Below are 144179 nucleotides of genomic sequence, written 5' to 3' on the forward strand. Positions count from 1 at the left end.
CAATGTCTTCTTCAGCTTCACCTCGAATTTCCGGCGCTGGGAAGTCAAACCTCCCTTCTCCTCTACACTCCCATTCCCCAACTGGAGGTTTTGCCCCTCTGGTTTCGATTTGGTTGTTTATAAGACTAACATTTCCCACAGCAGGTGGTAAGCAACCGGAAGGCCCACATCCGATTTACCTTGGTTTCCTCGTTACAATACTTCTAAAGCAACACCCAGTATCTATTAGGTTTTTATTACGAATTGTGTATTTATTAGTGTTCAGTGAACTGCTATGATTTAATATTACAGTTTTATACAGTTTCTTGTGACAATACTTCCTCAGGTAAATAACTGATTTTAACAGTGCTTTATCCCTAGACTACATGTGAACTTTAAAATTTTAAATCTTTTAACTGCACAATTTAATACTCAAAAATGTATATTCATTACAAATAAATCAGTGAATTTGCTGTTGGTTTATTAGCCATTAAAGTGGGTTTTTAATCTTAGTTTTTGATTCTCAAATCGCATGCAGTAGGAAATAAATGTTGTTGCACGTATTAATTGTCCATTCATTTTTACTGCTCAGCCGTATTCTACTATATAAACATACCACAATGTTTACATTCTCTTGTTAATCAATATCTGGGTTGTTTTCAGTTCTGAGATAATACAAATAAAGTGCTATGAATATTTGTATACAAGTCTTTATATAAACATATGCTTTCTCATCTCTTGGGTAAATACCTAGGAGTGGAATGGTTGGATCATATAATTATGTACACGTTTAATTTTTTAAGAAATTACCAAACTGTTTTCCAAAATGGATGTACATTAATTACATCCTCACCATCAGTGTGAGGTCCAGTTCCTCCTTATCTTTGCTAAACCTTGCAATCGTTTTTTAAATTGTAGCTATTATAGTGGCTGTGAAACGGTATCTCATTATGGTTTTTTAAAATTTTTTATTTACTGAATCAGGGGAGTGGGGGAGAGAGAGACATCGATTTGTTGTTCCACTTATTTATGCATTCATTGGCTGCTCTTGTATGTGCCCTGACCGGGGATTGAACCTGTGACCCTGGTGTATCAGGGACAATGGTCTAACCAAGTGAGCTACCCAGCCAGGGTTCATCATGGTTTTAATTTGCATTTCACTAATGTCCAGTGAGGTTCAGCATCTTTTCAAATATTTATTTACAAGTCATATGTCTTCCTCAGAAATGACTGTTCAAATCTATTGATCACTTTGAATTGGGTTGTTTTCTTTCTGTTGAGTTGTAAGAGTTCTTTATTCTAGACACGCATCTGTACTTTTAAAAGAGAAAGGCAAGTGCTTTAGAAAGGCAATGCTTTGTTATCATAATACATGGTCTATCTACACTTCAAATAATCCTTATGATAAGGGCAGGCATTATCTCCATAATCCTCAGGTACTGAGTTTTCCCATGTCTGATAAGGTGGTCAGCCAGCCAAGGGGAAGTAGAAACACACTGATTTTCTCAACATTCTTCCTAACCCCTCCCAATTCTAGAAATCTCTTAGCAAACTATTAGTAGTAGGGGAAAACTGACTGGATCACGTAAATAATAATCAGTCTTCCTCCTTTTACCTTTTAAGCAGATTTTTTCAAAGCAGTTAGCAAGCAGTAACACTATTATTAATAAATCCCTCTGTATTTTTTTAATCTCACCCCAGGATATGGTTTTATTGATTTTAGAGAGAGAGAATGGGAGAGATAGACAGAAAGAGAGAGAGAGGGAAAGAGATACAGAGATAGAGACAGAGAAAAAAAACACCTGATGTGATAAAGAAACTTTGATTTGCCCTGGCTGGTGGGGCTCAGTGGACTGAGCAATGGCCTGTGAACCACAGGGTGGCAGGTTCAATTCCCAGTCAGGGCACATGTCTAGGTTGAGGGCCAGACCCCCTGGTGGCAGGTGCATGAGAAGCAACCACACATTGATGTTTCTCTCCCTCTCTTTCTCTCTCCCTTCCCCTCTATCTAAAAAAAATAAATAAAATCTTTAAAAAAAAAAGAAACTTTGATCTGGCTGCCCCCCACATGCACCCTGACCAGGGGTCAAACCTGCAAAATGTTTCTGGCATACAGTATGACACTCCAACCAACTGAGCCACAGGCCATGGCTCCTTCTGTATTTGTACTAGAGGTCTCAGTCTCCTGGACTAAACCCTGTTGTTTACATGAATGTTTCCCTTATTGGACTACATAAAGCAAACCACCTAGTGCCTACATGTACTCCTATTCTTATCTCCTTGATTCTCTCCTTCACTTTTAATTCCAATCCAGGTGTTTTTCCTTTAATCCTCTCTTCCGCCCTTTCCAGCATCCCACATCATACCTCTACTGGGATTTATCTGCTGATCCCGAATGAGTTTCGGTCAGTTACAGCCTATTTGGTGACTCTGTAAATCACCTACCATCCTTCTTCAAAGACAACAAAACGCATACAGTGAAACTGTGAAACTCAGAAAGAACAGCCCAGATTCCGCTGAGTGAGAAAAGTAAAACCTTTGCAGGGGTGTCCAACCTGTGGCTTGTGGCTGCATGCAGCCCAGGACGGCTGTGCATGCAGCCCAACACAAAATCGTAAATCTACTTAAAATATTATGAGATTCTTTTTCTGACTACGTGTCACAATGTAATTAATGTGTGGTCCAAGACAACTCTTCTTCTTCCAGTGCGGTGCAGACGCCAAAAGGTTGGACACCCCTGCGAGTATCCATGTAAATAAGTGCTCTCTGCCAGAATAAAGCACACACAAAATTATTTTTTAAACGTTACCATTTAAGACTTCAGTCTCTCCAGTAATGCAAGAACCTCCAAGGAATCTTTCCCAAATAACAGCCAATCTGGGGAAGCTCTGGCTACAAAAGCATCCTCCCCAGAAGTAACAGATACAGAAAAAAAAAGTATGCAAAATCAAATCTACTCATTTTAAACCATGGAGAGAAAACACATTTAAGCTCCTTTAATATCTTTTTACATATAAAGAACAATTTCACACATTTTTAAAAATTTCATGAGACATATCTGTCCCCCAGGAATGCTTCAGTGTCAGACACAAACTTGAAAGTCACTCTGCTAGGGCAGCGGTGACAGGAGATGAACAGCAGAGCGTGAGGCCGATCCCCGACACGGTGTCAGGGCACAGGTGACCGCAGGGTTGAAAGTATCTCATGGAAGTGATTATGACCCAGCTAACCCCATGCCCCAAATCAGAGTGATTCTCTTCAGACGCCTAATGCTAAGCTTATTTTGGCACGGCCTTTAAAAAGGCCCAATATCAAAAAAATAAGTTCCCTCTGGAGAGAAAAAAAAACAATAATTCTGTCGTTTTAAAGGTAGTACCTACTGATGAAAAATTTAATGATTGGCTTCAAATCCATTTTCAGTAACATAAAATACGTGATCTTTATTGTATTTTAAAGAAAATAAAGATAGTATGACACAAAATTGACTGTTAAAGCTACAATAAAATACTTCTTAATGTGTACAAAAATGTAAAATGACTGATGCCTTTTCAATGAGGATACCAGATACAACATTTGCTGACCAGAGAAAATAAAGATGTGTTTAATGACCTCAGTCCTGTCCCCAGGTCACCTTATCGACCGATACATCATGAAATCGATAGTTGTGCATCTGGGAAATTTACCAATGGAGCTCTCCTCCACTGGAGTGTATATTTTAATCTGTCTCATGTGGGTGTCTCTTCCGTTCTGGTGATTGGCTAGAACAGCGATCTGTATCATGAATGTGCGAGTTGGCTTCTTGTGATTATCGGTCAAGGGAACATGAATCCAGCCACTTGGTTCCACCAATTCGAGTTGCTGCCAGGAAAAGAAAAGTCAGGTTAGGTTTTCACCCAATGAACGTCATTCATCACAATGAACACACCCTAAAGCTGACTAAGCTGTGCACGGCGTCAGAGGAGCGCCAGGCTTCTAGGGGTGGTCACGCTGCAAGGTGTGCAAATGGCCAACCACTGTGCTGTACACCTGACACTAGTATAATACTGTATGGCAACTGTAATTTAAAAACTGCCAAAAGTTTTAAATAAAATAAAAAAATAAAGCTGACTTAGAAACTGACCTCTTGCTCACTGAGAGAATGACACCAGGATGGTAACTATTATCAGTTACTGGACACTCTGACCGCGGTCTGTGTTTCCAGTTGCGAAGCACACGACATGTGCCATCTTGGTAGCTAGTCTTGGTGTCCGAGTCAGACACGTACAAATGTATCCATCCAATCAAAGACCGTGCTGATACAAGCAGGAAAAGAATCTAACATTTTTCAAAAATATTTCATTTCAAGAAATATGCCTCCAAACTCGTAACAATCCAAACTTATAAAACAACCAGATTCTACATAAATTATAAGGATATTAACAAAAGAAAATCAGTCATTAAATATGCATCAAACAAAGCTTTCTTTCTGGACATAGTTAGTAAGTGATCTAGTTATCTATTTATCTATTCTAGATGATGATCTAAACCTAAAATCTAGATTTTAAATGTTTTTCAATTAAGAAATGCCAGATAATTTTTTTTAATTTTAAATTTTATTTTAAACAAGAGTCCAAACTGTCCTTACTTAACAAGGAAAGGAAAATCATTAGTCAAATGGTAAACCAAAGTTTCTACAAATTTTCCTAAAGTTATGAAGTAGTTTAAAAAAACACTGATTTTTAAATTATCTTAATCACTGGACAAAAATGAACTACAGACATTGCAAAAAATATAAGTTTATCTTATCAGCACAATCAAAGGGCAAGGCGTGTCAAAGACTCTAAACTGGGGTCCCACCAGTTGCTCCAGAAAAACAATTAAATGAATGCCACTGGGTCTTCTTCTTTGGATAGCACACACCTGGGCTGCAGCTTCGAACCCCCGTCCCGACGTGGGTGTGTGCGACCCTGGTCCGGATGTGGTCCAGATGCGTACAGTCTCTGCTAGGGCACCGATCCCCAGGCCGGACGCACGGATGCACAGACGCACAGATGCACGCGAGAGGCAACCAATCAACGCCTGCCTCTCACATCAATATTTCTCACTCCCCCTTCCTCTCAAAACACAATTTTAAAAAACATCCTTGGGTGAGGATTAAAGAAAAGATAATCTTTTTCTGTATTCCTCCTTGTTCTTTCTTTCCGCCATATCCCACTTTCAGCTCCTTTCTCCATATAGTCACTCACTTGAAAAGTTTTGGGTTTTCTTTGAATTTTTCACCTGCTAGTTATCTGCATCCCATTCCAATCTGAGTTTTGTCCCACCACTGAAACCAGCCCTGTCAGAGTCACCAGTGACCCGCCACCTTGACAAATCAGCTCTTCCTAGGAACAGTTCTTTGGTACAGCTTACTAATATATTCTGGATTTTATCTAAGAATGTGCCTGACCAAGACCTACTTCTGTTTTAAATTTTAAGGCTTTTAAAACTTTATAAAATATTGTAGTTGAAACATAATTTTATATACAAAAAATACATAATATGGTTTACTAAAGCTAGTAAATGACAAGAAAAATAACTGGTACCTCAGTAAAGATCAATAAATTTGAAGATTAATGAAGTGAAGACTTCTTAATGCTAAGCTAACAGGGTCCTTGAAACTGTCCTCCACAACTGTATCCAGACCCGTGACTTCAAGTACCTCTAGCGGGTATATGTTGATGATTTAAAATTTTGTATCTCCTTCTTAATAGGCCATTTCTGAAGGGGCCAGCGGAAGAGCACAGACTTAGAGCTGATGCTCACCCTGCTCGCCTCTTCGGCCTCACCTTGAGTGGTCTTCCACCTACTTTGTTATATAATCTGCAACAACGTGAAAACAAATTTACACTATGAAGGAAGCTGATTCTGAAAATATTCCAAAGATCAAGAGATGGCAAAGAGATATTAACTGTATTTCATTTAAAATGGATCACCTGTTGTGTGCAGGTATGCCAAAAAATTTTTAATTAACTGAAATTAAATGAATTGCTTGGAAAAAAAGAACTATTACTCCTGCAGGTCACAGTTCTGAGAGGAGCTTTCTCATGCCACCTATGGCAGCCTGGTAACCCACCACCTTCGCTCAGCCTAAACTACACTTCCCAGGATTCCCTTCCTCTCATGTTTCTGGTGGGCAGGACACGAAATATTTTCAGAGAGACTGGAAGTGCAGAAGTGAAGCAGCAGCCACGCCTGTGGACTTTGAGCTCCAGCATCCCACGTGCAAACAGTTTCACAGGTGATTTAAGCAACCCCTACTGGTGTAAGGTAAACTCCCTGTAACAAACCCCTGCTCACATACTGCCACTCCCCACCACACCCCCACCACGCCCCAGCGCTCTGCTTCTCCCCCTGAACCCCCACGACACACCCACACAGTCACTGAGCTGGAGGTCCAGGAAGGATGCTTCCGAGAAGAAAATGTGGAACCAAGAGAGTGAGTATATGTGACTGTTTCAAGAGATATTTTATACGTCTGTTAGAGAATTTAGGAATATATTGACAACTGGTAACATTTTAGAAACTAAGGAAAAACGAGGCAACTGTTAATTAAAGAAAAATAAAATTAGGTCTAAAAATCACAGAAAAAGTGAATTTAAGCATAGAACATGATGTAAATCAGGTATAAATAATGTCTATGTGGTTATAATAATGAAAATGTGCATAATGATTTCAGCAAATACCATGAAAAGCTACACTAGGAAAATGAAGAGAAGGAAAGTACAGTGGAGAAGAAATGAGATTACGGAGCTAAACCTGATGTTTCATAGCCAGATATCACTAGCTCACGTCTTTAAATGTAGGTAGCTACAGACACACTGCGTAGAATCGTACTTATCTGTGGCAGACACCTGTTACATGTGGTGTGCGGAAATACGAAAGCGAGTGAGGCTGACACCGCCGAGAGCATGGCTCCTTGGGAGTAGGACAGGGATATCGGATGGGGGGGAGGGGAAGTGCTGTTGTTCCAGAGGCTACTGCAGTCCTCCCAGACTTTTAACCTGTGCTGTGTTTTACTGCAGTAAAAATATGCGTACACAATAAAAATATTTTTAAAAACTAAGGAAATTATCACAAAAAGTTAGAGCCATGGTTAACTCTAAGAGGTAGGAAAAGGACTGTGATGGGGAAGGGAAGAGGGTACACTCCCAGCCTCTGGGATGCTCACAGAGTCCCACTTTACACTAAAAAGCTGCACACACACAAAACCCGCGTGTGTTTCATGGCCTGTGGGGGGGGGGGGCGCTGAGCACCCAGAGGAAACAAGTGCACCGCCTCCAGCACACAGTGGCAGAACTCCGCACGCTGGGAAGGAGGCTTAGCCTCCTCCAAGTCCTTGCTATTCCAGGTACATGAAGATCTGCTGTTGAATGGGCTCTAAAATAAGTAAGTGTATATTTCCTTTACATTTCACATGAATTTGTTTTATCCTAGGACAAATATGAAACTATCTGAATGTACAATAACTATGAGAAAATCTTATGCAAATTACACAAATTTAGACTTTTCATAGGCATGAGTAATTCTTAAAGTATAGCAATTAAAAAGTACATTGCCATTCTGTCACCATGAATTTTCATAGTAAGTAATTTCTCAAAACAAGGAGAGGTTAAAAGTAGCCTTTAGGCACACGTATCGGTATCACAGCTACGGAAACGGGCTGTGTGGCGGCATCTGCCAGGCTACAAACCACTGAAACATAGACAGAGGCGTCAGGAGTTTAAGATCTCAAAGAATCACTGTAAAATACGTTTTCTGTGTGTCCTTTAACCCCTAAGGAAATAACTGCTTATTGTAAAAGTCCAGTGGAAGCAGGATACCCAATTACCTTTTTTAAAAAAAGTTCAGTAGGGCAATGAAGCCTTTAAAAAATCTTTTCGCAGTCAAGCTTCCTTCAAAAGAACCGTTAAAAACGAACACAAGACTTATGAGGAGCAAGTGACATGCTCAACAGGTACATCTGATTAAGAGACATCTAAAGATCTTTGCTGCAATGATATCATGATCCCATGGAGGCAACGAATAAGAAGCAGAATTCCAAGTGCAACGCAATCCTAAATCCATCTTTAGGAGACGTGGAGTTCTGAAGGGCTCTAGAAAGAAAAGTAATGGGAATTCTTTAGAAGTGGATGGAAAAGACACCCACTAATTAAAGCTGACTCCATTCTGGCTTTATGATTTTTCCCTTTTCTGTGAAATAATCACGGTCAACAACGACTAACATGTTTGGAACAATTACTCTTTGCCACACACAGTATTAAGAGTTTTACATATACTGATTTTATCCAGGCCTATGAAGTAGACGATTTTCACCTTCATTTTATACCAAGAAATCTGAGACACAGAGAAGCTAACTTTCCAGGGTTCATAGTTAGGTGGCAGAGCGGAAACTCAAATCCCAGTAAGACGACTCCAAAGCCCATGCACTTGGATTTTATCAACTTTAAGATTTAAAGTACCTCCGACAGTTATGTGTAGCTGAAACTCCCCAATTTCATGCGATTACACAGAAAAGTACACCAGTGGGTGCTTTTACAGCCTATAAAAACATCGCCAGTTTTCAGGGCTTTGCTCCTTTGAGCTACCATTTACTGAGCTGCTCCCACAGGTCAGGCACTTAGCACCCATTTGCTGTAACCCTCCCAACACCACATCCCTAATTCACAGCTGAGGAACCAGAAGTTCAGAGGGGCCGTATGATGTGCTGAGGGCAACCTAGCCAACGCGGGACGAAGCCTGCCAAACTCTGAACATCACAGTAATAAAGTGTGTCTGTCCGAGACACAAATATGAGAAGCATGTATTCTGATGGCAGAGTAAGTGAAGGAATATTGGCAATTCACAACGCTATAATGCTGCGCATGCTCTCAAGAGCTGCGGGGCCGGGAGGGGCTGGGAAGGAAAGGAGCGGGAGTCTCGGCAGGACACCCGTCGTTGCCGAGCAGACGTGGGACCCAGAAGTGGAGCCCGACGGGGAACACGTGAAGCGCGTGTCGCGGACCAGGCAGAGGTGAGAACCCAACACGCACCTCCAGGTCTGTTAAAAATTACATGTAAACATCTCTCGCACTCTCAATAACAGGCTGTCAAAACAGCTGAACTAACCTCCCCCCAACACACACACACACACACACACACACACACATTCTGCTCGCAAGATCTGTGATTTCCATCGGTCCCATAACTCATATATGTAACAAATTTTGTTTATAAAAGTACAAAAAACCCTCATAATTTACTTTTAAGTGTTTATCCAAATCTAAAACATCTGTCTTGAATAGTTAAGGAATTATATAAAATGAATATTTTGGAGTAAGAAGTGATGAATTTTATTTAACATGAATTTTAAAAGCACTAAACTAAGGCTACCACTTAGCACTTAGATGTTATGAAGTTAGACTTCATCATGATGTAAATTACTATCATTTTGAGGGGAAAAGTGTTAACTTGTTTGTTAACACTGCAATCAGGGACAACCGAGGAGACAAAGCACGGACATTTTCGTTGCATTCGAGAGCCCCAACAGGCAATCCGGCGGGAGGTGGCGGCATGCCAGGCGGCCGTGAGCAGTGAGGCCCGGTGGCGCAGGCGTCCGGGGCCCTCCCGAAACCAGCCTGTTAGGGTACTGCCACCTTTCCTCCCTTTCCTGGAGGTGCATGTGAGGTGTGCCTGGCTTAGGTGGCAATCTTTTGCGTCTGTAGGACTGAAAGTAAGGCCGGGACTAATCCAGAGCGAACTGAGACATGTGAGAGATTAGCAAGCATCTCTGCCCACCGGACCGACCGCCCAAACGTGGCGACTGGTCCCGCACAGGCAGTCCCCTCGTTCTAACAACCAGCAGAAACAACCATTAAACGATCCATGCAATTATCACGAAACGCAAAAGTGCTTTTAATTGAGTAGGAAACTCGGAATAAAATTCAGAAGCAAATAAATCTGAAATTATCTCTCAGTGAAAAATAGCTCAAGTGGGTAAAAACCTAGTTTCAGCAAAGATGTGTATACCTTCTACGCAGAAAGTTTTAAGGAAAAAACAAATGATGCTGAATGACTCAAATAAACTCGAAGACTGGACATCAATTCCCATCTCACCAAATTTACCCCTGAAGTTCCCTATTATCCGGTAAATGGTTTTTCTTTCTGATGCGTCTGACTGAAAGGTCCAGACTGCCAATGCACGGGGCCACATTTTGCAAATCTGCTCTCTGTGTGTGATGTGATAACCAGAAGCAAAACAAGAATAAAAATAAATGAAGTAAATAAGATTAAAAATAAAAAAATTATCTAAGGATACATAATGTACTTTCTAATTCCTTCCTTGATTAATTATACAGGTTAGGTTGAAAAAACTTACTAACTCAAACTTGTAAAGAAGCCACCATCAGATTTAAGCATCCGAATTTCAAGTGAAATACAGGAATTCTGTATTTTTATATGCACCTAAAATAGACTTTAAAGGGTAAAATCAATATTTAAATCAATTCTTCTTCATCTATAGATCTCAAAGAAGCGCATTATTTCCTCCCTTCAAAACTTTATTATTTCATTGAAAGTTTTTCATTATTTTTTACTGCAGAGGCATATAAGCCTTTCTTCCCTCCACTTCTTGGTGTGCCAGTGACAACCACGTGACGTACATCTACGCAGCTGCTCTTACAAACGGAAACCCTCACAAACTAAAAATATAAGGACCAGCAAATGCCACACTGCGCTCGGGAAACACAGAGCCTTTCTTCCGAGAGGAACTCCCGGTGGGAAGGCGACGCGCGAGCAGACACTGCCGCTCACACGAGCTCACTGCAGACGGCCCGGCGGGCGGTTCTCTGTGTTTTTTGGATTGTGCTCTGGAGGTGCTGGCACAATGGCATTTCAATATCATAATTGCTTATTCCTCTGGATATCTTTAAAATAACAGGTAAAGGAAAAAAAATCGACTACGAAAATAACGAAACAAAATGTTTTTAATTCTTCCTTTCAAAGGATGTAATTTATAACCATTACACAAATAGAGAAGAAGCACAAAGGGGGGGGGGGGGCGGATAAAGTAATGTTCCAAAGGTTCAGTTTACAAGGACCTCACACTGAGTTTTTTTTTCTCTTACTAGAAACAGTATTATTTGCTAAAAATGCACTAGCTGCCAAGAGCCATGGTCCGTCTAAAGCAAAATGCTTAAGATGGAAACAGAGTGTTAATACAGAAAAAAGGGCAAGATCCAGCATACAGATTTCTGTAAAACCTACTTTAAAAAGAATAAAGTTTTGGTTTTGATATCTTTTTGACTGAAAAATTACGGTAATAATAGATAAAATACTAATATATACTGCACTGTATTGAAACAAAAAGATATAATCAAGTTTCAAGCTTTCTAATTAAGCCTTTTTTTTTTTTTTTGGTAAGTTATTGGGAATTCAACACTAGTCTTGGTTCACATGATAGAACAATGAGAAAAGTTTCCGAATGGTTGAGCACTAACCCTGATGAGTGGGGAGAGCCAACTACAATACATTATATGGTAGCATAACCTGCCACCCACGTTGCTGAGAGAACAGCTTTCAAACACATGCACTGAGCTGTAAAACCACAAAATCCCTTATTACACATTGTCTTTCCTACTCTAGGTGAAATATACCATCAATTCTTTCCGTTATAAATCTTTTTTTATTACTATTTTTGAAGCCCACTTAACAATTTGATCGTCTTCTTATAATGTAAAGGATGCCTTTCTTAAAAAAGGAAATGCAACAGGAACGTCTTTACCCTTCCACAGCATCACAGAGAAGGCTGGTGTCTGCTGCACCATTTCCCCAGCTTCCTCTTAGGGACCCACCTCCCCCAGGGAGTTTTAAGCTAAAGTTCTTTTTTTTTTTTTTTTTTTCCTGTAAAGACCAAACCCTGAGAGTGGTTCACTAAACTTCTTAAAGCATTTGAAAACATCTGTCTTCTTTAAGAAAGACTGATCTGCTGCTCTGGGGGTTCTTTCATAAAATGCATGGTTTGCATCATGACTGCAGGAGAGAGAAAGCGAATTGTCAAAATTTGTTAGGGAGCGACAGTTCTCTCTGTCTCTTCTAACATTTCTCCCTTCCCCTGCTCTGGCACAAATCCAAATCTCAGCCAACTTACCAACAAGTAAACAAACAGCCATTTCAGATTCAAGGCTGTAGTGGTGCCTCAGGCAATATCTGTCTTATATTGCTAAGGGGAGCAAGCCTGCAGGAGGACAACTGTGCTGCCTCCTCTTTACAGTGCCAGGCGGTGTCCAAGTCCTGTTCTCACCTTTCAGCAAACAGCTCCCTGCAATCGTATCCCAATCCATACAAAGGGGCTTGAGACAGAGAACAAGAAGGGAAAAAATATTGCAAACTTTAAAGACACTACCTTTACAGGGATTCACAGACACTGCTTTTTGGAGTTTTGAGATGTTTAAAATCTTTTCTAAAGCTATGTGTCTCTAACATTTTGCCTAATTAATTTCCCTCCCAAACTTTCCTCCCAGAGGACTTTCACATTCCCTCCCCCCACTTCTGCCCACCAAGACCCGCCCCCCCCCCCCCCCCCCCCCCCCCCGCGTCTGCTGGCAGTCAGAGCATCCCAGGACAGCCACAGGGCCTAACAGTCTCTTCCAGGGTTTGCATCTGCGGCATGGTCGGCAAAGAGAATTTTATTCGTAAGTGTTTCTATTACACTGACGAGGTCAGTTAGTCCTGTGAACTATTGGTCTTTCTGCCCGATGGCCTGGTGAATTATTCAAGGGGGGGGCCGTTCATAACCTATAACTGAGTGCAGCCAATTAACCTCAGAAACATGACAATGCTGGTGTCTAGTGGGATTTCAAGTCTATCTTAACAGACCAGAGTAATGTCACTTTCCCCAAATTGGTGGTATATTATTTGTTAGAAACTTTGTATTTTTCTCAAATTGAATTAATTTATAAGTTATGGTATACAAATTACACAGAGTACTTTCTATTTTATGGAAGTTTACCATAAATATGTTGAAGCTTCTGAAAACAACAATCGGCTACTACACGTAGATTTGCCTGTATGCTTCACACAGCTACATAACAAATGTGAGATGCAGCAACTGTGTCTGGTGCCAAACGAGCACCGGAAGTACAAGGGGAAACACTGTGTAAAGCACGTAGCTGTTTCACCACTATGCTGTATGCCTGAAACCAACACACAATAATACTGAATGTAAACTGTAACTGAAAAAAACGTGTTAACAAAATATTTTTCAACCTGTAATATGCAATACCTTGTGTTCTTAATCAAGATTTCTCCAGAGGTGCGGAAAGCACTACTACTCTCCTAAAAACTAATGCGGAAATATATGTGCATTGTACTTCAAATATTCAAAAAACCTTTAAATTGTTGAATATTATTTATATTTTTTAAAAAGAGAGAGAATTTAGCCCTGGCCAGTGTGGCTCAGTGGATTGAGTCCTGGCCTGTGAACCAAAGGGTTGCTGGTTTGATTCCCAGTCAGGGCAAGTGCCTGGGTTGCGGGCCAGGTGCCTGGTGGCGGGTGGGTGGGTGTGGGAGGCAACCACACTTTGATGTTTCTCTCCTCCTCTTTCTCCCTCCCTTCCTCTCTCTCTAAAGATAAATAAATAAAATAATTTTTGAGGAGAGAATTTGCATTAATTGAGTGTTTACTGTGTGGCAGGCAATATGAATAAGTACTTTGCATACTTTATCTTACCTGTCCCAGGAATCCCGTGAAACGAGCATTACTTCCCTATTTTTGTGTGAGCAATCTGTGGTTTCAAAGGGGTGGAATGTGTCCCCCAAGTCTCTCACAGCTAACAGGGGACAAAACAGAGGTTTGAAATCTGTGTAGTTTGCTAAATTATGGTCTTTCAACGTTAGCAGGCCTAAAAAAATGTGAGATAATCCCCAGTCGACTCTCAGGGTCATCTTATAACAACCGGACCACAGAGCACGGCTGAGCTTGAAAACCATTCTATGAAAGAATGATACCCAATTATTTACCCAGCAACAATTGGGAGAGGAGTGAATGAGTTAGTTTTGATAGCCATACAACTGTATCAACACTGAAGTTTTATTAACAGTAAGACAATACTCCAGTTTTTTCTTATCGGTCCCAAGCCAAGTGCACTCTCACGTACATGATCTTCCACACACAGGCCTGTACGCTTCTGTTACCTGCGCACACACGCAAACACACAATGCTCTCAGCTTCTAAGCCAAAAGCATTGTCTATTATGCCAGGCCACAGAGAAATGAAAAGCTGTCTTAATACTATACGTGTCAAGGTATATCAATTTTTCGCAAATAAGACTTTTTAAAAAATATTTTATTTATTTATTTTTAGAGAGAGGGGAAGGGAAAGAGAAAGAGAGGGAGAGAAACATCAATGTGTTAGGGATACACTGAAGGGCTGCCTTTCACACGCCCCCAGCCGGGGACCTGGCCTGCAACCCTGACTGGGAATTGAACCAGTGACCTTTCGGTTTGCAGGCTGGCTCTCAAGCCACTGAGACACACCCGCTAGGGCGCAAAGAAGAATTTTAAAAATAAGTTAAATAACTTCATACAGTAATCTTTTTAAACTATTTGATCTAGTGAACCAACTTAACATATATTGAACATATGTTATAGTAAAGACTGTGTTGTGATTACCTCTGTTTTTGCTTTACAAATTTCAAACAGAAGCAATTTCTTCAACTGTCAGGACAAAGTGCTCTAAAAGCAAATGTCTGTTAACAGGAGCATTTCCAAGTCTCAATGACTACCCACAGCTTCCCTGCTATGCGAGCCTTCGGCCTGGCTAGCGTGACTCTCAGGGCTTCATTCACTGCTTGGTGGAAACGTTTGTAAAAATATTTGTACGATTAGGGTAGAACTTTTTGAAAAAATAATGGCCTGGCTAAAAGTCACTGCAGTTAAGATATGCATAAATGACATTTTTTAAAGTTCCCACTTATGTCTCCCATTCTATAAAGTTATTACCATTAATACTGTCTTAGTTTAAAAGAACATATCCTGCAGAGAAAGTAGGAGGGCTAATAAGTAGAATTCAGAGCAATCAATATTAAGTCAGCTTTGCTATATTTTAAATTAATCAAATCAAGATAAATACTGTAAGCACAAAAAATTCAAGAACGGAGTCCAAAACCCAAGGAAGTGTCCAAGCTAGTGAACTATCACCTTAGTGAGTAAAAGGACATCTGGTATTTTGATACAGTGGGTCAACATGTGATCAAGTACATTTCATGCTATTAACTGGGTCGTATCAAAAAGATTAAAATTGTCCTTCCAAAAGCCACAAATAGTATGTCACAGATGCTACAGTTTCAAAGGATTAAATCCATATATTTAATCCAATGCTGATGGATATTTTATTAAAATAAAAAACAAGTAACTAGAAAATCCACACAGAATATATGCTCTGTCTAGTTTTGGACAATTGATATTGAAATTCCAAATACCAACATCAACGTGTTTAAACCACTCCCTGCTTCTACCCAACAGTGAGAAATCAGATCCAAAACAACTGTCTACTATCACGAGACCATACATGCCTTAACAAAGATAGGACACATTTATCCCATACATTTTGACCTTGTGAAGTCATGTGTGAGTAAGGATAAAGCAAGCAGCCACAAAAGAAAAGAAAAAAGGAAGTATGGAAGGACACAAACATACACTGACTGAAAAACCTACCATGTACTTGGTGTATTACAGATGTTTTTACACATCTTATCTCATTCAATCTTCACAACTACCCAAAAGAGACAGGTATACTGATTCTCATTTTTTAAGTAAATAAACAGGGGCTCAGAGCGAACAGAGAAACTTGCCCCGGATCACAAAATAAAGAATTGGTAGTAACAAGGTTCCAACTCTGCTCTAACAGGCTCCCAAACCCACAATTAAAGCGGCATGTTGCAAAGACAATCTAGAAACACGTTCCTTCCTCTGGCTCAGGGCTCATCCTTCTGTCCCACTCTGAATATGATATTCAAAACTCAGAGTGCAGATTATGAAACAGACTGGGTTTCTGCCCCGTGAGCCAAGGTCAGAGAACTCCGCGTTCAGCAGCAGGGACAATCCGACTCCAGGGGAATAGCAGCGGGTTTCAAACGGCTCCAGCTCCAGGTTAAATGGAGTTCAATGAGCCATGATGATTCCATGCTCCTGACAGTCCCGGTCTCAGTGAACAAAGTTTTTAAATTTGAGTTCCGTATTTGCCTTAGACAATCCTCTTTCAACATAAATAAAGTCTTCATACAAAAAGCGTTTTTTTAAGATTTTATTTATTTTTAGAGAGGGAAGGGAGGGAGGAGAGAGAGAGAGAGAGAGAGAAAGAGAGAGAGAGAGAGAAACATCAGTGTGAGGTTGCTGGGGGTCATGGCCTGCAACCCAGGCATGTGCCCTGACTGGGAATCGAACCTGTGATGCTTTGGTTTGCAGCCCGCACTGAATCCACTGAGCTACGCCAGCCAGGGGTCAAAAAGCATTTTTAAAGCCTGAAGCACCTCCCAGTGCCTATCACTAACTTTTGCAGGGAAATAATAAAGTTTTAAAATGAATAAAGCTAACGTTTAACAACTAGATTTTACAGACAAGCTGAGAAAAATTTTGACTTTTTATCCTTGTAGTACCTTAAATGTGCATCAGCTACCTACATACTGAGGTAGAAGAGTAAAGGCAAGCAGAGATTTCTTCTCCTTCTTCAGCTGTTCTTGTTCCTTGAAGTGCCTTCCTTATCATATTGTACTTAACCTGAGCTTTTCGCCTCTGGGGCCATGAAAAGAGGCAAGTTATGAGTCTCCATTCCTCCAAGGTAAATTACGACCCCTTTGGTCATTATCTTTTCTGAGGCAACACACTATGAGCTCCCTTTAGGCTTTTCTGATACCACAGAACACGTCATGCTAAAGGTGCGTAAGACCCTGGAGGCACAGTGCACAGCTGTGGGGCGCGACGCTGAGTGCGGTTCACAGGGAGGGAGCTTGGCGGGGCCGCACTGGGTGCCCGGGGCGCGCCCTGCCTCAGCGAAGCTCTCTGCAAAAGAAACCCCGGACCCTATTTTTGCTTTTCACCTTTTTTCCTAAAAGTAAAAATCCTCTTTGGATTTCTTTTAGTTAGTGAAAACAGGTAATAAAGTAGCTCTTTCATGACAGTAAAGTGGCATAACACACACTTTCACAAAGCAAGGAATACCTGTATTTTCATTTTTAAAAAAAGACTTTACAGTTTTAGATTCAGCAAAACTGAGAGGCAGGGGCAGACTTCCCACACACCTCCTGCCCCACACAAGCAGAGCCTCCCCCATTACCCACATGCTCCAGCAAAGAGGAGTATTTGCCACAACGGATGACCCTGCGTTGACACACTTTCACCCAAAGCCCAGGGCTGACATCAGAGTTCACTCCTGGTGTTGTACATTTTACGGGTTTGGACAAATACAGATAATGACATGTATGCACCAGTATCATACAGAGCCTAAAAGTCCTCTGCGCACTGCCTAGTCATCCTTTCCAAACACCCCCAACTGCGGGCAGGCCCCAATCTAAACTGTCTTCTCAGTTTTGCCATTCCCAACGTGACACGCGGTTGGAATGACCCAGTGTGCAGCCTCTTCCTTCCACTTAGGGGCATGCATCTGCAGTTCTCCAGGCCTTCCCAGGGCTTCCCCGCCCGGTTCTTCTCGGCAGTGAATGACGGCCACTGTCTGGATGACCAAATGTGCACGCCCAAAGTGTCAGCTTTACAAGTACCCATCAGTTTTCAATAGAACACACCTAAAAACTAAAGAATTTTTAAGCATACTTCAAAAATCTACAGTCAATCTATCCCCTGTCACTCACTGGCCTGTTTCCTTAGCTACACACTTCCACTTTTCTTAATAATGCAAAGCAGTATTTTGGTAACTTATAATTTAATGCGATTTTAGGAGAAAAAGGTGAAGGAATATGTACTGCACAGTGATACCCCACTGTACCACTGACTTCCAGCGTGACACTGGACAGGTGGTACCTCTGTACGATGGGCTTGTACGTGATTAAAGTTGCTAACTGGTAGCCCTTGGCCACATCTAGCCTGTGAACACACCACATTTTACCAACACGTTTTAAAAATTGGGAATTTCCCATTCAAATCTGTATTACTGATTTCCCTCTAAAAAGTGTAATTGGCAACAACGGACCTACATTCCCACGTGCGACAAAGGCTCAAAACGCACAGCAGCTGTCCCTTTCGAGAAGGTGTGGGCTCCCGGTGCGACGGCACCTCTCCAGCTCCTTTCACTTCTAACCTTCTCACACTCAAAGTCAGCCAGACGGCACAAAGCTCACGTGGCCTCTCTAGGTCTCAGCTTCATCTGAACATAAGGAGAATGGTTACCTCTGACCACCACGGAGCGTGGAGCGAGAACGTGAAACAGCGAGTGGTGCCGGCTTAGCTCAGTGACGTGCAAGTAACAAGTGCTCAATAAACGAACAGCAGTGGTAACCAGAAGCACAGACAGTGGCGAACACAATGACTCAAATACAATTCTACAACGGTCCATCGGATCTGCATCAAAACTGACATCCTGGTTTTTCTCTTCCAAACTAACGCTGGTCCCATTAAAAAAAAATCAGCCATTTGCCTCTAATCCTTGGAGATTATTAATTCTTCGTTTTCCACATATAAAATAAGAGGCTAAGAAGAAAACGAAGGTGCTGAGTGGGCTCACTTCAGTGAAGATGCACTTTAAAATCACGACACCATTCACTGTGCAGCAGGTGGTTTTCCGCGAGGCTTGCTGCAGATCTTTCTGTCGCTACCACTGCTCTCATCAGGGCCGTTAGGATTCAATCAAAAGTTTCTGCAGGAAGAAGCCCAGCTAACTCGTCTACCTCTTGGGAGTCACAATTCTGACAGAAGAAAAAAATGAACAACACAACGACCGTAGGATCCCGCAGTCCCACATCTGGGCGCAGACCCCAGGAGGGCTGAAGGTGGGGTTTCCAAGAGATTGTGACGCCACGTGGGTGGCAGCGTTCTCAGCTCACAGCAGTCAAGGGGGTGGAAGCAACTCCAGTGCCTGTCATCAGATGGACAGACAAACATAATGTGGCACACAATGGACATTAAATAGCCTTCAAAAGGAAAACAATTCTGTCACATGCTACAGACCAAATGAACCTTGAGGAAATTGTGCTAAGCGAAATAAGCCAGTCACAAAAAACAAATACTCCGTGAGTCTGCTTATATGAGGTATCTAAAGTAGTCAGATTCACAGAAACCAAAAACAAAACAGTGTTTGCAGGGACAGAGAGGACGGAAAAATAAAAAGGAGTTGTTTAGTGGATCCCGATTTTTTAGTTCTGCACGATGAGAAAGTTCTGGAGATCTGTTACATGACAATGTGAATATCCTCAACACTACTGATTTAAAAAATGTTAAGATGGTAAATGTCATATTATGCATTTTTAACACAATTAAAATTTTAAAAAATTCTCTGAGAGGAGGAGCTGGATGTGCCCAGATCATCTCTCTGGAGCAAACTAAACAGGCACGGGCCAGTGGCAGCCTACGGACTGAGAGCCGGACATTCACCGAACGCCTGCTGTTCCCGACAGTGTGCCCGGTTCTCAGCCAACGGCCCGCCCCTGCCCTGCTCCAACGGCCACCCTGGCTCAGCAGACTTTCCGTACTAAAAGGGGTTGATGATCTGCATCTCTAAACCACATCGTTCAACCTTTTGTAAGCACAGATTTCTATTGCATTATATCCTGCCATGGCTTAAACAGTGTTTTCGTTCTGTGTTTTGTTTTCTTTGCCATGTGCTGTCGTGACTGCTCGCACACTGCCCACAAGGAGCACTGCAGCTCTCCCACAGCTGCTGAGGAAGAAGAGCACTTGCGACAGCGACCTCATGGCGCAACGCTCCTGAGAGAAACCTCACCGACCTCGACGTTTACTTCAAGTGTGCACCAGCAGGACGCTACCCTGCAGTTCGAAGCATTGTGAAACACGAATCCTCTTCACAATCTTCTTACTTGGCACAACTACTACGGTAGGAAAATTTGGAATTCCTGCTGTTAAAACAAATAATCTCATTAGTCTCCAATCTATAAATTTAGAAATGATTACTCCGGAAAGTGACTGAACTATCTGCAAGAACTGCCTCAGTTCAGATTTCACTGAATAAGGTGCTTACGAGAACACCCGCAACAGGGGCGCGTGGAGAGCTCGCTGCAGTCCTCGCCGGGCACCCCCGGCCAGTCTCGGCCTCTGCAGCATCGTGTTCTCTCGACTTTCTTACCTACGGCAGCTCCTCTCGGCTTTTTTCTTTTTTTTTTTTGCATTTTATGTTATTTTTTACTGTTTTATTGACTGTATTGAGTGACATTGGTCAATAAAATTATGTGAGTTCCAAGTGCACAATCCTGTAATATGTCTTCTGCCTACTGTATGGTGTGTTCACCACCCAAAGTGCAGTCCCTTTCCATCACTACTTACCTCCCCTTTACCTGACTCTTCTACGTCCCCCCACCCCCCTTTCAGCTTTTTTCATTGGATAATCTTTTTGTATCCTTGAATGTTAGCATTTTCATAGTTCCGGTCCTGGTATGCTCCTTTTCTTTTTTCTTTTTTCTATTTATGTATTTATTTTTAGACAGGGGGAAGGGAAGGAGAAAGAGAAGGAAACATCAGTGTGTGGTTGCCTCTAGCACACCCCCCACAGGGGACCTGGTCTGAAACCCAGGCATGTGCCCTGACTGGGACTCGAACTGGCGACTCTTTGGTTTATAGGCCTTTCTCTTCAGCTCTACTTAGTTAAACCAACAGCCTTAGTAAAATCCTCCTAATTTTCACTGGATATTACCCACCTGGTCTTCACATTGCTCTAGCCCCAGCATTCCCAAGGTTGAATTTTATCAACGTTTCCTCCCTAAATGTCTGCCAATAAGCACAATCCGACTTTTGCCTACATATTTTCACTCTCACAATTATATATTTATTTCCTGTGAGAATGTAAGCTCCTCACATACAGAGGCCATATTACTATCACAACAAATGTGTTGAACGCATAAATACTTCTCCAGTCTTCCTTGCCCCTCCCTCCCCCGCCACCCACCCGGCTTCCAGGCACACTTCATTCCCCGCACTTCTGTCGTGAAGCCTGGCTCTGAGGCTTCCACACCTTCTTTTAGACGCCCCCACTTTGCTCTCCACCCAAGAGGGCTTTCTAGTTACCATGAAGAGTCAGTAGAAAAACTTTTTAAGCCACTGCTGTCATAGTCCATCTGTTTCACACAGCCCCTATGTCTATTTGTTATTTACCTGTTAATATTTACCTGCGGTCTCTTCCATCAGACCGTGAGGTGCTTAAGGGCAGAAACCTGACCGGCCCCGCTGCATCTCCAGCACCTCACCCAGTGCCAGGCACTGAGCAAGCCCGAAATAACTGTTTACCAAATAAAGCAAGAATTCATCTTGTATTCAAATGCCTGACTGCACCTCTTCAAACATCTATAGTCTAAGTTTGCGGTCTGAGAGAGACAAGAGTATTTCTCTCTTAAAAACACATGCTATTCTATTGTATAAAATATTTTAGTCTCAAAAGGAAATATAGCCCAAATGTGTAGTTATCTCAATAATTACTTACAAGTAATTTGGAAAATTACTTATTCCATTTACTTAAAAATAAGTAAATGGAAATTACTTATTTCCATTTTAGAAATAAGTATATAATTATGAATAATTTTTAATTGCATATGTTACTTTTAAGTGAGGGATAAGAGAGAATAACATGTGTGGTCTAAAAATTATGTGTATCACACCAAAGCATTCTATATTCATTTCAAAGACATTCCAAATTTAGTTACAAAAACTGATTTTAAAAAATATTTTCTTTTAGCTGAATTCAACAAAATCCATTTTTTCCAAAGCCTCAATAAATGAAACACTCAATCCAATTTCTCTTTGCAGATACTGCCTAAATCATTCCACTTTATATCAAGCTGTGTAAGAAAGTAAATTTGAATAGGTTGTAACATCATTTGATAGAGACAGAGTCTTTGTCTCCATCTTCGTATTCTACCACACACATTAATGGAACTCAATTTATAAAAGTAAATGCTATTTAATAGAAGAGCTGATTTATTAACCACTTCTGTCAAAGTGCCATATACAGATTCCCACAGGCATGCCACTGAGTTAGTACACAAGGAGGAGAGCCAAAGGCTCGTCGTGTGCATGGAAGAAAGAAAAAAATATCACACAGCCCTGTTAACATGGAAGACTTGCTTCAAGCCACCTTAAAAAAAATCACTTGTTAACAGTTTTATTAACCGAGGATGAGAAAAGGCTTAAAATTCAGTTAAGTGCTCCATCTTGTGTTCCATCAATATTGTATCCTTCTGTGGCAACAGGATAAAATTTGATGACAAATTTTGGAAGCAAAATCCTAACAATGAACCAAAGGACAACTTTCACACATGCTGGCAAAGTATCCACCTGACCTTACGTAAGTTACAAGTTGTTTTTCCCAGAACTAATTGTGAGCACTGTGGCTGTGTGTCTAACACACTGCTTTAGCTTTATATTTAAGTACAAACGTTTCTACGGTAGTTTTTTCAAAAGAAAAATATAGTCAGCTCTCTGTATCTGCAAGTTCCACATCTGCAGATTCCACCAACCATGAATGATCAAAATATTCAGGGGAAAATGTTACATTGTTGCTAACATGTACTATGTAGTCAGACTGCTGATGGCTGCTTCCATTGTGAACATGTACAGCATTTCTGTCTTGGCATGATTCCCTAAGCAACACAGTATAACACTTGTTTACATAGCATTTGCATTATATCAGGTAGTATATGTAATCTAGATATGATTTAAAGTGTGCAGGAGGATGTGCAGAGGTTACATGCAAGTACCACCCCACTTTATATAAGGGGCTTGAACAGCTGTGGATTTGGATCGTCAGGGGTGGGGGTGTCTGAGGGATGACTGTACCTAGGCAGCAAACTGAAAAGAACCGAGTTTTCTTGAACTTTAGCTGGAGATGTTTTCTACAATGTTAAAATAGTCACATCTAAGGTATAATAATATTCATTGGCTCTTCAATCATAATAGCAAAAAGTTTCCTTCACATATATTTTCCCTTCCGAGAGCAAAGAAAAAGAACAACATTAAACTAAAGCATAATGCTGAAATATAAAGGTTTAAAAATTTTAAAAGCACTTATATCTTTATTCAAAAACTTCTCTTGAATGTCATCTTGAACACAGGAGCAAGACTTACTGCGTAAAAGTAACACAACTGAAGTACTGTATTCTGAAATGATGATGACAGAAAGACTCGTGCTAAACGAGTGTTAAACCTTACTTCTATTTAGAAAGTCTCTTGTGTAGAAGAAATAAATTATAAACATATTACAAAATGTTCTTAGGTTGTTGATTTCTGATTTGCATAGGACAGATAATTTTGAAAAAAAGAAAAAAGGAAAGTAGAATAAGCAGCATAACTGAAGTTATCTTTGGTGTCAAAAATGTTCTATTTGGCCAAACCCAGCTGTAGTATCTTATAGCCGTTAAGCAGAACGTATAACCCTCACTACCACTTTAAGTCCCTTCGCATATCTAGAAGTTAACATGTGCATTCTAGAACAGTAAAGGAGGGGCCTCATCTCTGCAGAGATTTTTCAACAAAGGCAATACGCACCTAAGTATAAATTCATGCTTCCTAACTGACATGAAGGAAAACACATGGGAAAAAAAAAAAAAGAATAGTCTTTGGATAAATAATGTTGCCATTAGCTTTTCTCACCCTGAACTAAATTTTTTTTTAGTTACTACTCCAATCACTACTAAAATGACAGAAAATAGATTTTTAGAGTGTTTCAAATAAACATATCCATAATTTCTAGTAAAAAAGGAAAACCTATTAAAACACTCCAATACACACTACACCCTCGAGTGGGCAAGCACCCATGGAAAAATATAAAAAGGTTTAGTTGGATTTTCCACTCAGTTAAATCAGTCCTGTACCTAATGAAATGATGGCTCTAAAATCTCAAAGTTCACAATATTTTAATCACTTACTATCTGAGTTAGAAGAAGCAGAAAATTTTTTAAATAACAATTTCGATCTTAAAAGAGAAGTAATGTAAGAAATAAACTCATGATCTGCTTATTTTCCCTTAAAAAACAAAGTGCTATGAGATTCTTATTTAAGTTAAAAAGAAAAAGGTAAACAAAATAAGTCACATATAAAAACGTATTATTAAAAGATGAAGTCTCCTTTATGTCATGTGCTGCAAAGGCAGCACTAATATTTTAAAGCAAAACACAAGAATTATGGTTCCTCAGTGAGAACTGCGGCAGAAAAGCAGTGTGTTCATTAAGTTTTTCAGGAAAACAACTTACATTATCACCTGGTAATATTTAGTATTACTGGTCTCATGAGGCTATGTGGTCACTACACAGAAATATAAACACACTGAGAATAAAATTAAGACAGTACCTAAAAGAGCCCTTATTCAACGTGGCTAATGGTTCACTTAAATGATATAATAGAAGCGAAGACTAAATTAAAAGTATTCCACAATGGTCCAAATGTCATTTAAGGTTTCTCCAATTTACAACAGAACACAAAACATATATTTAACACATAAATCTAGAAATCACATATGAAGATCTACGTTTCCGAAAATGTATCAAAGAATTTGTGTGTGTGTGTGTGTGTGTGTGTATAGGAAACACCAGTACAACTAAGACTGCTTCAGGTCTTGAACTTATTAACAGTTATGAGTCTGGTACTTAAAGGACAACAGCGACATCTAGCGAACATTTCAAACACATACCACACACATCAGGCACGAAATACTTATTTCCAGTGTTTCACATATTTCAGTCTGTTGTCTGAAAACTTCCACAATAAAATATTGGGAAAAATTAAAGGTGACAATTAAAATTGAAAAAATTAAAATATTATAAAAATTAAAAATGTTTTCTTAAATATCAACAATTCTACTTTTATATGTAGCAGCTGACAAAAGTAGGCTTACAGTTGTATGTAAAACATAGTTTATTCTTATATTATTATTTATTAATTATTATATTATTTTCCATACAAAAGACTGTTTTCCTACTTTTGACCACCCCTGTATTCATATTTAATCTCTAATTTAATATTAATATGACTATTCTCAAAAGAGCATGAGTTACATGATGACGTACGTATTTTAAAATGTGAAAACATACCCGAATTTCCTGAAGGTTATGGAAATTATTTCCTACTCTGACTGAGATCTTGCTTGGAGTATAGCTTTCGTCGGATTTGTAGTCCGCATAAATACATAATGTCTTCACTGTCGTTTTTCTCCTACAGGCAACAAAAGGAGAGCAACAGGACCTTTAGCATATGAAAAGATTAGAGCCAAAACACCTTCTCTCCTGACCTGAAAAATAACGGTTTGCTAAACGAGTATGTAACTGAACAATTCCACGTTCTTTTAACAGTGACGGAAATGGAGACCACGTGAGAGCGCAGACACACACATGCTACCGACACACCGACACAGACGTGGCTCACCTGGGGCATGGCCAACAACAAGACGGGGCAGAGAAGGGCCAGCTGAGCCAGGATGGGCACCTAAGAGTCTAAACAAGCACGCTGGACCCCAGTCCTTTGCACTTATGTTTCAGACAAAGAAATTATTCTAAAAGCTTCGTTTCCACCAGTTACTTCATTTCCTATGTTAATACTTGAAAATAACTGGCTAAGTGAGAAATGAAGCCCAGGAAACAGAAGAGCATTTTTTAAAAAACAGAAAGTAGGATCTGGTCCTGAATGCAAAAATAAAATTCTGCTGTTTTAAACGTGTGCCTATTAAGAAAGGTGAGCAAAGACTATGTAACAGAAAATTAATCACAGAAAAACGCAAGTTGACCAAAAAAAACAAAAATACGTTCAACCTCTAATAATAATAAAAAAAAAAAACAATGTAAAACACACAGACATTAGTTTTGGTATCATATTGCAAAATTGTAAAATTACTGAAAATACCCAAATTTGAATAGAAGAAGGTACTTTCATAGCCAGTCAGTAGGTACACGGCCTTTCCCCCACAAATTGAACTTCTAAGAATGCATTAAAAGACAATAAAAGTATTCAAAAACAGATACAGAAAAATGTTTATTGCCCTGCAGTTAAATTACCAAAAAATTACCAACAACGTAAATATCCATCTTAGTAGGGTATCAGTTAAATTATAAGATATCCACTCAATAAAATACAACTACTTAAAATAATCAAGCAGATATACAGTTAGAGAAAAGTGGATTACAACACTATATACAGAAGGACTGCATTTTGGGGAAAAGACAGTATTTTGAAGGCATATAAACATATATGTATAGAAAAAAACCTGCATAAAATCATACAAAACAGTAAAAGTGACTATTTTGGTGAGGTGGAACTATGGGAGGTCTTTATTTTCTTCTTTGTGATTTCTATGTTTTCTGAATTTTTACAATAAGCATGTGTTATTTTGGTCATTAGGAAAAAATCAGACAACGATAAACATCAACCGAAAGAACCACTAGGAAGTCCATTTAAACGTGCTTTAGAAGCTAAGTTCTGGCAGAAGCCGGCACTACTGCAATCACAATGGGCTCCGTGAACGGGAGTCTGTGTCAAAAGTCAGCCTATAAAAACAGCGGGGGACCTAAAGCTCTTAGTGAGGGACCCAACTGGTGCAGCTGAAGCTATTCATCAGAGAGGAATGGGGAAAGTTAAGGACTTTCCCTCAAATAATAAAGACAGATGAAGATGTAAAACACTAACTACCCAGGAACTGCTGACAGGATAAATACCATTACCAGGTTTCAACACAGGCCACAGTATCAGACTGGCACCCTTCTGCTTCTGCAGGGCCAGGAAGGAGACAGGAGAGGAAGCAGAGGAAGAAGGGGAAATTCGGAAGGGCGTACAAAAGATCTTTTCCCTGATGGCCCATCAGTGGGCAGTGAAAGGTCTTTCTTATTGCAGACAGATCAAAGATCGTGAAGATTACTTGTAAGGACTCTTTTGTTAATGAAAGCAGATCTAAAGGACCAAGCTTTTTGCTCAGAATAATATTATCTTATTATCTCCAAGTTATGAAATCAGGATAACTTAGCCACTGGAACCCACAAGATAATCAGGATGAGGTTAGAAAGGCAAAGAATAACAACAACAACACTAATCATTGTAAGAACAACAGTGACAGCAGCAAACAGCGAGTGAGTACTCTGTGTCTGACCCAGAAGTTTTTGTGTACTAACCTCATTTACTGTCCAACTTGTGATATAGGAGTTATTATTACCTTCATTTCATTGATTTAAAAAAAGCAGTAATACTCAGGTTAATAATTGGTTAAGGTCAAAAAATAGGAGTTCAAATGTGGGTCTGTCGGCGGCACACGACCTTAAACTATCACCCTCCCACTAATTAATTGTGCTCCCTTACTCACCAGTCACTGACACCAGCTTACAGTAATATGTAAGTACTTACGCTTTTTTAAAGTTTATCTACACCATGGGATGTTATCCTAAGGTTCATGTATCCCCAGAAATCATATGTAAAATGTATGCCATACACACTGATCCATGAAATTTGCAAAGGAAACTGTGACCTCACCGAAAGTTTATAACTATTACCCCAAAAGATATCTGTAAAGCCCTTTTAAATTATTTATAAATTTTTCCCATGGTGACTTTAAAATGGCAGTACATGGGGGAAGATTAAATGCATGGATTATGAGAAACACTATAAGCTACTCAAATTGCTCAAACCATCATAACAATAATCATCACCATAAGCTTTATAAATGCCTTCTATATGCCAGGCATCCTGCTGAACCTTCAGAAAAGGTACTGCAGGAAGGAAGAAGGGGAAGGGGAACCCTTGCCCATTTCTGATGACACAAGTAGCACTCCCAGCCTCTCCTCCCACTACTCCCTCCACTTTGTTCCTTCCCGTCACAGATTTATTAGGGCAGGCCCCACCTGGGCTAGCGCTTTCATGACTGGACGGGTCTGTTCAGCTCTAGGGTTCAATGTCAGCAAACACACTGGACTGAAGACACACACCCCTTTCTCAAACATCAGCTTTGTCGGTTTTCTAAGGATGGTATTTTGGTCTCCACCTGCTGACTCTTGAATAATTTCTCAACTGATTGGAAACCACTGAAATTTCCACAGAAGGCCTTAGTGACAGACACTCCGAATTGCCAACCTAACAGCCCTTTTTGCCTTTTACCTGCAAAACGTCCAGACACAAGGCTACCTTCCCCAGCTTCCCTTAAAGCCAGGCATGACCAAGAGACCAAGTTATGACCAGTGAGGCTTCAACCAAATGACTGAGTGAAAGAGGAGGACATGGCCCTTTGACCTTTCCCACCTACTCCTTCCTGCTGCCCGGGACAAGGACAAGATGATGCAACCGTGGGGACAGGATAGTGAGCTGAGAACAGGCAAGTGGAGAGAGAAGGAATCTGGGTGGCCCAAGCTGCCACACCACTCCTGCACTGCCAGGCTCCTCCTGTCAGGAGAGGGAAAGAAGCAAATTTCCACCTTGACTAAAGCACTGTTTATTAGAAGCTCTGTTACTAGGTCTAATTCCTATTTAATATGACATCACGACGCCTACATTACCGGTGAGGAAACCGAAGCTCAGATCAAAAGTTAAGCAACTGGTCCTCATTTACACATCCAGCAATGCACCGAGCCAGGTTCTGCAGTCTGTACAACTGCACTATACTAAGAGTAACTACCGACTCTTGGGGTACAAGACTTAGAACTGAAAAAAAAACAAAGTAGTTATAAAATTGTTGATCATTTCCTGTTAACACGCGAGATACGTTATTACCCAGAGACTGAGATGGGAATGGAACATAAAAAAGTCTGCAAGCTCTCCTGAAACGCAAAGCACACAAATGACTTTCATACATATAAGTGATTACACTCCTCTTTGTTCGTGGTTCAAGGTGGAAAACTCCCTCTCTGTGTGAGGGTTTGCTTCTAATGTTGTTCACAGGATACTGAAGTTCAAATTCTCATGGAAGGCTGAGACAACCAAGACCATGATTTAATGGAACATGTAAGACCTTAATGCAAAAGTTTCCGCAGATATGGCTAAAAACAAAAGCAAAATAAACAAAAAGTTAGGGCTGTCTCCCCACGAAGAGATAATTTTTCCAGGACTTGCCCTCCCACCGTAAACAACTAGAGTAAACAGACAACACGGATGGAAAACTGTCTGCAGACGCGGTGGGGATCCGAGAGAAGGGGAAACAACGAGGTGGGTCACGTGACAGACCGGACAGGACCTCCCACTCTCTCCGAGTTGAGGGAGGGGCTCTGGCGGGGGGGAGGGGGGGGGTGCTAAGCTCCGGACACCTGCACAGAGTCCCCTGGAGCCTGTGACTGAACAGCAGTCTGCACGGGCACAGGGTAACAGTGCACATGGTAACAGTGCACACAGACATGCCAAGCACAGCAACTGCTCAGGAAAGAACAATTACGGGGACGCAATAATCAAAACAGTTGCCAGAGGTGACACAGGGCAGGGAATCATTAGAGTTCCCAACAACCAAAACAGAGTCCAAATATCCCCACAAATACCCGGACGTTCATCTGAGATGGCAGAAGCATCAGGATCTGTAAACCACAAGGCTAGTCTTGTCCTTGAGAAGTGATCTTGAAGAGTGACCTGGGAGTCACCGGGGGTGGGGGGATCCCCAGACCCTTTCAGAGAATCAACACGATCACTATTTTCCTAATAATGCTAAGACGTTATGTATCTTCTTCAGAATCATTCTCTCCTGAGTATACAGTGGAGTTTCCCAGATGCTAGCTGACCCGGGATGTTGTAGAACGTTTTATGAAGAAATGTGTGTGAGACTCCAACTGTCTTTGCTTAAGTGAAACTCTAAAGAGATTCACAAGCAAGTAAAACAATAACGCTCTTCTCACTATTTTTGTTTGGGAAGACACAGTTATTTTCCATTTAAAAACATTACCTACACTAACATAATAGGTTAAGTGTTATCTAATAAATAAATACTTCAAGATTCCTCAGCTAGTTGTCAATATGGCGAATACGGACAGATAGGAAAAAGAAACGACAGGTCTCTGGAGACGTCAGTGGAAGCTGAGAGGGGTGTGGGACCCAGGACGGTGGAGAATTGGTGCCCAGGCGCCGGGCGCAGGGGTTGGCCAACCACAGCTCACAGGCCAAAGCCGGCCGGCTGCTTATTTCTATAAATAAAATGCTCCCGAGACACAGCGACACCTGCTCGCTTCCACACTGCCCACAGCTGCTTTTGCACTGCAGGGGCAAAGCTGAGCAGTTGGAACAGCCTACAATACAGTGTGTTGGGCAAAAACACTCACTTTCTACATCCCATCACAAAAAGTGGGTCCCCCATGCTAGAGTGCAGGGTGCTCTAGACTCACCATAAAGAGGCTGACAAATCAAGCCTCAAAAAGATCAAAATGATTTTTAACTAACTTAACTGTCTGCCAGAACAAATCCTCCAAAAAAAAAAAATCCAGCACTCAACGAGGTAAAATTTACTATACCCAACATCCAATCAAAAACTACTACAAAGAAGCAGAAAAATGTGACCCATAATAAGGGAAAATCAGTCAATAAAGGCAGATATAAAAAATATGATGGGATTAAAAGATGAGGACTTAAAAAAGAAAATATAAATATCTACCTACAATTTACCCACAGGTGTTTAACAAACCACCTCTAAACTCAGTGGCTTTAAAGAAGGACTGATTTTCTTTATGAATCTGCATCCGGGCGGGGCTCGGAAAGGAGGGCTCCACAGAGCGTCAGGTGTGGCCACTTGACTTGCGATCTGAAGAATGTGCCCCGAGACGGCTCATTAACGTGGCCGGCAAGTTGGTGCTGGTTGTCAGCTGGGAGCTCAGCTAAGGCCTCAGGCTTTGGCTCATTCCTTTACGGGCTTCTCCATTTGATGTGGGTTTTCTCCCAGCATGGAAGGTGGATACCAAGGGAGAGAATAACAAAAAAGAGAGAACAAGGAAGAATTTGTATTGCTTTTTATGACCCAGCCTCAGAAATGGCAGTATCGTAAGATCCAGGCTCTCGTAGGCAAGAAATCCACAAAGGCCTGGGCCCTGTCGGTTTCAAAGAAGGGAAACCGTGGGTGCCGCACGCTGATTAGGCGGCAGCAGAGCTGCTGAAGAGCACGTGCAACAGGAATGACGGGGCGAGCACACTGGGAAACACAGCTGCCGTAAACCTGCTCGAAGAATTTTAAAAAACATAAAAATGAGAAGGGATGAAAGATGTTTTAAAAACCAAATGGAATTTCTGGACAGGAAAAAAGAAATCTGAAATAAGAAACTCATTAGGTGAGTTTAAATATTGCAAACCACAGTGAACACAGCAACAGAGCCACAGAAACTCTCCGAAGAGAAGCACAGAAAACAAAAAGCCCACATTAGAGTGAACAGAACATCAGTGGTCTATGGGACAATATACAGCACACTGTTACATAATCGGAGTCTCGTACCTATGATAAAGTTTAATTTATAAACAAGGCACAGTAAGAGATTAACTAATAGTACAATACAATTATAACTAATCAATGAGATATGACACCAAGAAAACTTTTGTAAAAAGGCAACCCACAGAATGGGGAAAAACATTTGCAAATCATATCTGATAAGGGATTAATATCCAGAATACAAAAAGAACTCCTGAAATTCAACAAGAAAACAAAAAAACCCAAGTCAAAAATGGGCAAAGAACTTGAATAGCCATTTTTCCAAAGAAGATGTCAAATGGTCAACATTGATAGACACAAAAAAGAGGCAGCCAGAAAAGGAGAAGAGTGGTGACGAGAGACGGCGGGGAGAGCATGGTGCGGTACTGTTGAACAAGCACAGAGTGTCAGTTCGGGATGATGAAAAGTTCTGGGCGTGGACAGTGGTGATGGCTGTACAACAGTGTGAATATGCTTCGTGACACTGAAGCATATGCTTACAAGGGATAAATGTTAGGCATATTTTACAGTGAAAAAATCGCTGAAATTCACCATCTCAATAAACTAAAGAAGAGAAACCATATGATTATACAAATAGACACAGAAATAGCATCTGAGAAAATTCAACAGTTGTTCACCAAAAAAGTGTTAAGCACACTAGGAAGAGACAGAACCTTATCAACCTGTTAACTTAATGGGTTATATTAGTTTCTGGTAAGGATGAAGGGTCGATCCTCAGCAGAAAGCTGGAGTTGTCACCAAAGGCCTAAGAATCAGGGAAGGAGTAAATGATGTGTGCATCCTCGGCAAGAGACTATCAGGTGCATCACCACGGCACTACGTGACCAATGGGACACATTCTCTCAACCACAGAGGCATCCATCAGAGAGTGAGCTTCAAACACACAGCCTCCTGCAAACAGCACCGATGCTGGACAGCCAAGACAGAACTGGCAACTAGGAATTTTCCTTCTCCACTTCCATACTAGCAGGCCTGGAGAGTTCAGAAGTCGGTTAAGAATATGGGAGAAGACAAATAAAAGTAAGGTAGGGAAAGAGAAGCAAACCACATCTTCCCTCTTCCCTTTGCAACAGATTCAACCTTAGAGAGAAAAAGAAACCCTACAAGAAGCTAAAGCAAGCCTGAGGCTTTCACTATTAGCCAGAACTGAATGTTTTCATTTTTAATCTATCTTTTGCTATCTGAAATGAAAAGAGAACTTTATATATCAGCCAAAAGTGTCATACCTGCTCCTTACTGAGGCCAAGGAAAGAACTTGCCTCTGATCTGAAGTAGCAATGAGGTCTAAAAGTAAATGCTGCCTTGCAATTGTGCACTACAGTCCACCTGGACGCATCATTAATACATACTAATTATTCCTAAAATCTACAGGCTCAATTAGCCGAGAAACCGCTACAAGAAATCAGGTATTTTCTCTGTGAAGGGGAGAATATTTAAGGAGTTAAATATTTTGTTTTATCTTAACAAAATACAAAGTCCAAACTGAACTTCTTTCAAGCTTACCTGTAACATTGTTTTCCAATATAGAAAGTCCTTTCTTTAGTACATATTGTTTTAATGAAAACACACGGAAAACCAAGCAGAAGAAAGTTGAACACTGAGCTTACATAACAGAGACATGAAAGCTGGCTCCCCAAGAGAGAAAATTTACCCAATCCTGGATTATACCACGTTTTATTTTCAGTCATAAAAATCTTTAACAATGAATTTCTAGTATTTCCTTTAATTTTGTCTTTTCCATGCAGATTCAATTGAGGTTAATCATTGCTAATGGTTGAGGTTAATGATTTCTAACATAATCACAATTGTCTTCAGTTATTAAGCTTAGCACCCATTATTTTTTAAGTGGCATCAGCATTTTGATTTTTTCCACTTCTCTACTTTTAAAAATAAGGGTAAATACAATAAACTATTCAACAATTATAAAGTGTTCTCTTAAAAAGACGTCTAGTCTAACTGCAAAAATTGCAGTGTGATGATGCAATGGACCCTAGAGTTCATCTGTTGACTGCTGCCTTTTAAGGACTTAAACCTTTACAAAATTATAAAGTATAAAAGTTATGAACAGTCTGCAATTTGGGGAGGAGAGGAAATTTATTGTATGATTTGGTTTAAGCAATTTACACCAATACATGTGTTGGTATTTATGTGTGTAGGATTTTACTGAATTTATAAAGCACTTTTTGTTCAAAGTGTTTTAAATAACAATGGCATTTATGGATATCAGTGTTCTCATTCAAGTAGAGGAAATACTGATTTTTATTTATTTTTCTTTATCTCTACTGTTAAACTATCTACCTTTCTCTTGAAAACAAAGCCAGTAGAACTTTTCAATATTTTCCTTAACATTCTTCTGTTCTTCATTATTTCAATAGATAATTATTATTTTTCAATACATTGCTCTTCTGTATAAAACTGTATTTTCTGGAAAAACTCTGCTATGCTAATATAATACAATGAAATTAGGAGACTCGTTACAGAACTCCTAAGCAATAACCTTTGCCTGTTACCCGGAGAAGCGAGTTACCCAGGCTGCACAGTGCAATGGTTAAAAGGGCAGGCTCTTAAGTCAAAGTACCCGTGTTCGAATTGCAGTTCTTCCACTCACTTGCTATGTGACCCTGGACAAGTAAGTTCATTTATTTGTTTCTGCTTCTGAAACTACAAAATAAAGATGAAAAATACCTATAAAGGTTCAATGCAGTGAATGGGAAAGTGGGTAAGACATTTAGCAAAGTATCTGGTATTTTAACTCTTTTAACAAGTGTATCAACTGCTGTTTTTATTTGTGGTGTATACATATTTAATACCTAAGACAGGAGTTGGCAGCCACAGCCTGCCGGCTGGCCCCGGCCCACCACCTGCTCTCGGACGACAGAGTTTAACCAGAGCAGCTAACCCCGTCATTACACGTGGCCCACAGCTGCTCTCCTGCTCTAACGGGACAACTGCGCAGTTGTGAGAGGCCAGACGGCCCACGAGGCCTAGAACACACTATCTGGCTTTTTCACAAGAAATTTGCTGATCTGTAACTATGAAGATAACAACAAACAAAATCACAATGCTAGATATTCCACGCAGTAATACTTTCACCAATACATCGCCAAGAGCAAGGGACATAAACGAAAGAATAAACAAATGGGATCTCATCAAAATAAAAAGCTTCTGCACAAGAAAACATCAGCAAAATGAAAAGGGAACCAACCATGTGGGAAAATATATTTGCAAATGATACCTCGGACAAGGGTTTGATCGCCAAAATACATAAAAAACCCACACAACTCCACTCCAGGAAGACAAATAACCCAACTGAAAAAAAAATGGGCAAAGGACCTGAACAGACACTTCTCCAAGGAGGACATACAGAGGGCCCAGAGACATATGAAAGGATGCTCAGCATCACTAGCCATCAGAGAGATGCAAATTCAAACCACAGTGAGACACCATTTCACACCAGTAAGAATGGCCATCATAAACAAATCGACAAACAAGTGCTGGCAAGGTTGTGGAGAAAAGGGAACCCTAATACACTGTTGGTAGAAATGCAGACTGGTGCAGCCACTGTGCAAAACAGTATAGAGTTGCCTCAAAAAAATGTAACTGCCCTATGACCCACTGACTCCACTCCTGGGAAGGCACCCGAAGAAACCCAAAACACTAATTTGAAAAAACACAAGCACCCCTTTGTTCATTGCAGAGTTACTAACAATAGCCAAGACTTGGAGGCATCCCAACTGCACACCAGTAGATGAGTGGACAAAAAAGGTGGTGCATTTACACAATGGAATACTACATGGGTGTTAAAAAGAAAGGAAGGAAGCAAGGAAGGAAGGGAAATCTTACCTTTTGCAGCAGTGAAATAAGCCAGAGAAAAACAAATACCATATGATTTCACTTATATGTGAATCTAATGGACAAAATAAGCTAACAAACAAAACAGAAACAGACTCATAGATACAGAGAATGGACGGACAGCTGCCAGAGGGAAGGGGGTTAAGAGGTCTGCATGAAAAAGGTGGAAAAAAGAAAAAAAAAACCCTCACAGACACAGACAATAGAATGGTGTTTACCACAGGGTAAGAGGGGTGGTGGGAGGAGCAGAGGGTAAAGAGGAGATAAATGTGAAGGAAAGAGACTTGACTTTGGGTGATGAACACACAGTATAACACACAGATGACATACTATAGAATTGTATACCTGAAACCTATATAACTTTGTTAACCAAGGTCACCCTAGTAAATTAAATTAAAAAAATTTTAAATGTATTACCTGAATTGGATGTTCACTAAATGAGGCTGGGAGCCATCTGATTGCCAGTAAGTTTCTAGATTGTCATCTCGTAATTGATCCACTCCAAATCCTAAAAGCACCACAAGTGACAATAAATTCTCATGCTAAAGAAAGAGCTATATATTCAAAATATAAAATTACATATATATGTGTGTGTATATGTATGTATGTATATGGGCTGTCCAGAAGGTATTCAGCCATGCAATATGAAAATAGAGACATTTATTGAAGAAGATACAAGAAACATTGTATATAGGACAATGACACCTCAGTCCCCTTCAAAGTAGGCACCTTGGGACCTCACACAGTTCTCCGAATGGCCATCAGCTACCTCATCATGTTTTCCTGAATCTCATCAACGGTCTGACATCACTTTCCGTTCAAAGGGGATTTTAGTTTTGGAAAAGCCAGAAGTCACAGGGCACCAAATCTGGGCTGTAGGGGATCTGAACCACCTGGGTGATCTGATGTTTTGCCAAAAAACTCTCTGTACAAGACATGATGCATGAGCGAGCATGTTGTGATGAAGCTGCCAATCACCAGGTGCCCATAGCTGTGGCTGTCTGAATCATCCTAATAGCTTCTGTGGAGGAATATTTGAGCTTAATGCAAAACTTGACACAGATTCATTGCTATACTGGTTCAGTCATTTTGAATGCAACAACCACACAGTACATGTGCTCATCTAACAACGTCTACCACCCCCATTGACTAGTACAGTGAAATCGTCACTGTTCTCTGTCCGAGTACTTCCAGTTTTTCTGATATGTAAAGAGCTTGGAAGATGTCACTCTCATTCCTCACAACAATAATAAAGAAAAAAACCGAACTCACTGAAAACCAGTAATTCTTCTCAGGTACAACAGAGAATTGGAGTCACAGGGCAAACTACCACCCAAAAAACTGAAGAGAGGTGAACACAAAATGTTAGCTTACTGAGAGCACAAACCATCTCCACAGTCAGCAGCTGGTAGGAAAACTTCAAAGAGTGAAGATTAATTGCTAACAGACTAACTGCTGGAGACTGAGTGTGGACTAGCTTGAGAGAGGAAAAACTCCCAGAAGCCCAGCCTTAAAAGGGCTTCACATTTTTATGAATTTTACCTCTAAGAGCTCACCAGGTTCTCTTCTGGGTGAAGATCAGAGAAAAATTCTCCAGTGTTCCCTGCAGATGCAGGGAGAAGGTAATCAGTGTGAAATACACCCAGAGCATTCTGTTCTCCTTAACAAAGGCCTGACTTCAAAAACTGTTTCATCACAGCCTAACTGACATGGGGGGCGAATGCACCCAACTCCAGCCTCCTCTAGCCTTCACCTAAAAGGGGGAAGAAAAGGTCAGAAACACTTGTCAGGGTCACCGCCATGAACAGAGGCCCACTAAAAGACTGAGATGTAGTCACATGATTACAGAACACTTCCGTTCCCCCCACAGCTTACCACCATATCAACAGAGCTCCTATACAGTATCACCAAGTTACAAATCAAAGAAATGCAAGCTCACACCCCACTTAAGGAGTCCCTAAGGAAAACCAAAGAAGTGAGATCTAAAATCAATAGTCAAAATTTTTCACCTTAGGAAACTATTACAGAAAAACAAATTAAATCCAAAATAAGCAAAAGAAAGAATAAAAATCAGAGCATAAATTAATGTGAGGGGAAACAGATAATTAATAGAGAGAAATCACTGAAACCACAAGCTGGTACTATGAAAAGGTCAAAAAAAATGAAAAAGAAAAGAATCAATAACCTTTAGCTGGCCTAACCAAGAAAAAAGAGAGAAGATACAAAATACTAATATCAGAAACGAAAGAGAGGCCATCACTACTAATTCAATGGATAACAATAAGATACTCTATTACAAACATTATGATCATAAATTTGACACTTACAGAAAACAGACCAATTCCTTGAAAGACAGACCTACCCAAACTCACACAAATAGAAACAGATCTGAATCTAGTATAGAAATTGAATAAAAAATAATAACCTTCTTTTTTTAAAGATTTTATTTATTTATTTTTTAGAGAGAGAAGGGAGGGAGATAGAGCGAAAGAGAGAAACATCAATGTGCGGTTGCTGGGGGTCATGACCTGCAACCCAGGCATGTGCCCTGACTGGGAATCAAACGTGCGACACTTTGGTTCGCAGCCTGCACTCAATCCACTGAGCTATGCCAGCCAGGGGTAAAAATAATGACCTTCTAAAAAAAAAATCACTAAGCCTAGATAGTTTCACTTGTGACTTCCATCAAACATTTAAGGACAAAATTTTTTAAATTCTCTACAATCTCTTACAGAAAACAGAAGCAGAGGGAATATTTCTGGACACATTCTATGAGGGCAGCATTACTCAAAAACTAAAACCAGACAAAGACCTACAAGAAAGGAAAAGTAAAGAACAATACGTCTCATGAAAACACATGCAAAAGTCCTCAAGAAAATATTAGCAAAAAGAATCCATAGATAAAAAGAATTATATACCACAATCAAGCAGGATTTATTCCAGGTATGCAAAGCTGGCTGAGCATTCTAAAATCAATTAATGCAATCTATCACACCAACTAAAGGAGATGAACAATATGATCATATCAATAGATGTAGAGAAAATATTCTAATACTCATTCAAGGTAAAATCTATCTGCAAACTAAGAATAGAGGAAAACATCCTCAACTTTATGCACCTACAAAAACATAACAGCTAACATTGTGCTTAACCGTGAGAAGCTAGCTTTCCCATTAGGATCAGGAATAAGACAAGGATGTCCTTCTCACCCCTCCTATGCAACATATTGGAAGTCAGAGCTAATATAGTAAAACAAGAAAAAAAAAATAAAAAGTATAGCTTGGGAAGAAGGAAACACAATAGAAGCCAGCAATTCCACTCCGAAGCATTTACTGAAGAAAAAGGAAACCATATGTCCACTCAAAAACCTGTTCACGTTTCTAGCAGCTTTATCCATAATCACCAAATATTGAAAATAACCTTCTCTAAGTTAACTATCGCTGCATAACAAATTATCGGAAAATGTAGCAGGTTAAAATACCAAACTTGCATTTTTTCACAATTTCTATGGGATAGGAATTTTGGAGCATCTTGTTTGGGCAGTTTGGCTCAAGGACTCTTGTGAGTTTGCCACCAGGTTATCCGAAGCAATTATCTGAAAGCCTGACTGGGGCTGGAGGATCCATTCTAAGATAGTCTGCTCAAGTGACTGCTGACAAGAGGCCAAGTTCCTCACTGGCTACTGCCTGGAGGCCAAGGATCCTGGCCACACGCGTCCTCACACAAAGGCGGCTGGCTTCCCCCAGAGTGAGTGATCCCAACAAGCGTGAGGGGGAGTCACCATGTCTGTTACCATCTAGTCTCAGAAGTCACATACCATCATTTCTGCTGTATTCCGTTGGTACTGTTCCAAGAGACCAGCCTGGATACAATGTGGGAGGGGTCAACAGAAGGGCATGAAAACCAAAGACAAAGATCATTTTGGAAGCTGGATACCAGAAAGCTAAATGTCTACTAACTGGTGAACAGTTAAACAAACTGAGTTAGATGCGTACAGTGGAATAACAATCAGCAATAAAAAGAAACAAAATAATGATACATATAATAGCATGGAAAAATCACAAATGCATTAGGTAAAGTGAGAGAAGCCAGACCCAAAGAGCTGTACACGGCATGATTACATTTATACGTCATTCTGGGAAAAGCAAGGAGACACAAATCAGAGGTTGTCAGCGGCTTGCAGGGAGAAGGAGCAGAGGCATGAGGGAATTTCTTTGGATGACGGAAATACTCTGTGGTTGATTGTGATGGTGCTTCCACGACTGTGTGTTCCTTAAAATTCATAGAACTATATGCCTAAAAAGGGTAAGTTTTATTGTAAGCAAATTATACTTCAATAAATTACTTGTAAAAAGAGAGAGAAAGGTATTGTAAGGAGAAACATAAGCGGCTTGGTTTGAAAGATGACTACAGGAGCCTTAATGTGAAGGAAACGCAACTACTAAACCAATAACGTTGTAATTAAAGTTCCTAAAGCCAAAAATCTTTCTCTGAGCTTGAGTCTACAGATAGAAAATGCCCATCAAATAACAGGTTACACAGATGAGAAAAGATACACATGCATCCCGGCATATCATGGAAAAGTCTTGAATGCTAAAAATAAATAGAAAAGATGTAAATGTTTCCAGAAAGAAAGAACGAGTCATAGAAAAAAAGACAGAGTGACATAGGCATGGGCCTTCTTACTTGCAACAAGACGAAACAGAAAGTGGTGAAATAGCATCCACAGATTTTTGAGAAAAAGACTGACATTCAAGAATTCTATCCCAACCACGAGTAAAATAAAGTTATTTTGGGATATGTAGTCACTCAAAAAATGTATCACCCACTCAGCCCACACAGAGAAATACAACAACATCAACAAAGAATGCTACCCAAATAACTGGACCACAGCAGAGACAGGGAAGGATAAAAAGGAGACCTTATGACGCATGCAGTTAAACTCCAGTGGATATTAGAGCTGAGCAACTGGGAAGAGAAATATACTAGATGAAACCTCCATTAAATTCATTTTAGAATTAAAATAAAGTAGATAAACAAAAAATATTCAAGTCAGCCCAGAATACAAGGAAACTGTATGCAGTTGTTACAAATAGTTTGTCTTGTGTTTTACCTGGTTTGCAAGATGAGAGTGACCAAACAGCTTGTGACCCAATTTCTCGTACTGTCCCAGTCCTTTCCAACTGCTTAGGGTCAGCACCAGGAGGGGTTTTGTTTGGTGTGGTCATTTTTAAAATATTCTATGAAGAAAAATAAGAATATCCACATTATACAGGACCTCAGCACCTTTTTACAAAAGGTAAAAATAAAAATTTAATAGCAAATGGATCAACATACCCTTGGTATTAGTCATCTAATTCTCAAATGCAGTAAACATAACTCAACCACTGTAATTTTTAAAACCTTGGGAATTCAGTTTCTGTTTCTAAAATATATCAGTACAAAGCAGCAGCAGAATACAGTAGACAAAGGGCACAAAATCAGGGATTTAGCTGCAGTCTCTCCCTTAACTAGCCTAGATGTTGGGCAGGTCTAGACTTCACTTTCTTCCCTGTCGAAGACGTGACTTGAACTATAATTCTGTATAATGCTATACAGTTCGACACTTCTATGAGTAAAAATTCTTAATTCAAATGACACGTTTTCCCTAGAAAACTCAGATTGAAATACTCTGTCCAGAAATATGTGAACATTAGTCTCCAGTCTAAATAATCCATTAAGTGATACAGAGAAAAATCGCATCTCCCCACTAAGCTGTCAAAAGTTCCACTGAAAGTGCTCTAACCATAGAAGACAAAGTCAGAAAAATGGCGTCAAGGTCTAGCTGGCCTATTCTAAACCAAAAGTTTACTTCATCTTTCACATCTTTTGTTAGTCAATTGTTAAGACTATGCAAACGTGAAAAAAAAGAGTTCCTGGATAGTGACCAATATGTAAAAATGTCTCGGAAATGCGAAGTTAGAGCTACTGAACATCGTTATACTTGCTGTTATAAACTTGGACCAATAGTTCTGTATACCATCTCCTTGACACCTGTTAGATTTCAGTTGTTCCCTAATTCCCACTTAAATACTCACTAAATAGTAGTAGAGCCACTGGACTGTAAAATTCGTAAAGGCCTAAAACTTAAATGTTCAAGTAGCGATTTATTGAATGAATAAATGGATGGCTAAATAAGTTCAATCGCACATTACAGTACTTGCCACCTGAAAGTTATGTAAGGTCTCATATGAGACAATTAAACCTCTGGCCAGCATTACAAGCTGAACGTTCTGTGTCCAAAAACGTCAAAAAAAAAAAAAAAGGCCCATTTTTATACTGGAGCAGAATTCAACTGCCGGACTTGGTACTGGACGCCACGAAGTGGATAAAACACGGAGTTCGTATAAGACTGGGCTCCTGGCCAGAGCTGAAAGGAAATGAAGCCAAAGAAGGAACGTCAACGCCAGCAGCATCTGGGCTAGACTCTGTCACTCCTGCTTGACACCTACCTGTTCTAGAAGTGCTCAAATGTGCAATGGCTAAGGCTCCTGACCCACGGGCCTTGAAGAAATAGGGAGCGGAAAAAAAAAACAATGATATCGGGGGAGAGTGCATGTGCCTACGCTAGCACCAGCCTCCACGTCGGGGAGAAGCCCAGGCACTTACAGCTTGCAGACAGGCTTTGCCGCAGCTCAGGGTTTTAGGATTCCCTGCAACTCCGCGCCACTCCCACTCAGTTTCTGGACAACCCGGCTTCCCGCAGAGATGGAATTGGCGTCGCACCACAATGACGTCAGTTCTCGCCGTCGCGCCGGGCGCACTCTGTCGCGTGCGCACACTACGTTCCTTTAGCATGCGCGAGGCGGAGGCTGGGCAGCGCCATTTTGGCCGGAGGCCGTAGGAACACGTTGTGAAGCTGGGAAGTGACGGCAAAAGCTGATTTGGCCTCTGCGCGCCCCTTCGCGAGGGGCTTGTTGTCTCCAGGTAGGTAAATAGCCTCAGGGATTCGGCCGTTATCTCTGATCTTTCACCACTTAAAGACTGTAGGGATCTTCTCTGAGAACCTGTGATTAGGCCTCAGGTGACAGCGATGGGGACGGTAGCGGCGCGTGGCAGTTGGCATGGGTGGGATGGAACAGCTGGAACCGCCGGAACGCCGGCTCTGGGGAAGGCATGGCACGTCGCGCTTCCGCTCCAGCTGATCTGGTTCGCGACCGCTGTTGCCCGCCACCCCCATCAGAGTCTAGGAGAACAGACCTAGGTGCCATCGCAACGATGCTACCTACCTCCACCGATTCCAGTCCCCCTTTACCCCGCTCCGACCCTAGGGCTGAACCATCTACAGAGGACGGCACCTTCACAATTTACAGCACCCCCCTATTAATCCCATTCTCCCCCTGGCAGAGTAAAATAGATATATTTTCACATGTGCGTATTTTACGATTATGGGGGATAGTGGCCTTTTCTTGTGCCGCTTGGTGACTATAGAATCAGTCATCGCATCTTGACGCCATGAAGTTGGATACTCGTCCACTCCCAGTATTTACGGAAAGGAGAGCCAGGTCTCGCTTTACTTTTCTCATAGGACCCGGCTGTAACGGGGGTTACCCCAGATAATTTCTCATTTGAACGCCTTTAGCTTTTTTGGTGCGCTTTCATAGCATTCAGCACTTTTCGCCTTGATGACTATACCTTCTACCCCTTAATTATATTTTAAACTCCGTGAGGTCAGGGGTGGTGTCTTAACTCAGAATGCTTTATTTTCCCTCCAGTGGTGCCTGCATTGTAGTCACGATGGTCAAAACCGGAGTTCCACATCCCAAACCTACAGAAGCCTATTTTCTCTCTCTCTCTCCCCCTCTCCCCCCCCCCTCCCCCCTCCCCGTTAAGTCGATAAAAGTGAGAGCTGTCAAAACAATGTTTTACTTTTCTTTTATCCTGTCTTCCACAGGACAGCTAGCTAGACATTAATGACAAATGGTGTTTACGTTGCAGTCCTCAGTACATGTGTCCTGTACACGGAGACTTCTTTCTGTTCCAGCTACCTGACAGTAATGCTTTGTCAGTGTTAACCAAGGGCTCTTATACTGTATTTGAATCAAAACGGTGCCTTTTGTTTAGTTAAAAACCTTGTTCTCCCCTATAAAAAAATTTTTAGGAAGAACATGTGACATAATAGCTGGGGTTTTTCAAAAAGTGAAAGCAATATTTAATGTCCCTTCTAAATGTCTTCAAGACTCTGAAATCGGAGTTGTGTACCACTCCCAACTTAGGTGTTTTATAAGACTAATAATCTACAATAATCATAGGTTAGAATATTTAGTACGATACTAAGTTTCGTTCATTGACAGCGCTCTCTAAATGCTTTCATGTGGTATTATAATGATTTGGTCTCAGGCTGCAGATGCTTTTCATATATGTCCCTTTTGTCTCCCAGCTGGAAGAATGACAGGCAGCGAGGGTCATTGCTTGAGTGCCTGTTTTGTAAGATCTGAAATATCTTCAAATCCCTCTTTGTTCCCAGGAATAATTTATCACTGTGTTTTATGTAAATCATCATGTTAACTATCTCTTATATTTTGATTTTTCTATGAAAATTGTTATAATCACTCTGTTTTTTAAATGGTTTGAAATATTAGATGAAACATTTTAGTAGTTTGGCTGATACAAAGTTTAAGCAATTTCAGGATAAAACATTTATCTCCTGGAGAATTCATTACACTCATGCACCAGGTAATTTGTATTTGTGCCCAGTTTTATTTTAATGACTAACTAAAGAATCTTCACTTTTTAGGCAGTTGTTGCTTCCAGAATGATAGCTCTTTGGAGCAGTTCAAAAGTAATTTAATGTCTCCCTCTTCTGATCTTATGAGACATGGACCAGTTTTGGTCTTAGACTGAAAATGGGGTAAAGTGAGCCTCTTCGTTAACATGACTTTGTGCGTTATATAACTGTTTAGTCTTCTTGTCAGTGATTTTTTTTTTCTGTATATACTTTAGTGGATAACTCTCACTATGAAATATTGGTAGCTTCAAAGATTTCTGAAGTTGCTATAATCTATAGGAAAATTATTTACTATATTTAAATTTATACCTTCATCGACATGCTTCAGCTCCTGCTATGTGCTAGGTACTGGTCTAGCCCCTGAGAAAACAGATGTACAAAATCCCTGCCCTCATGATGGAGCACATTCTATTTGAAGAGGGAAAAATATTGTCTGTGTGTGTAGAGGGAGAGAGAATATATAAAAACATATATGATAAATGTTTATATGTACTATATATACATATGTGAAATACCTATAAACTTTCATAACGGAAAGAGCTGAGAAGAAAAATAAAATAGGGAAGAGGGACGGAAAGGCAGTCAGATATATTTTTTTGTATGTATAGCTAGAGAAGGAAGGCTCACTGAGAAATAAACATCAAAGACTTGAAGGAGTGAGCCATGTAACTCACTAGGGTGAATAGCATTACAGGCAGAGGGAAGAGAAAATGCCAAGACCAGGAAGCAAGAACAGGTCTGGCCTGTGCTAAGAACAGCAAGGAGCCAATGCAGTGGGCAAAAGGAGCAGCTCGAATAGTTGGTGATGAGCTCAGAATGCTAACAGAGGCTGACCAGTGTGCTTCGCTGGTGGTTTTCAGGCTTTTATTCAGAGTAGAGAAACCATTGCAGGATATTAAAATAGAGGAGTGGCATGAATTGGCTCACACATTAAGAGAACATTCAGGCTCCTATCTTGAGAAGGAACTGTCAAGGGTTGGACAGAAGGAGGTAAGAGTAGAAGCAAAGAGATCTGTTGGGAAGCTGTTAGAGTGATGAAGTTATAAGCTGTTTTGATGGAATGATACTCACTAAAGCTTGGGATGGAGTCCAGAGAAAATACAAATTCGACACAACTGACTATAGGTGACTCTTTCAATTAGTCTTGCTGCAAAAGAAAGAAAATATAAAGCAATGAGAGAAGGCGAGGTCAGATAATAGAATGTTTGAATAAGGAGGGAATGGGCCAGTGGAAAGACTAATTGATGATGTGAAAGGCAGGAGGGAGAATTGTTGGGACAGTCTCCCTGCTGGATGTCTTTTAGTGTGCACATGGACTTGGCTCTGGAAGCAGGGGCTGTATGGTTGCTGGTTGGCTAAGGGTTCACTTGAGGTGATGCTCGTCAAGCATGGCTTTGTTGTTTCCCTACCCGTTTTCAGCTGTATGTGTGCAGGTGAAGAATTGTGTTTAACCAGGGTTGTGTCAAGAGTATAAATGATTGACAGTGGAATTTTAGCTAGGCACAGATGGAAACGAAGCTGCGAAGGGTTGAGAGAAAGTGGAAACATGGTAGAGTCCAGAGATAGTGATAGTGGGTCCGAGAAATGGGGGGCTTCAAAGAGCTGGATTGTCGTGTATGTCGTGTATGAGAAGGGTGAGCTGACAAGATAAGAGTGGCGGTTAGTGAAGAGGAATTTGTGATGGAAGGATTGCAGTGACTGTATTGGTAATGACAAGGTCAAGGGTTTGCCCGAAGGAAAGAGTGGCTGAGGTAGTAGGGTGAAAGACAGGATCACTGGAGGAGAGAGGTTCATGGACGGATTGAACCAAAAGCTACGACAGGAGTAGTAAAAGAGGCTGGAAGGCAGCCTGGGTCGGAAGTCCTCAGTGTTGCCTGTCTCTGTTGTAAAAGCTGAGACAGCACGCCATTCTGTTTGTTGGGTCTTCTGTATTTCTCAGCAGTATTTTGAAAGTTGCCTCACATTTGTATGTTTTAAGTTGATTCCTACATCTTTTTGTGTATGAATATTGAAAATGGTGTTTCTTGATGTAAATTTTTTGATTGATGGTATATTTTGTTTTCCCAACCTTACTAGATTATTTTATACATTTGCTGGTTTTTTTACTAGTTCCAGATTATCTTTTTGAATCGGGCGATAATTTATGCCTTCCTATCTAAGTTTTATGCCTGACTTATTTCTCAGTTAATTTCATTGACTATGCCATAATTTTTAAAACTTTTCCTTCATAGAAGCTGGAGATTCCTACCTAGAATTATGGCAGATAAATTAACGAGGATTGCCATTGTCAACCACGACAAGTGCAAACCTAAGAAATGTCGGCAGGAGTGCAAGAAGAGTTGCCCTGTGGTTCGAATGGGTAAGCCATCCTTGGATCTGTTAAGAATAAGAGATTTTAAAAGGAATAAATTGGCTTCAGAGTTCTCTGGACTTTAGCCATTTGTCTCTTTGAAATGAAAAGAGAAGACTAGATTTTATTCTGAATTTTTTACTGCTTTATAACCATATGATTCTGTTTTTTTAATTGTGGGATAATGTATGGGTATCAACATTTTAAAAAGTTTATTGAATATAAAATCAAGACACAGTTCAAGCTACTGGGATTCTTGCTGTTCTACAAAATCCTATAATTACTCTTAAGTTACGGAGAAAGGTCTATCCATATGTTAAAGATTAAATAAATTTACAGCAACTCGGAATTGATGAATTGTCGGTAGTCTTTAGTACTGTGTTAAATGTACTGGTGAGGTATGGGCTTACTGAATCTTAAAAGAGACTTGGGGTGTCATCTCTCACATTGTGCTTTTGAGAAGTTCCATTGTTAATATCCCTGTTCTCACGCAGAGTTTAATTCAATCTGTATAGCAGATGGCTGCTTACCTTTTTAGAACGTCATTGATCTTGCTAACATATTTCATTCTTTTGTCTGGTATATATTACCATCCCAAGGCAGATTTTGTAAATTAAATGTTTAGGTCATTCAGCTTAAAAGTAAGATCTGCCACAATTTTAGAGTCATCCCCCTCTTGCCTCATAAGATATCTTTTCCTTTGCCAGGAAAATTATGCATCGAAGTTACACCCCAGAGCAAAATAGCTTGGATTTCTGAAACTCTTTGTATTGGTTGTGGTATTTGTATTAAGGTAAGTGATATTTTATTCCCAATCAAACTTGTAATCTGTAAGTTCTGAATACATTATAATTGTTTTTAAAGAGAAAAAATATAAAGCAATGAACCAAGAATATAAATTTAGGAAAATTGTACCTATATCAGTAATATAATATTGTTGCTTTTTAAATAAGCCAACTTTTTATTTAAAAGTAGCCCTTGCCATACTCAATTTTGTAAAGGCATTTTGAACCAAAATTACATTTTTTTCACCCTTTTATGAGAAGGACATTCTCCAGCAATGTCTTCACCAGAACCTTTTGGAAGTGTGAATATCAAAAAAAAAATGTGAGTTATATTACATATACTTTTTCAAGGCTGTGTTTAATTTTAAATTTACATCTTTTAAACAGAAGTGCATATAGCCAAAAATTTTCAATTTAACCTAATCTTTAAGTGCTTTTTCTGCTATATTATGCATTCTTCTATTGTTGAATTTATTCCAGTAGTGCAGTTTTTCAAAATACCCCAAATAGTTTTTGTTGCATCGAATAGTTTGATTAGGACTTTTGACCTAAGAATGATAACTTTCCAACTTAAATTCATGAAAGATATTTGGAGGTGGTGAATGACGTTCTTAATTTAGGTATTTGTAGATAGTATAGTTTAGACAAAACCTTTACCTGGGTGTGGATACCACCGTGTCACTCATTCTGCTAAGGCTTCCGTGTATTTTCCATTGGTTTCTCAATCCGTAGTTAAGTGTCCAGAAAGATTTTGGTACCTGAAAGCATTTTCCCTTATTTCAAAAACATAAGCACAGAACATTTACTGATCTCTTACATGACAGTGTTCTGGGTGCTGGACTGATTTTGAACAATATGTTGCTAATTCTATGAAGAAGGAACTCTATTTTCTTTCTTCACTGCTATAGAAAATGAGGGTCCAAAATTTGGATGTGCACTCGTGGCTGGAAAGATTCTAATGTGATGAGTCTCTTTGGGGTGGGGGTAGTACATACCCTCTGAACGTTAAGATACTCACAATGCACCTTGTGTATGAACAGTATGGATTTTTTTCCTCGTAGATTTAGAGAAGTTTAAATTACTTGCAGCCTATAAGCATTTCATATACATTGATAAGGTAAAAAGAATTCTATAAATGAGGGTAACTATTAGGAGAAAAATATCTCAGGTAAAGAATTAATAGTTTTGGTTAGACCCTAACCGTTAGAGGATAGTAATTGTTAGAAAGCAAGAGTTTTTTATTTATTTATTTATTTTAATTATCTGTGTTCTTGTAACATAAAATGGGGAGTCACTGAAATCTTTATATACAGTAACTTTTGAATTGGTCCCTGAGCTCACTGAACAGTTCCGGTAAGCATCTCAAGTGTGAGGTTATGCTCTTTGGGATGTGCCTTTTTTAAGTTACCTGTACTTCTGATAAATTTTTCTGACCACATTGCCAGTCTTAAATGACCTTCCAGTTCTTGTCATTCTTGTGCCATAGACATTTTTATCTGATTGATAAGCAGTTGTTACTTGAATAAGTTTTTCTATGAGTAAGTCTTTTTTATTAACATGAATTTACTCAGGGGAATAGGAAACATCTTTTTCATATGGGATGCTTAAAAATCACAGCAGAAAGGCATTAATCCCTGCTCTGTCCAAATGTTACACTAGCTGTTACTGGGAATAAATAGAACAAAAAATTTACAATCCATGACCTTAAAGGACTTTACCAGGGAGATGCAAGTGTGTACAAAGACAGGAAGAGGGAAGTAGAGGGAAGAAATGTGACACGGGCTGAATATGCAGCCGAACAGTAACCATGTCTTGTCTTGCCTCTTAGCCCTCTCTTATCTAGTCATGTAAAATATACGCTCCAAGCTCTAGATAGAACCTCCCAGTTCTGTAAGATTTTTCAGTAAGCATTAAACGCACATTAAATGTCTAAGAATCATGACAGTCACTAAGGTAATGCAAAATTAGTCAATATGACTCTTGCCTTCGAGGAACTTAACTTTCAATTTTTAAGTAAAGAAGAAAAGGAAATGAAAAAATACTTTACATCTTTGTGCAACTCCCACATTTGGAAGATTGCTTGTAAAAAAAATTTTAATCTCTCCATTTTAGTCATGTGTATACTTCTAAAAATTAACACAAAATTAATTCTTTACTTTTAATAACAGAAATGCCCCTTTGGGGCCTTATCAATTGTCAATTTACCAAGCAACTTGGAAAAAGAAACAACACATCGATATTGTGCCAATGCCTTCAAACTTCACAGGTATATTTTCAAGTCAACATTCCTCTTTACTGCAGTCAAAAGTAAAATACCTTTGGGATTTTGAGAGAAATGCAAAACTGGAAAAAAATTGTGTTATCCATGCACTGAAGAGAAATACAGTGTTGTAACGTGCAGAATTACACATCAGTCATCTATTCTGGCTAATAGCAGAATTACCTGGGGGTCTTTTTTAAAACTATAACGCCCAGGTAAATTACATCACGTCTGTGGATGAAGAGTCTGGAAAGTTATAAAAGCTTCCAGGTGACTCTAATATATGATTGGGGTTGCAAATCACTATTGTTAACAATACCTTTTATTCCCAAAATGACTTTTAAGGAAAAATTGTCTCTGATTTTATTTATCTATTAATTTAATGATCTACAGAGCATATTACTCTGAACTTGGACATATATTGTTAAATCACAGGAGTCCTTTGAGGTTTTCAATCTGCTGAACACTAATATTTTGAATCTGGAAGTCTAGATTTAACTAATAAAAAGGTATTTCTCAACCTGCCAGCTTTAAGGGGCCTACTGCAGCAGGGAGCATGGAGTGGAGTATTTCTGGTTGGTGTGGCACTTCTCTCCTTGTAAGTAAATGGCAGGCCAGACCAAACCCAACCCAACCAGACCCACAGTGTGAGGGTGCACCTGCTATGATGCTTTGTACCCGAGCATTTTGTCATACGTTAAAACTGAGCCTTATATGTAAAGAAGAATTGTTACTTTAGAATGGACTTTGAATGGAAATTGAATAAATAAAACGGAGTAATATTGTCATAGATGCATTTCTAACAATTAACAGTTTAATCTTGGCTGGGTTTTTTTCTAATAGTCAATAATGTCTGCATATATCTTTTAGCTTAATGGATGCGTGTGGAATGCAAGTGTATTAAAGTATGTCATTCTGATATTATGTAGTTTATTCTACCTAAGCCTGAATTTTATGGTTTTTGTATACTTTTGACAGGTTGCCTATCCCTCGTCCAGGTGAAGTTTTGGGATTAGTTGGAACTAATGGTATTGGAAAATCAACTGCTTTAAAAATATTAGCAGGAAAGCAAAAGCCAAACCTCGGAAAGTACGATGTACGTATTACCACCTTATAAAAATGGAAGAGAGTGTATGTGTGATTTTTTCTTAAGTTATTTTCAGGATTATCTGTGAAATGAATGCTAAGAAACTGTATATAGATTAAACTCCTTTTTGAATTAAAAATCTGTTGAATCCCTTCCCAATACGCCAAGGTTGTGGGTTTGATCCCCAGTCAGGGCACATATAAGAATCAAGAAATGCTTGCATAAATTAGTGGAAGAACAAATCGATGTTTCTATCTCTGTCTCTACAAATCAATTTTTTTAAAAATCTGTTGATACTTCTTAACTGATTATTCTGAGCTTCATTCAACTGTTATGAGTTGGCGTGCCTTGATTGGGAATTACATCTTCAATCTTAAGATCATTAGAAGCCATAGTATTCTATTTGGACACATGTTCTCTTTTGTATAATAGTCGTCTTCTTTGCAATTATGTTATTAAACTCATCCCTGGCTGGTGTGGCTCTGTGGATTGAGCACCAGCCTTCGAACCCAAGGATCGCCTGTTCGATTCCCAGTCAGGGCACATGCCTGGTTTTTGGACCAGGTCCTCAGTTGGGGGTGTGCAAGAGACAACCATACATTGATGTTTCTCTCCACTCTTCTCCCTCCCTTTCTCTAAAAATAAAATAAAATCTTTAAAAAAATTAAATTCAGATTATACCTGTGTTTCTAGGATCCACCTGATTGGCAAGAAATTTTGACTTACTTCCGTGGATCTGAGTTGCAAAATTACTTTACCAAGATTCTAGAAGATGACTTAAAAGCTATCATCAAACCTCAATACGTAGACCAGATTCCCAAGGCTGCAAAGGTCAGTTGCTTTTTAGGAAGAATTTATGCTTTATAGATATCAGTGGAAGTATAAGAGATATGTCCAATTAAATTTGTTCTACTTTGTAATTTTAATATTGAAGGAGATATTGAGGTTACATTGAATTTAATTTTAACATTGGAGGAATGCAGTAATAACTGTTTCTGGTATATCACAACAGGGGACAGTGGGGTCTATTTTGGACCGAAAGGATGAAACAAAGACACAGGCAATTGTATGTCAACAACTTGGTACGTGTTTATTTTGTGTGTGTGTTTCAATAGGCCCTAAACTTCAATCATAAAATAAATGTCTTTATATGGATTACTGAAATAAATGGGAAAATCTCTGATAGTTGTTATACTTTTTATGTTGCATAATTTTCAGCTGAAATATTCAAACCCAGAATGAGCTGCAATATACATTTTGCTCAGCGGAGGTGAAATAAACTTGCAACACTCAACACAATGCCTCTGTGTTCTTTGTAGATTTAACGCATCTGAAAGAACGAAATGTGGAAGATCTCTCAGGAGGAGAGTTGCAGAGATTTGCTTGTGCTGTCGTTTGCATACAGAAAGCTGACATGTAGGTTACTTTACCCCTTTTATCGATCCCAGTCCTTGCTTGAGAGTTAATTATTTGTAACACTGCTAATAAGGCAGTGGTTTTGAGATAAATTAATACACAGTGTCTAAGATTCTAATTTTGAGGTAAGATGTTGAAGCAGTTGTACACCGACTGCCAATCTGCCCTGTTATTCCTACAGGGGGAGAAATTTATTTAGTTAAGTACTTGACAACTGTTGGGGTCCAGAGCTTTTTAATGTAAAGTTGGTTGTTTATTATTTAAATTGTACATAAGAATATTTTTAGGGTGTAAGTTCTCCAACAGTGCCAGCAAGTTTTTTCAGTACTTCAAGTGGAACGTGAGGTCCCTTGGGTTACTCTAAAGCAGGGTGGCATGCCCCGGGAGAGTGGGAGGGGCGGGTTTCCTTCCTGCCTGCCAGTGCCGCTCCCCGCCCGCACCCCCCATATATTGCTCCGTCTTCCGTGTTCCTGCTCTGGCACCCAGAGCAGGCTGGCTCTTCTCACAGTGCAGCCTGCAGTTCTGTGCCGGCCCTCCTTTCCAGAAGCTGTGACGCTTGCTTTCATGCAGCTGACCTTAGCCATAGCAGAACATTTTTCGTAAGCGGGCGACAGTTTGTAAGTTAGCCTCCTCTGGGAGTGCCTCCCCATACTCATGTGCAGTCCTGCTTTTCATTATTTCTTTTCTACTTCTGAACAAAGCACAGAAGTATTTGCTATTACAGGGCGGGCTCCTCATTAGGATAAGGAGATTTTTGTTATTCAAACATAAAGTACCTAACAGTGCTTTGAAATACGCAAGGTAGATTTGTGCCATGTTTGCCTTTCATTATATTTGTTTTCCTTTCTCACAGTTTCATGTTTGACGAGCCTTCTAGTTACCTGGACGTAAAGCAGCGTTTGAAGGCTGCCATCACCATCCGGTCTCTGATAAACCCAGATAGGTGAGCGCACCCTGGGCACATGCCTGAGTTATTTTGTTGCAGATTGCAGTCTGTCGTCACGGTGTTTGGGGGCAAGTTGTAGGGCACTCGGAAAGTCCAAGTATTGGATCAGTGACAGGTTCAAGGTTGAGGGAAAGAAAAGTCATTTGACTATTAGGACGGGTGGTCCTACAGAGTTAGGGTGTGAGGTGGTAGGGGGGACTTCCACAGGTGAGGATGTAGGCAGGAGACCTTTTAGGAAATAGAATACCCTGAGACACACAAATGGAAAAGTGGATTGTTTAGGAAGTAATGAAAAGATCCATTTTTCAGTGTGTCCTATATGTAAATGAAGTAAAAATAGTAGCTTAAGTTTTGGAAGGTCTTTAAAGAAAGTCTAAGGATGTTACTTTTTTCATTGGGAACTGAGAGCCACGTTGAAAATTCTCGAGTGAGGGGCTCTGTGCACCGCCCCCTGCCCCTCTCCCCCCCACCCCCCACAGCTAGCGTGGGACAAGTAGAAAGGTTGGGTGTGTGAGCCGAAGAGCATAATCATCGAACAGTTTACGCTACATCAGATTTAAGTCTGTTTCTACTCTGTACAATTTACTAGCAATTTATTCTTTGTTAGCAAAACACATTTTTTATATCCATAACCTATTTCATGTTAACTTTTAGCTGAGGGCAACAATTTGGAATGTGAACATTGATAGAATCTTATTAAAAGAAAATATTTCGTGGCTTTTGTTTAATATAGTCTTTACGCACAATTTTTAAAAAATGTATCTGTTTTCCTGAATTTACACTGTAGTAAAGTTACATAGCCGTTATAATTAAATATAATTTTAATTTTTTCGTGTACGTTGTTACATTTTAAATCTGTATTAATTTTCAGATATATCATTGTGGTGGAGCATGATCTAAGTGTATTAGATTATCTCTCTGACTTCATCTGCTGTTTGTATGGCGTGCCAAGTGCTTACGGTGTTGTCACTATGCCTTTTAGTGTAAGAGAAGGTAACTTGCGAAACTGTTTTCACAATGATGTATTCCCTTGTACTCTGATGCTTAGAAGATGTATTGTTGATACTAAGTCACTATGTTGCTCCAATATTTATCTAAAACTCTGGTCTCATGGAATTTAATCACTCAACAGACTATGTATGGTACATACGGTTATATTTATCACTTGTTATACACAACCTATTTGGAGAATTTTCTACTGGGGAAGGTAGAAATGCTATATCAATTTTACCGTTTATTTGCTATATTTTGCTATATTGAAAGTTTCTTTTACATTTTGGCTTCTTTAGAATCATTGTATTATTTATCATCTTCAACTTCATCTGTGACAGGCTATTACCGGTAGTGAAACTCTTAAATTCACTTACTGCTTATCTTGTTTCAAGTTTATCTGTTATCTGTTCTAGGTTGTAGAACCAAGACTGTCTCAAATTCTAAGATAGCTTAGTGAGTATAACACATAGTTTATATGTTATACTTACAGTTTAGTAAGTGACTAAAAATTTGGTAAGACAGCTTAGTGAGTATATTTTTTATGTGTTCCTCCTTCTGTCAGGAGAGGGACTCGCTGGCCTCTCTTTTCCCAGCCCTTCCGTGCCTCCGCCAGGTAGGCCGCAGTAGAAACGAGCCTGCCACCGAGTGGCTACTGAAACGGCATAAGCGTACTCTGCACCTGGCACGCCTGTTTTCATTGAATTACTTTACGTTTCTTCTCTTTGGCTGTGCCTTAAGCTGACAATCTAGAATACATGAAAAGACTGTTTAGTTCATAACTTGAAAAAAATACCATATTCTATAAAAAATGGCTTTTGAGATACTGAAGACATTTTTGGAAAATGAAATTTATATTGCATTATACGTTTTGCATAAAAAGACAGCAGTAGCTTTTTAATTTTTAAAAGCATGTAATATTTTAGTTTAAGATTTGGGGAAGGATTTGCTATCACTTCTTGTGCTTGGAGATAAATAGATGCATATATTAAGGAAAAATTTGTGACATTGCTCAGTTTTCTTTCCAGTAGTCTTAAAGAGATATCAGAAACAAGTATTCATGCTTGATTTGCCTCAATTTGCCGATATTTATGAGCACCTTCTCTGTGCCACACAGTAGTAATAGTGCCCGAGGTGTATTGGTAATCACGTGGGTACCCGGCACCCTCCTCACAGTTGCAGTTATAAAGGCCCCGTGTAAAGGCTCTGCCATTGAAGAGATAGTCCTGGGGAGGTTTTGAATGTGCCTTATCTGTTAAGGCAATTCAAGGTAACAAACCACTTAATCTTTCACTTTCCTTTAACATACTGAAATTAATGCAGTATATATAAAAGCTCTCTTTGAATGGTAAGGGCAGGAAGAAAAGCATTGTGGCAGGAATGTAAAGGATGACTTACTAATGTTTTGCTCAAATTTCTTTATTTCTCTTGAGTCTTCATTTCCTTACCTGATAAATTATGCACTTGGACTAAATGGTCACTACGGTTCCTTCAAGTTTATGTTTTTATTTTATTTTTGGTTTTAATTTTTTAACCACATTTATAGTTTTTAAATAGTTTAAGATTTTTAAAAAATGCTGCTTTTGGCAGAATAAATGTATCCATTCATTTGTTCTGTCAGCAAATATTTAATTGAGTACCTATGATTTAGGCTGAGCATATGGGCCCCTGATGTGGCTCCTGGATCCAGAAAAACAAATAACATTCTCAGACTTTGTGTCAAGACCTTCCAAAACTTCAGCTGCTGTCTTTCTCTTCGCTTCTCATTTACAGGAAACATGGAAAAATAGATCTTTTCCGTGTTTCCCGAATAATCCACTTTTTTCATTTCTGTGCGTCTACCATTATGAATCTTAACAACATGAGTATGCAGAGATTCTCATGTATATAATGTGTTAGCTTATTTTCAGTTTTTAAAACCTTTTTAGATAATGGGGTTTAACTTTGTATAATGAAACCAAAAAGTGTCAAATGAAGTTCATTATTATAAATGTCTTACAAACCCACAAAAATAATTGGGGGGAAATGCAATAAATTGTAACTTTAGTGTATGATTATAGATTATAAGTATTCATGTGAAAATGAATACTCATAATTTAAAATTATTCCCCAAACTATTTTATATCATTATATGTCAAATCTATGAAAACATTTCACATTTACTAGTCATTTGTAGAGAAAAATTGCAATTTTTGACTTAAACCAGCAAAAAATGGTGTCATATGCTTTTGCATTAAACCTCACGGGGGGGGGGGCAAATCTTGTAAAAATCACATCATAATGAAAGGATGTGCATTGTGTGTATGTACTAGACACATACATATGCATGAGTTATTTAAACTTGCATTAGGTATATAAAACACAATGGTGTCACTGCATGTTGTAAACCCACAGAAATTTAAGTCTGCTTAGAATGCTCCCAAGAGAGCCTGGGGTTTGAGCTTTTATGTAATAATTTCTTGCTATAGAAAAAAATTAGTCTTTAACTGATCTTTACTAATCTATTGTCAATAACTTTTCAATAGGCATAAACATTTTTTTGGATGGCTACGTTCCAACAGAAAATTTGAGATTCAGAGATGCGTCACTTGTTTTTAAAGTGGCTGAGACAGCAAACGAAGAAGAAGTGAAAAAGATGTGCATGTACAAATACCCTGGGATGAAGAAAAAGATGGGAGAGTTTGAGCTGGGAATTGTAGCTGGAGAGTTCACAGATTCCGAAATCATGGTGATGCTGGGGGAAAACGGTAGGTTTTTCTAATTTTGTCATAGTTAGGCATCAGTTCTGTTTACCTAATACCTTAGTTGTAACTACTCTGAAAAAGGTGGACTCAGTTATCGGTCTGGGAGCTGGACTGAACCCATACATTTCTAAGTGTATGCAATAGTTCACATTTTGTGACATTGTATGATTTAGTCTGTCCTTCAGTCAAGTTCATGTTTCTTATTTTGTTTCATAATCCTCAGTAAAAATAAGGGATTTTTTTCGTCTTTTTTTCTCTATGTATAAATCGACGGCATTTATTCATTTATGATACTGACAAGGAGGAAAGAATATTGGTAGTTCAGACGCAATTACGCTTAAAATTTCCTTGCATTGTTTCTTTTGGAGCTTTTCTTCTTTTAAAGTCAAACTAATCTACCTCTGCAAATAGTTGTACCACCAGCATTTTTTATATGAGGTTGCCATCATAAATATGAGATGAATTTGAGTACCAAATGCCTGGTATTCATGATTCTGAGAAACGTTTGAATTGTATACTTACAGCTTACAAAGCTGCAGAAGAAAACTTTTTTATGAGGATTGTTGCAATATATCACCCTTTAGTTAATGGAGGGGTTTTGAGCTGGGTTGCAATTAACTCAAATATTTTATGTAAATGGACTTTACAATGATGATATCAATTATATTTCATCTTAAATTGTGTGCATTGACATTTTAGCTAAATATAAGTCTTTTAAAAAGTAGCATGAGTCTTATTTTTCCTATCATTTATTAAAATGGTCATTATAAGCTTTAACTAGTGTATATTCCTCCTGATTACTTTAGAATGATGTCGATAGGTTAATCATCTCAATTAAACCCCAGTAGTATGTGGTGACTTCCTCTAAATGTAAAGCATCTTACAAGTTGACTTGTTTTCCATTGTGTTGCCAGGTACTGGTAAAACGACATTCATCAGAATGCTCGCTGGGAGACTTAAACCTGATGAAGGAGGTACTTTTGCAGTTCTGAATCCTTTTATTCTGCTCCGCATACAGTAAACACTAAAGATTTGGGCAGTTGTCAGTGTCTTATTTATTTGTATTATTTTGCAGGAGAAGTACCGGTTTTAAATGTCAGTTACAAGCCGCAGAAAATCAGTCCCAAGTCAACTGTGAGTTATTCTGTTACTTGGTTATTAAAGTTTATATGTATATATGTATATACCTATAACTTGAATCTTTTACTGTTTTAAAAGTCTTCTCCAAATTAGTTTCTATACAGTTTTATCAATAAATGGCTAAAGAACATATTAAACTCTGGCTAGTGTGGCTCAATGGATTGAGGGCCATCCTGAGAACTGAAAGGTCGAAGGTTCGGTTCCCTGCCAGGGCACATGCCTGGGTTGTGGCCAGGTCCCTAGTTGGGCATGTGTGAGAGGCAGCTGACTTAGTTTCTCTCCCTCAGTCCCTCCCTTTCCCTCTGAAAATAAATAAAATCTTAAAAAAAGAGAAAGAAGGTATTAACGAGGCATTTATTTCCACCACTGAGAAAATGCTTTTAAAACCTATTGATAGGTTTCTTTTTCCAAAATGAACCTTTGAAATATGTGTTTTGTGCTATTAAAAAAAAGTCAAGAAAGTACAAGGGCCCTGGCCTGTGTGGCTCAGTTGGTTGTAGCGTCATCCCGTACACCAAAAGGCTGCAGGTGTGACCCCTGGTCAGGGCACATACCTAAACTGCGGGTTCAGTCCTTGGTTGCCAGGGCGCATACAGAAGGCAACCAGTCTATGTTTTTCCCTCATATCTGTATTTCTTTCTCCCCACTCCCCCCAAACAATGCAAAAAAAAATCCTCAGGTGATGTTAAAAAAAAAGATACTGAGATGGCCACCCACAGGATGGGACAGACCATTTGCAAATCATACATGTATAATGAGGTACTCATATCTAGGATATATAAAGATTTCTTACAACTAACTCCACTTAAAAACGGGCAAAGGCCCTGGCTGGTGTAGCTCAGTGGATTGGGGGCGGGCTGCAAACCAAAGGGTTCTGGTTTGATTCCTAGTCAAGGCGCATGCCTGGGTTGTAGGCCAGGTCCCCAGTGTGGGGTGCATGTGGGGCAGCCACACATTGATGTTTCTCTCCCGCTTTTTCTGCTTCTCTTCCCCTCTCTCTGAAAATGAGTAAGTACAATTTTTTTAAATAAATAAAAATTTAAAAATGGGCAAAGGATTTGAATAGACATTTTTCCAAAGATGATATACAAATGTTCAGTAAGCACGTTAAACGATGCTCAGCATCCTTAGTCATTAGAGAAATGCAAACCTAAGCCACAGTGAGATCACCACTTCAGCCACACTGCAATGACTTAAATCAAAATGAACAATAAATACTGGTGAGATGTAGAGGTACAGAACCTCATACATTGCTGGTATGTAAATGGTAAGCCACTTTGAAGAACCCGGCAGTTCCTCAAACAGTTAAACATGGTTACATATGAACCAGTATCTCCACTACGAGGTATGTACCCAAGAGAAATGAAGACTATCTCAACAGAAACTTGCACACAAATGCATTATTCGTCATAGCCAAAATGTAGAAAACAAGCCAAATGTCAGTCAACTGATGAATGGATAAACACTGTGTAGATACATAAAGTTTAATGTTATTCAGCCATAAAAATAAATAAAATACTGATACATGTTACAATATGGGTGAACCTTGAAAACATGAGGTTAATCTTTAGTTTCTGCAGGTGTTGTAACGAACTTACTGACTACTGTACCTATATTCAGTACCTCAATATTCAGGTCTATTGGAGATGGCTGTGCTTACAATAAAACCTTTATCATTGATACTTTCTTTTAATTTACTGACTTTTAGAGAGGAAGGGAGAGAGCAAGAGAAACATCAATTTGTTGTTCCACTTACCTATGCATTCATTGGTTGCTTCTTAGACATCTGAGGACCGAACCCACAGCCCTGGAGTGTGGAGACGATGTTCTGACAAGCTGAGCTTCCTGGCCAGGGCATCACTGATGCTTTCTATAAGCTTAGTTTTTAAGTTCTCAAACTCAGACCTCTCCTGGAATAACAGTCAGTAGGCATCTTAAGATTCATCCCTATCAGTTTGTGTTATCTTACTGATTACATGATATTCACAGTGACCTTAAGAATTATAACTATTCTCAGATCACTTCTACACTGAAACATTCATCATTTACTACTTTCAGATGTCAAGATTATTGCCTTTTTTACTTGTTGGACATGATGGGTTTTTAATTAAATTTCAGAACATGCCACACATGACAGATAAGCATGAAAACACTGTTGGTATTTGTTGGTGGCAAATTGATATACTTTTGCTCTGGAATTTAACTTTGTTATGATTCGTAACTAGATTAGTTCTATACTGAAATAAAATTTCAGTATTTTCCCATTAAAAACAGGGAAGTGTTCGACAGTTGCTACATGAAAAGATACGAGATGCTTACACTCATCCACAATTTGTGACTGATGTGATGAAGCCTCTGCAAATTGAAAACATCATTGATCAGGAGGTATTCTAACATTTTTTGTGACTGTATTTTAAACTGGATGTCTCTATGTGGTTTGCTAAACAGCTTCTCCAAATAGGTGCAGACGTTATCTGGTGGCGAACTGCAGCGAGTGGCACTAGCTCTTTGTTTGGGCAAACCTGCTGACGTCTATTTAATCGATGAACCGTCTGCGTATTTGGATTCTGAGCAGAGATTGATGGCAGCCCGAGTTGTCAAACGGTAATGGCCTGCTCATAAGAGGGTTACTTTTGATTTTGTGTACTGGCATACAGCTGTGCTTAACATAGCATTTGAATACTTGATGATATGAAACTACAACAATTTCAAAATTGTGTGTTTTAGTTTCATACTCCATGCCAAGAAGACAGCCTTTGTGGTAGAGCATGACTTCATCATGGCCACCTACCTAGCAGATCGAGTCATCGTTTTCGATGGTGTGCCATCTAAAAACACAGTAGCCAACAGGTAAAACCACTTTCTAAAATACTCAACCTACCTAACTGTAGCTTCTAACAATTAGAAAGTTACTTGCAATTTTCCAGTAAGCTTATAAACACTACTCAGTACCATTTTAAGAAGGAAAGAGATAGCTAGAAATTCTAGAAATTATCCTGCGACATCTAAGATTATTTGTGTGGAATCCTGGATGGGACCTGGTAGAATAGTTTTCAGGCTATAGGATAGAACTCCCAGGCTAGGGTGATGAGCATACAGAGTTCCGGGTCCCTCACCTTTTCTTTTCAGTTAACTTTGTTGCCATGAGTAGGACTTCCAAAACACACTAGGATTTTAGATTAAAAACCAAAGGTGTCATATATGACAGGTAAGAACCATGTAGGTTACAGGAGTGGACCCACTGTCAGGTGGCCGTCCACAGCATAACTAAAAGGAGTGACTCCACCTTTTCCCCCCTTTTTCCTCTCATCTTTTTCCTTACTGGCCTGATTGAGAGCAATTGTAACGTAAAGAAGCCTAATGTTCAAGTCAGTTTATGAAACAGTCTCTTAAACTTTCAGTGCTAAAACTTTATATTGGGTTGAACCATGTGAAATTACTATGTTCAACAACTTCTGACCTATAAAAACAGTAATTTTATGTGATTCCAACATAATGTTTTCTGGTATTAGGGAGGAATGGAGTTGCTATTTGAATAATTCATGCATGAAATACAACTACTGAGCCTCCCAGAATTCCTTTTTCATTTTAAATTTATATATCAATTACTAAGAATTACATATTTGAGAGTTAAGGGAATTTCTTAGGCCATAAAAGCTTATTTATTGAAATAATGATCCTTGCTTTGTATTTATAAAGTGCTTAAAATGTTCCACGTGTATGATGTGATTTAGCATGATTTAAGATGAGTAAGGCATAGAAACTTAAAAAGTTCTTACTAAAAACCATTACATTATACATACTCCCTCCAGTGCCAACTTCTAACATAAATATTACCTTTTCTGTTAAATTCTTCTCCCCTAAAAATGTCAGATTTGAAATTCTGTATTTTTAATTAATGATCTTTTGTTCTAAAGTAATACTTTCTTAAGTGTTTCCTCCTGTTGCAGATCAGAAACACAATAGATTGTGTTTGTTTTGCACAAAATTATTGCCAAACAAACTAGCCCACACGAAGACATTTCTGAACATAGTTTAGAATCCATTGCAATTACACTACTACCCAGATGATTTATGATTGGGGACTTAGAGGGAGTGGGGCTTCTTAGTACTCCTTCCCAAAGAGTAGTTAAATTTAAGGGGTAATTTAATCACAGCTGATCTTATTTTTATTCTAGTCCTCAAACCCTTTTGGCTGGCATGAATAAATTTTTATCTCAACTCGAAATTACATTCAGAAGAGATCCAAACAACTATAGGCCAAGAATAAACAAACTCAATTCCATTAAGGTATGTAGAAAAAGTATCTTGAATCGTGGATGACTCCTCAATGTACATAACTGGAAGGTCGGTTTCAGGTCAGAAGGCTGTCTCATTGAAACCTGTATTTCAATCTGATGGCACACGTGACTCCGGCAGGCGGCCACCACGGATGCAGCTGCCGTCGCTGCCCGGACACTGGCGGAGTTGTTTGTGTCGTCTCAGTCGTGCGCTGTTACGCCACCGTTGTTATTGCCCCTTAAAATGTCTTCAGAAAGATGACACTAATTCGCCTTCAAAATAAGTTTTTATGAGTACCTTAATCAATTTCTCATATTTTTGTGTTCATGTACAAGAGCAGCGTGATTAAAATGTATATTTTAAGAGTCTAAACAAGCTCCTTCAGTGAGCATAAAGCTCTGAACAATAAAAATACATTTTGTCAGTTTTTCTTTGTAGTATATGAAGTAATCGTGTACCTACACTAGATGTAGCCTGTGAGATATTGCTTATATTTACCTATCTCTTGGTTGCTCAAAAAAAAAAAGAACTCTTGAGAACCATTTGTTATATATCCCCTGCAGCGCCTCCTTAAAAAATGCTGCTTACGTGTCATGGTCCTCTGGCCATCGTGGCCATAATTACTACTTTAGAGACTTGAGAAGTGTTTATAGCACACTGGATGGCATTTCCTCGGTTTTGTTACTCTCTGCTCCCTTATCTTTGTGACTAAATCGTGAGTTCCTGGAAGGCAGACACAAAGTCACTGCACATCGTGTGTCCCCAAGCACCTGACGTGACTTCCAGATGCCCGTAGCCTGCAATGTTATCTTACATTACTCACTGGCCTGGATAATGAAATGACAGGTTCTGACTTGTGAGGAAGAGTTTTCTCATTTCTGGAAAACATGAAGCAGACGAGAGGATCTAATTCTAGAACACATGTGCAGCTTAATTTTCCTAAGAATTTCTTCTGAAATATTATGAATACTTTCTGCTGTTTTTGTTGTTGCAGAAGTGTATGGTTCAGTTCTCTCTGCCCACTCCTCAGTCATACCGTAACCCTGATGAGGGGCAGCTGGGTAAACAGGCAGATGGATCACTACTGGCCAGGCAGTAAACCGTACTGAGCGGCAACTCTTACACATTTTGTGTAATAGGCAGTTCCCCAACTGACGGTATAGACCATTTGTACCAGGAGCTTAATGTTAAAATGATGAAAATGGAAATTAATAGTTTTCCTGGAAATAATTTTATACAGCAACATTTCACATGTGTAACTAAGGCACTTTCTATAAAGGGCTGTTGCTCTAAGTGAACCGAGAGAAGTGTCCTGACAGTCGAGGTGGGTAGCGGGGACAGCAGCGTCACCTTCCCGTGGGCAGAGGACTACAGGGGGCAGACAGTACGTGCAGGCGAGGTCGCGGGCCCTGGTGGGTGCCGCTCAGGAACAGTGGGAGCGAAAGTCTGCCTCTACGTGCAGGAGAACCGTGTTGATGTTTGTTGCTTCTCTTTTGTTTTTTAGGATGTAGAACAAAAGAAGAGTGGAAACTACTTTTTCTTGGATGATTAGACTGAACCTGGGAACACTGATAAGCCATTTATTAAAAGAAACATTTATTGGGATTTTTGTCATATAAAACTTTAATCAGGTTTTATGCCCCACATACTCTGGAGCCTGAAGTACAATTAATGTAACATAAGCCAGTTGTGTTGTAAACTGTTGTCTGAACACATACAAAATGCCACTTTTCTGTTGATAACACCCTTTTTGTGTGTAACATTCTAAAATGAAGACATTTCAAGCTATACTAATTACCTCCAAATTTTCATGATGTGTGGGAAGATTTTCAGTAGATGTATTATCATTCATGTACTGAGTGCTGACCATGTTGCCTGCTTTTGAAAAGCTTGAAAAAGGTTTCTGTACTTACATGGTTTGCCAAGTATGCCAGGAAAATGAACTGCCCTTACTTCAAAAGCCGGTCAGAGACTCCACTGATGAAATTTGATAAATAAACATTAGGATTATAATTGTTGTTTGTTTTCAGTCTTGTGTTTAGACTTTCAAAGGAAGAAAATCTACCACAAAACATCACTGTCAGAAAATGGCTGTTACCAACCTACCATTGTTTACAATTTTTGGTGCTTTTGAAATATCTTTATCAAAAATCATTTCAATGCCTCCCTGCCCCTATGAAGAAAATACCCTATCTTTATTCAGACTTACTCAGTTTTAGCATTCCGTAAGATTCTATATTCTATAATTATTCTCAAGGTAATAGTTCTTGAAACATACATTTATATAATCACTGACCATTTTAAAGGACACTTACTTTCCTTCAAAGTACAGGCTCAAAATCTTTAGAGCTGGTACCTAAGCATTTACAGATTTCTAAATTTCCACAGATTTCTGGTAGCCAAGGACTATGAGCCACTTACCTAAAGGCAACTTTAGCAATACAAAGTCTCCCTATACTCATTTCCGAGTTTGGATATAGAGGACATTATGGAAATCTATTTGACCTTCTGAGCAATGGGAACCTGTAGTGTGGAGCCACCTTCATTTATTCTGAATAATGCAATGAACTGGAACTAACATGCTACAGGTGCGGGAAAGCGTTCACTAAACAAATGGGGCCATCAAGAGGGTAAAATTAGAAATTATTGAACAGACTATTAGAGCTGCTTGAAACAAACGCTTTGACTAATATGCAAACTGGAGAGGAAGTATGGTTTAACTGGGCCCATTTGGCCTTTTCTATTTACATGTGAAAATTCAAATATACATAAACTTACGGAATAAAGTTATGCTCTCCCTCACACATCACCATCCCAAAGGTTACCCGTGTTTGCATCTCATGCTTTTCCCTGTACACTGAGTGTGAATATGTAAAGGGTTTGTATTGTATATAAATGGGATTATACTAAAATACGTAGTGCCTACTTTTAAGTTAAATTTGTGAATGATTATTTCAAATGTATTAATAAAATAAGCCAAGAGCTATTATTTACTGATTTCGTATTCTGTCCTAAAGGAAATACTTGTGATATATTAAAAGCAGTTCTTTCTATTTAATGCTTATGACAGAATATATATTGTAATACTTTCCATGTAAATGAAATTTGGGTTTAGATGTTACTTAAAATTTTACATAGCAGTTGAAAAGGTCTTACAGTTGCTAACACAAGTTTTTGTATCAGTATTACCAGCTCAACACACCATCAATGCAGATTTTAGCAATTAAAAAGGAGACTTAGTATGTCCTGATTAGAACTCTCTAAGCAAAAAAGCATCGTGCAACCATTTATATACCATTCATATAAAAACATACAAAATATTAAAGTGTACAAAAGGATACTCAAGCTTACTGCTTTGGGGAAGAATAACTTGATGAAAGAACAGGAAAGGAGACATGCAGACATACAGCCATTACCATTTGAGTTTTGTATGTATCAACTGTTCAGAAATCATGTTTTTAGCATCTTTAAGTCCAGTGCCATATCTTTCTTGCTTATGATTCAGTGTTGTAACTTGGTGTCTAACATGTACTTTGCTTACATGTAGTATTGCAGGAATGAATCTACTTACCACACAAAGTAGTAGAAGGTAGGCTAACTACTTGGTTCTATAATTTCATTCATTTTCATTAACATTTAGATACATGTGTCAGACTTAACCCGGTGCGTGGTACATTATGAGCACCCAGTGGTTCAGATGAAAAATAGTTGTGTTGGAGAACCAGAAAGGGCTACGTGAAGGAGGCAGCTGCCCGAAAAAACAGCCCCTACAATGATCAATGACAAAATAACCCACGTAATGCAGAGGATTGTCCGGTCAAAGGCAGAAAGCAGCATGGGCACGGCAGAGACTGGCGAGAGGCTGAATCCAGACAGACTGCAGTGGACCCCCCGTGCCTTTCAGATTCACACTAGAGGTTTTTACACGCTCAAAGGGACTGAAGAGAAAGCAAAACCAGCCAGAGCAAGTAGCTAGAATTACCAAGATAGTCTTTTCTATTCCATTCTTTTACCGTTTTGAAACATTTAGAGCCTATCCACTTAGTATGTGCATTACCGTGTATTCTGCCTGCTATGTCTTGCTCTTGGATTGTTTCCTTGCGTAATTTTGGTTTGTGTGCCAATGCTCAGTGAAGATTTACCTGTGAAAACCGGTGTAGTGTGCCAAACGCGTCCTTTCCTTCCCAACCTTGTACTGCCAGCACCTCCTTCCTTAGCAACTTGATAGGGTAGGCAGTGTGCCCAGCCCCAGATGGTTCAGACCTGGGCTAAGAAGGTCATGACAGTCCTCTTGCTGCTTTTCCTAGTGTTTGCTGCAGCTAGGCATGGCCATGATGACCCAGTCCCAGCCATGAAGTTGAGAGTAGCAGCCTCTTGGGGGTGCTTCTGGAAGCCCTCTTGCTTTCTTAATAAAAGATGTATCTGGTACTGATTTTTGTGGATGTGTTGTGCCCACCAAGTGGTAAGAGAAATGCCAAGAATGCCACAAGGATGTTAGTCCTAACATGACCCAACAGCCACTTCCCTCCTGGTATCTTATGAAAGAGAAATAAATCCCTATTTGTTTAAGCTACTGTCAAACTCGTTTTATGTTAACATAACCTTGGTTCCTTGACTGGGGTCTGCCCAAAGGCTTTCTTTCAGCTTGCTTCTACTAGGTGATGCAAACGTATTCCCAGCTTGGAACCTCTTTTCATCTTAGCATGGGGATTCCTCAACCTCAAACCTGAACAAATGTAACATCCTTAAGTGGGTTTTTCTTTTCAGAATCTGCAACCCAGGTGAGGAGAGGCTTGTCTAGAGGAAATTTTTGCTCTTGTCATTACTACCAATTTTACTGGAGTGCTCCTGGCTTTAGAGTAAATTTGTTCCAACTCCCAACCTTTGAGTGTGCCCAAATCTGTCTCTACATACACAACTCTGCTAATGAAGTTGCCAGCCATGTCTGGTCACTATTCCCCTCTCATAGAGCACAGCCTTAGTGTGGCTTCTGGTCTGCATTTTTGGCCCCCGATCTGTAAACATATGTATAAAAACCACACAGGACTAAAATGTTTTCATTAACTCTGAAGTTAGAAAGTAACTTACAGAAAGCATGCAACGAGTTACACAGTAACAGGTATATTCCCTAGGTAGGTAGGTATATAGCATTACTTTGTTTTCTACTCTATCTGAAGGTGGTTAGTCAAAAAATTAGCTTACTGCACAGAATTTTTTGGGGGGGGAGGGGGAATCAATAACTTGCCGGTTCAGTTCATTACACTATTGAAAGGCATTAGGCTACCTTAGCCACACTATTCATTTTTTTTGTATTTACCCCATTAATCTTTACAAGATGGTTTTGTGTGAAAAATTAAATGTGATCACAAGAATGGTATTTTTAAATGGTTAACTTTGAAGCTCTAATGAATTCCTAGCTAGATCACACTGAAAAAAAATTAACATTTTTATCCATGTGGCTTCACTACTCTGAGTGCAAATTCACTTTTGGAAGTTTTTTTTCTAAATTTAGTGTCTCTGAAGAGCAGTTGCATTTACTTACTTCTTTTGTAATTTATATATTCTCATACTATTCCCTAGACATGGACCTAAAAGTCAGAGTTAAGTGGAAATATAAAATATTCAAAGTGCAAAGCAGGCCCTTGTAATGACAGAAAACTTCCAGAGAAACCCTGGACAGGACCTTCTGTGGACCACTGGTCACTTGGTCTCACCTTTCCCCCCATCCATCTCAGGTGAGCAGTTCTGTGGGCTCCAGCCAACACCAACAGCCCTCCTGCTTTCCTCCCCATGTTTGGCTTCTCCACTGGCTCACTGGCAAAAGACACTGGCACTCACGTGGCTAACAGATAAATGCTTCTTTCCCCTTGCTTCCTCGCTCCAGTCCTGTAAGCTTCTGTGATACTTCACTCGCAGCCTCAAGCAGTCTGAACACACTGGCCACTATGAGGAACCAACTTCTTCATCCTTCCCAGCTTGCTGCCCCTGTTCCTAGATCACCTTTCTGTCAAACACTTATCCTGAGTGAAGACTTTGTTTCAGGCTCTGCCTTCTGGGGAAACCAATCTCAGACAAAGTACATGTTAGTAAGTAGGTTAATCAAGTACTGACTAGCCAAACTCTTAGGTGACTTGATCCAATTAAGAAATTACAGCCTTAAAAAACTTCAGATCTACTTTTCTTCAAAAAAATAAAGGGGCTATTTAATCTATAAATTACTCCCAGATATTCTACATTCCCATTGCATTTCATAGGCGCTGAAAAACAGGCGGAGCCAACTCACTTTAAAGCCCCTCAGCTACATTCAGATGCAAATTCTACCACTAACTAGTTGCATGACCTTTAAGTAAATTGTGTGGCCTATCTCATTATTATTATATAAAGTAGGGAAAAGAACAGTACCTACCACATAGTTTATAAATCCGATGTGGTTTTTAGTTGGACATACTAGAATTATCTTCTGACTGGATAAAAACCAGGGAAACCATCTCTTATTTTTACAAGTTTACTAAGTTCCTTTTAAGATTATATGCTATATTACTCGGTTAACCCTGGAATCAAAGAATCACAAGCAGAATCAACAGACAAAATTTAATATATGCACACAGTTTTATATATAATGCAGCATCACACCATGTAGGGCATTTACTCTTATACATTCAGATATGTTTGAAACACTTGTTAAGGCTACAAAACAGAACATAGAAAAATAAACAGGAATATATTCAACACTTACAAAAAGTGATATGATAAAGATATAAAGTACTATTTCCTTTCAACACTTCAAAAGATATATATACTTTTTTTTTACAAGTAACATCACGAATGATCACATCTTCACATGCTTTTAAGTATTATTTGTACTCAGTGTAAGGCTATTATCATTTTTCATACTTATATTTTTTCCTAGCTCTGTAACAATGCAATTTTAATCCATTCAAGTAAATTCAACCCCAAAGTTGCTGTTTCCCAGCATTAAGTCATGCACCCACCCCTCATCTAGATTTTCTAAAATTTATTTCAGGGGGAAAAAAAATCCCAATTAGTGGGAGAGTAAAAGGCTGACACAAGTAGCAAAACCTTAGTTCTTTGAAACTGACATGCTGGAACTAAGCCATTATTATTAAACAATAGCATTTAGACATTAAATAAGAAGCAAAATATAGTAAACAGAAATAGTGTAGCCAAATATGCATTCTCTTCAGCTACACTAAAATGGACCTTGCTTAGTACCCACAAGTGAAAGACTATGGTTCCCTCATCTAAAACTAAAGGTAAAATAAATGAGACATAAATAAATATTGCTAAGTTTCTAGGATGGCTGAATGTTTTCTAAACCAGAAGTGGTTAGAAAGAACTTTATTGCACCAAGTCAATCGTAAGCAAGTTTGCAGTTCACAGGCATTTCAGTTCAACCTTGAGTCACAAAGGAAACACAATGCAAGAATATCCAGAGTCTGCACCCACTAAGCTGTCTCCGCACTGTGGCTAGGGAAAGCCTACCCCCGCCAGATCAAGGCAGGGTCTGAGCTCAGGTCAGCATGAAAGTGAAGACAGCACTTCCCAGGAAAGAGGACGAGGATCACACACATGCTAACATCCTGCTGCCAGTGAGTACATGGAGCAAGGCGTGAAAATTTATCTGAGGGGAAATGAACTTGAGGAAGAGAAATATGTACAATACTAAAAGGGACAAAAATCAAGTTTAGCAATAGCCAAAAGAAGTGGGCTTTGGTCATTCTAAACATTTGTTCTTTAAAATGTATATGATCCTAAAACGGTGAAGTTCCATAATTTCCAACTCAAAATACAAATGATTCTCACTTCTAAGCGTTTATTTTTCTCTTATAGAAACATTATATCTCATGTCAACATACCATATGACTTAGTTAAAATGAAGGACAAAAGCTTGCTTGGCCCTAGTTTGACCTCAGCATAAGGCAAAAATCTCCTAAACTAATACATTTAAAACAGACCTAAAGCAAAAAACAGAACTGACCTTCATGCAAAGACTCCTAATTTTTAAACTAATTATCCAAAGTCAGACTCCTTGTATCCCAGAGGTCACTGAGTGAAGTACCTTCTGTCAAGTTCTCTTTCAGCACTGTTCCCACCATGTCCTGGAGGTAAACCATGGGAAACAGGGAGCAAATCAGGATGTCCTTCAGGAACCAGAGGATTCTGTTTCTCAGCTGAGGTAAGACAGTGACAGTGAAGAAATGAATAGTATTCTTTCCTATCCAATTTTTCAACATTTCCAGAAGAAACTGAGAAGATTAAATCCCAGTCAATAAAACAAAATACACTGGAAATAGCTATTTCTTTTGGACTCCTGAGTTTAAACTTACATTAAACTTTTAAATCTGGTCATATCTAAAGGTGATTTTCATGAAAAATTATAAGCTAATCTTACATTAAAAAAGCATGAGCTGAAAGTGAAGGACCTACTAATCTCATTCCATAACTGATGTTAACTAAGACAAAAACAGCACCTTCCCCAAATGTTCGAGCTCAGAAGGTGACAGCAAATTCCTTTCCACGGGTTCTTTCTCAAGCATTTCTTTTCCACACAAGCATCTCAGTCTTTAAAGTTTTTACCTAGCACCATCATAAAATATTATCTTTCAAAGTGCTCTCTAAAATCCTATGTTACAAAACATCTAAACACTAATCACTACTCGAATCAGCAGTTACACAGACATTAGGTAATTAAAACAACAGAGGTAAAATAACCATTATTACAGTACAGAGGAGATTCACTGAGCCTAGATGGCATCCCAAACATTCCTAGGAGTTATCAGAGAACCCAGAAAACGTATCTGTTTCAGTTTGTCAAATTCAAGTGAATTGTATTTGCTTTTTAAAGTAATTTGTTTTAAAAAAATCTATTTTGCTTAGTATATAATACATGGCATGCAAAGAGAAATTACTACTTATTTGCATAGCACTCAAACTTCCTGATCAAAAGATAACATAAAAAAGGGCAGATTTTCACATTAGTATGTACACATGAGAAATACAAGCTACAGTTATTTATACAGTGTAACACAGATGAGTGAATACTGTGTTAATTCAGAGTCACATCTCCAACTGAGAACAGAGTGCAACATGCAAAGGGAACTTCTAGTGAAATACTGCGAAGACTGAAGGAAGCAGGATCAGAGACACGTTGCCCGAAGGGTAACAAGCTATAAAATGCAAAGCAAAACCGCTTTCTAGCAGCATCCTCTAGAAAGGAACTAGAAGTCACAATCATCCGATTTTTTGTACAATAGTTCGTTCCAGCTGTGACAAATTGAACATGCAAATGTAAAGTGATACCCATAACCAATGGTGCAAAGAGAAAACAAAACACAGTAACTCTATAGAAACCTGTCAGCTAAAAATTTTTAACATTTCTTTCACAAAATATTTAAATCTGTCAGTGCATTAGTGTTAAAGTGGCATTAAAAAACTTCTGCAGTTTTAACAGATGCAGATTATTTTCAAAATGCATAGCATCTACATTTCTTTCGAGTAGGCACCATATATACACCAGTGCTAAGAATTCTTGGTGGAAACAGCCATTTCATTACATTTCCTATTACTTCTTAAATTGATCTGTTCTTGTATGCGATCTCAAGTTCAACAAATACCCAAATTCAAAAATATACCCTATTAATATTAAAAGAACTATATACAACATTTCTAAGACACAGGTTAATAGTCTGCCTTATGTGTAATAGTAAAGAGAAGACATTATTCAAGTTTGACAGATATTGAGATGAAAGGCCTTTGGGTTGGAAGCATTTCAAAAGACAACAGTGTTTTAGCCTAAGAATTGTTTGAGCCCAGTTTATGACTAAGGCATTGCATAATAAAATATACATTTCTATTTGGTGCAATGTTATGTTTTGGAATCTATCATGTGTCAAATGGTATATTTTCTTGTCACTTTAGTAAACACTATAAACACACATTTCTAACATTTGAAATTAAGCTTATAAGGAAAAAACCAAACACTAAATCTATATTTATATTAAGCTGTTTATAAAAAATACTTTAACAAACTTATTTTCTTTTTATGGGGACAGTCGCCAGATAAACAGATTTTGAACGAAGAAAAATGGCAATGCCAGGAATTCACCTGCCCCTTTAAACAGCCAGCCAAAATCTCTTGTCCAGGATAGGAGTCGAGGGTGAAGGGGGAGGGGAGGAGATAGTTCCGATTTGGGTTTTTATTTTAATGTATTTCTTTAAAGCCTTTAGAAACATTCCACTTAAGAAAAGATGTCTGCTCTAACATCCTGCAGAGACAGATATCAGGAGTGTTGTCCCCGATGGCCATCTCCCATCCCTGACCGCCTCCTATCCCCCCTATAGGGCCGTCCTCTGCCATTTCGATGGTACTGATAGCCTTCATCTCGGCTTCTGCTGGGCTGCCCTTTCCAGGACTCCTCGCCTCGTGCGTGTTGATATCCTCCCCTACCAGAATAGCCCCAATCGCTTTTAAACTTCCTGCCTCCATACGTCTGATTATAGAACTGCTTGGATCTACCACTTCTCAAAATATTAGAAACCTCATTCTCATCTTCTGAACTCTCTTCTTTTGGTCTCTGCAGTCTGCCATCCACAGAGTTGGCCCCACTGACCACATCAGCAGCAGTCTTAGGATCTTTCGCTTTTTCTGGTTTTTCTTTCAGACTTGGAATGGTCCTTTTAGGCTCATCAGGTTCAACAGGCATAGCTTCTCTCTCTCTGTTTAGATTCTGAGTGGGAGGATGAGCCTTTCCTTCTGCCACAGCAGGGAGGGAAGCCAAAGCCGGCTCTGCCTGAGGTGTCTGGGACGACTGCTCTGCCCGGCCTTCATGCTCACTCACACTTGCTTCAGGGAGAGGGTGCTGTGTGTCTTCACACCTATTCTCCTGAAACTCATCTACTGTTGGAACTGAACCGCACTGTTTAGACAGATCCAGATTCTCCAGGGGTAGATCCAATTCTCCTTTCTCATCAGAAGGCAGAACAATATTCTGCCTCATTACTGGATTTTCTATGAATCCTTGAAAAGGGTACCCATACCACACATGAGGAAAGAAAGGAGGTGCAATGGGAACTGGGCCTAAGAATGGATTAGGTCCAAAGGACGGTTGTGGAAACATATTCTTGCCACTTAGTGACTCTTCATATTCTGCATGAAGAAGCTGCCCAGAGTTTTCAGATTCAAGATCAGCCTGGTAAGACAACTGTCCATGACCTTCAGACACCTGAGATGGAGGGATAACCAGAGGTGAAGAAAATGTCGGGGGTCCAATCTCTGCCTGTGGCATTTGACCATTAACATTGGCCTCAGTCTGCATAGGAAAGTGTGCATCGGTACAGGTACAATCGCTTTCATTCTGAGCAGAAGGAGCTTCTTGGAACCAAGGATTTTGAGGATACACAGGGACAGGGACCTTTGGGTACATCCTGCAGGCTGCCAGGTATGCCTGGTGCAGAGGATACAGGTAAGAATGTGGGGCCCACATAGGACAACTATATGCCTAAAAGAGAGAAAAAACAGTTATAATAAACAAAAAGGGGGTTAAGAAAGTTTAGAGTGGGCACAACGTAAGTTTCTTATGCCTGCAAAGACCATATAATCTGCAGTCCAAATATTGTATCATGGAGACTCAGTATGAAAAGGCATTACAAATTAAGTCACTGCTCTAAAACTCCATTCCTTGTCCTATCCTGAAACCAATCCAACGTCCTGTATAGATGTTGAGAGACAATATAATGAACCCACTCACAGATTATCATGACCATTCATCTCATCCTTTGGATATAACTTCATGGAAATAATTGTGAGTGCCAAACAAACAACTAGAACAGGAACAGAACCACAGAAAGGGAGATCACATGGAGGGTTAGCAACAGGGGAGTGGGAGGAGGAGAGAGGGGGAAAAGGTACAGAGAATAAGTAGCATAGATGGTAAGTAGAAAATAGGAGGAGGGCAAGAATAGTATGGGAAATGTAGAAGCTGAAGAACTTACGACACATGGACATGAACTAAAGGGGGGGAATGAGGGTGGGAGAGGGTGTACAGGGTGGAGGGGAATGAAGGGGGGTAATGGGACAACTGTAACAGCATAATCAATAAGATATATTGAAAAAAAAAAAAGAAAGAAAGAATTGTGAGTGACACAGACAGATCTCAAAAACCCCCACGAGCAACCACTTGTACCTCCAGCTTGCAGTATCACAATCACTGGCTCTTTAGCTTGACCTACATTTGTGTTTTGGCCCTACCACTAGCTCTTCCTGTGACCCCCTGCCAACTCGTTAACTGGTCTGGCCCTGGACTACCAGAAAAATGTTGGTATAGGAGTATAGATGACCCCCAAGGTTAGGATACCACAGTTCCAGGAGACCACAGAGCATTTCACAAAGATAAAAGCCTCCTAATCAGACAAGGGTAATACTGAAAATGAAGTATGCCAAATCCCTTCCCTATGAAGGATCTGGAAAATACCAAAAAAACACACAACTAACTGACCTATCTCGCTAAAAGCCAACATTAACTAGGTAAGTATAGAATTAGGCAATGAAATGCAGTAGATGGTGAAATTAACCAAGCCTCCTTTTATGAACTGGTCAGGGGCCTACAGCAGGGCACTTCATTTCACATTTTAACAGCTAGGACCTACAAAATCCAATCCAAGGCAGGTAGGAGCACAGCACTGAATGACAAGGACACAGAATGGGCCAGCCTCTCTAAGACAAACTACTTTTCGGCTGACCGCTTCCCAGAGGATACCTCTTCTCTACTAGTGACCACCCCACCTTCCACAGGAGTACTTTCCACATGATATGCATCTGATCCTTTCAACAACTGAGGCAGGTAGAAGAATGCTATCCCCATTACATAAATGGAAAAAGCGAGGCTCGGATACTTTAAGTGAGTCATCCAAGCTCTACATCTAAAAAGTGATGGAGCAGAACTTCAAACCCAGGGGACTCACTTAACCCCCGACCAAGGGCATTTCCACCAGGCTGCCCAGGGACAGGACTATCTCCTGCATATACTCCCAGGGCTCAATCACTGACCTTAATTAAGGGAGAGCAAGCAAAAAATGGGAGCCTCGACCACTATCAAAAACAAACACACTACACAGTCCTGAAAATGCTAGTGCTTAAAATAGTGCGATTTAGTGAACCTTAGGTTATTTATTGATAGAATAGTAGTAATTTGAAACTGTTAACTTATTAAAAGTAACTTTAAAATGATAAAACATAAATACCTTTACACCAAGATTAAAGAAGAATCGAAGAATGTTCTTATCTGAAAACAAATAACGTAATAATCACTCACTAAAATTATACAAACACATTTTTCTTTATTTTCAAACAATACGTAATTCTAAAGACAATTTTACCTACTGGAATTGTTTTCTCTAGCCTGTGATGTAAAACATAGATTAAAAATCATAATATATTCAAAACCAGGATCTATTTCCATAGTAATTCCAGGTTCAAAAGGTTTTTGTCTATCAAATCCCAAAATACCTTAAATTGCGATTTAAAAATCTGATTTAAATTAAATTTGTATGAAAGAAACTCAGGTGTTCCCTGTATTCCTTTTCAATTTCTCTGTGGGGTTATTTTAATATTATGAAATAAAAATGTCGAGGGTTAAGAGTAAAATCAATATAAACCTAACTCATTAATAAGACTAACAGGATCATATCAGCTAAGGTATTCATTTGACATTAAGCCAGTTACCCATACACTCAAACATCAAGCTATGACTAATGAAATTATCAACAAAATTCAGGTAAAGTGCATACAGATCATACAGATAGTTATTGTATTACTTTACCTACAAACAGGAAATTCTGCAACTAAAATTCCTTTATAGAAAAGGGGACAAATGCAGCAGTAAAAAAGAAGAAACTCTTACATTTTACAATAGCAATGGATGAGCCTTGAGAACATTATGCTAATTGAATCAAGCCAGTCAGTGAAAGAAAAATACCACATGATCTCATATGTGGAATCTCATGAACACAATAAAGTAACAAACAAGATAGTAACAGATGCTTAGATACACAGAACAGACTGACAGCTGCCAGAAAAGAGGGTTGGGGGACTGGCTGAAAGACCGGGAAGGGGTTAATCAAAGATGATGTATACACAAAAATGACTGGCTTGCGGGGATGGGAGGGGGCTGGGGACAAAAGTGGGAACAACTGTAACAGCTTAAATAATAATATAAATAAATGGGAGGGAAGGAGGGAGGGAAAAAAGAAAATTTAAATTCTTTAAAAATTATACATTATTGCATGCAGTAGTACTACATATGACAGCTCTCCTGCATTATATTCATCCCTTGTAATTTTTTCATGAAGCAGTATAAGTAGTGATGAGAAAACTCAGTAAATGTTTAGTTATCTGGTTATTAACACTATTAAGATTTAATTCAAAATGGATTTAGGCTGTTTTTGAAAAAAATATGGGGGGGGGTGGGTACAGCCACTAAACATATAAAAAACATAATCCAATCAAACACAAGGTGAAAAAGACAGTGAGTAACTAATGGCCAAGGCCAAACCTCTGCTGTCCTTCCCAAGTAAGTCCTTTGGCTGACTTGGTAACATGCCCTCTGGCCTCTACTGACATTTCTCAGTGAATCTCTATCAGTACTTGATAAAGAAAATCAATTTGAACTTGGAGAAGAATCTCACCTTTAGGCAGGTCCTCCCCGGTGTGACACAGTGAATAAGGTGGTGCAATGGCTCGATCTCCCTTTTCATTACAAGGAAACCCAGGATAGAGTGGGTCCTGGTAAAGGCTCAGTGTCTGAGGCAAAGGCATCAAGGGCTGGTTAACTGCCTGTATTGACACAGGAACTGGAGAGGGTGTTAAATGAGCTTGGGACACAGCAGAATCAGGTCCAGTGGTCAGAGTCTGGGTCACTGATAAAACAGGGATTTGAGCAGGGACACCTGTAAGAAAAAGGGAAAGGAATCAAAAACTATAAAATGGTGAAAATAATTTCTACAAAAATAAGTTTACATTTAGGTAAAAAGTAAAGAATCATGTACAAATGCAGTATACTTAAGCAGTATAAAGAAATTTTTTATATTAATCAAGGACCCTCCCTGGACACCCAGGAGAAAAGGAGGCCAGGAAACAAGCTTTGCACCAATATCATCTAACAGCAGCTCCCATTAACATACACAGACAGAACCTGGCAAAGGGCTGCAGGGGTGGGGAGGTGTCATAAAGAGCTGGTTTATGGGGAATGCAAACTGTGGTGTCAGTGCTGAGCAACCAGAACAACCAAAGCAGCAGTGGAGATAACCAGCTCTGACATCTTGCTCCCGGGATGCTGAGGGCAGCTCTGAAAGGAACGGCAAATGAAGGGGGCTCTCCCACACTGGAAGCAGAGCAAAGCAGAGAGGACCACAAAAAGCTCTGAGGCTCCACACATCTAACCCAACTCTGAGGTCAAGCTCTCGCTCAAGAATTTGAAGTCTCTGACTTGGAAGGCTTGTGTTGGATGGTTCACTGGATTTCTACAATTCTTTTCTAACCTGTTGGTCCAAAAGATGTAGGTTCACTTGGCCAGGCTGGCACAGTGGCTGGTAAAGAAGGCACCGCAGGAGTTAGATGTACCTCTGGAGAAACCAGAAGGGGAGCTGGACTTGACAAAGACACATGTTCTGCTGGCTTCTTTAAGAAGAGGGGGTGGAAAAAGAGAAGTTCATTTTAACCAAATGAACGATGAAGTGCCTACCTGTTACAAAACTGCAATTTCTATATAAATGGTCTTTCTGGTCTTATAAAGAAAAAACACAATTGCTAAAAATTTCACACAAATTTGATCCTAACCAGGGATTGCCTTCCGTAAGTCACAGAAGTCACTGGTCAAGTCAGAAACAACCTCAAAAGGAACTTGAACCCAATGCTAAATCTGAAAGGCAAGGAAGCAAAATCATTGAAATCACCATAAACTCATCAGTTACTTAGAGGAGCTCCTCACACACAGACACATCACAAAAATACATGCTCTCTAAGCGACATAAAGGATGCTAACTGAAAGTCAAGGGCTAAGCCCTTTCCCACTCCTGTTAGATCAAGAATCAAAATGTCTGCTGGGACTCAGGTGCCTTCATCGTTAAATTTGTAAGTTGGCGGATGGAGTTGGTCTGAAGGTTGTGGGTTATCGTTAAGCTGTTTAAACTGATTAAATTTTTAAGTTGGTAGTATTGCTCTTTAAATGTATATTTTTCTAATCTCTTCATTAGTCTAATCATTACATTCCCTACCTTCTATAAAATAATTGTTAAGGATGCAAACAACTCAAAAGTTTTGAAACGAACTAGGAATTATTAATTTCCCATCAAAAATCTAATTGTCAAGCTACCCCACCACAAAGGTAACTAACACAAGGCACCAAATAAAAACATTCAAAAGTCAATTCAGAAGAATGAACTTCTATGTCCGAAAAATGGTGAATATAAAAACTATACCCCATAAAAACAGAACACTGTAAACAGAATTATAAAAATCATAGCCAAATCATAATACAAATCACAGTACAAATCACAATTTGTACCCAAATTATGGTGCTAAAATGTATCCTCCCATTTCCTACGCAGATGTTTAGTTCTGAAGTGATCACATACAGCTCTAAGACACCCAGAGATCGAGTCCTCCAGATCAGATGCGACAATGCACTTACTTGTTCTGCAGGAGGTGGGCACTCTGATTTCTTTGACTTTGATGGTGATGAAATTCTTGTACATTTATCATCACTAACATTCTTTGGAAGAAAAAAAAAAAGAGAGAGAGAGTGCATAATTTTGTATTCCAAAGACCCATCTTCTGGAATCAAGTTGCCTTTATAGTTTGCCCTATTTGTGCCTGATTGAACCCTATCAACTGGCTTTATTTTTCCTCCAATTACACCTGGTTGGTCTTCAACAGATAAGTAACTCTGCCTGCATATCTTTATACTATCAAACTACTGGGGCATTTTTATTGGGGACATGTTGCAAAGAGCACACCCTTCCTTTAAAAATCTCAATCTGCTACAGAGTACTGGAAAGTAAAAGGTACTTTCCACCAATTCAGACAGGTCCTCATACCATACCCTGGAGGAAATGGTTACGATTTGTGAGTGAATTCCTCTTAAGCGCTACCATCATTTCCCCTTTTTTCTCTACTTTTCCACTTCCCCAACAGTTATAAAATGATGAAGTCACCAACATCATCTCCTTCTGCTTCTGCCTGCTATATTATCACAGTGTTAAGGAAAAAGAAAAGATGCAATCAGTATTCATAATGTCTACCTCTGATGTGCTTGGCCCAGGCTTCTTATCCAGGTGAGTATGTCCATGGCTCAAGTCTGTAACAGATCCAGATAAAAAAAAAGATGGTCATCAGCCACTAGTCAGGTTTGAAGTCAGAAAAAGATAACACAAAGATAGAAAATCCAAAAGCACTATTTGAATCATGTTTAGTCAGTGAAAAATACAGTTTTCAAAATAACACTGAACTCATGTTTACATGCTTTAGTTTGCATTAGTTTCTTTGCAACAGTGAGACATGTGACATTAAACTGCTTCATGATTTTAAACGGGTTCTTTTCCCAATGGAAACCAGACACAGATCTCTAGCATCTGCTTTCAAATGATGAGGTAACGTACCTTTATCTTTTCGTTCTTCAGTATCTATTCTCCGCCGGCTTCCTTTTCTATCACTCGCATGTGATGACTTCCTCGGGACACAGGGGTTGCTACTCTGAGACGATGACTGACTGACCGATGAGCTCTTCAAATGAACAAAACCCAATACTTTGTGTTTAAGACCCATAAACACACTCTTCATACGTCTGAGTCTCAAAATTCACAGCCCTGTATCTTTCTACTTCTAGAACTTCAAAAAATAGGACCTATGGTTCATATTTAATTATATACTCTACAGTTATAGGCTTATTAATAACTAGAAGCAATCAGACCTTTGGTCATAGACCAATTTCAGGAAGCCACCTGACCTTACACTTATGTTCTTTGCACAAAAAACAGCACCCTTCATACTAACCTTTAAAAACAGCCACTGCAGAGCCACAGTTCTTTCTGGGGGAAGCACCAATGTGCAAATTCGCAGATACAGTGCACTAGGGTTATCACCGATTTGCTACTGACTGTCAACTAATCACATAAGCTCTGCATGAGATCCAACCTTCTCACTGGTTTGAGAAAGGGACTGGGATAAATTGAGTTTTTAAGCTAAATTACCACTCAAGGTCATCCTCTCCTGGTCTGGCACTCTAAGTAAATGCTGCCCAGAGCTGAGAAGAGGATCTCAGCCCCATGGCATGAGTTTTCTGGAAGACAAGACATGATTCAGATTATCTATCTAAAAGTGATGAGTATGGCCCTGGCCAGGTGGCTCAGTTGGTTGGAGCATCGTCCCATACACCAAAAGGCTGTGGGTTCAACTCCTGGTCAGGGCACATACCTAGGTTTCGGGTTCAATCTCTTGTCAGGCCGAGATCAGGAGGTAACCAATCAATGTTTCTCATGTCAGTGTTTCTCTCTCTCTCTTTTCCTCTCTCTCTATGATCAGTTTAAAAAAACATATCCTCAAGTGAGGATTAAAATATATAATTTTAAATTTTTTAAATAAAATAAAAATGAGTATGACTCCATTTTATCAAAAAAATTACAAAATCTATCCCAGTATTATTACAGTAGTTATACTCTTCCATTCACTAACTGAAAAAGGACAAAGAGCTCTGAGTGCTAGCTTAAATGATTTCTGTTTTCTAAGTACTATAGTAAAATAACACATCACATAAAGGTAAATATACTCAACATACAGACCATGGCTAATTCACACATGGTCCTGGGTACTTCTTCCAATGATTCCTAAGTTCCAACCCCTGTGCTAGACTGGATATTATTCCAGAGCTCTTTTCAGCGGAGCATCTGACACCTGTAAAGGATTTCAGAGGCCAGTGGACAGAGAATGGAGTGTGAGAGGTATCATTTAATGTTGGGCACTGGTTATTAGGTAGCCTCCTATAACATTTCCTTTTGTTGAAAAATGTTACACTGTTGAGAAAAAGGGTCCAGCCACCACTCTGGATCCCAGGTCATCTGGTAGCACTCACCAACACTCAAAAGACCACAGGTGCGGAGATCCTAATGCCCCAAACCGAATCAAACTCCCCCAGCCTGCCGACTTACCTCCTCCCACAACACCGACTTCACTCTACACGGGAAAATGTGTTCCTTTCTGACTCACCCAAAAGAATTAAGAAACCTAAAGGTAAAGAACACTTCCTCCATCACAGCAGCACCCACCGCAGCCCAGTGTCTGACTGAGAGCAAGAGCAAAGACACCAGATTACAGGTACCACCTCCTCCGACACCTCCAGCAGCAAACACTCCGAACAACAGCCCTTACTGTATACATTAGGGGTATCAGGTGCTGGTCTATTTAATAAGAACACCGAAAAGACTTTCCTGATTTTATAGATGTACACTGCTAACTGAATATAGATGTATCTTGGTACTTTGGCTAGTAATATAAACATATTTTAATTCAAAATACTAACCTAGAAGTGAGCTAACCAATCTACGTGCCTCAGCTCTGACACCAACTAATATCTTTAGACCTCACATAAAAAGAGTGAAAAGGAGGGACAATTTCATAATGTCTAAAGCAACCTTCAGTTTAAAAATTAGTAATCTACCCTTAGAAACTATGGTTTAATATAGAAACTGCAGCTGACACTTGGACAACATGGGGGTCAGGGATGCCAACCCTCCCACACAATCAAAAATCTGCGTGTAATTTTTAACTCCCCCAAAACCAGTCATAGGTGTCCCTCTGTATCCACAGGGGATTTGTTCCAGGACCTCAAACAACTTACAAAATCCACAGATGCTCAAATTCCTTACAGAAAATGATATAAAAGAATGCACACAGTCAGCCCTCTGCATCCACAGATTCTGCAGTTGGTTGAATCTGCAGATGCAAAATCCGAGGATTCAAAAGGCTCACTACATTTACTGGAAAAAATCTGTAAATAAGTAGCCCCACACAATTCAAATGAGTTGTTCAAGGGACAACTGTATATTAAAAAGAGATTCCTAATCAATAACCTTTAAAATCTTTTTATACATACGGAAAGGGCTGGGAAAGCGTGTTCGTCTCGGTTTTGAATCTCATAAAGTAAGCGAGACTCTTCTATAGCTTGTTTCTCTCTGCGCTCTTCTGGGGAGAGGCCAAAATAGTTAGGTTCTCGACTGGCATGATCAAAGTCCTCAGCTCTCTCACGATCAGATTTTCTGTCAAATAAAACATTCTTGTCACAAGAAAGACAACAAATGTATTTAATACATACAACAAAATAACCTGTTTTGCCAATACAAACATTTGATTAATTTAACTGCATCATAACATTATAGAACTTTTGGCAACCTGATTAATAAATGTTTAGCAAATGGAATCTCCTATAGCATTATGCATACTACCTTACAGAGTCAAGAAGACAAACTTACAATGGCCAGGGGGTGTGACACAGAAATAATCGAGGCTTTTTTTTCTTTTCCATCAGAGCAGAAATGTAAGTACTGCGTATATTTCTTTATTCTACATCCTAATACTTTCATAAGAATTCACTTTGAAAAGAAAGGAAAGTTACCAGTTTAGGTCTGAAAAGCATTCTAATTTTCTGTTCTAAGTAAAAGGTAATGTTCAAAAGAGATACCAGAACCCTTGAGCTTTTTGGTGACACCCAAGAGAAATGGAAAGCTACAAAGAAATATTAAAATGTGCCAGGCTAGACACCAATCGCACAGGTAAGACTGCTATCATTCAATGTAATTCTGGTCAAAGAAGGATGACAAAAATTCATGAGTAGAGTTGAGTAGCCTGTAGCATAACCCTAATGTTTCTATATGACTTGTAACTATTATAGGCAATGTGAATACTATTTCTACCATGTCTAACAATTTCACAACAGTAGGAAATGAAAAGTCACCCTAAAGGAAAAATATGTTGTCACAATATGACAAGATATGACCTCCCTGAAAAGAGTAAGAATGACACCATATGATTTTTTTTTCCCCCAGAGAGAGGGGAACAGAGGGAGAAAGAGAACGACATCACTGTGTCGTTGCCTTTCACAAGCCCCCAATCGGGACCTGGCCTGCAACCCAGGCATAATGCCCTGATGGGAATCGAACTAGCGACCTTTTGGTTCAGAGGCCAGAGTTCAGTCTACTGAGCCACACCAGCCAGACTTATTTTTTTAAATATCTGAAATAACAAATAGCACATTTATATCCTCAGATACTCCCACTTAGCATCACACTCTAATTCCAACAGGGCAGCTTTCCAACCCAATCCATTTGGAAAAAAAGCAAGCAAGCAAGCAACCCGAACCCTTACTATCTTAGGCCAGGCCTTCTCAACCCCCCTGTGGTGGAAGACAACAAAGACGACTCAGCAAAAGCCAGGAGTCTCTGGAAAGTTAATACAACCTTAGACCACATTCTTCCTATCACCCGAAGCCATCATCATGTCTCACACCACAGAGAACCAAATCCTTCCTACCTGCACCTAGCTAGCTGGAGGAAAGAGATTCAGCAATGATATAACTATTATTTTCAGCATTCCCATAATGAAACCATGCATGCCATTCTTGCTTAGTTTTAATTATATTTTGTTTTCTTTTTCCCAAGAAGAGAGACATTATCAGTAAGAAATGAAAAGTGAGAAGTCATGAAAGTCTCAAGTCCAACATTATAGTTCTTTTAGTCTATAAGTAGAATTCAAAACTGATGTGTTAAATATTTAGAAAAACTTTAACGAGCTTAAATTAAGTGGCCTGTTAATTATAAAATTCTGAACTTTGACTTAATTTTTTAAAAATCTTACTCTAAGCATTTGATTATCAGCAGTCTCTAAAATTTTAATATATTAGTAAAATCCACTCTTATACAAACAGTGGAGAAGGCATAGTAACTGCAAATAAACTAGGCTCCTATGTAATCAGTCCCAATGTCAAAAATTCTCTAAAGCTTCATGTCTATGTACCACCCACTGCCTTCTGTCACCAAGTGTTTTCATAGACCAAGTAATATACAGCTAACACACAAAAAGGAAAATGATCCCAACACAGCAGAGATATTTTACATCTTGTCTGATCATTCTACCAATTTCTAGGAGACTTACTACAACAGCAGAAACACACTGAATATAAATTCAGTTTGTAGTAAACAAAAGCATATTTAAATTAGCCACTTAGTAGCTTATGTGTACTTTCTTTTTTTAACCAATTAAGACACTGAGGAGTATCCTTGTGTTTTAGGGAGAAAATGCTTCTTTTCTAGTCTATTTAAAAAAAAATTCATTTCTGCCCATGACCTTCATATGTTTACTTTACAATTCTAGGTTTCCACAAAGTTAATATTCAAAGTAAGTCAGGACTTCCGGCAAGATGGAGGCAGAGGTGGACACACCGTACCTCCATGCACAACCAGATTAGAACAATTTAGAGCCAGAATAACACCCAGAACTGACAGAGAATTTATCTGAATGGAAGTTGGACAAGCAAGAAGTTGAAGTAGACCTGTTCATCCAGACGGCAGGGGGGCAGAGACGAGCAGTCGGGCTCGGGTCGCGGCGCGAGGAGAGCAGGGAGAACTGGGCGCGCAAGGCAACCGGAAGTGAATGAGGCATCCGGAGCGCGCAGGATCGCAGCAGGTGGACCCTGAGTACGCAAGCGGCAGCTGGCGGACCCAGTGAGGCGGCGATTGTGGAGCAGGGCGGAGCGCGCAGCCCAGGATCCCAGGGAAGGAATTGGGGTCCCAGGAGAACGGAGCTACCGCCATTGTTCCCTCCCGCCCCCGCCCCCACATACAACGTCACAATCTAGCGACTGGGGTGCCCAGCCCCGGTGAACACCTAAGGCTCCGCCCCTCACCATGACAGGATCGACCAGACCAAAAAAAAAAAAAAGAGAGAGAGAAAGAAACATGTATCAAGCAGAAAAACGGATCAATGCCCCAGGGCTCATCCTTTTGAGCGACCAAGAAATAGCTAACCTATCAGATGCACAGTTCAAAACACTGGTGATCAGGAAGCTCACAGAATTGGTTGATTTTGAGCACAGATTACATGAAAAAATGCAGGTTACCATAAAAGAGATGAAGGAAGATGCACAGAGAACCGATAGTGTTGGAAAGGAAACTGGGACTCAAAACAATAGAGTGGACCAGAAGGAAGAAGAAAGAACCAAACAGGAAAGAATGAAGAAATAAGAATTCAAAAAAACGAGGAGAAGCTTAGGAACCTCCAGGACATCTTTAAATGTTCCAACATCCGAATTATAGGGGTACCAGAAGGGGAAGAGGAAAAGCAACAGATTGAACACGTATTTGAACAAATAATAATGGAGAACTTCCCCATTCTGGCAAAGGAAATAGACGTCCAGGAAATCCAGGAAGTCAGAGAGCCCCAAAGAAGTTGGACCCAAGAAGAAACACTTCAAGGCACATCATAATTATATTAGCCAAGGTAAAAATGAAGAAGAGAATCCTAGAAGCAGCAAGAGATAAGGGGACAGTAACCTACAAAGGAGTTCCCATCAGACTGTCAGCTGATTTCTCAAAAGAGACCTTATAGGCAAGAAGGGGCTGGAAAGAAATATTCCAAGTCATGAAAGACAAGGACCTATATCCCAGAATACTTTATCCAGCAAAGCTTTCATTTAGAATGGAAGGGCAGATAAAGTGCTTCTCAGATAAGGTCAAGTTAAAGGAGTTAGTTCATCATCACCAAGCCCTTATTTTATGAAATGTTAAAGAGACTTATCTAAGAAAAGAGGATAAAGAAAAAACATGTATAGTAAAAGGACAGCAAACTCACAATGATTAACCACACTTAAAACAAAAAGAAACTAAGTGAACAACTAGAACAGGAACAGAACCGCAGAAATGGAGATCACATGGAGGGTTAGCAACAAGGGACAGGGGAGTCGGGGCGGTGGGGGGGGAGGTACAGAGAATAAGTAGCATAGATTGTAGGTTGAAAATAGACAGGGGGAGGGTAAGAATAGTATGGGAAATGTAGAAGCTAAAGAACTTATAAGTATGACACATAGACATGACTAAAGGAGGGGATATGGGTGGGAGAGGGTGTACAGGGTAGAGGGGAATGAAGGGGGAAAATGGGACAACTGTAATAGCATAATCAATAAAATATATAAAAAAACAAGTTAATTTGGTACAATAGTTATCTTTTTAAAAAGTTTCATTAAATGACTAATTAAAACTTCAAAAAAAAAAAAAAAACCCACAAAGTAAGTCAGACCTCTAAGGTACTTTGCCTACATTGAATAAGATGCCACCAGATGCTAGTGGAATCTGGTCAACATCCAAGGAGACTTCAGCCATAAGTGGTTGATGAATGGCACAAACTGTCTGTTGGGAGAGGTCAGCCACCATGGGCCTCGAAAACCCCTGCACGCCACAGATTGTGGGCAACAGCAGAAGCAGGAGAGGGGCATGGAACAGATTCTGCCCTAGAGCCCTCAGAGAGAGCATGGCCCTACTGACAACTTGATTTCAGACTTCTAGCTTCCAGAATTTTAATAGAATAAGTTTCTGTTATTTTAGGCCACCCAGTCTGTGGTATCTTGCTACAACTGCAGGAAACTAACACAGTATCGGTAACATATAGCCTAAGAACCTACAAGTGTCTTCAAGATGTTATGTTACAAAGTGTTAAGTACATGACAAGTGTTATGTTAAGAAAGGGAAAATGGTCAAATGCAAGAAATAAAGGAAATGAAGACCAGAGCTTGGCAAGCACGTAAGCTGATGGTACAGCTAGCTATTCAGAGAGCTGGAGAAAGGCATTGGTCATCGTAACCTTGGAGGACTCCAGCACCCACAGTAGACATGGCCAAGTTCACATGAAAAGGACAACCTACACTTAAGATACACTCTCTCAAATGAAGCTCCTACAAAGGGTTACAAAATACTCCATGGAAGGGCAGACTAGGGCAAAAAATTTAAAAAATTCACAGCATAGGAAATTATGATCCTGAAGTTCATTTATATCTGGATATTCAGTCAAAATGCTGATATTTATGATTACATAAACCTAAAACTTATAGCTCCATTCAGTATTAGACACATTAATACAATGTAAATTTAGAACAAAGTAAACCAAACATTTTGACTAATTTAAGTTCCTACGTAAAGGAAAACACCCTCACCTTCCAGGAAGTTAGAAATGCAATTTAAAATTCAGTATTTAAAACATACTGTATTACAAGCTACCACCAGAAAACTATTAAGTGCCAGCATATGATTCGGCTAGGGTAAGATCTCCCAAATCATTTGGAAAAAAAAAAAAAAAAAACAACAAAAAAAAACGCATTCAAAAATAAAGATGACTACACTCTACAGAGTTACTTTGATTTGTTTAAAGAGAATTATGAAGAACTGAAATCCTTACACAGTATTTTACCAGTGCTTTTAATATTACTCTGTAACTAAAAGCATGTAATGTGACAAATGAAAGAAATGCCCGTCCCTTCATGTCTAGTCTCTTGCCTTCAGGGAGGTTACCTTATGATCTGCAAGGGTGTCCTGCTAAGATTTTTGTGCTCACTGGAGGGTTTCTGAGACTGGGACCCTGCAGAGTGACCAGGAAACGCATGCTGTCTTAGTCCCGAAGGGTGCTGGAGTCGAGGAGGTAGTGCTGATGGGGCTTTTACTGGCTTGCTTGAATTCTTTGGCCCTCTGTAATCTGTATCTGTGACAAGAAGCCAAAAACACCTCATAATCTTCCTATGATGAAGAACCCCATGTACCATCATCCCTCCCCTCAAAAAAGAATAACATGATGTGCTCCTACCTGAATGGAAATTTTGTCCAGAAGGGGAAGGTTTTTTCATCTTTTTCCCTGACACTGTGTTCCAGCTTTCTGAAGGAGGTGGCTTGAGGTTCTTCGGTGAGTGTCTTCAAAAGGAAGGAAAAGACTTATAATCATACTTAAGTACTCAGCATAACAATTTTATTTGCAAATTAGATAAGAATTTAGTTTTAATTCTTATATTAAAAACAAATTAAATTACAAAGTCATTTAGCAATCCAGATATAATTCTAATCAAACAAGGTAATATAAACCAAAAGCATATTTTCTAACCTAAAAAACCCAAAGATTAAAAGCCGTTAAATCACAATCCAAGCATGAGATTAAAGGAATGACTGCTATCCGTCAGATGTGACAATGGTACTGTCGTTCAGGTGGGGGAAGGAAGGGGTCCTCGCTGTGCTACAGACTCACAAAAGCATCTAAATGTCTATGTGAAGTAGTGTAATGTCTGAAATTTTTTGAAATATTATTCCAATTCCATTTCCATGTTTAAAAAGGACTGGCAAGAACCGATTAGAAAAGATTGCCAAGGGCAGTCAACTGCTGAACCAGGGTCATGGTATGTTGGGGTTCACTGCACTAAGCTCCTTGTATATGAGTGAAACTTTCCATAGTAAAGTTTAGGTGTGACTTACTACCGTTACCTCTAATAAAGGTAGCAGCAACTGAAATAAAAGGTGCTGTAAACTAACATTGTAAGTCAACCATAAAATTCTACTCCATCCGACATCTACTTAAAGCTAACTACATGCAATGCAGTACTGAGTGATACCAGAAATGCATATGGTCCCTATTCTCCAAAGCTCCCACTTTACAGGTACAATACGGTCAATTTCCCAAACTGCCTTTGTAAAGAATGGCACGTTTTAAACCGTAACTGAGTTTTTATTTTAAAATGTCATCATATGAAACACTAAACATGAATTCAAATTATTTTTCAAAAGATCTAAACAACTTTATTTTTCTACACATAGGCAACACTTTTAATTGAATTGCAGATACACAAAGCCCTTTAGAAATGCTCATGATTACATTAGGCTAAGTGGAAATGACAGTAAATGCCTTCACTGAAGGGCAGTACATACTTCTTTCCAACTTCTTCAACCAAAAGTGGTCCGTTCTCAGAGTGAACACCTTGAAGGTCGGCATTAGAAAACTTCCCATTGTGATCCAACCTAACCTGTTGAACAATTCCAGAAAGTTCAGCCACCTGCTTCCTTGCATTAATGATCAGTTTTCAAATTTTATTTTGTTTCCAATGAAAAAGAATAAAATGTATACCATAAACACAAAACTCATTTCAAAAGGGTATACAAATATACCTGTCTCTGTATTATGTACCTCTCTACCTAAAATACTTGTCTACCCTTCCAAAATTGTTCTAAATTATTTTTCTAAATAGTTCAAGAAGTAGGAGTGCAATCTATTAAGGCTCCAAACAAGAGAGGCATCTTTTCCTGGTCCTGAACTCAAGGCTGTGGCACAGCATACCCCAGGACTCCAGAACTGGCATTTCTACTTACCCGCAGTTTGACCTTGGGCAAGTTACTTCTCATACTTCAGCGTCATCATATGCAAAATAAGGCTAATAATAATACCAAAGTCATAGGACACATGCAGATGGAATGAGGTAAATACATATGCTCCTCATATGTATGATAAATGAGGAACACAAGAATAACTATTGTAATTATGATCATCTCAGTTTTCCAGTATTTAAAATGTTTGACTATGACCTTTCTTCTCCCTAAAAATAGATCCATTATCTGTACTCTAACATACAACTGGCATTTCCCAAGAGCAATTGTGAGTAAGCCCTAGGGTTTCTTTCTGTAGTCAAACAACACACACTGAACAGGGCACCTGCCTGACTGCACTAGGAGCACCAGGAGCACCAGGAACAGTATCAGCAATTCCAAAGCCCAATGCAGCAGGGCTCTGAGTCCTCTCCTACTTGTATTAGTAGATAAAAGTCCTCAAGTTAAGGTGTCCTTCTTTATCAATCACAATAGCTTGCCTCTCTTCAAGAGCTTAACAATAAAAAAGATTTTTCTGAAGTTGATTTTTATCAAAAGTTTAAACTCTAACTTACATGCTTACTTGAGTAAACAAGTCATCTTTGAGTCCTAGCAGTTTTCATAGTAAAATTTCAATTAAATTTTATCCAAGTAAAAGTCAAGTAGTAGAAATTAGAAACAAAATACTCTAAAAAGGAAAAAACTAAAACAAGTACCTACTTTACCAACTACTTTATCAACAGCATCTGTTTTACCAAAAGCAAATGCAACCTCAAAGGAAATACACTTGATTTGAAATAACAAGTAACACAGCTTTAGTGATGCAGCGAAAGATAAGCAATCTTATCTTCTATTAAGGGGAAGGAGAAGGAGGGAAGCCCTAAGACCTGGTTTTACTCTTTGCTTTTGTTCCCTTCCAAACTGTCCAAAGATTCCACAGTTCTGTTCTATAATTAAAGCAAGTTTCTGACAATCTGGTAAGGAAGAACCTAAATGAATCATATCCTCTTCTTCCTCTCCTTTCACATACCTCAGAATCAGAACACTATTCAAAGTTCTCAAAAGTACAGATACAATCCTAGTCGATCAGACAGTTTTCACAAACCACTTTGTCACAAAGGAAATGAGTGTTTCCCCATAAGTCAAAAAGAAACGTTTGTCAATGCCTATTTTAGGGTAGTTTTTAAAAGGCAACATGATGAGAACCATTTTGAGGCAATTCCAACTGATTTTTGTGTATGTGGAATGTTTTTATTTTGGAAATAGCATTTTTATCATTAACAAAGAACAGAAAAGGGACTTTGGAAATTACCTAGATAGAAAAATCCATCTAGCCTTGGCATTTTGGACACTGGACCAGATAATTCTTTGTCGTGCATGTGTGGGGGAGTGGGGTTCCTGTACACTAAAGGACATTCAGCAGTATCCCTGGCCTCCATCCACTAGATCTGAGTAGCACCTTCTCAGTTGTGAAACAAAAAACCATCTGAAGACACTGCTAAGCAGGGGTAAGGGGGGGGGGACCACTCCAAGTCAAGGTCTAATACAACTTTCTCTTTTATTAATCAGCTACTTAAGACCAGAACAGTAGCTTACTCAAAGTGAAGAGTAAAACTCCTCTTATTGTTCACCTTCCTTTCTTAATCCAACAGAAAAGCATTATGTACCTCTCAATTTTCCAAGATGACTTTTATAAACAAAGTAAAAATTGACCTCTAATGTCAAGCTTGAACAAATCATACATTATTTGCCAACTGTAATGGAAATATCTAGAAATCTAAAATGTTACTGTTACTTCTCTGAAGCAAGTAATATCAAAGATTATTTTTTAAAGACCATCTGATGGGATGCCATGGTTGTAGATATATACAATTTTAGTAATGCATTCAAATGAGTCAAAACATAAAATATTTAAAACTATTAAAATGTATACCTGAAAAAATATATTCTGAAATCCAAAATTAACAACATATTCAAACTTGATCTGTCCTCAATTCCTATTATAATAAATAATATTTCAAATAAAATCTGTCCTTCTGTACGATCACTTACTTGGCATTTATCCCCCACTTCATACTGCAAGCCAGCAGCAATGGAATAGTCACGTTTCTGTTGAGCTGTAAACAATATTTGTATAAAATCAAGTTGATTTAATTATTTTCAAGTGCCACAAAGTAAATTTATGAAAAACAGATTTTTAACTCACCTTGTTTAGACTTCAGCCAAATTTCATATTCCACATTTCTATAAACTGCTGGATTGAGTGACTTAAGAACCTTTCTAGACAAAGGAAGGCTTGGAGAGTTCCCACTGTTTTTCTGGTGCTAAACAAAGCCAGGGAGTCCAATCAACACAAACATGCTTGTAAAACATTTTTTTGAGGTATATATAATAAATAAAACCAAAAGAAGAAAGCTTCAACAATTAAGATATTGCTGAAAAATTTCTTACAAGTAGATACTCCTGACTCTATTGAAAAGGTACCAGAAAGAAAAAATTAAAAAAAAAAAAAAACAAATAAAAAAATGTACCAGAAAGAGGGAAAAATTAAGACTATAATTAAATAAGCTCTTGTATCAAAGAACAAGTTAAAACTATTAGAAAAAAAAATACCTGATCAGTTGACAAAGCTTTAAATCCATTCACATCATTAGTAGCAGTTATTTTACTCCTACAAAGGAAAAAATATAACCATAATTAAGAGTATGAAATTAACTTATTCAACATGCAATTAACTTATGTCAAAAGTCAAGAGTTATATACCAAAGTCAAGCTATAGCTATATTCCAATGAGCTCATACAAGTTCTAGTAAAGTGTATGAGTGTGCAAGTGTGTGTGTGATATATAAGTCAAAGACTTTTATCAGTAATTCTTACTGACCCGATCAGCAAGAAAACAGAAACAAACTTTAATTTGGGTGGATAGAATAAGAGTTTATAAAATATTCAATGCATAAATAAGGACCCATTACCCAAAATATTCTAGTACAAGAAGATGTACAACTAGTCAGAGTAGATACAAACTACAATCAACCAGTACACTAAATGCTAGTAAGTGCTACCAGGGGAGGAGGGGTAAAAACAAATGGCAGTGTTGAGTCATAGACTCAATAAAAAGCGGGATGATGAAAGAACTTGCTGAGAGGTCTTTTTAAATACAGAATCAAAGGTAATGAGACAGCAAACCATATGGCTATTTAGTACTTCAGGTAGAGGGGACAAGTCAGCAAGTACAAAGACCCTTGGGTAGCCAAGAGGTAGCAAGGCTGGATCACAGTGATGGCAAGTAAAGTGGGAAACGAGGTGAGAAGCCACCTGTACACTCTTCTGTCCTACACTCCTAAATAAATCAACCTCTAGTCTTCAGGACCATCTCCAAGTCTGTATCCTTAAACGCAGCAATCTTTAAGACACCCCAAGACTAGAGTCTAGACTAAAAAAGCCCACATAATTTCCAGTACTTCAACACTGACCAATGTGAATGCAAAAAAGAATCCAGGCACAAGAATATAATGACATCCTTGGTCTTTCCTCTTTATTACCACACCATGCCTACCTATCATACCACGAATATGCAACATTCTTCCCTAACTGAAGCCTTGTCTTCCCTAAGCCAGATGACACAAGAAATCTTAATGATGCAAAAAGTTAACCAGAAAGGCTCCCATATTCCAAGGGCTACAACAGTACAGTACAAAAAGTAAACCAGGATTACAGTGAGCACGCCGTCCCTGGTTAATTTTCTCCTATGCTCAAAGACACGTATTAATCAGACAGGTGCTGAAGAAAACCATGGAGAATTTCTACCTGTGCAGAGTTAGTCTATTCCAGCATTAAACTCACAATGGCAGACCCAGATTCCAACCTGATTCATTTGTTTACTACAAAGGAATGGTGGCCAATCAAATTTTCAATCAGGGTCAGAAAAATTTAATTCAACAAATGCCTGGAATTACAGATTTTTAAAAAAGGTATATTTAAGTGTTTAGTAAAAGAATTAGATATCTTAAGGCTTAATTTCATGTCTTTATTTTTCACACAGGTAACACCAAGTAAGATACTTTCCTACTTGAGATACAACAGCAATAATGCAGTTTTAGCTTTGCTGGAAATGGAATAAGATTTGTTCTTGTAAAACTTAGTATTGTTGATAAAAACTAATACATTTTGGACACTGTATCTAGGAACTAGGCTATGCACTTTACACATGATCTCAACTAATTCTTATATATCCTGCCCTTTGAGGAAATACTAACATATCCTCATTTTATAAGACTGTATAATTGAGGCTTCTCAGTGGATTTAAGTAACTTGCCCCAAATCTGCTTAGTTGGCAGGAAGCCAGGATTGAAACCAGGTTTTAAACTACATCCCAAGCTCTTAACCACTACCCTCTACATCCTGTGTGGCAAAGAAAAACAAGCCTCAGAGACTCAAAGTTAATAAAATGTTCAGAGGCATTACATGCTACACTCCAACCTGGAATTTTTATTATCCATTGTTAAAAAAAAAAAAAGAAGGTGGCATTATCTAAGAAAGAAAACAATAAAAGAAAGTCAAGGAAATCAAAATGGCCATTCTCTTCTTTTACTGGGTAATGCAAGCAATTGATAAGTTAACCTTAAAATTTTACAATGCCACACATATGAACACACCTTATCTATTCCATATATACACATCCAGATTACATAGAATCAGATGCTCATTAACCAAAAACATCAGCTTTCAAAAGAGTGGCAGTAAAATTAGTGGCAGTGAAAAAGGAACTTTTACTGCAGAATTGATGTATTTTAACAATACCAATAACCCTTCAAAATCAGGCAACTCCTTGCACGAATATTTATTGAACTATTTCTCTGTATGGCACTATGAAGATATTTTAGAATTTAAATTCATTCTTACTTGGAACTGTCATCCTCTGAATCTGATATTTCGCTGTTTTCACCAGCTACTTCAGCAGCATCAAGTCCCATCAAGATTTTACTAACGTCAGTTTTAAATACCTTCTCATACAGCAATTCATAAAGAAGAGCTGAAATGAAAGAGAGAGAGATGTTATGCAACATCAACTAATTTTAAGTTCTCTAACATAGTAATTCAGTATCTATTGCCCAGGCTTCTAAAATCCTAACTAGACCCCTGCAACATCTATGGTCAACAGCACAATTTAATCAAAAAAAGTTACCTACATAGAAAACAACCAGAATTCTCTGCATAGTTAGTTTGAAATCATTACATAACTGTCATTTCAAGAACAGTAACACAAAAAAGATATCACAACTGTGAAACAAGTATGATGATAAAAAAAGCTAAATATGCATACTGAGCAGTTACTATACTCCATGCATTGTGTAAAGCCTTTACATTATCTTCATATTTAATCCCAGCATAGTGGTGTAATTATTCTAATAGTACAGATGAGGAAATTGAGAATTAAAGATTCCATATAACATGCCCAACCTTAAAGAGACTTGGATGGAACACTAAGAAACATTAAGACTGGAGAAAAGAGGATCACTTTTCATAAGGGACTAAAAAGAAACATAAAATGTACTCTCAGTAGCCAATAAAGAAGCATGTTTAGATAACTTTTTTGCTTTAAAAAAATCCAAAACATGGAAATACATATTACCAAATATTCAAAACACTTATACATGGAGTTTAGGACTCTCCTTTGGTTTTACTACAGTGATCAAGAAAACAAGTGCACTCAGAATTCATCAACAATGAGTCCCCAAAGAGACCTCCATCTCACAAACCACCTTTCTTCCCACACAATTATGTCATCCAACCCACAGGCACTGAGAAGTCCAGGAAAGGAGGCTTCATGAGCATCCTTCCCAAAGCTGGCATGTTCAGATTTTGACTAGCCGGGGACAAAAGACACAGCCCAGGACAGAGACACCCAGACCTTCATACCTCGAAGCAGATCAATCAATTAGAAATGTGCATTACACATTATCTTTACTGATCACTAACTTAAAAAGAAAAAGCTGTTACATGCCCAGCACTACTGCTTTACATGAATCATGGGCACTTTCTTAGGACAGATGAAGGAAAGAATAGAGCAGTAATTCTCAATTGGGAAGGGAGGTGGGATCATATCCTCCCAGGAAATATGTGACAAAATCTGGTGACACTTTTTGGTTGTCACAGTGGGAGAGCAATCTACACAGCAGATGCTAAGGATACTACCAAGCATCCTACAATGTACAAAACAGCCCCCACAACAAAGAATTATCTGGTCCAAAAAGTCATTAGAGGCAAAATTAAGAAACCCTGCTCTAGAACCAAGTATTATTACAATCAAATGTTTGATTTGTTCAGCCATTTCGATTTTTTGAGCTATACACTACCAGCTTTAAAAACACATACAAATCCTTATTGTTGAACTTGACTACTGCAGGAAAGAAGTTAAGTTTGTTTTCACAAGTCAAACTCTAGCTATTTTCTCCCATTGATATGGGAAACCTTTAATACACTATTTACATTTTTGGTAACCTAGGGTTCTTAGAAATACTGTTTTATACAACAAAACAGAGTATGTTTGCTCTGACTTGTGTGCATTAAAACTGTGTAACTTACAAATATAATTTCCTGTAAAAACACAAGAGTGATACTTACACTGACACATAGCAGAGCTCTCTTTATAATTTATGGGATAGACAATATCATAATGATTTCCATTTGAAAAACACAGTAATACCTGAAAGAGAAAAATAAAATACCTTTCAGCCCTTCATATATGACATTTACATTGCAACTTACTACCTCCAATCTCTCTCAATTACTAGTAAATAATTTCCAAACAGAAAGTGACTATTTTAGAAGCAACCTAAAGCTCCAATGTAGTCAACTATGATACATCCTTTTGCTGAAATGTTACACCAGCATTAAAGCAAATAGGTCTTAATGACGGGGAAATGCTTTATGGGATAACAAAAAACAAATACATGTTATGAAAACAACATGATTTCAGCTACTTAAAGGAACAAGAATTAAGAGATTTGTAAGAAAATATTCCAAAACTTTATTAATACTTACCACTAAAAGTAAAAATGTTCTGCTTTTTAGTTAATTTAAATACAGTTAACCCTTGAACAATGTGTGGGTTAGGGGTACCAATCCTTTGCAGTCAAAAATCCTAAAATAACTTTTGAGTCACCCGAAGCTTAACTACAGCCCCCCCTAGGTATCCACGGGGAGCTGGTTCCAGGACACACCCACCCCTCCCACCCTACACCAGTGGTCAAGTCTTTCATATTAACTGGTGGAAAACAATGCACACAGTCAACCCTCTGCAACTTCAGATTCCCAACCTCCCACCACAAATCAAAAACACTGTTTCCAGTCTGAGGTTGGGTGAATCCACAAATGTGATACCCTAGGATCATAGAAAACAAATTGTATACTTAGTGAAAAAAATCCATGTATAGTGGACCTGGGCAGTTCAAACTCATGTTATTCAAAGGTCAATTCTATTTCTAAGTAGTCAATTACTTATACAAAGAGAATGCATACTAATTTTACTAAGATTAAGTCATATTCCAAAAAAAGGTACTGGGAAAGGCCAGATCCAAAGCCAAGCACCTTGGAAATCCCAAAGTCCTTACAAAGGTTGTATTCCACTCAATTCTCCTCCTCCTTACCACCCTTAGCATGGTGACAAGACACTTCAAGTTGCCCTGAATGACTCCAACTAATTAAACCAGTTTGTTTTCTTTTTAATGAACTCAGTAGTGTTTTTTTTTCTTTCTAGACTTTATATAATTTTTCAGTTGTTTCTGCTCTGAACAGATAATAATAATACCTTGGCCAGCAAATTATCTTTATGAGAATTATATCACAATTACAAGTATTTCTGGATGCAATGGCAGAACCTACTTTCACATGTTATTTTTTACTATTCAATGTCTGTATTTTTATATAGATATTTTAAATTTTTCTGATTTTGAGAGATAAAGGAAGGGAAGAGAGAGACAGATAGACAAATCAATTTGTTGTTCCACTTATTCATGCATTCATTGGTTGATTCTTGTATGTGACCTGACCAGAGACAGAACCTATAACCTTGACCCCAACTGGTGAGGCTCAGTGGATTGAGTGCTGGCCTGTGAACCAAAGGGTCACTGGATCGATTCCCAGTCAGGGCACATGTCTGGGTTGTGGGCAAGGTCCCCAGTACAGGGTGCGCAAGAGGCAACCACACATTGATGTTTCTCTTTCTCCTTCCCCGCCTCTCTAAAAATAAATAAAATCTTTAAACAAACAAATAAATAAAAGAATCTGTAACTTTGGCATATTGGGATGACATTCTAACCAACTGAACTACCCAGCCAGGGCCTATCTAATGTTTATATTGACACGAAACAGTAATAGTCTTGTTAATCATATACACTAGTATCTCAATTTCCTTCTCTCTAGTGAAATGATAGGGTTCATCACAGTGATTGGTGGGGAGAAACAAAAAATATTGTGTCTTGATGATTAACAGGACTATACTCTATCAACTCAGTATCTAACATTCATGTACAAATATTTCCAAAAATCACTTCTAATTTATAGGTTAAGAGGTCAAGTTGGCAACTGAGTGGTTCTTCTACTTATATTTCTTAGCAACACTGAAAAAAATTCTTACCTTTTCAGGAAAATTATTTTCAGTTACTTGTGAAGGAGAAACATTTGGTTCCCGATAAATTACAAAATCTTTCCTGAAAATAACATTTAGAAATTACTTCTGATGGAATATTATTTCATGAATAGATTTATCATTCGTTCATTCATTCATTCATTCAAGAGCCTCGTGAATACCAAGTAATAGTCTAGGCACTGAGGTTACAGCATAAACAGAAGACAGTAATAGAATAAATAAGTTGTAGAATACCTATATAAAAGTATTTTTTCAAAAAAATAAAATTTCAAATATAACTTGTATTTGTGTGACTTCAGATAATTCTAAAAGGAGACCTCAAAATCATAGAAATTGTCAAGAGGAAATTCATAAAAACATTTTGAAAAGAAAATACAAAGCATTCAGCTGCTTTTATAAGCAACACTACTAAAATTGATAATGTGGTGCTTTGCTCTGTTCTAGTGGCCATTCAATGCTATCAGCCTTGAGAAAATAGGAAATCATTTCTCTGTAAGTCTGATAAATGATAGTTTATAGGCCTGGAAAATTTTCCATACTCCTTTCCAAAAATATTTTGAGAATTAAAATTTCTAAACATTGACATATCTAAATGGTCAAAATCTAATTCATATAACAAAAAAAAAACCCCTTAGAAAAGATGCTTCACAACCAAAACATAAAATTACTATTTTAACAATTTTAGTATAATGCAATATACTACTTTTTCACTAACTTATTTAATTATATAATTTTTTATGACAATGTTTACCTGTACATAAGAGAAAGGGCACTTATTTCCACCTGCCCAACCCATTCCTGTATTAAAGGAGAAAAAAAAAAGCACATCAGTGTCTCATACTTTTTACAATATACCTCTAACCCAGCAGTTTTCCACCAGTGTGCCACAGCAGGCACACTGCTGTGCCACTAGAATTTTTAAAACATGCAGTACCTATTTAGTCAGGGACACTGACCTCTTTCCCCTCTGATCAGGGATATCAAACTCATTTTCACCAAGGGCCACATCAGCCTCACGGTTGCCTTCAAAGGGCCGAACGTGCTTTTAGGGCTGTATAAATGTAACTACTCCTAACAGTTAAGCGAGAACTCGGTGCTGCTGCCCAGGAGAAACAAAGTACCAGCCAGATAAAACAATGTGAAGGGCCGGATTCTGCCTACAGGCCTTGTGTTTGCCACCTGTGCCTTAGATTGTTAGATTAAAAAAATGACAACAGCCAACTAAGTGTGAGTCAAAATTGTACCAATTTTTTTGTCAGACCTGCAAGAAATATATTTTTTGGTGTGCTGCAGAATTTTAGTAATTAGTTTTGTGTGCCATGAGATGAAAAAGGTTGAAAATTGCTGCTCTAAACATTATCTTCATACATATCTTTACACAACATACCTAATTGGCCAGAAAGCTCACTATTAGCAGTATTATACATATTATAAAAACATTTATATAAAACAGGCTATAGTATATATAAACTAAAAAGCAGCCCAAATCTCTGCAAAAATCCTTAGTAACAGGGTAGAATGTCAGGTCCTACTGGTGTGGCACGGCCAGAAGTGGTATCCCTAAGTTGAGAACTTGCTGAATGCGGGGGCTCTATTCTCCAACCTAGCACCCAGGACAGAGCATGGCACATGCTTTGTGCCCAATAAATTCGATGTTGAATAGAAGCAGAATGTAGGAATCAGAAAGGTTTAAACAAAAGAAGAGCAGATCTCTTATCTTCAAGGCGACTGAAGGTACAAAGAGAGCACTTTCCCAGCTATCATTCTGAAATGAGGTAGATTCTACCGTACAACCCTAAAGGAATATTTAAGCCTTTTAGAAGGAAATGGCCAGCAATCCAAAAACTTTAAAGTATATTCACATACTCTTTGACACAGCAATTCAACTTCTATAAACCTACACAAATGTTTCACATGTCCGCAAACAGATAAACAAGGATGTTCACTGTAACTATTTGTAATACTTTAAAAAAAATTTTTAAAGCCTTAGGATTCCACTAACAGATGAAAAATAATTAAATAACTTATACATTTCATACATATGTATGGAATGTGCAATCATTAAGAATGAAGTATACCCATATGAACTGATTTGGGGGAAAAAAAATCAGACTAGTATAAAAATAAAGTAATAGTAAAGGAATCCCATTGCATTCAACAAACACGATGTATGTGTAATACGTATGTGTACATCCCTAGAAAGAGGACTGGAAAAACATCCTAAAATGACAGTGGAAACCTCAAATTGAAGATAAGGGAATATTAAGGATTTTTCACTCTTCATTCTATATTAAATCTTTTACCATAATGTATTCTAGCTCTGGCTGGTGTGGCTCAGTGGACTGAGCACTTGCCTGCCAACCAATGGGTCACCAGTTCAATTCCCAGTCAGGGCACACGCCTGGGCTGCGGGCCAGGTCCGCCCCAGCGCAGAGCATGCAAGAGGAACCCACTTGGATGTTTCTCTCTGTCCCTTTCTCCCTCCCTCCCTTCCCCTCTCTAAAAACAAATAAAATCTCTGAAAGAATGTATCCTATACTACTTGTACAATTAGTAAAGACAATACCAACAGTCACTAAAAATAATGAGCTATGGTAAATGAATGTGGCACTTTTTTTTTTGGAAAGAAATCTGAGATAAGAAAAAGATGTTAAACAATAATCTCAGACAAGATAATCTTTCCCCCGGACTTTTCACTTTCATAGCTTTTAAAAGTTGGCTCTGATTTTCAAAATGAAATAGGTAGCCCATATTAATAGAGTACCTAAACTAGGCCTCTGCCTAACAATCGTGGCTTCTCATGAACTGCTACAAGCGACATCCCCTCTGTTGTAAACGAACTGCCTTACTGAAACCAGTCTGCTTAGATCACAAACTCTTATGTGCAACGTGTTACATCACTTTAAAAAATAGAAAATTACTACACTAGCATCAATGAAAATACTACCACTCAAATAATGTACCACTTTGTTAAGTATTTAACCTTCAGAATAAATTCTGCTGTAGCTTGGTCAAGTTAATAATGGCTACCACAGTATCTTGTCTTCTCTAACCAGAGTCAATTTTTATATTATAAAAAAAATGTTCTATTATTGTCTTTTACTTCAAGGCTATAATTTTAGTTAATCAGCACTTTTTATGATGTTTGATATACTTCTTTATTGCAGGTAACAGTAAAGCATTTCTGTAAAATATGTTTTAACTAATGAACTATAGTATATCAAAAATGCATATTTAAGCCCTGGCTGGCGTAGCTCAGTGGATTGAGCGCGGGCTGGGAACCAAAGTGTCCCAGGTTCGATTCCCAGCCAGGGTACATTCCTGGGTTGCAGGCCATGATCCCCAGCAACCGCACATTGATGTCTGTCTGTCTGTCTGTCTGTCTCTCTCTCTCCCCCGCCTTCCTTCCCTCCCTAAAAAAAAAATAAATAAATAAAATCTTTAAAAAAATGCATATTTAAATGTTTTTAGTCATCAAAAGCAAATTCCTTTTCCTCAAAAGAAAATGAGACAAGATACAGATTGGAAGAAAATATTTATAAAGTATATATCCAATACAGAAACTTGTGTCTAGTTTCTGTACTGAATTAGCCTGTAACAAACTCTTATAATCCAATAAAACCAACAATACAACAAAAAATGAGCAAAATCCATGAACAGACATTTTATCAATGGAGATAAGTGAATGGCAAATAAACACATGAAAAAGAGCAACATCATAAGAAAAATGCAAGTTAAAATCACAACGAGATAGCCCTGCACAACCACTAACACTTAAGCTACAATTTAAAAGGCTGACAATACTTGGTGTTGATCAAGATGCAGAGCAATTGGAATTGTCATACACTGCCAATGAAAAAGAAAAATGTCACAGCCACTTCAGAAAATAGTTTGGCAGTTTCTCATTCAGTTAAACATGTATTTACCATAGGGCCTACCAATCCCATACTAGGGGGGAAAAAAAAAACACCCATCCACATAAAGACAAGCAAATGTTCTTAAGAGCTTTAATTATAACAACCCAAAACGGGGGAGAACCTGAATAGCCATCAACTGGTAAATGGATACACAAATTGTGGTATATAAATATAATGAATAACCACTCAGCAATAAAAAAGGAACTATTGTGAACACATGCTAATATACACAACAACATAACAACATGGATGAATCTCAAGGTGTTTCCTTTATGCTAGGTGAAGGAAACCAGACATATAAGACTATAAACTACAGGGCTGGCAGAAGTAACACCTGCTGGAGTTGTGTGGTTGGTAGGGTAATAATATGAGTGTAATAATTTATAGTTTTAATTTGAACATTTCGCCTAAAATGTCATGGTGTGCTTATGTGTGATACTGTTATGTTACAAAATTACGTGTTTATGATTTTGTACTAGAAAAGAGCAGTATTTCTGCCTGACCCTGTACATTATTTTATTTCTATGAGTTTAGTAAAGACGAAACTTAGAAGTGAGATCAGTGGTTGCCAAGGGGGTAGGAGAAGAAAATAAGTGCAAAAGGGCATGAGGAACTTTTTGGAGCGATGGAAATGTTTGTGCTGCTGGCTACACAATGCTCACACTTGTCAAATCTCATCAAATTACATACTTGAAACTAGTGAATTTTATTGTATGTCAACTTTACCTCATTAAAACTGACAAAAATATATATATTCTTGCAAAAAATTTGAGAAATTTTCAAAATGCCCCACTGGTATTTTAAGTAAAAGGATAATGATGATGCTTTCTCTGAGAACTGAATGAAGCAATAGAGTTTACCCATCAACTGTATTTTTCATTTCATATGTCCCATATATGGAGGAGAAAAGGAAACAAATTAAGAAAAAACTATGTGTTGTTAATAACAAAAAACAAACAACTACTCAGGAAGTATCAAAAGCACCTGAAGAAGTCTGATCAGACTGGATGGGGGTGTCATAAGAATTAAAAACCTGGCCATCGAGAACCCTGGAAAGGAGGCACCTGTCCTGTGCTCAAAACCACAGCAACTTACCTTCCTTCCTCTCCCAAACTCCCAAATCAGCCTCAACTCAGTTCTCACTGCCTCAGTTCCTCTCTGTGCCCTTCTCTCCATTCCCATTATGTCTATCCGTTCTCAGACCCTCACGGCCCAATAGCCTGAACTGCTGTACAAAGATTACTGTAAAATCACATTGTTGGATTTTTTTCTGAATTAAAAAAAAAGTCTTTGTCATCCCTTTATTTTCCATAAAGGGAATAAAAATCACCAGTACTATGTACATGATTTGCTTACAAACTCTTATTTAGGTTTCACTTGTCTTAAATAAAGTGAAAGAATTTTGATGTCTGTTTACGTCATTTCTCCATGGTTTCTGGCATATAAGGTCATGACAGACACTAAAATATGATTCATTGCGTGATTTGTAGCTCTACAAATCTGACTGCAGTATCTACCAAAAAGGCATATCAATTAAAAAAGAATATCATCAGTAACATTACTACCTAGAGATAAAAACTTCAAACATTCTGATGTTTATCTTTCTTATCTATTACATATAACACAATATGGACTTAGCATTTACTCAGTACCCTCAAACTGATCATCAATTAGCCATCCCAAATTGAAAGATAGTAAGACAGAAATTCCAAAAGCAATAAAGTATACAATCCTCACCCTCAACGAGGCTTACAAACTAGGAGGAAAAATACGAACTTTAGGAAAATGAGTTTGTGACCATGGCATGTAGGCAAAACTCAGTACTGAGATCACTAAAATAAGTATGTGGTCTGGAGTGTATTTAGAGAAAAGCCCTTCAGAGGGCAGTCACCTCCCAAACTGGAGTAATATTACACTTATCCCTATTCCTTTTATGCTGCATTAACATGCCATTATAACAAAGATAACAAAGATAAAGACACCAGGACACTGTCCTTAGGCAACATCCAACCAGTGCATAGTACAAAGCTCCAACTGTCTTACAATTAAATGCTGCATAAAATGTGCACCCAAGAAATGTTTATAAGGAAACAGGGTAATTCACCATAATCCTTCCATACACTGTAATATTAAAAATAGGTATATTAAAAGATTACTACATACCTGTGGATTTTCCAAACGTTTTAAATACTCTTCAAATGACCCTTCTATAAACTGAAAAGAAAAACAAAATCTATTAGGAATACATCAAAACAACAGTTAACCTCTCCACTGTGAATTAGTGAGTTCCTACACAAACCTTAGATACATCAGTAACATAAAAAATATATACACAAATAACCTAACTATGAAAAGATACACAAATCATTAAGTCTCACGAACATACAAAAGGATTTAAGGAGAGGATTCCTGGACAGGATGTGGGCAGACACAGGTCACCACGGCATGTGGAAACATGAGAACACCGTCTGGGCAGACGGGAGTGACCTGGTCAGCAGGAACAGGGAAACTTCATGGGGAGAGCAGACTGAGCGAGCACTCAGACTGGACGCCCGTTTACAGAGAGCCTCGAGCACAGGCAGGACTTTCAGAAGAGGAACAGAAGGCAATTCAAGGTCACTGCAGGTGCTATTATGAACGCAGAAATTACGTGATAAAAGCTGCACTTGAAGATTACTCTGGTAATCTTAATTACTAATTGATTACTTATCAAGTAGTAATCTTGATTACCAATGTATAGAAGAGAATAAACAAAGGTAGATACATTAGCTAAGAAATATTAGTTTACTAATATAGATATGAATTTCATTGTTCTTTAAATCAATTATACTAAAAATGGATGAGAATAATGCTAAAAATATTTTGAAGAATCAACAAGATTTTTCTGATACAGCTTGCTTCACTATCACCTCAACATAAAAATAAGTTTGAATAAGGTATGTGATAACATTTATTTTTCTAATTATGATTACACTGATTAAGAAAGCTCTAAAACACCATCTGAAACACCAAATTCAATTTTATTTAAATTATAGTCCCAATCAATTTAGCAAAGCAATACACTCAAAAACATTAAAGTACTCTCCTCAGTCTATAAAAATGTTTTAAATGGATTGTTTTAAAGATTGGGATTCTTTTACAGATCATATAACTGTCAAATTTCCAAAAACTATCTTTAAGTTTCAACACACACACTTGTAATAAAATAGCTACATATTTTAAATATTCCACCAATCAGAGGCTACTATTCTATATTAGGTGACTATTTATAGACTTAAAAAAAAAAAACACACACCACAGAACCATTTCAAGTTGGAAGAGACCCAAGCAGTGTTCTGCAAGCCTGCATTCAATATAAGGTTCTCCTTGCTATTCAGAAAGCATCCATCTAGACCCTGACTGAACATTCTCAGTCACAAGAACATCCCCTCTTCCCATGACAGCCTTTTCCAATTCTGGCCAACAGAAATTAAAGGTACTTATTATGAGGCAAGTGGAGTTTACCCCTTTGAAACTTTCAACCTCTGATCATACCTCGTAAGATTGCAAGGGTTAAATAAATATATACAAAGCATTTAGAATAATGCCAGGCACAGAGTAAGTACTCAACCAGGGTTAACAATTTCCATGACTGTCAACAGTTTTTCCCTCTGGGGACAATAATAATGACTAACTCATTTGTTATTTCTCCAAATACTTAAAGACTACTCCATTTCCCTGGCTGGTGTGGCTCAGTGGACTGAGCACCGGCCTGCAAACCAAAGGGTCAACTGTTTGATTCCCTGTCAGGGCAACATGCTAGGTCAGGGGCCAGGTCCCTAGTAGGGGTTACACAAGAAGCAACCACACTAATGTTTCTCTTCCTCTCTCCTTCCCTTCCCCTCTCTCTAAAATAAATAAACAAATAGGATCACTCCATTAAACCCCCTCTTCTCTACCACAGCTTAACACTCTATTTAGCTTCCTCATTACCAGTTTTCTTTTTATAAGACAAACTTTCAGACGATATCCAGAAAGATGTCACTAGTTATAATATTTGCTTCAATATAGGACCACCAACCCAAGAACACATCCAAACTAAGAACCATTTACCTATGAAGTCTTGGAATGGAGTTATTTGCAAAATGTCAATATTCTTTTGGCAGTCAACAGAGGAAAATACCATTGAAAGTTGTCAGGTAACATAATTCTGGGTAAATCTTATAAGGCTTTCAATGTAAAATGAAAATAGATCACTGTCATATTTCAGTCTGCTACATACTACTGAGAAAATTAATCATTAGTTATATAATTACAGTATTCTAATATGTGATTCACAATGAATCCTGAAAACTAAAAATCTATAAATGCCTTCTGCTAAAATAAAAGGGTCAGTATGGTTACTTTTTTAATTCATAGGGTGTTATAAATCACAGAAAACTATTAACCACAACACCCAATTCCCTACTTCAGCCAAAGCTCGCTCTTAATATGCAATGATCCTGCCCAAGCCACCTCTCTATCCTCCACAGCTCAGTGTCTTATCTGTCATAGAAGCTTTCTAAATGTCTAAATGAGTATCATAAAATGGTATAAAAACTACCACATGGATATAACTGGATTTAAATTCAATAAAGCAATTCTTTTTTTAAGAGGTAGATTTTCGCCCTGGCTAGTGTAGCTCAATGGACTGAGCACAGGCTGCGAACCAAAGCATGGCAGGTTCGATTCCCAGTGAGGGCACATGCCTGGGTTGCAGGCCATGGTCCCCAGCAACCACACATTGATGTTTCTCTCTCTCTCTTTCTCCCTCCCTTCCCTCTCTAAAAATAAATAAATAAAATATATTTTTTTAAAAAGGTAGATTTTCATGACCTGCATTAGGAGCCATCCTGTAAAATCCCTACTAGACCACTTCTAAAAGGGGGAACTGTAAATGCAAGTCAAGACACCATTACATGTTTAAAATTACAAATTACCGCTTCAAATTTCTCTCTGTTCTCTCGAAGATAGTGAATACAGGCCTTTCTGACTTCAACATGGCGAGACTGAGAGTGTAAAACCTAAAAAGAAAAAGCAACACATTATTAAGCATTTTGTTAACAAAAGATTTAAGTCACAGCCTAGTGTCTTCTTTCACACCTGAAATAACCTCACAAACAACAGACACATCATGTGTCTTTCTATAATTTCTAGATCTTTCTTCATTCCCACTTCTTCCTCTAACCACAAAGATGACATGACATATACAAACAGCAACACTTAAGCCAGGTGTCATTCTGCAGAGGGCTTATTACCATTTCTTCTTTAGGTCGCTGAAACCATACCTTTGAGAAAATCTCTGTAAACTTAAGACACTTTCCTCTCTTAGCCAGCCCAATGTAATTTTGCTCTTCACATAACAGGACTAAGGGAATCCTGGCTACGCAGTACTTAGCGTGCTCATCCTATGCATTCTGAATCACTTGCCTTATGTAGAAATTTAAGTCCACGGTGGTTTTAGAAAAATTAAGGCACTCATTCTTACATGATGTGCTTACATGACTCCTGAAAAAACATCCATGTGAGCAGTACACAAGATGCAACATGTTGCTGTGGACTGTCATCCCAATAGCCTTGAAACTTGCTCTTATGCCCAAAATCTTAAATAAGGCACACTACAAAGATGAACCATATCCTCTCACTTTGTAGCCTCCCTGTTCTTTGTTTAAATATCTAATTCAACAAAAGGATAACTTTATTGGCTCTTTGTATCTTACTAAAATTTCAAAGCTTTGATTTCAAACAAACTATTATCAAACTCTTAGGAACCCTTCGGCTAGCCTCCAATACTTGAACTTTCATGCTTCAAAGGAGATTAAAATTATTTTCTATTGCTAGGTGTCTCAAATGAAGGTCTTCCTGGTTCCCTACTGATTAAAGTGGGGGGCAGGAATGACTCCTGACATTTAAAATAACCACATCTCAAACTACTATAAAGGCCACTTGAAAATTTATATTATAAAGTAATTTTGCAAGTTACAGCTCCAATATATCTAATGAGGGATTGATATCCAAAATACATAAACTCATAAAACGTAATAACAAAAAATAAACAATCCAATCAAAAATTGGACAGAGGACATGAAAAGACATTTATTTCTCCAAAGACACACAAGTGGCCAACAGACAGACATCAAAAGATGCTCAACATCACTAATCGTCAGGGAAATGCAAAGCAAAACCACAATGGCATATCACCTTATACCAGTCAGAATGGCTATTATCAAAAAGTCAACAAATAGCCCTGACCAGTGTGGTTCAGTTGGTTGGGCGTCCTCCTGCAAAGCAAAAGGTCACAGGGTTCGATTCCGGGTCCAGGCACATACCTGGGTTGCAGAATTGATAGGGGCACATGCAAGAGTCAACCCTTCAATACTTCTCTCTCACACTGATGTTTCTCTCCCCCTTTTTCCTTCCCTTCCCCTCTTTCTAAAATCAATATGCATATCCTCAGGTGAGGATTAAAAAAAAAGATGAAAAAAGTTGGTATGGGTATGTTGATGAGAATGTGGAGACAAGGGAACCCTTGTGTAGTGTTGGTGGGAATGCAGACTGGTGCAGCCACTGTGGAAAACAGTAAGGAAATTCCTCAAAAAAGTAAAAATACAATTACCATACAACCCAGTACTTCTACTTCTGGGTACTTGTCCAAAGAAAACAAAACCACTAATTCAAAAAGATATACACACCCCCATGTTCACTGTAGTGGAACATGGGGGTGTGTATTTACAATAGGCAAGATAACGGAAGCACCTAAATGTCCACAGATAGATAAATGGAATAAAGATGCTGTGGGTATATGCAATGCAATATTATGCAGCAATTAAAAAGAATGGAATCTTGCCACACACAACACAAATGGGCCAACAGAGTATTATGCTAAGTAAAATATACAAAGACAAATACCATATAGTTCCACTTATAAGTGGAATAAAAACGAACAAACAAAAAATAAACTCACAGAAACAAAGATCAAAGGGATGGTTAGCAGAGGGGAGGGAGATGGGGGACTGGATGAAAGGGAGAAGGGGTACAGTCAATAATATTGTGATAAGTGTACATGGTGACACATGAGTACTAGAATTAGTGGGGTGATCACACGGTAAGGTATACAAATACTGAATCACTATCTTGTACACCTGAAACTAATATAACCCATATAGTACTGTATACCAACTATACTTTAAAAAGGGTAGTTCCAGTTGAGAGATGCTCCCTTACGTTCCCAGTGAGCGGGAAAAGCAAGGCTCCAGCTGCACACTGCACAGGTCTCTCTGGTAACAGCCAAGGCTCACTTACACCCACAGAACCAGAGGCACAACTGCCTGGGCAGCTAGTAGGTCCCTTTACATTGAAATATACTGAAGATGCACTGTCTGAGGTTAGTAATGACTTTGTTTTCAGTACACCAGCTGATTTTCAGCTTAACTGAGTGCTTAACTATTAAAGAGCATCCTTACACACCGTAATCTTCCAGTACTGGAAGAACTGTCCATGTATAAAAATAAACACAACACAACTTTTTTGCCAATTTAACAAATGACAGTTAATGATACTTCACAGAAGCTATGTTAGACAGCATTATGCATCAAGGTATTATTAGTTTGAGTAAACTAAAATGTCATTTGATAGGGCTTCCCAACAGTCAGCAAAGTGAAGCTAGTCTTAATGCAATTTACCTAGCAACAGGTGGTAGACATAAGTTTCTTTTCCATCAAAAAGAACCGCAGGCATACTGTTTTTTCTCTTTTTAACAAAAAATCTGACCTGTTACTCAGAAGCAAAACTCTCAGCACCTTCCATAAAGTGTTGGGTGCTGGTGCTTTAAAAAGTCAAGCACTGCAAGAGAAGCAAGATTACTTGACAAGTGTGTAAAAAGTACATTATACATGTTCAAGGACACTCAGGAAGAATTCATATGACAAATATCTTTGCAAATCATCAATCACACACATGAAAATAAGCTAGAAATAATAAACTCTTCCATCTTTACTTGGGACAAGAAGGTGATCGACACAGGAAAAGGCTGAGATACACTGCCTTAGCAAGTCCTCTAAGAGCACCCTATTTTTAGCTCCATGGCCACAACGCTGATTCAGGTCAGGCCTCCTGCAGGCCCAAGTCCCAAAGTGTAAAAAGGGAAGAGCCTATCTAAATCAGGTAATTTGGAGGGAAAAACTACTCCTAGTCCAAGTCTCTACCCCACTCCCTCCAAAGACTGTCATTTAGAATACATACTCTGACTCCTTTTAGAAACAAATTATTTTGATATTACTGGAGAAAATGTTGGCAAAAAATTAAATTCCTTGTACATATTTTTAAAAGACAGCCTGAGGCTGGTGTTACTTCCCTTGTCCCTACCCCCACACACATACTTTGCCTTTGGCCATGAAGACTGCATAATTAGCCCATGTCTGCTAAAGAACTAACCTTTCCCCAAAAATTCATGGTAGTAGGCTTCCTAAGTATACTAAAAGTCAGAGTCACATAAATGAAAGGGATATTCCCTTTTACCTAACCTAACATTTTATTGTATCTCATAATGGGATTTATCTGCAGTTAGCAATGAATTCTTAGTACAATTAGCTCTTGCCCTTTTCTACTTAAAAACAGAGATCCTACTTCAATAATAGAAAAGCTTCTGCATAATCAAGTTCACCAATTATCTATGGCATGGAATACTGAAATGAGACACACCTTTCCGCTTCAAAATAAACCATCTCTGGATAATGCAACTCCAAATAAACACTATTATTTCCCATATTTCTACTGGTTTCTACCTTCTTCCTGACCAAACTCTTGCTCGAGCTAACAGTATATAGAATTCACTTCCACCTCTTCCCTCTGCTTCTGGAAGTGCTGAGCAGTTCAGGGAGACCAAGGAAGAGGAAGCAGGACAGATGGAGATGTGGAAACCCCAGACTGTTTACCTGCTACCAGTGAAGACTGGGGTGGGCGGCTGTGAACATGTCCCAGGGCACCACTGGAACACCCTACATTCCTTAAAAAGAGAGAAAGCTAATGAACTGAAAAAGACAGGGCTTGCTTTGGGAAGCTTTAAGAACGTGTGAATGACAATGCCTGCAACATAATGCAAAGGTGTGTACCAGTTTGTAATCAATTTCTTGTTTTAAAAAAATTGCATGCTACTGATGTGAAAAGAGGGCCTGTGGAAAAGAAACAGCTGGTCTATAGCTGAAAAAAATGAGAATAGACTGGTCTACAGGTGTTAAATAAAACATTTATTCACAAACAGAAATTTAGGAAGCTATTTAGCATTTGAAAAGGTGAGAAAAACAGAAACATAAAAACTCCAAGGTGAGGGATAAGTGACTCTTAAGCCAAAGGAAAGTAAACTGTGAAAAGGTATGAACTACACACCAGGGAAGTAACTTGAAACTTTTATCCATTTTAGCAGCTATTTTCAATATAGAATAAATTTCGGTGACAGCATGCCTACACAGTGTTATATATAACACGGAGTAAGCTCTCTTACCAAATTTTCTTAAAATCATTAACAGCTTCCTAAGCAGCTGTGTTAGAAAGGAATTCTGACCATTAACGGGAAAATTCGGTCAAGAAGGGCCTAAGGAAGCCCTAGTTTTATCCTTCCTACTACCAACGCCAAACAGACTTTTTAAAAAAAGTAAATTATTATTAGTGTAATTACACTGCCTTGCAAAGCAAAACAAAGCGTGGAATCTACTCTACGACAATTTTTAAAAAACATTCTATATTTGTAAAACGCTGGCTTTCCCTAACTGCCTATTTCCCCCTCGATTCAAGTGGACAACGGCGGACTTGACTAACCCACATTCCAAAGTCCAGCAGCAGAAAAAATAAGGTTCTACGAGTCAAGTCTGGTGCACCACCTCCCTCTAGTAAACACTTGGTTTACTGGCGTGAACGCTGTGCTTATAAAACGAAGAGAAGGTGAATGCGGAACAGAATGGGAAAATATCATTTCTCCAATTCCCCAGCAATCAATCAAACAGCGCACGCCCTCGGCAGGCCTCACGCGTCGGCCTCAACTCGTTACCTCTTCACCAGGAGGGACGACACCCAGCTAATTCACGGGTTTTTAAGTTTCGATTCACAGCTTCCAGACCCAGGGCAGCGTCCCATTCCGGCGTTACAATGGGCGGCTGTGACGACAGCGGGGCCACGCGCAGCCCCGGACGCGGGCAGCCCAGGCAGCTGCCGGCCACCCATTTCCCACCCGGCCCCACCGCCCGGTCCTCCGTCCCCCACCCCATTACCTGCTCTGCCACCGCCCGGAACAGGCACGACCCGTCCTTGGCGACCAATTTCCGATACAACCCCAGTTTCCGCAGATAAGCGTCCATGGGAGTTGCGTCCTCGCGGGGCCCTGCGCGGCCCTGGTCCCCGCCGTCGGGGACGCCGACGGCCGCCTCCATGTTGCCGGTCCCGCTGCAGGCCAGGCGCGGCGCGGGCTAGCCCCACATGGCCGCGCCGCCGGCTACTCTACGCCCCGGCCTAGGGCGGGCGGCGGTTCTGACTCGGGCTCCGCGGGCAGGAGGAGGCGACGGCGGCCCGAGGCGGCGGTCCGCGCTCTCCGCGCGCATAGGGGAGCCCTGCCTAGTGCATGGCCGTGCGCACGCGGCCGCCTGCCGAGGGACCGCGCGCCCAGGAGAACCTGGGGGCGGGGGGGAGAAAACCCCGGGAGTGAGAAGTCACTTCCCGGCGACCTCGCAGCCTGGCTCAAGACCCGGGCCGGGGGTCGCCTTCCCTACAAGTTTCCTCGTCCCGACTGCAGAGAAGCGAGGAAACCCCGCCCCCTGAGCGCGAGGCCGGCTCAGGTGAAGCGAGGCCTGCGTGTCCCGCACTCCCCACACCGAGGAGCCGAGGAAGCCGAAAGAATAAGACGCGGCCTTTCGTCTCCCCACCTCGCAGGAGGGCGCCGGAGGGGCGGGGAGCGGGTGGGGAGTCCGGCTGAGGGCAGCACCCTCGCAGCCCAGAATTTGTTTTCGCTTTCGGCCCGACAGCGGAGAGGATGCCGGGAAATGTAGTTTTGACAGCGGCAGGAAGTCGGCCGGCGACGGGCGGGAACGCGCGTCCGGCCTACCAGGGGCGGGCGCTCAGGAGACAACCGGACTACAAATCCCTACAGCGCGGGCGCCGCCTGTGCCGGCTTCGCGCTTCCCGGGCCCCGCGTCTTCGAACAGGCCGAGGGTCTCCGCGAGCCGACGCGCGGCGACCTGCGCGCGCCGCGCCGCTCCCCGGGCCCCCCACTACGCCGCGGGGCCGCGGGAAGTGCGCGCGCCCTGCGTGCGTGGAGTTGCCAGGGACACGGCGGCGGCTGGGTCGACCCTTTGTGTATTCCCGAACAGAGGGCGCACCTGTCTGCTCCCCTCCCCCCGCCTTCCCCGGCCTCTTCTCCTGGCGTTTCCATGGAGGTGGCTTTAACGGCTTAAGCAGAAAGTAGCTAATTGGCGAAGGCTGCAGGAGCTGGCACGGTGCTGGCCAACACAGACTGTCCATAAATCAACCGTGAACTGCTGACTCCTATTAGAAGTACAGCTCACGCGCCGTGGCAAGATGATGGCTATGCCACAGACAATTTTGTTCACCCTGCCACTCTAGCTGTGCAGGCCAGCACAAAGAGACATCACTGGCCAGAAAATGTTAGAATGTTTTTTTCTTTAAAAAATTTCATGTTGCAGTCGCTTAGTAATATGCTGGACTTGCCATGGCTTCCAGCAGTGCTTGAGGCTTCCAGCTCAACTTCCCACCCTCTGAAGCTGAATGATATGTTAAGGACTCAACACGTTTTTTGTGACTCCATAATTTTATTTTGCTAAAATGCAACAGCAGCTGATGTCCTAATTAAGTACATGGCCCAGTCTTGAGGCTAAGGTGGAGTTAGGGGAGAAGGAAAAAGTGGGGTGTTGTGTTGTAGGGTTTAGACATGCAATCAAAGAAACTTGAATGGGGATAAGGCAGGTCAGAGGGTAAGAGTCCCACCCAGTTACTGAAAACTCTGGAAATTAGTTTTAAGTACTTTCAGTGCAAGCAATTGGTGACTTGTGTATTCACCTTGGAGATTCTCAATTTTCTTAATGTTTAAAGATTCTATTTCCAATTGTGCTGTTTTTAGAGAATACAAAAGTTATCATAACCTAAATAAATTTTCTTGTCCCAATATTAAACTTTGTACATGTTGCTGCAGAGAAATATATGCTATGGAATCACGTAGGAGAAATCTGGTTTCAGGTCAAACCTGTTGGCTTTCCTTCAAAAATATTTACATTGTATATACTTCTCATTCCACTCAAAAAGAATTGCTGAGAAAAGAATTACAGATATTTGCCACTCCTTACAACAGAATTTGCCTTTTTGTTGTTGTTTTTAAGCATGGATTGTCTTTTAAACCCACAGAAGAATTTAAAGTAAAGTAATATCTAAGCTGTAGAGCTTAAATATTGAACTCCTCAAGTGAGTAGATCCTATAGTGTCCATTTTATAAGCAAGACTTTCTGATATGACAAGAAAACCACCCCTTTCCTAACATCATTTTAATATTTCTTCAATAAAATTTTCTGAAGCTAATCGCATTCGGTGTGTATTTATGGGAAACATACTGTATATGTCATGTGAATATTGCAAAGCTGAATATCTTGAGGATATATTAGAAACATTTCCAGGGGCTTCACATTTGAAAATTTAGGAACCCTTTTCTTATCATTGAAAAATTCATAAAACATTGCTCTAATTTTTTAAAGTCATTCAAATAAAAAGGTTACTCACTTTTATATGCACAACAACATTATTTTGGACGGCTGCTAATGTTTCAAACATTTTCTATTTTAAGGCTTATTTATATTTTAATCTTATTTAAATATGCTTCCATATTTTTTAATATAGTAATAATCACCATCTTCCAAAGGCCCCAAATTCGTTTAAATATTTTGACAGAAAAGGGAACCAAATATATCCTTAATTCTACAATGTCTTTATGTTCCATTATAAAAATTTAATTCACTGATAATAGTATAATCAAAATAAGAATGGACATAATTATTTCAATAAGTATTCTAGTAAAGAACCTGACATTAGAGTCCACTTTTAATATTTTTAAATGAGCTGTTAAATACTAAGAAAACAGAGGCCTTTATCAGACCTTATCAAAATTCTATGTTATCTTGTAAAAAGGTGGTTTGTTATCAGGTGTATTAGAAGAATAACACATTTCCGGTTTTTTCTCCACTTGATATCTTGGCAAAATTACTTACTGTCCTCTCCCTGCTGAATGAGTGCAGAACAGCCTCACTCCAAACTGGCTGCTTCTGCTTCCAAAATTAGAAGTAAAACACCTGTTGTATGTGACCCCGGGCCTGTTGAAGGAAATCCTTTAGGCATTTTGAGACCTAATCCAAGACAGACCCTCTGTGTGCCAGATCCCCAAATATAGTTTGTCGTTCGGGCACACTTAAAGGATCCTATACCTTTAAACTGGACCAAAACTTATAGAAACTCACTGACTTTCAAAGGATCTTTACTTGGTAGCATTAACTTTTGAAACTGTTCAAGAAACTACATCTGAAATGAAAATGTTCACTTTGACGAAGCCATTTCTGACCAGCAAAAGTGAAGAACTCCTTAAACAGAGAAATTGTAATCAAGTAAGAATGGAAAGACTCAATGCTCCTGAGAATCTCACGAAATTAATCAAACTCATCTTATGCAAATGGGTCAACTAACTTTGTTTCCCCTTGTCCACAATACCTCAAGCCTGTTTGCTCGGACAAACTAGAACTAATAATCATACAGGATGAAGTTTTTTAAATCTTTATTGTGTTTTTTTCCATTACTTGGAATATTTTTGTTTTAATAAAATGGTAGGGGCCTGGCTGGTCTGGCTAAGTGGATTGAGTGCCGGCCTGGGAACCAAAGGGTCACAAGGGTTTGATTCCCAGTCAGTCACGTTCCTGGGTTGTGAGCTGGGTCCCCAGTAGGGGGTGCTCAAGAGGCAAGCACACAGTGATGTTTCTCTCCCTCTCTTTCTCCCTCCCCCTGTCTAAACATAAATAAAATCTTTTTTTAAGATGTTATTTATTTATTTTTAGAGAGGGAAGGGAGGGAGAAAGAGAGAGAGAGAAACATGAATGTGCGGTTGCTGGGGGCCTTGGCATGCAACCCAGGCATGGGCCCTGACTGGGAATCGAACCTGCAATGCTTTGGTTCGCAGCCTGAGCTCAATCCACTGAGCTATACCAGCCAGAGCAATAAAATCTTTAAAAAAATAAAAATAAAAAATGGTAGGTTTTCTGGACGCCCCCCCACAACTCCACTCCTCCTAGATAATGTGGTAGGTAGCCAGTCTCCTAGTATTCCCACTCTTGTATAATTGCCCCCACCTGGGTTGTTCTGCATGCTCAGTAGACTACAGTAGGGCAAAAGTGATGGTATGTCACTTCTGAGATTAGGATATAGAAGACACTTTGGTTGCTCTCTCACACTCCCTCTGTCCTGGGTAGGTGACTCTGGGGGAAGCTAGTTGGTACAGGTCCTAAGCAGAATTTCAGAGAGATTCTCTTGGTAGGGAACTAGGGTCTCCTGCCAACAGCATGCGAGAGCTTTGAAGCGAATCCTCCAACTCAGTCAAACTCTCAGACGGCTGCAGCCCTGGTTGTATCTTGCCTGCAGCCTCACAACAAACCTGGAGCCAGAACCATCCAGCTAAGCTCAGACTCTGATTTCTGAAATTCTGAGATTCTTGAACTCAGAAACTGTGTGAGATAGGAAATGTTCGTTATATTACGCACCTAAATTTTGGAATAATTTGTTATACAGCAATCAATAAGTAGTACAGATATAATACTCGGTCTTCTCTTTACTAGAGAAAAATATATTTTCAATATATTTACTAGGCATAAAATATATTTCAATAATTTATGAAAATAATCAGTAATATAATATCCTTAGTGGTTTTTATTAGTTCTCTAGTAAACTCACCAGCAAGTGGAACTTTTTAATATAAAATCCTTTACAAAAATGGGGTAACCTAAGAATGTCTGAACTTTATTGTTTTCTATAAAAATTCAAGTAATTGAATCAACACCAAATTGACCCTTGCATAGCTTCACTATTGATGGCAGAACTGAGACTTTGCACATTACTTTTCCCAGACTCCTTTGCCATCTGGCTATTGAATACTGACATTAGCAAGCACTAAAGTGAGCTTAGGTGGGAGGAAGAGAGAAGAGACATCTTCCCTGATTTATGCTGTTCCTGACCCTGTTGGTCCAGCTTTCAGCATCCCCAGCTGCACCTCCCCCTCAGAGGTAAGGCAGGAGCGTGCCCCTGTAGGTGCTGACCCCCAGCTCCAAAGGACAGGAGCCCCATTGTTTTCCCTTTGCTTCCCCAGACCTTGATGTAGCTGCTGTTTCTGCTGTTGGCTCTGGGTCATCCCGGTGCTGCACTCTTGTTTTCTCCTTCCTGCAACTCTTGAGTCACCAACTCTCTGCATGAAATCTCCCTGGTTAAAATACCTAGTGTCTTCGTTCCTCCTTGCCTCTCTCCCTCCCTCCTTCTCTCTCTTTCTTTCTTTCATTCTTTCTTTTCTTTTTGTTCTATTTTTACCCCTGGCTGGACTCTGGTTAATACTATACTGCGCCCTGCTAGCTGTAACATGCAAGAATATCTACCTCTTCCTCTATAAAGATACAGAAAGACTGAATCTACTCAAGATTCATTTGCTATAGTTCACATTTCAACTCTACATCTGTTCTTGGAGAGAAGCTTGAAAAGATTGGTAGTGCTGTATTGATTACTTGCAATCAGAAACTGTTTCAGGGCTCTGTTTATGATGTCAAAACAGAAAAGAAAGCAAAATACTTGTTGCATCAGTCAAGGTTTGGTTCTCTGGTATGGCAAATGCTGATTTGAGTTATCACACAATAGACAAAGTTTTGCTTTTTTTTTTCTTTCTCTTTTAACTAAAATGACAAGTCATCCAGAATTCAAAGACTAATTTTATACCAGTAAAGAAACAGCAAGGACAGAAGTCTTCACTGAAAAAAAAAAAAAAAACATCAGAAAGCTGGATTAATTAAATCAGGCATCACTTAATGTTGAAATTTGAATTTAAAATCAACACTGGGAAAGGAGATTCTGGTGGAAGCTTAAGCCCTCAGAAACCTTTTGTTTGAAATACCTTCCTATGGTTTAGCTCACATGCAAAAGACAGTTAATCTGCAGACGGGCACACATTCACAAATGAGCTATTCAGTGTTGCAAATAAACACATTCACAGCCAATCGAGTCTTTTCTTCAAATGGGCAGATTTTCACACATGGACCCCCAAGTGACGGGAACACACACGCGCATACCTTCCTGATGTTTTTGAAGGATATCTTAGAGGGACTTTTTTTCCTTTTTCCAGGAACTAATTAATAACGCTAAGAATTGTATATGTGTTCATTTCTGTGAGATTTTCCAATAGCTCAGTTGAATTCTTTTTTTCTGATTACTGGAATGAAAAAGAAAATCAGACAAGTAGATGCATTTTAGTCCTTGGAAAACACCATCTTAACTCTTAATAGCAAAAAGAAGAAATTCAAATACATTTAAGTCATCAAGAGCCACACCAGAAAATAGCAAAATTCTCTATTTAGAGGCATGAAAATTAAGTGCAAAACCACAATTGCCCAGCTTCCACCCTGCCCTCTTCCAGGTTCTTTCAGTTAAAAAAAAAAAATTAGAGTTTCCTTCTAGAGGAAGCTAGAGGGCAAAATTGAAGCTGGAGGGCAAAATTGAAGAGAATCTCAGAGAGCAGAAAAATATACCCCTAAATACACACTAAGAAAATGCCTAAACTGAACAACCCCCAGGCACAGGAAGTAGTATGCGTACCACTGCTTGCCTGTGAGGATTTTTCTTATCTCTTTCCTACTTAAACCCTGGAGTGGGCAGAATGTTTTAATCCAGAGCTTTTGCTGTAGGTAACCTAGGAACAATAATTTGAGGTTTCTAAATAGGTAAGTGTCACCATGGAGACAAAAAGAAATCTCTCTGAGATAGGCTTCTGCCTGGAGGGTAACTCTAAAAAAAGAACAGGGGCTCAGAGTATATGCCGATCAGCTGCCCTGAGAATGGACTTTTAAATGTCCAGATACAACATATTGTTGGTTGCTCTACAAAATGGTGTGATCTCTATGGGGAACCATTTGCAAATAAGCATCAAAATTACAATTACACATACTCTTTGACCCAGCAGGTCCTCTTCTGGAAATTTGTCCTGCAGACATACAGAATGCATCCTATTGATTTGCACAGCATATACATACATGCTAAATAATGCATAGATAAGGTTATTTGTTGGCACATTGTTTGTAATATCAAAAGCCTGGAAACAACCTAAATTTCTCTTAATAGGGCAAGGGCGGAAATAAAGTATGGAATACTATGCAGCCACATTGATATTGGAATGACAGAAAAATGTATACTTAAAGCAAAATAGCAAGTACAGTAACAAACAAATTGTATAGCATGCTACTATTTATGTAGAAGGAAGGGATCATATTTATTTGTTTTTGCAGAAAGTATCTTGTATGGATTCCTTAGAAGTGTTGACCACGGTCGCCTCATAAGGAATAGAGCTGGGTAACTGGGGTGCAGGGATGAAAGGGAGTTCTTTCACTGTATATTTTTTAGTATCTTTTGAATTTTGAACAATGTAAAGGTACTACTTGAAAAAATTAGTAAAAGTAAAAACAAAGTTAAAATACATACAGGTGAACAAGCTGTTCACAGACAGGCAAAAGTCTCACTCACTGGTTCTACCCGCATTTAGAGATGTCTTATCGTCTCTGTCTTCCATCTTATACAAAAAGATTGTCTAACGTGGAGGAAGTTTGTTCTGAATAATGTGTCAAAATAGCAATAGCTAGGTGAACATATGTTATGTGCCAGACAATATACTCAGCTCTTCACATGTGTGCTCCCTTTTAATTATCACAGCTCCATGAGACAGCTACTATTCTTATCTTCACTTACACAGGAGGGCACTCATGTAACTAATACAGCTGGGATCCACACCCCCGTCTCACTGCCTGAAAAACTGTGTGCAGTCACTCTGACATGCTGTTGGCCTTTTCTTCTTTCCATATACTTAAATTCTTCAAAGACCTTTGGCTGTGCATCAGCTTACTAAAATGGGATAAGTGGAAAACAATGTTTAGGCATTATTTGGCAACTGGTTATCTCATTGGATCAGGGGGAAAAAAAAGTTGTTTCAGAATAGAAGCCAAATACATTGTCTGCATTCTTGCAGGCCATTGCAGTGTAATCTTAAAGCCATCTGGTCAAAATCATAAATCATTAAATATAATTTGTGATTGGATAGGAACCTTTGACAAGAGTAGAATTAACCATCAACCCCCACCCCACCCTCCCAAATAAATAAATAAGCACATAACCACTCTTCCTTCCTGGCTTAGTATCAAGAGTCAGATGTGAAAACATTAGTTAGCTTTGGGCCTTGTGCAGATTTAAAATCTCTTAGGTTCACTGGACTTGAGTCTTGTGTAGATCAAGTTTCACTTAGCCTTGGCAGTGTTCAACCTTGGTCTTCAAAGGATAAAGATATTTTAAAAGCATCATAGGCCTTCAAATGTTTTATACCAAACAATGTTGATTACTTAACTATAAACAAATCAGTAACATCTGGATTATTTGCAACTTCACATGCAATTTTACAAAGAAAAAAATGCCTGGAAGAATATATTTAGGACTTAGTTAAATATAACATTTGGGCAATAGACTTCTTTGGATAGATTTGTGAAATTTCATCCATCAAAAGATTATCTGCATCCATTGTGTAAATCAAGAGACTAAAACTCAAAAGGTCATTTCTTTGCCACATTAGAAGAAAAATACTCAACAGTATTCATGTAAATAAGAGCACCATTATACATTGAAGGGCTTTATTATTTATACAAGGACAAAGTTCTTATATTTTATAAAATTAATAACTGACTTAAAAGAGATGATGGTGCTAAAATTTCAAGTATTTACATGATCTTAATATCTTTTATTTTTAAAATTACTATCTACTTCCAAAAGTGTTTGAGGTTGTTTATAATGACGTACACATATGTTTCCATCTGAGTCCAGTCAGGGAAACAGAAACTACTCAAGGTCCTTTAGAATATGGGATATTAATTCAGAGAATTAGCCTTGGCTGGCGTAGCTCAGTGGATTGAGCTTGGACTGTGAACCAAAGCATCGCAGGTTCGATTCCTAGTCAGGGCACATGCCTGGGTTGCAGGCCATGGCCCCCAGCAACCGCACATTGATGTCTCTCTCTCTCTCTTTCTCCCTCCCTTCCCTCTCTAAAAATAAATAAATAAAATCTAAAAAAAAAAAAAAGCTGAGAAACCAGCCCTGACCAGAGTGGCTCAGTTGGTTGGGCATCATCCGGCAAATCAAGGGGTCACCGGTGTGGTTCCCACTCAGGGCACATGCCCGGGTTGTGGGTTCAGTCCCTGGGGGGGGGGGGGGGCATGTGTAGCAATTGATGGATGTCTTTCATCTCTCACATCGCTGTTTCTCTCCTTTTCTATCTGCTTTCCCCTCTTTCTATAAATAAATACATAAATAAATAAATAAATAAATAAATAAAATCTTTAAAAGGAAAAGCTGAGAAGCCAAGCACAGCACATCGAGGCAACCCAGAGATCAGCAACAGAGCACCTACCACCACCCCAGGGCAGAAGGAAAGCTAAAAGAGGTGTACTCACCAAAACCCAGCAAATGGCCTCAAGTGGGGGACACTCAGCTTACCACCGAGCTGGGACAGAATGCGCCGCGTGGCAAGAACCCAAACCAAGAACTTGATGCAAAAACTTCTGCAGGTTCTGCGCGAGGCCGAGTTACACATACTTTACCTTCTCCCCTTCTCCTGTCTTCTAATCTCCCGCCAGTGCCTCTCATTAGCTGAACCTACCTTGAAGCCAGGGGCAGAATGGGAGATGCAGTAACCCTCTGATTGAGAGTAGAGCATCCGAAGAGCAGAGAATGGATTTGACCTTTTTGCTCTTCAGCATCCATTCTTACCCTTAGACCAACAGAAGAGCGACTGCGTGATTCTGCCTGGCAGGAAGCAACTATCCATCCTACAAACAGAGAGACTGACATTTTCTCAGCAAGGGGAGACCTAAGTGCTATCAGCCATGTTATCCATCTCAAGGTCCTCCCTGATGTGGCACCTCAAGGTCCCCATGACCATGAACTCAGTTGTAAAGTGAAGTACTACCAATTCTCATGCAACACAGTGGGGAGTGAGTGAAACATGAAGTAAGACTTGGGGGAGAATCTGAAATAAGAGGGGGAAAAATCTGATGTATATCTGTATCACAGATATATAAGTAGATAAACAGGTAGGTAGATAGATATATTGATGTAATATAGATATTGTGTGTTCTTTTTTTTACAAAAAAAGGGTCATAGCTGTTACAACCCTTATTTCTATAACTATTACGAGACCAAGGCTGATATTTTATTACTTCCTTCACCTCCCGTTCCATAATTCTCTTGTTCTCCCCCAGCGCCTCCATTGTTGGGGTTCTTTACCTGATTGGGTGACTACCGACCTTTATTCACAGGGACCCGAGCCCATAATTGTCTAGCCTGTATTGTGCTGCATTATGTTAGGATACAGCTGTTTCCTCCTAAATCAGACTTTGCAGTTCTGCCCCGGGGGCATGCTGGCATCTGACTATAGTTAAGGGTCTCGAAGCAGTGAGAGATGAGAGAGAATAAAGACTTGTAGCCGAGCCACGCGGAGTGGCTCTTTCTCTCTCCAGCAAACACGGGCTATCCTGTCATGAGAAGAGGCTTGAAGATCAAGGGCCTTGGTCTTCTTTAGCCTTTTCTCCACCCCTGAGCTGCAGCCACAGATGCCGACCTTGCTTTTTACTTCAGATTGGATAATGTGTGCCTCCCAGGCTGTTCTCACAAATGGCCTCCTCGGACTGCTTTGAGCATACGTTACCTGTACTCCAGGGCTCACACTAGGTCATTTTTTGTCACCTCTAGTGTCACTTCTAGTGATGAGCCTCACTGCCCCAATGGCGGCAACAGAGTGTGACAGAGTGAAACATGAAGTAAGACTTGGGGATCAGAATTGTTGGGCGCGGCACTAACAGGTGAGGGTTGACTTGTAGAAAACAGACCCCCTTGCAGGATGGTCTTTAGAAAAAGAAGGCGTCTACAAAGTTCCATGGAAGCAGAATACAGCTCAGGGCATGGAGGCACTGGCCCGTGAGGAGTGTTAGACCAGGCTTCCCCTCCTGATTGCACCAGAGTGTGGATCGGTGCTCCCGCGGCGGTGGAACGTTAAGGTGCTGAGTCACGCCACCAGCTCACAGCGTCGTCATGTAGCTTCAAGGCTTGGACTCCACGCCCCAGTTCAGGTCAGGAAGTCAGGGGCCATGCATGCTGAGCTGGTAGGATGGAGCTAGAACCACATGTCTGCCCTGCTGTATTGCTCTTGTGTCCCAGTCTCTGATCATTCCAGGTAGGGCGGTGGAGGGGCTGGCACTTCTCTGATAATGCAATTTAAAAGTGTCAGAGTCCAAAGGTGGGGGTCCCTCCCCCACAAGCTCACTCAGCCAGAAGTCTCTGCCTACCCCACAACATACAGACAAGGGGAAGATGTGTACTTCTGAGATCCTGCTCCCACAAGAATGCAACCATTTGTGTGGGTTGCATGGTCCTTTTCCTTGTTTGCTCAACACTTCAGGCCTCTATTTTGACTTACATATTGTTAGGTGAGAGTTATTTCTCAAGTATTTTTCTCGGATTAAATGTAGGGGTGATATACTCTCTGAATCTCTGGTTATAGCTTTCTTCCCCTGTTGGCCAGTTATTTTTTTTTTAACCTATGTAAAATATCCTAGAGTTTCAGTTCTTTTTAGAATAGCATGTAGATGTTATTCGACTAATTTCTAGCTTCTGATATTACAGATTTGAAGTCTTTCTCCCTTCGTAGGTAAAAATTCTTTTCAGACTGGAAGCTTTTATTTATTCAAAGTCCTTGGAGTTTCAAGTTCACCAGAATATGCCCAGGAATGTATCTTTTCTGATTAAAACCATCTGGAATTCAGTGAGCGCTTTCCGTCTGCACATCTTTCTTCAGCTCAAGGAAACACTCTTCTACTATGTTTAATAATTTGACTTTTTTTTTCTATTATTTCTTTGTATTCCCCTGTGGAATGCCTGTGATTCATATGTTGGGTCTTCTGGAACTATCTTTCCAATTTCTTCTCACTCCCTAATGATTTCCATGTCTTTGTATTTTTGTTCCATGCTTTGAGATCTTTCCCACTTGATCTTCAGGCCTGTAATCTGCACCTCAACTCTGAACATCTTCTTTTTGTATTAATATGCCGAATTCCTAGTTCATTTGCACCGCTCCTAAGAGTCCTTCAGAGTTCTCATTGTACTTTTAATTCTCTTCCAGCAGCCCTCTTTTAATGAGCAGTTGTTCAGGGGATTCCGTTTCATCATCCTCTCCCTGGCTGCAGGATCTGGGTATACTCACCTTCCTCCCAGAGCTCTACCCATTTTTGAGGCCCCCACTTTGCATAGGAACTGCGGATTTTAGATGCTAGCATTGGTACCCTGTAACACGGGGCCTTAGGCTCTCGTCTGGCTCCGAAAGGACAGAAACCTGCAGCAGCTCCCTCCCAACCAGGCACTGTGTTCATGATTTGCCCCACTTCTTCACCCCCTTCCCTGCCCTCGTAAGTTTGCTGTGCCTTCCCGTTCTGTGTGGGACTTTCTGCCTCAGGACTCCACACTGGTTTCAGCCATGTGACTTGATTTGACCAATAGGATGTTTTCTCTTTATTTTATTTTATTTATTTATTTTTAGAGAGGGAAGGGAGGGAGAAAGAGAGAGAGGGAAACATCAATGTGCAGTTGCTGGGGGGTCATGGCCTGCAACCCAGGCATGTACCCTGAGTCTGAATCGAACGTGTGACACTTTGGTTCGCAGCCCGCGCTGAATCCACTGAGCTACAACAGCCAGGGCCGTTTTTTTTTTTTTTTAGGATGTTTTCAAGTGGAGGCCTGAACAAATGTACGGCTATTCCCATTTGCTGGGTCATTCCTTCGCTGTCACCATGGAGTATCTCTAGGCTGTCCTGGGGAAGGATGAGGCATGCGGAGCTGAGATGTGTCATCCAGTTGACTGTCTGCTTGACTTACTATCTCATTTCAGCGTGGACCTAAGGTCTGAAAACCTCAGCCGATGTATATCATGCTATCAAGACATCTTCAATCTGTAAAAAAATAAAACTAAAAAAATAGATATTAGCCCTGGCTGGTGTAGCTCAGTGGATTGAGCGCGGGCTGGGAACCAAAGTGTCCCAGGTTCGATTCCCAGCCAGGGTACACTCCTGGGTTCCAGGCCATAACCCCCAGCAAGCATACATTGATGTTTCTCTCTCTGTCTCTCTCTCTCTCTCTCTCTCTCTCCCTCCCTCCCTCCCTCCCTCCCTCCCTCCCTCCCCTCTCTAAAAATAAATAAATACAATATTTTAAAAAAAATAGATATTTATGTCTCCAGGTTTTACAGGCATTTTTGTGGAACAAAAGCCAAAGTCTGTGTAATGATCTGCAAGGAAGCTCTGTACGTGCTCCCACTCCCTCCGCCTCTCTGACCTCTGGACATCGCTGAAGTCATTCCTGCTCACGCTTCTCCAGGACCACGGGCCTCCTGGTGTTTTCCCTCCAGCACAGGCGCCCTCTCACCTCAGGGCCTGTGCGCGCACGTGTCTGGAATGCCCTTCATCTTCTACCCGGATGTCCAAACCCCTGGCTCGCTCCCTCGGTCCCTTTGCATCTCCTCAGAGGTCGCCTTCCCTTCTCACCCTGCTCACGCCCACCCAGAACTCTCTGTTCTCTTTTTCTGTTTTATTTTTCTCCATCACACTTATCATCATCTAACGTAGTCTACATTGTACCTATTTATTTAGCTTGTTTGGTCTCTTTGTCACTAGATTGTAAATTCTGGGAGGGCAGGGAGTTTTGTTTTGTTCACTGCTGCATCTCCAATACTTAGTTTACTAAACTGATGAAGGCAATCACTGTTTTAAAACATTATCTTTAGCATAGAGCCAAAAAATTGTTTATTTTTATTGGAACAAAACACGCATTCTGTCCATCTAAAAGTTGTATGATGCCATTTCAGTTCCAGTGAAGTCCAGTGGGGACCAAAGAGAGATTGTGGTTTCACAACAGATACAACTTAAGCTCTTAAGGGCCTATTACCATTCCAGTCATAGTAGGTTCTCATAGTGGCAATTCTGTAAAAACTTGAATGTCCAAATAATTTTTTTCTGTGGAATAAAGGACTAGTTATATCTCAACAAAGGCCTTAAACATTCCCCATGGGATCCTTGTTAAGTTACACTGAATATGGTTTTTGCTATTAATATAATGTGACATGAGTTACTCTGAGGCTTTGCTTAAACAACTTTATAATGTATTTCAAATAGAAAATTAATTCAACTCTTTTATCAAGTCGCAGATTTTGTCCGTGTGTGCATACATTTTTCCAATGAGCAGAGAGAAATTCTTATAATAGAATGTTTGTAAAATACACAAACAAAAATAAATAAGAATCCTCTCTTTTCCACTTAATTCTGCATGTCATTAAGTATTCTTCGTAAACATAGTTATAATTGCAACACGCTAATCACATATGTCCTTTATACTGTATTTATCTATTCCCCTGTTACAGGGTTTGTAAGCTGTTTTCTATTTTTCTCTATTATAAGTAAGGCTGTCATGACCATCGTTATACATAACTCTTTGAATGTATCTCTGTTATATATATTTTGGATGGAGTCCTGGATATAGAACCAATAAATCAAAGGATATAAACATATGAGAATTTCTTGCTGCATATTTTCACATTATTTTCCAAGAATATGACATCACTTTCTCTTTCCATCAGCAGTGTGTTACTGTGTCTCATTCCTCTCACACTAGCACTGAACGTTTTTATTATGATAAGTACACGTGACATAAAATTTACCATTTTAACCATTTTTAAGTTTAGAGCTCCGGGGCATTACGTGTATTCACATGGTTGTGCGCCCATCGCCACCATGTATTTCCAAAACTTTTTCCTCTTCCAAACTGCAACTCTCCACCCCTTAAACGTGAACTCCCTCCTTCCAGGTTGAGCAGGGGTCAGAACCTCCTTCCTTTTTGAAAGCAGAGTAAATGGAATGAGTAACATTCCATTGTAGTTTTATACCTTCTTTTGTTTCATATTTTGCTTATCCATTCATCTGTCAACAGACACTCAGGTTGCTTCTACTTTTTGTCTAGTCAGCATTAAATGTTAAAGACTCTTCCCCGTGTAGTTTTAACTATATTTATTTGATACATTGCAATGCCAAACACACAGAAATAAACATATACACTCACACTTTTCCCTCTTGACTAGTTATTTGTATTTTAATTTTGCTTATGTGGGATTTTTGGATAAAAGCTTTATTAACTTCAATAGGTATCATATGGAATTAAGGGTGAGCAGAGTTTGCCCTCTCAAAAGTATGCCTTTTTGGGGTATTGATTATTTTAAGCTGATCATTGTCAAGAAGGAAAAGAAAGGTCTAGGCAGAAACCTTTGACCTTCCCTGTAAATACCTAAAAGACTTTTCACGCAGCGGACCTGCTGCAGAAGGAGGCTATCTTCACTGATAAGTAGAGTTTAACGTGAACCCGGTGTGACAGACAGGGCGGAGCTTGTCAAGGCCTATTGTCTCAAAGTTCTCTCTCTGCCGCCTTGTTTCAAGGGGGCTCAACAAACATTTGTTTTCTAAACCTAAGCTCTCATCTCCCCGTGAGCTGCCTTACTTCCCCTGGAAACCTCAGACTCCCACTTCCCTCTCCTCAGTCCAGAAGGACAGGCATACCTCACTGTGCCTTGCTCTTTGCACTCTCCATGTTTATGTGAAATCTTTCCGCAATTTTCTCCTGTTAATCTGCGGTATGTCATTTGAATATTATTAGATAAGCCAGAAGAATTTAGGAGGGTAGAAAGAAAATTATTTTTTTCCTCCCCAACAGAATCAATACAGGATTTGTCGTTCTTTGCTTCATAATATTAAGTTAATAATTAGTACAATTAGCTTAATTATATTAATGGTGTGAAGCTAAGAACATCTCATTTATGTTTATTTCCGGAGTGAAAAGTTTTAACTCATGTATTTATTTTGCAATTTGCCACAGCTTCCTTTAGATGGCATTAGATCCTTGAGCACGTGTTGCAGGGATGTTTGGGTGTTCATACGTGTGCTTTGACAGCTTGATGGATTTCAAATCTGATGCAAATGTTATTTGGGACCTGAAATGCTGGCTGAATCAATATAGAAGCTGGACATCCTAAGCCCCCTTTCAATATGCAGGCTCCAGCCGGATTACACTCTCACCTCCTGCTTTTTTTTTCTAGAAGCAAATATTTCTCAGGTTTTTGCCTTGGACTAAATAGCTTTAGAACAAAATCTTTACAATGTTTTGAAGTTCAATGTGAGGTCCTAAGCAAAACAAGACTATCCTCTCTCCCACAAATGGTAAAAGTTTACACTGAAAGGGATTTTTTTTTGTGCATGTAAGGAATCCCTTGCATTCATTGTTCTGAATCAACACTGCAGGCATCAAAATTTAGTTCTGCTTGGCATTGTGGATGCCTGAGTATCTAGCCATGAAGGGCGTAGGGAATTGCCATCATCATCATTCGGACATTTGGATTTTGCTGTGAAGCAATGATATTTCTACTCCCATGTTTTTGCTACTGCATTCAGAGTTCCTTTTACTGATAGTTTGTGATTGTTTTTTGTTTTTTAAGTTCTCCCACTGCTTCGGCTTCTTTAAAAGATGCTTTCCTCTCACGAAGAGGTAACCTGACTCCCGCCCACTTCACTTCACTTTGTTGTCTAGGACCTGACTGGGGCTTGGGAGGTCAAAGGGTTTGTCAAGGGCCCAACCCTCAGCCCTCAGCCCTCAGCCCTCAGCCCTCAGCCTGGGTGATTTCGTAGCTAGCCTCCCCGACACAGAGCTGGAATCAGCTGGCTGCAAGATCTTTGTTCTGAGTAGCCACTAGAGCACATTGTCTTCCAAATGAAACCAAAGTACTACTGAAAGCCAGAAGGAAATTCTTCAACTCAGGTGATTGTTTGGGCAAAGACCCCTTTTAAGGCTAGGGGGCGGCCGGGCAGAGGGGGTGGCGCTATGCGAATAGCCTTTTTCATGAACTAGTAACTTGGACCATCTCTGCCTTTTGAGCCATTAGCATTTTCTTTAGTAAATTATTGCTGAGAACACTCCCCCTGTCGGTAAAGATTAATGACCTGTATCACCACATGCCGTAGTACTTTGAACCCTTGTAAAGGAAAAAATGCTTCCATCGTATCTAGGGTGGAGCGCTAACAAATCTGGAAAACCTGTTAGGTGCCAGGTGCTAATATCCACAACAACTCGGAATAACTTCACAATGAGTATGATTATCTCCATTTTATTGGCACAGAACTGGAAGTTCAACGAGACGTAACAGAAAAACTTGCTGAAGCTGGCACAGTTAGGAAACGACAGAACGAAGATCATGGTCCGTCCTCATTGAATATATGGTGGAAATAGGAATGATGTGTTTGTTTGAAACATATTTGGTCACTTCGCCCAAACTGACATCTTTTGAATCTTTGCAAAATTCCTACACCTTTTCTCTCCTTAATAGTCTCAGATTACAATCACTAAACTTCAGATGTGTTAAAGAGAAAGTCACAGGCCCCAAATGGCATCACTTGTGCTGGAAGTGTGATTCAGCACCAAACCGAGATTTAACCTGATCTAGCTGTAGTTCCAACTTCTTCCAGAAATGTCTTAGCCAACCAGCCTGGAAATTCTCCTTAAGCACCAGTTAGGTTAATCTGTCACATGGGTCTTCACCACAAACCTCCCCCAACGGCCCCCCATGCCCCATACCCCAAAGAAAAAAGAGGCAATCTGCATGATAAAAACCCTTGCCATTCCCTTCCCCCCAAAAGACGTCCTGGTCTAAAAGTAATCCTTCCTTTTCTTTGGTCGGTAGCTCCCTTGCCCACCCTTCTTCAAATAAAAAACTTCCCTTTCGTACAAGCCCTCTGAGTGCCCTTCTGGCTGTCAGATAGGGGGCTGCCTGATTCATGGATCCCTTCATACAGCTGAAATGGACTCATTTCAAAGGGACTCAGCTGAATTTTGTTTTAACAGGTGTATATCGCGTTGTTTCTTCCTGTAGTTGTATCTTCATCTTAATTGGCAGCGTTCTGTAACGTTTCCACGGAACTGGTAATTAGCCTCTGCAGGGACTTAGAAATGTGGGGCTGACGGAGAAAAAGGGTGACGGACAAAAGCGGTAACACAGACGGTTTGTTGGATGTCACTTCGAGGTTGCGCGAGAGCGGAAGTCCCTCACAGCGTGACACCATCCGGAGGCTGCCGGTGGAGGCCCACCATCCCGAGGGGGAGGACAGCTAGGGAATTCCCAGGGGAGAGTTGGAAGAGAAGCAGCTTACATAGAGTCCGGGTTTGGGAGCTCCCTTGGTAGCCTCGGCTTGGAGGCTTAGCTCCCTGCCAGGCCCTGTCTTATCGATGGGTAAAGCGGTTGGCTGAGGTTTTGGGGGTATGCAAAGCAGGCAGATGCAACGTGGCTAAAAGTTTGATCGTTCAGGCTGTTTTTAAAATAATTGGATGTATACCAATTTAAGTGGCACCAAGGGGCTTTTTTGAGATAGTGGGTCTCAGCCTGCAGTGAAGAAATAAACAACCTAGGGACCAATACACAGAGGTCATCTTTGACTCATTTATGCAAGTCTGTCTCAAGGCACCAGAAGTACTTAATTGTTCTGGGAACAGAGAACAGCTTCTTTTGATTATAGACAGTATCTGCTTCAACCAAGCTAATACTGTGTGAGTTCAATGACATTACTCTCTCTGTTTTTATTTACCTATGTTAATGGAGAACGACACCAGATGTTAGGCCTCGGTCCTTGAGTTCTGGCTAAGAAAGAATTCAGAGTGAAGACTGAAATACAAGTGCAAGTTTATTTAGAACATCACAGAGGTAGGAGAAGGGAGCCAGCTGGGCTGCATGGACTAAAGAAACAAGTTACAGAGGCAAAAGTAGGGCAGGTGGAGCCTAGGAGAAAGAAAAAGACAACATACCTGAGGGAGAGAGAGAGAGAGGGGAAGGGAGAGAGCACACTGCATCCTTCTTCTGAAGGAGTTTTATCTGTTCTCTAAAGGTGAGGATTTTAGGGGAGGTTCGGGGGAGGATCTCAACAAAATATTCATCAGCTTTCCAGGTGTGTTCCTTTCAGGGTGGCGGTCTGTACTGCCTGGTCAGTGCTAGTGTGAGGGGGGTCATTGATCACCTCAGCCAGGCCTGACATCAGTCCTGGCGTGCTTCCTCTGGTTTTGCTGCTTTCCTAGGCCGGAGCTGAAACACAACAGAGGACTAGATGTTATCTCCAGTTTGACCAAAACTCTTTGTAGTCAACAGACCCGAGGCTTTTTTCCTATCACTTCATGCAGTCCAGAACGTCACTGTCCCGAGGGCTTCATGCTTGAGGAAGCAGTCATGCAAGGGCTTGTGTGGGAGCCCAGTGAGACAGTTCTTGTTCTCCAGCCCCACGTTTCTCCTCTAAGGGGGTCCACACTGCAGGACCAGTACAATGGATGCTAGGGGACGAAAGGTCACCCTGGGGGGTGAGATCCTACCCTATAGTTGTCTCTTGCTAGACACCCAGGGCTTTCTGCTCTGGGTGACCTTCTGTACCTGGCTTATGCTATTACTCTGCTCAAGTCTGTCTACCTGTATGCTGCGTCACGTGTATATAGCACAGACTATTTATGGCAAAGAAGTATAAGTACCCCTACCTTCAAATATAATTTATCTCTAAGAATCTTACTATAATTTCTTATGATAAAATTTCTTAGTATCATATATTTTGGTATCTCTTTGTAATCTATTCAAATATCTGCCTCCAGCCAGAGCCAACTAAAGGTTGCTGTTTAATTATTGCTTATCCATATGGATACAAACTATATCAACATTGATGAAAAGTCCAATGAAACCCTGCATTCCCTTCTACCTATGTATTATCTTTCGTTTGCACGAGTAATTCTGATTTTGATGCGAGGCATTACTAGCTTCATTGCAACTCAAAATATTTACAACTGATTTATAAACAGACTGCTGGCCCTCTCCTGTCCGACCTCCTCGCCTGGACTTCGCTCCTAGCCCTGGTCAGCCTCCTGGGCTCAGGCTCCTTCAGGCACCAGCCTCTGTGGCTGCTTCCAGGGGCTGCTGTAACAATTCTTGGTCATTATACACTGCATTGACATCTTATTGTGGTCTTGGTTCTATGCAACTGCTGTGCTCTCTCTCCCCAGGCATTCCATGGAGGAAATCTCTTCTCAGATGAAGCTCTTGGTGGATGCTCGTTGGACCAAAGTGTTGGACCAGCTCACCTGTCTCCAGCTCACTTTCTCCTAGAGAAGATCTGTCTAACTTCTCTCCTTGAATATATGGGCCTTTTCCCCACTGGCCTCCCCTGTAAGGCCTTATCTGCCCCTCCAAGATTACCTGAAACATCCTATCTGTCTTCCCGGTACCAATATAACAGATTATGCACTGGTGTAGAAGAATGTGGCTAAAGAACAAGAGGAAGCAAACTAACATTTGTTGAGTACTTTCTATATAATAGGTACATTATATTAAATCATCACATTTACTCTCCATGAAAATCCTAACATGTAGATATCATTTTGTCCTTTTTTATTACTAAGTAAATTACAGCTAGGAGACTTTACCTCCAGTCAAAGCAATGACTCAGATTTGTTTGACCGAGATATGGACATCAAAATTATGAACATTTAAAATATATGTCGATAAGTATTTCTTTTTCCAAATAATTTAGGATAAAAGTAGAATTAACCCCATTAGAGATGGAGAAATACCTAAGAAGAGCAGCAGAACTTATAAAATAGCTGACTTTCCATGAACAATATTGCGTTTTCCCAACTTTAAGTCAGTGGTTATCTTGGAGAAACTTTATAGATCTATCATACAAGTGAAATATGCAGAAAAGAAAAAAGAAAGGATGATTTATTAACTTTTTTTGTTGAACTAGGTAATTTTTTTATTATTGGCAAGCATTTTGTTTAGGGCAGCTGACCTTAATTGTGCCGTTTACATAAAATCATGCACATACGTTCACTGAGAACCATAAATCGCAGTGTGGTCTTCATTTTCAAGCTGCTTTATTGAGATGTGATTGATGTATGATAAACTGCACATTTAAGGTGTACACTTTGATAAGTTTTGACATGTCTCCACACCTGTGAACTCATCACTACAATCAAAAGTGTGAAAATATGCATCATCCTCAAAAGTTCCTTGTACGCTTTGACAGCCTCTCTCTTGCCTTTTCATTCCCACCCAGTCTTTCTGTCGCCGTAGATTAGTTTACATTTTCTAGGGTTTTAAGAAGATGGAAACGTTTAGCATATATCCTTTTGGTCTGGCTTCTTTCACTGAGCATGTTATTCATCCATGATGCTGCATGTATCAAGATTTTTTTTCAGCTAATTTTTAAAATTTGGTTGTTTATTTTCTTACTGTTGAGTTTTCAGAGTTTTTTTGTATATTCTGGATAACATTCCTTCTTTTAAAATTTTATTGATTAATTTTAGAGATAGAGGAAATGAGAGAGAGGAACATCAATTTGCTGTTCTGCTTATTGATGCATTCATGGGTGACCAGGGATGGAACCAGAAACCTTGGTGCATCAGGATGACACTGTAACTAACTAAGCAATACAGCCAGGGCTGGATAACATTCCTTTATTAGGTGTCTTTTGCAAATAGTTTTTACGTTCTGTGACTTGTCTTCCCATTCTCTTGATGTTGTCTTTTAGAGCAGAAGTTTTTAATTTTCTTTTTTTTTTAAGATTTTATTTATTTATTTTTAGAGATGGAAGGGAGGGAGGGAGGGGGAGAGAGAGAGAGAGAGAGAGAGACATCAATGTGCGGTTGCTGGGGGTTCTGGCCTGCAACCCAGGAATGTACCCTGGCTGGGAATCGAACCTGGGACACTTTGGTTCCCAGTCCACGCCCAATCCACTGAGCTACGCCAGCCAGGGCAGTTTTTAATTTTCATAAAGTCCCGCTCATTAATTGTTCCTTTCATGTGCCAGGTTTTGGGTGATGTCAGGTCTTTGGTGACGTATCTCACTTTGTTTTTTACCCCTTTACAAAAATACCCTCTTGACTGGGTAAAGTGCAAGAGGAGAGGCAGCCTGTATTTATCAGGGTCCTAACAGAAAACACAGTCAAAAGGTCACTGAAAAGATTGTAATGAAGAAACTATTTACTGAGATGTGGTCAAGGTTAAGGGAAATGAAAGATGGTGGCCGAGCAGGAAACGGTGGCCAGCCCGAGGCCTAAAGGGGCCATGGGAAGAAGGGCCAGCTACTGGAAGCTGAAAGAGCAGTGCTTCGGGATGGGAGTGGGCTTCAGAGGAACCAACCGGAAGCCATAAAGCAGGAGAGTCCTGGTGTGTTGCACACGGGTCAGTGGCCAAAGGAAAGCCGGAGGGACAGAGAGCGAAGCTGGAGAGACATATGGAGACTATCCCCACGCAGACTTGCAACGGACTCCTACTCTACACATCCACCCCTAAACTACCCACTTCTCAGCTGCAGAGTCATAAAGGATGGCTTTGGTCTAAGAAACTGGTGACTCCTGATTCCTTTTGGGTCACGGACTCCAAAAAGTGCTTGGAAGCACCCACACAGATTCACATACAATGTTTTTCCTCCTTCGAGACAGAGACCCTTTTATTAAACAAGTTAATTGGCTCTTTCTCACGTATATTCTTGCAAAAAATTACAGCCAATACCTGAACATTTTATAAATACATCCAGATAGTATATTTCAAGTAAAAAAAATTTCAATACAAAACTTCAAAAGTATACAGCTCTTTAAAAAAACATTTTGATAAGAACTTTAACCTTTGGAATGGTCACGGGTGTGGTGATACTCATCATATTTGGCATTCTAAGAATGTCAACCCCCAACTCTGATGGCGGTATGTTTTGAAATCCCTGATCGCCTAGGTATGTCTTTGAGATAAAATCAAAAGTCACATTGCTTACTATTCCAGGTGAGGGTTGGCTTGACTCAGAATGCTAGGCTTCTCAAAGATGTTGAGAGTTGGATTCCATTTGCACCACGTCTTTGTCCTCCAGTCCCTGAGGTCGTCCTGGTCAAGGTCTGCCCCGCTGAGAGTATCTATATGCCATTGTGAGCAGAAGTAACGTGCAGAGCCCTGCCATGTTTCCCAGTTCTAGAGGAATCGCTGCTCTGGAGTCTGGCTGGCAGAAAAACATCCCCCAGATCCATAGTTTCCACAGCTGTCTACCTCCAACCTTCACTTCCAGAGAGGTAGCTTCATCCAAAGAGCAGGTACTTTGCCAGTAACTCCCCTAACAGTAAGCACACAGGGGCCTTTCAGTTCAGAGAATGCACTCCACATTTAGAATGCACTCCACTATGTGAAGCTCAGCTCCGCCCTTACTACTAACCATGGGAATTTAAGCAAGTGACTCGCCCATAGATGCCTAGATGTCGTCATCAGTGGATAATAATAGTACCTACTTAAAGAGTGCTGTGAGAATTAGCTTACTTCTGGCAAAGCCTTATAATAAAGACAGCCGCATTTTGTTAAGTGGACACATATATCTAGAAGGCTGTGGAAAAATTGTATCCTGCTATTTATTCTTTTGTCCATTTGTATATTTCTAAATATTTATTGGGACCACTATGTATCCAGCACTATACTGTGTGCTAGAGATAAAATGTTCACATGATTTGAGTTATTTTCATTCAGCCCATAGTCTAGTGGAGAAAACAGATAGTAATCAAATAATCACAACCACAAATACAAAATTACTATGGAGGGAAAGTACATGGTTCTGTGAGAGGCAGTAACAAAGGGATGTGACCATAAAGAAGTGGGTTTTCTTAAAAACAGATTTTATTTCTTTATTTTCAGAGAGAGGAGAAGAGAGTGAGAGAAACACGGATTTGTGAGAGAAGCATCCATCGGCTCCCGCTGGGGACCTGGCCCACAACCCAGGCACGTGCCCTGACGTGGAATCGAACCCCTGACCTTTCAGTTTGCAGGCCAGCACCCAATCCACTGAGCCACAGCAGCCAGGGCAAAAGGGAGTGTTTTTTACTCTGAGATCTTAAGTCTGAGTAAGAATTATCTACCTGGAATTCGGTTAAGTGCTACTAGACTTACCTTTGAGACAACCCAAGAATTTCTGCGTAGCAGAGGAGAATTTCACTCTGCTTTCCTAACAACTTGAAAAGACAGAACTTCAAGGCTCTGACGCTGAACAGGTTGATGACGTTTGTGGTATAAACAGATTTCTTCAGGGTTTGCCTTTGACCCTCAGGCAGGACAGCCTGCCGTGGGAGGCCTCTACAGCAGGCCATTGAACTCTCCAAAAGGCCCCCCAAATAGGCATCCCCATTGGATGCTGACCTTGTGCAAACGACGTGGGAACCAGGACTTGGCTCCACAGGAAAAGTCAGTGCTTTTCAAGAGAAATGGCAGTTCCTCCACGATCGGCTTCAAAACGCTGGGATAGATTTTAGTGCTTCTGGAATGGGGGAGAACATGTGACAGGGACATTGTTTTAGTCCTAAAATTTTCCCCCAGGGTGCAAAGTGACTTAGCTATTCCTGAGACTTATGGCTTCACTGGTTGGTGTCGTTTGGTGATGAAGCAAGCCCTTCTGCAGACACCGTTCGTGTTGAGGCAGATCCAGTGTGGGTCAAGTTTTCCCACCTTCTAACTGAGCCTTTTACTTAGTTAGCGAAAGGAAGCAGACCTTGCGGTATGTTGGGGCCCCTTCAGCTTCGCTGCCGTCCTCCACCCCCAGAGGGAGGAATCTTGTCCCACGAGGCACCTTCTGACTTTGTGTCCCATGACATTCAGCGACACAGATAAAACCCCAGGAGTTATGTATATTCCTTGTTTGTGTGATATTTCCTAGGGTGTCAAGGTATACATAGATAAATGTTCATAATAATAATGACATCTCACATTTTCAGTGAAAACTGTGCTTTAATAAAAAGACAAGCTGTACAAAATAAATTTTCTCCCCTAACTGTAATTTTCAATATTGGGGGAGACATAGAAGAAAAAAAATATCTTCCCCCAGGATTGTGGATCCTGGGAAACTCAACCATGGGTGGGTGCTCATAAATTTCGGGCTAGTAATCCCACCTATCAAGCCTTTAATTTTACAGTACTAATCTCTTTCTCTTTCTCTCCAATTTCAATTTCACCTTTACTTTTGCTATTCAGTTTAACTGTCTGAAGTGAGACAAACTAATGAACATAACTTGGCATGGCGATCTATATAAACTGGAGCAAGGGGCTACTGACGGCCCATTAGACCTCACACCACTTTTCCCGGCCTTCCCAGCCCCGAGGCTACCAGTCCTCTTGCCATCATCGCCTGTCCCCTCCCCAGACTTCTTGTCAACACCCATGTTTCTCTGAAATGATGAAAAGCCTCTCAAGAGTTTCCATGATCAGGTTGACCATCTGCACCTTTCCGAGAATAGCATCTTCTCCTAGAAAGGTTTCTTGACCTATGTGGGGTCTGTGAACTCTCAGGGGATTCACAAATGTCCTTTAAGGGGGTCTGGAACCCAACCCCCCATATTAATTGACCCATTTGGGGTTTCATGTACTGTGATTCTTTTCTTGCTATGACTGTTTCCCCCGTCTTTGCTGTTGTTTTTCCAGAAGGCTCGTTACTTCAGCCAGTCATTCATGTTCACTTTGATTTTTCTTGATTATACATCCTTATCCACGCAAGTTTTTCAACTGCAACCTCCTATTTATGCTAAGCCTGGCCCTGAATGGAAAGCCCTTCACCTCATCCCTCCAGCAGGGGTCACCCTAGTCCCTTCTCAGAGAGCCTTAGTGTGCAAATACCCATTATCAAGTTAGAGAAGCCCCCTTCCGGTCTTGCTATAGTTCCAGTTCCCCCGAAACCTTGCAAATACTGAAGGCTCAGCGTTCATACTGCAGTCGTCTCCAACCTTATCTAGTACTGGGTAGCACTGCAAGTACCTTTTAAAGGCAGTCATTTTAAAGTTGTATTTGTTTTTTTATGCTATAATTCCGCCAGGAAAGACAAACTCAGCACCATGCCTTATACATTTCAGAGCAAAGTAAACCATACTTAGATACAAAACATACTGTAAAGAAAAATTCTTGTGTTTTTTTTTCTTTTGTCTTCAGCTTATACGTGCTCCTATACATTGGAGATTTACATGTGTATGTACTTGAGGCACTTAGAATCTAAATGATATAATCTAAATAAATTTAAATTAGGAGATATGTTTATTTGTTAGTCAAGCATTCCCTTTAAAATTCTTATGCCATTTTTAATGCATAGAGTTTACTGTTTTTTAAATCGTACTAACTAAAAAAGAACTAGGAAAAATAGCCACATGGTAGCTTGTTATGGAAATATAACAAAGTGTTAAATTAAGTGTTTGTTAGAATTAATCTCAGGGAGCAGCTTGATTTAAACAAAGATATCACACCAACAATCCTACCTGTAATTCCTGCACCATTAAATTAGATCATTCCCATAGCACCCAAAATGTTATGATCTTTCTTATCTTAAAACAAAGAAACACACCCTGGCTGGTGTGGCTCAGGGAATTGTGTGCCAGTCTGCCAACCAAAGGGCTGCTGGTTCAATTCCCAGTCAGGGCGCATGCCTGGGTTGTGGGCCAGGTTCCCAATTGGGGGCATGCAAGAGTCAACCACACATTGATGTTTGTCTCCTCCTCTTTCTACCTACCTAACCTTCCCCTCTCTCTAAAAATAAATAAATAAACCTTAAAAATAAAACAAACAAAATCTCTTGAGTCTACTTCTCCAGCTACTGCTCCAACTCTTTGCTCTTCTCTGAAACCAAACTACTTAAAAAAGTTGCCTATACTTTCTGTTTTCTCCTCTCATCTGCTCTTATTCCCACTCAGTCCAGGCTTTTCCCCAGCACTGCTCTGCATTTGCCTTTGTCCAGTTCACCAGGACCTCCACGCTGTTAAATCCAATGGTCAGTGCTCAGTTCTCATCTTACTTGACTTATGAACAGCATCTGACAATTAATACTGCTTTCTGCTTCACACATTTTCTTCCGTTGCTTCTCGGACACCACACTGGCCTGGTTCTCCTGCTACCTCATCATTCCGTCACTGACAATCTGCTTTCCTGGAGCCCCCTCCTTTTCCTACCAGTGTTTGAGTTCCATAGGCTCTGGCGTGGTTCTCTTTGGTTCTGGACCTCCGCTCATCTCCTAGAGAATCTTGTCCAGTTGCGTGGCTTTACATACCACCTGTCCCCTAATGAATTATGTCTCGAACACATCCAAGTTCATGCTCTCACATACGAGGAGTCAGAAGGAGTCAGCGCACCACAGATCCAGCGGATCCGCAAAGTCATGGAGACTCGGTCTCCTTCTGATTTTCTGGTCTGTTGTTCCAGTAGGCGGCTTACAGTCTCAGGCTCAACCAAATCTGAAATGGCTGCTTTGGCTCTAGGCACCATCTGCACATTCCAGGCAGAAGGGAAGGAGAAAGGGGCCTCTCCCAGTGGATCAGCTCTTTCAACGGAGCTTTTTTGGAAGCACCCCCTGCTCTCACTCCCCAACCCGCCACCCACACATGCATTTGTTCAACCGATAGACTCAGTCATGTATTTCCGTCTCCCCGAGATGGAGGTTAGTAGTTGTAGCTCTTATTTCAGGCAACAGTATGTTCAGCTAAGACTGAAGTTCTGTACTAAGGAGCCAGAGGAGAAAGAATATTTGATAAGCACCTAGTAATCTCTGCCATAACATCAATGTATTGAAGGGTCCCATTTTAATATTTCCAGCCCTGAAGTCTCCTCTGAGTTTCAAAGCTTTTTACTGGTTGTGTCTGCTTGGATGCGGACTGGGCAGCTCAGACCTAACATAAGCAAAGCGGTCCCCTTATAATGCAGTCTCCTGCACGGTGCATGATCGGAGTGAGTCGAGGGAAGAATGGGGAGTGAGAAAGGGAAGGCTGTGGATATAAAGGACTCTTTCAAGGAGTTTGGGCATAAAGAGGAGCAGAGGAGCAGAAAAAATGGAAAGTAGCTGGAGGAGAAGGTAAAGTTTAAGAAGAGTTTTGCAGTTTTTAAATGTAAAATGGGTGATATTTCAGCTTCCGTGTCTGATGATGGGAATGATCCAGGGGAGAAGAAGAAAGCAATGATTCCAGAAGAGGGAAATGATGGCAGAAGCAACGTGCTCAGGAAAATAAGGGTGGGTGAAATGCAGTGCACAAGTGAGAAGACTGGCTTCTTTTTCAAGCAAGAGTTAAAGTTTATTTCTTTTAGTCTTTAAAAAATTGTTGACGCTCTTATAGTTGTCCCAAATTTTCCCGCTTTGCCCCCCTCCCCCCAGCTCACCCCCATTCCCACAGTCAATCCCCACATCCCTGTTCATGTCCATGGGTCATGCATATATGTTCTTCACCTTCTTTCAACCAGTCCCACCTCCCCCAACCCCTCTTACAGCTGAAAAGATCAGCTTTTGACCCAGCAGAGGACGGAATACATGGGTACCACTTTTAGGCAAGGTGACTCACTGAGCTCAAGCTTTGATAACCCGCTGCTCCAAACTCAGGACAATACTAGATCCATCCCAAAGGGAGAAAACAATAAAGATAAATTCAGGTTCAAAAACAAGACAAACCTCTTTTAGATGGAAATAGAACAAAAAAAATGCCCATGTGTACAGGTTGAAGCCACAAAGTTTATGGAAAATTCAGAAAGCATAGAGTGCTGGCCAGGATTTCGGCTCCGGAGGGGGAGAAGACTCTAAAATTGTTTCATAAGAAACTGAATCCAACCTTACAGTCTGAAAAGTCTTCCTTTCTCAGGAGCGAGGCTGAAGAGACATTAAAACTCCAGGCCACTTTTACTTAGAGACGTGGCTTTCAGAGACCTGTGGATCTAGGGAGATGGGGGGACCTAGGCTCAGTCTTGCAGGAAAACATTGAGCCTAACTGCCTAATTGCTCTGTGACTGGATCTGCAGAATCCAGAGTATCACCTTAGGGCAGGAATTCCAAGCTGCTATTATAAGACTTGGCTTTTGACGGAGGGTCTGCTGACAGAGAGGGGTGAGCTCATGGTCGAAGGCATGGGGAGAGATAGAAGGAAAAATGTTAAAGGCTTCCAAATGCTTCAATATGACCCTGTAGATCCAAATCCTAAAACATGAGGATGGGTTTGATGCTTAGAAAGAAAGCCAGCAGAATCAGTAAATTGAATGTAGATGAAATCAGTTCTTTTCCTTTGGCAAGTTTGGTAAGATTTTCATATAAATATGATGGAGGTGATAAAAAAAGATAAAGGCATAGCTCCTACTAAAAAGAGCAAGAAATTATGGAATAAAAAAGCAAAAATAAAACACAAAAGAGATCATAAAAAATTTGTAAATGAAAAATAGTCATTGGAGAACAACTGTATTAGATTTGAATTCTAATGTAGTCAAAGGGAGAATCAGTGATTTGCAACGTCCTAAGAACAGACTGGCCCAGAACACAGCTCAGAGAGCCGAGAGAGAAAACGTGTGCATGCAGTGTATTTGGGGGCGGGAGATCAGGCAGGTCTCTTCGTATTGCCACTCTCTTCTCAGTAACATTCGAGGTGAGATCATCAGCTGAGATGGAGAAGGTGTAGAATGTTTGAGGAGAAAGTACAAGGTGTGACAGTCTTTTTAGAGAGTGGGGAAGTAAATGAATAAAATATGGGCCCTGCCCTGGTTGGCGTAGCTCAGTGGATTGAGCTCGGGGTTGCAAACCAAAGCACTGCAGGTTTGATTCCCAGCCAGGGTACATGCCTGGGTTGCAGGCCACGGCCCCCAGCAACCGCACATTGATGTTTCTCTCTTTCTCTCTCTCTCTTTCTCCCTCCCTTCCCTCTCTAAAAATAAATAAATAAAATCTTAAAAAAGAAATATGGGCCCTGGTTGCTGTGGCCCAGTGGATTGAGTGCCGACCTGAGAACCAAGGGGTCACTGGTTCAATTCCCTGTCAGGGCACATGCCTGGGTTTTGGGCCAGGTCCCCAGTAGGGGGTGTGTGAGAGACAACCACACATTGATGTTTCTCTCCCTTTCTTTCTCTCTCCTTTGCCCTCTCTGTAAAAATAAATACACAAAATCTTAAAATATATATGTATTCTCTAAAAAATAAAATATATGGAAGGTTTGCCAGGAAGGGCTGGTGCCCCACTTTGATCTAGCCATGATTTAGATCCCATAAAAGTCTTGTTGCCAATGGGACGAATCCTGGTCAAAGGGCAACAAAGTAGTTGAGCAGAAAGACAAACATCAGGCCAGGGGCACGTTCAACTCGTTGGGAGTTTTACTCTAACCGTTGTATGAAAAAGTGGATTCTGTCTATAAAAAGCCAGATTTTCAAGTGACAAAGTCAAGAGAAGAGAGGAGATGGATAACTTCGGTGGAAAAAAGGACAGAGAGAGAGAAAAAGAAAGTGGTGGAGACATGTCCCAGTTGCAGGTACAGGGAGAAGCAGGTACTCAGGAAGTAGAAAGGGTCACTTTGAAGGCAGACTAACTTAGTTCTTGGGAGTGAGGGGTCAAATAAACCACTTCTAGGTCACCGACCCTCAAAAGTTAGTTTCTGGCATATTTTAGAAAATTGTCATCAAAATTAATTAAAAGTTTATAATTTAGTCTTTTAAGAGAAGTGTCTATCTGGGAAAGCCTACTCTTGAAAGCTCATTTCTTTTTTTCTTTTTATCGAATGTACTGGGGTGGCACAGGTTAACAAAATGATGTGGGTTTCAGGTGCACAGTTAAAAGCTCAATTATTGATTATGGCAGTTATTAGAGGGATGAGGAAGTTTCCTCTCCTCTTCATTTAGACAATAATAGATGCCCTAGGAGCCTGGCTATGTTCTAACTACATGGGACATGGGGAGCTACAGATGTTCGTCCAGTGAGCCTACACATATTTGTTGCCGAAGTACATGTGTACATCATCATTCTAACTGCAAGGAAATGTCAATGCTATCACCTGGAATCCATTCCAAGTTCAACGACTTCATACTATCGTGAGTGGGGATTGAGTGAGCTATTTAAATTCTTGAGTCTCAGTTTTCTCTTCCATGCAATACACATGATGATAACACTACCCTCCCTCAGCAGGATCTCGGGAGCATTACATGATGTAAAGTATTTCCAATGTGTAGACCAGTGCCTTGTAAGCGCTCACAAAATGATAGCTGTCATTATTATCGACTCATTAAAATTCCAAGGAACGGATTACACTGTCCTAGATAGTGATACTAAAGATAAATATTTGAGAGTGAGCACTGCACATTTTATTATGTATGCAATGCACCTAGCATTGTCGTGCTAGAAGCTTTATGGATAGTCAGTAAATAATATCTACCACGGTTATTAGTAGTAATAGTACTCTGGGTTTAATGATACTTTGCAGTTCTCGAAATGTTGGCATAAATATTGCCCTCATTGACCCTCAATGCACCTGGAGAAATAGATGTAGGGCAAAGGTTATCTTCCCAGTCTAGTAGAGGAAGAAGTGGAAAGGAGCTAAATGACTTGCCCAAAATCACATGGCTTGTAAACTGAAGAGCCGAAACTAGAATAAAGGTATTTGTTACTTATGGCTGTTAATAAGCATCATAAAGATCGACAGTAGTCATTAATGGAATTGTTGGTTAGCTTAACAATTGTGCTAATCATTTCTTTGTTTTTATATGGAAAAT

The 144179-nt window shown here is 39.7% G+C and overlaps 3 protein-coding genes across 7 annotated transcripts; 1 reads left to right on the top strand and 2 right to left on the bottom strand.

The window, feature by feature from the left end:
* Positions 1 to 3445: 3445 nt before the first annotated feature.
* Positions 3446 to 42203, bottom strand: ANAPC10 (anaphase promoting complex subunit 10). Of its 3 annotated transcripts, none has more exons than XM_028520359.2 (5): positions 42059 to 42203; positions 40524 to 40650; positions 35828 to 35918; positions 25233 to 25353; positions 3446 to 3837 (listed from the first exon to the last, which is right to left on the bottom strand). In XM_028520359.2, exons 2-5 carry the CDS (start codon positions 40636 to 40638, stop codon positions 3607 to 3609), a joined length of 558 nt encoding a protein of 185 aa, XP_028376160.1. In that variant the 5' UTR covers positions 40639 to 40650; positions 42059 to 42203; the 3' UTR covers positions 3446 to 3606. The 3 variants fall into 3 exon arrangements, with proteins under 3 accessions (XP_028376160.1, XP_035887741.1, XP_035887742.1); XM_036031848.1 differs by having other exon boundaries at positions 42055 to 42143; XM_036031849.1 differs by lacking the exon at positions 42059 to 42203 and adding an exon at positions 41902 to 41993.
* A 33-nt stretch (positions 42204 to 42236) lies between these two features.
* ABCE1 (ATP binding cassette subfamily E member 1) lies at positions 42237 to 65162 on the top strand. Of its 2 annotated transcripts, none has more exons than XM_028519618.2 (18): positions 42237 to 42376; positions 46409 to 46536; positions 47235 to 47320; positions 49481 to 49578; positions 50551 to 50668; positions 51353 to 51490; positions 51672 to 51741; positions 51979 to 52075; positions 52929 to 53018; positions 53893 to 54014; positions 56537 to 56758; positions 57670 to 57729; positions 57831 to 57889; positions 60170 to 60280; positions 60357 to 60499; positions 60623 to 60745; positions 62074 to 62185; positions 63681 to 65162. In XM_028519618.2, the coding sequence occupies exons 2-18, from the start codon at positions 46434 to 46436 to the stop codon at positions 63726 to 63728; spliced, it is 1800 nt and encodes a 599-aa protein (XP_028375419.1). In that variant the 5' UTR covers positions 42237 to 42376; positions 46409 to 46433; the 3' UTR covers positions 63729 to 65162. The 2 variants fall into 2 exon arrangements, with proteins under 2 accessions (XP_028375419.1, XP_035887740.1); XM_036031847.1 differs by lacking the exon at positions 42237 to 42376 and adding an exon at positions 45049 to 45167.
* A 3589-nt stretch (positions 65163 to 68751) lies between these two features.
* OTUD4 (OTU deubiquitinase 4) lies at positions 68752 to 113101 on the bottom strand. Of its 2 annotated transcripts, none has more exons than XM_028521981.2 (21): positions 112251 to 112349; positions 107149 to 107232; positions 104354 to 104404; positions 99025 to 99071; positions 98262 to 98334; positions 96248 to 96329; positions 94526 to 94655; positions 92237 to 92294; positions 91830 to 91947; positions 91676 to 91740; positions 89192 to 89286; positions 88086 to 88189; positions 87797 to 87983; positions 82339 to 82501; positions 79850 to 79973; positions 79493 to 79548; positions 78883 to 78963; positions 77732 to 77870; positions 76880 to 77140; positions 75437 to 75477; positions 68752 to 73695 (listed from the first exon to the last, which is right to left on the bottom strand). In XM_028521981.2, the coding sequence occupies exons 4-21, from the start codon at positions 99030 to 99032 to the stop codon at positions 72478 to 72480; spliced, it is 3003 nt and encodes a 1000-aa protein (XP_028377782.1). In that variant the 5' UTR covers positions 99033 to 99071; positions 104354 to 104404; positions 107149 to 107232; positions 112251 to 112349; the 3' UTR covers positions 68752 to 72477. The 2 variants fall into 2 exon arrangements, with proteins under 2 accessions (XP_028377782.1, XP_028377780.1); XM_028521979.2 differs by lacking the exon at positions 112251 to 112349 and adding an exon at positions 112471 to 113101 and having other exon boundaries at positions 68754 to 73695.
* Positions 113102 to 144179: the final 31078 nt, after the last annotated feature.

This window comes from Phyllostomus discolor, chromosome 8 (genome assembly GCF_004126475.2).
Source record: "Phyllostomus discolor isolate MPI-MPIP mPhyDis1 chromosome 8, mPhyDis1.pri.v3, whole genome shotgun sequence".
Classification (NCBI taxonomy): domain Eukaryota; kingdom Metazoa; phylum Chordata; class Mammalia; order Chiroptera; family Phyllostomidae; genus Phyllostomus; species Phyllostomus discolor.

Excerpts from the sequence above, each read along its gene's own strand:
- ANAPC10 (XM_028520359.2), bottom strand. The coding sequence starts at position 40,638 with ATGACCACACCAAACAAAACCCCTCCTGGTGCTGACCCTAAGCAGTTG. Across the intron at positions 25,354-35,827 it reads TTAGTGAACATCCAATTCAG|GAGAAAAACGACAGTGAAGA; the intron begins GTAATACATTTA and ends TGTTGCCTGTAG. Across the intron at positions 3,838-25,232 it reads ATAACCTTCAGGAAATTCGG|CAACTCGAATTGGTGGAACC; the intron begins GTATGTTTTCAC and ends TTTTCCTGGCAG.
- ABCE1 (XM_028519618.2), top strand. The coding sequence starts at position 46,434 with ATGGCAGATAAATTAACGAGGATTGCCATTGTCAACCACGACAAGTGC. Across the intron at positions 51,742-51,978 it reads AATTGTATGTCAACAACTTG|ATTTAACGCATCTGAAAGAA; the intron begins GTACGTGTTTAT and ends TGTTCTTTGTAG. Across the intron at positions 57,730-57,830 it reads ACTTAAACCTGATGAAGGAG|GAGAAGTACCGGTTTTAAAT; the intron begins GTACTTTTGCAG and ends ATTATTTTGCAG.
- OTUD4 (XM_028521979.2), bottom strand. The coding sequence starts at position 112,629 with ATGGAGGCGGCCGTCGGCGTCCCCGACGGCGGGGACCAGGGCCGCGCA. Across the intron at positions 99,072-104,353 it reads AACGTTTGGAAAATCCACAG|GAATGGGTTGGGCAGGTGGA; the intron begins GTATGTAGTAAT and ends CCTTTAATACAG. Across the intron at positions 91,741-91,829 it reads TTGGCTGAAGTCTAAACAAG|CTCAACAGAAACGTGACTAT; the intron begins GTGAGTTAAAAA and ends TATTGTTTACAG.